Source organism: Sturnira hondurensis, unplaced genomic scaffold (assembly GCF_014824575.4).
Source record: "Sturnira hondurensis isolate 20B ecotype Veracruz unplaced genomic scaffold, ASM1482457v3 Scaffold0009719, whole genome shotgun sequence".
Classification (NCBI taxonomy): Eukaryota; Metazoa; Chordata; class Mammalia; order Chiroptera; family Phyllostomidae; genus Sturnira; species Sturnira hondurensis.
The window spans coordinates 13,159,276-13,269,802 of record NW_028082350.1 but is presented as its reverse complement, the minus strand read 5'-3'; the positions used below and the strand labels follow the sequence as shown (position 1 = coordinate 13,269,802).

At 45.6% G+C, this 110,527-nt stretch overlaps 3 protein-coding genes across 3 annotated transcripts; all 3 read right to left on the bottom strand.

Moving 5' to 3' along the window:
• Positions 1 to 3,952: 3,952 nt before the first annotated feature.
• LOC118994823 (phosphatidylinositol 3,4,5-trisphosphate 3-phosphatase TPTE2-like) lies at positions 3,953 to 41,402 on the bottom strand. Its single transcript, XM_037057601.1, has 19 exons — positions 41,316 to 41,402; positions 38,207 to 38,260; positions 37,774 to 37,839; positions 32,451 to 32,501; positions 29,730 to 29,891; positions 29,369 to 29,488; positions 27,773 to 27,872; positions 27,566 to 27,629; positions 26,565 to 26,629; positions 25,025 to 25,085; positions 24,201 to 24,282; positions 24,009 to 24,097; positions 17,530 to 17,591; positions 15,757 to 15,837; positions 12,154 to 12,259; positions 9,889 to 9,980; positions 7,259 to 7,351; positions 5,923 to 5,993; positions 3,953 to 4,113 (listed from the first exon to the last, which is right to left on the bottom strand). Exons 4-19 carry the CDS (start codon positions 32,480 to 32,482, stop codon positions 3,990 to 3,992), a joined length of 1,404 nt encoding a protein of 467 aa, XP_036913496.1. The 5' UTR covers positions 32,483 to 32,501; positions 37,774 to 37,839; positions 38,207 to 38,260; positions 41,316 to 41,402; the 3' UTR covers positions 3,953 to 3,989.
• Positions 41,403 to 56,549: 15,147 nt separating this feature from the next.
• Positions 56,550 to 73,161, bottom strand: THSD1 (thrombospondin type 1 domain containing 1). Its single transcript, XM_037057600.1, has 5 exons — positions 72,343 to 73,161; positions 68,204 to 69,169; positions 61,994 to 62,152; positions 57,376 to 58,430; positions 56,550 to 57,124 (listed from the first exon to the last, which is right to left on the bottom strand). The coding sequence occupies exons 1-5, from the start codon at positions 72,398 to 72,400 to the stop codon at positions 56,798 to 56,800; spliced, it is 2,565 nt and encodes an 854-aa protein (XP_036913495.1). The 5' UTR covers positions 72,401 to 73,161; the 3' UTR covers positions 56,550 to 56,797.
• Positions 73,162 to 78,142: 4,981 nt separating this feature from the next.
• On the bottom strand, positions 78,143 to 105,334 carry VPS36 (vacuolar protein sorting 36 homolog). Its single transcript, XM_037057599.1, has 14 exons — positions 105,164 to 105,334; positions 99,674 to 99,742; positions 97,962 to 98,032; positions 95,088 to 95,202; positions 93,250 to 93,339; positions 92,412 to 92,498; positions 87,584 to 87,616; positions 87,386 to 87,463; positions 86,496 to 86,630; positions 84,974 to 85,039; positions 83,491 to 83,555; positions 82,616 to 82,700; positions 81,385 to 81,461; positions 78,143 to 81,307 (listed from the first exon to the last, which is right to left on the bottom strand). Exons 1-14 carry the CDS (start codon positions 105,257 to 105,259, stop codon positions 81,214 to 81,216), a joined length of 1,161 nt encoding a protein of 386 aa, XP_036913494.1. The 5' UTR covers positions 105,260 to 105,334; the 3' UTR covers positions 78,143 to 81,213.
• Between the last annotated feature and the right edge of the window lie 5,193 nt (positions 105,335 to 110,527).

The following is a 110,527-nucleotide window of genomic DNA, read 5'->3' as shown; positions in this document are numbered from 1 at the left end:
CAACCCCCGGGAGACCCTCAGCAAGTTTGCTTTCCACGAGAGGAAGCAGAAGAGTGTGGCAACTCACTGCCAGAAACTTGGGCGGATCTTGGAGGGTCGGGCAAGAGAAACCCCAACTGCATCTCCTTAGATCAAAAAGCTAGATTCTCGCAAATTGAGGGTTGCCAGTACCGCACAGGGCAGCTCTTCCTCCCCACCGAGCCGGCGAAGCATTTTCTCTGTCCAGTGAAGCCTGCCTCCTGACCTGCACTCTGCGGCTCAGTGTGGCATGAGCGTAAAGGACACACAGCCCGTTTGACCGCACCCACGTTCCCCCAACACAAGTGCACAGGGACTGACGCAGCTGTAACGTGGGAGGAACCTGAGAGCATGTCCTCCCTGGTCCTGCCTCCGGGGAGCCAGGTTAGGGAGAGCGGAAAGGTGGCTTTTGTCAGAAGTGCAACAGGGACCATTTGTGGGCTAGTTTGGGGACAAAGAAGAACGCGCCTGCACCCTGGGCCGCCCGCCAGGGTTGGCGCTGATGGCGGCTTGGGCAGCCCAGGGTTCCACTGCCCTCTGTGCCCCTTGGCACCCACCAGCCCTTCTCCAGGGAGAGTGTTGCCCCAAGATGCTCCCCTTCTTTAAAAGTACCTGCTGTGGACTTACAACAGCCAAGACGGAGGCCTAGGTAGACACACCGTGCCTCCTCGAACAACCAAAAGGACAGCAGTGATTTAAAAACAAAAGACAAGCAGCACTGACAGAAAATCAAACTGCATGGGAGCCAGACGACCAAGGAGTTAAAGAAGAAACACTCACCCAGACCGGCAGTGGGGGCGGAGACTGGCAGCCAGGTGGAGAGGACCCAGTGAGGTGCAGCTGGCGGAGCAGGGACCCCACATCCATGTGCAGATAAACAGGGAGGAACAACTGGGGAGAGAGACAGACACGCAGCCTGGGGACCCAAAGCCAGGAAATGAAGCCTCAAACCTCTGACTGAAAACACCTGTGGGGGTTGAGGTGCCGGGAGAAACTCTAGCCTCACAGGAGAGTTCATTGGAGAGACCCACAGGGTCCTAGAACGTACACAAGCCCACCCACCCAGGAATCAGCACCAGAAAGGCCCAATTTGCTTGTGCGAAGCAGGGGAAGTGACTGAAATTCGGCAGAGAGTGGAGCAAGCGCCATTGTTCCCTCTCAGACCCCTGTCCCACAGACAGCATCACAACGCAGCCACGTGGGTTGCCCCGCCCTGGTGAACACCTAAGGCTCCGCCCCTCACTACAAAACAGGTGTGCGGAGACAAAAAAAAAAGTCCCAAATGAAAGAACAGATCAAAGCTCAAAGAAAAAAATACAACTAAGTGACGAAGAGATAGCCAACCTATCAGATGCACAGTTCAAAACACTGGTCATCAGGATGCTCCAGGAACTCCCTGGGTACTGCAACAGCATAAAAAAGACCCAGGCAGCATTGAAGGTTGCATTATGTGAAATAAAAATCTATAGGGAACCAACATTGAAGGGCAAGAAACCAGGACTCAAATCAAGGGTTTGGAGCAGAAGGAAGAAAGAAATATTCAGCCAGAACAGAATGAAGAATTCAAAGAATAAGAATTTAAAAAAATAAGAAGAGGCTTAGGATCCTCCAGGACAACATTAAACATTCCAACATCCGAATCATAGGGGTGCCAGAAAAAGAGGAGGAACTTCAAGAAATTGAGAACTTGCTTGAACAAATAATGAAGGAGAACTTCCCTAATCTGGCAAAGAAAATAGATTTCCAGGAAGTCCAAGAAGCTCAGAGAGTCCCAAAGAAGTTGGACCCAAGGAAGAACACACAAAGGCACATCATAATTACATTACCCAAGTTTAAAGAGAAGGAGAGAATCTTAAAAGCAGCAAGAGAAAGGGAGACAGTTACCTGCAAAGGACTGTCAGTGGATTTCTCAAAAGAAAACTTAGAGGCCAGAAGGGGCTGGAAAGAAGTATTCAAAGTCACAAAAGGCAAGGAATTATATCCAAGATGACTCTATCCAGCAAAACTATCATTTAGAATAGAAGGGCAGATAAAGTGCTTCCTAGATAAGGTCAAGTACAAGGAGTTCATCATCACCAAGCCCTTATTATATGAAATGTTAAAGGGACTTATCTAAGAAAAAGAAGATAAAAAAATATGGACAGTAAAATGACAACAAACTCATAGCTATTAACAACTGAGCCTAAAAAAAACCCCAAAACGAAAACTAAGCAAACAACTAGAACAGGAACAGAATCACAGAAATGGAGGTCACGTGGAGGGTTATCAGTGGGGAGTGGGTGGGGGAGTGGGAGGGGGAGAGAGAGGGAAAAGGTATAGGGAATAAGAAGCATGAACGGCAGGTAGAAAATAGACAGGGGGAGGTTAACAACAGTATAGGAAATGCAGCAGTCAAAGAATTTACATGTACGACCCATGGACATGAACTAAAGGCGGGGAATGCAGATGGGAGGGGGTGTGCAGGATGAAGGGGAATAAAGGGGGAAAACGGGACAACTGAAATAGCATAATCAACAAAATATAATTTTAAAAATACCTGCTGTGGCAACCGCCAGGCCTTCTGAGCTGTTATCAGGGTGATGTGCTGGTTACAACACTACCTAGTTGGAGTGGTCTGCCCCAAACCCCTAAACCAGATTTCCCCCATGCAAACCATTTCTTTAATGTACTATTTGTGCAGATCGCAATGTTTTTCAGGACTAAATGTAGCATTTTAACACAAGCACTGTTTCTTATCTGCTGCTCTATTTCCCGATGAATTTAACTTGCCAGTTACAGGGAAAATCAGTCAAAGAAGGGTAATTTCTATAAAGCCAAACCAGAACCGTCCTCCAGGACAATCATGGCATTGTCATCCCGTGGCAGTGAAGGCACTTAGACTAAAAGAGCACCAGGTACCAAAGGGAAAAGGACTCCCCATGGACCCAGGACTAACCAGTGCTTATAATGAAAAGGTGACCGTCCTTTATGGGGTCCCCAAGCCCAGGTGAAGCTGGTTTGGGTGGGGTGGGGAATAATAATCTAGACCTCCCTCCTCCCCCTGCCCCCCACAAACATTTCCTTCACCTCCACTTGTGATGTCGCACAAAAGCGGGAGTTCCTGGAGGTTCTTTATCCTCCACAGTGACACGCTCCTCCACCCTCCCCAGCGTCTGTGTGTGTGACCGAAGGGAGCTTGCTCAGCGCTGTGTGGTACTTGCGGAGCCGGAGGCAAGCAGGTGCAGGGCTGATGTGGGAGCATTTCCGTGGGTTTCAGACGGTCTTTGCTGCCAGTCTGGTATTTGTTCATTTGTAAATCAAAGGGAGGAAGAAGCCCTGGCTGGTGTAGCTCAGTGGATCGAGTGCAGGCTGCAAACCAAAGGGTCGCCAGTTCAAATCCTAGTCAGGGCACATGCCTGGGTTGCAGGCCAGGCCCCGAGAATGGGGTGTGCAAGAGGCAACCACACATTGATGTTTCTCTCCCTCTCTTTCTCCCCTTACCCCACTCTCTAAAAGTAAATAAATAAAATATCATTTTAAAAACAAAGGGAGGAAGAAAATAGAAGCTGCCTTTCTAACACGAGGTTACTATGTGACACCAAGCAGGGGCAACATCCTTGTCCAAAAGTGCTGGACTAAATACAGTAAGCCCACCACATAGGGGAGAACCACGATTTTTAAATTTCTCAGTTACTTTGACATGAAAGTTCTAATTCACATTTTAAAAAGCGGTAAATGATGTTCCTGTGGACTGTGCTCCAAATTCACCTCAAGCCAACACATTGTGTGACGTATATTTCTTCACAAAGGGAAAAAATCACCATTGACATTCCCTTGTCCATATTTAATATATATTTAATAGATTTTCCCAAGAACATATGTACATGTATGTAAATATTGGTACACCAGGGAAGAAACAGGTTTGAAAACACAAATACGGGGCAGGGGTTGGGAAGAGTACGATTCTACCCTAGGAGGGGAGTTACACTTAATCAGGTATCAGCTACAACTTCATCAGTGGCATCAAAATATATTTCGACTGCAAACTCTGGACGATAAATTTTCCACGTTTTTGGTTTATGGGGATTGTCCAGTTTATTTCTTGAAAGATAAAGCCTAGAACAGAAAAAGTTACATTTTAGGGCGTACAGAAAAGCCATTCAGCAGGGCACCTCTGTTTAAGCTTCAGAACAGCTTTGCTGGCTGTTGTTGGTCTCCGCCCCCTTTCCTGTGAGCCAGTGTTCCTGCTCCCGCCAGTGAGATGCAAAATACCTTAGTCTTCAGTGACAAACACACAGTGACAACGCGTCACTGATTCCTTTAACATTGCCTTTTATGGGATTAATGACATCCAGATTTAATAAAATAGATTTCTATATGTGACAGAAATCAGCAAGAGACACTAGATGTGAATTAGCATCAGTAATAAAATACTGTCTTTTTTAATCCTCACCCAAGGACATGCTTATTGATTGTAAGAGAGAGGAAGGGAGAGAGAGGGAGAGAAAGATCACAGGCCCGACTGGGTACCGAACCTGCAACCCAGGTATGTGTCCTGACAGGGAATTGAACCCTCAACCTTTCAATTTACGGGAGGATGCTCCAACTAACTGAGCCACACCAGCCAGGGCAAAATACTGAGTGCCTTTTAAATGATGAAGTTGACATTTCCAGCTGATTAACAGTCTTGTAACTAGCAAAAACAGCTTTATCAGGTAGTATGAAAATTTGAATGTTGAAGAAATCTTTTAAAACATGTAAAATTTGGGAGGCAACTGACCTAACTTGTTGCCTCACTAATATGAACAAATATGAGCCTTTTAAAGGACAAAAATTGTGTCCTTGCTTTTTAGCAAGAACCACTTCTGAGCAGGACATCAAATGAAGTCCCACCCAGATGCCTACCTGAGGGACTTTGCTCCTGTTAGGAGTTAAAATTTATTGTTTGTATGCATCCAAAGAACCAAACTGGTAAAAATTTTCATCCAATCCAAAGTTCACTCTACCAAAATCCATTAAATGTGTGTGCATTATTAAGTGTGTAGGTTAGATGTTCAATTTACTGTTCCCTCACTCGATGTGAAGTGTGGTTAAATGCAGTTCAGGTTTGAAGAACAGGCTAGAATTTATTTAATGAAAACTGCCAATTCCTGCCACGTGCAATCACAAGCACTTCAAAACTCACCTGCGTGATTCTTTGAATATTGTTTTTCCTTTCGTATTGGGTGGTCTGGTGATGCCAGTAGTCTCGAATTCTCAGCACCACAGAACAAATGCTCAAAGTGGAGAACTCGAGTCAGGAAGGAGTTTCTGGACACGGTAAAAGGTTCTTTGGGGAAATAATCTTCCAATTGGTTAATAAGGTTACTAATCGGTTAATAATCTTCCAATCGGTTCATCGGTTTATACCTTTCTAAAAGTGGTTCTGAATTTAGTTATTCAAAATCACTTTTAAATGGGAGACTGTTCATGATTTATTTAGCCGTCTTCACTGATACTCTGTCTTGCTGTGTCAAACAGCTTTTGAGCTCAAGCCTCCCAGGTGACGCCTTACTTTGGCACAGGATTGGGTGATGGTCGCTCATCAGGAAACCAATCCATACGAGGGAGCTGTCGTGTTTAAGGCACTGAGCAGACTGGAGCTTCCATGGGGGGGGGGGGGGAGCTTTATCACCACACTCTGACTATACCATGTTTTAACCTTCAACACAGTCCGGCGGCAGGGACTTTGCAGATTATCTCGAGAACAGCCACATTTTAAAGAATAACCAGGATAAGATGAGTATGTGAACGAAGAATGGCGACTTGAGCATTTTGGGGTTTCTGTAAATTGAGCCTACGGCAATTGGCAAAATAAGTGCCCTTACTCCTTACACAGACGTGGAAGGTAAGGCTGCTTCCACCGGAGTTCATCGTAAGCCATACCTGTTATTTTGAATAAAAGACGTGTGGAACCAAAAGAAAAATGGGCAGTTGTCGTAGTCTTTCGGAAGAGCCTAAAAATACACGGTAAAAAAAAAAAGGGTTAGTCTTCCTAGTAAAATTGATACTGAGAACTAATCACTCCAAAGGAATTAAAATCCCTTCCTCTCTTCATTTACATATTTATTAAACAATTGTAGCCTGTTCAGTGTGCGGCACTTAGAGTCTCAGGGATGAGGCTGGGGACCCAAAGGAGGAGGCTTCAAGTGATTGCCGTTTCCATGGAAATTGCCAGGGAAATGTATTTGTTCTATGATGGATACTCACACATTTTAATCTGGATTAGACAGTACTAAACAGAATCTACTAAGGATCCGTGCGTATTTGTGCCCCCAAATATCACCCATTTCTACTGTCATTGGTGGTGACAGAAGTACCTAAAGTTTTTGAACGTGCTTTCGTCTCATGGCCCTTGAAGATCGTAAAGGCCACATACTCCCAGCAACCCCTGGGCCAATGCCCCTCCATAGTGCTCTGCTCGGAGGCCAGTGGCTGCGAGAGAGCTCGGACTGGCTCCATTATTCGAGGGGCAACCATCCAACGGGGAGCTACCCCCACCACTTCCTTCGGCACATGTACCATTTCAGTGTTTAGTAGAGTCTCCCCAGCAGGGAGCCAGCAGGGGCCCCGGGAGGGCACAGGAGAGAAGTTCTGCATTGATGGACACAGTTTCTCATTGGCAGTTTAGGCTGACGGTTTAGTAGGGAAATGAATTGGAATTATTGAGACTTAGGAATGTGTTATAGACAGAGTAATGCCCGGACATACATTTTACAACATATAAATTGTACATTTCTGATACTCTGAGCAAAAACAGCTGCGGAATTCTTATTTTTCACAAAGTAAATCTCAGATTAAAAATACTATTTATAATGTATTACATAACAATTCAGGGACAAGTAAAATCTTCACTTTAAAGTATTTTATAAATTACGTGGGACAATGTGTTTTAAAGATATAAAACAAAAATGCGATGCATGCTCTGCAGTAAAACACGCCTTTGTCTTTTTTACACCTTAGTTTTTATATTACTTATGTGAAAATTAATACATTTGAATTGTAGAGACTCTAGAAAAGTGAGCAAAAATGTTAAATTACATTATGTTCTTTAAAAAAAAAATAGTGTTACGGGTCTGACTTGGTTTTGTCTTCCTCTCCAGCTAGGAATCGATGTCTCCGTCTCCCCTGTGGGCATGTGACAAAGGCAACCCCAAACCTGTGTCTTTCAAAAGGCCAAGATGAAGGGTGGCAGGGACGGAGGCGGTGTCTGACCACTCACCGAGGACAGGAACCGCACCTTCACGTCGTCGTGCACGAGTGGGCAGCTGCAGAGATGAATGATCGCTCTGTCCCTTTCCACGTCGTGGACTATCTGTGGATGAACACACGTACTCAGGGAGTGGGGCACCACCACAGCTGATACGAGACAAGTCAGGTTCTTCCAGGCATCCTCTATTTACCGAGGACTCTTGATCTTATGGCCCTATTACTACATGTATAAATAAATGTTCATCGTTATTGCTATAAAGTTGTGATACTGTTGTCTACATTTTTAAAAGACCAGTAGGTTTGAAGGTTCGGCGGGGGGGGCACTGTTAAAAAGCAAAGCATTCCATTTTCTATTAGGGTTTACCCCAGCAAACCTTACTGTCCCCTGTATGTCCCTGGTTTTCACATTTTGGGGATACAGTAAGAAGCTCAATTTTCAAGCTGCCATTCAAAGTCAAAAAGCAATGCCTAACTGGTCGTGTTTTGTCCAACAAACATCACAGGCCTTGTCCAGAGCAGATTGCTCAATGAAGAGACCAAAGAGAGGACAAGTTTCTAGAATGAACACCTTTGAAGCCATACTGAGTATTTCTTTGTTATTGATTCATCCTGGTGTAGTAGTCCTACCCACAGTGAGAAAGGTCTCTGCTAGACCCTGTGGAAAACACAAAAGAAGGTGCAGACTGAGTTGATAGCTCAGGGAGCTGTTCCATAAGGAATGAGAGTAGGATGTCATATAATGGTGAGTCGTGCTGTGTGATGAAGGCTGAGCGTGCTGCTGTGTGTTTCTGGGGGGTTAACAGGAGGTGTAGAGTGAGAAAGCATCACTGAAGAGACAGAATTTGAGCTGGACATGGAAAGATCTGTATAAATAGGATTTCTGGAAAGAATAGAGCGCAGATAAGGGGCATGTGGGGGTAGGGGAGGAGGAAAGGCCAGTTAAAACATGAAGCAGAAATTACAAAGTTGTGTTCCAAGGGCCAGCTGTGTCCCAGTCTAGTTGAATGGGAGTCTGCAGGTCAAGAGACTGATGGAAATGAGCTCAAGTATCATAGGGCTCTATCTTGAGCGTTCAAGAGGCAGGGAAATAAGAACGAAGTTGTTGAAGACTATGGTGGGGCATTTCCTATGTGACAAAGTGGCCTGATAGTTATTACAGATAACATTTACTTAGGCATTTAGAACTTACAGAGCCACTTTGCATGGCCGACCCAATTGACATTCTCATGGTACTTGAAACATAATCTTTACTTTACAGGGAAGAATATTGAGACAAAGATATTGACTGTCTTTGACTGTGGGCATACAGTGCGTCTTCCTCTCTCCCTACAGCTGTTTACCATGAGAGTGGCATTTTGGGATGTGCACTGTGGGACTCTATGCTCTGCACTGTATAAGGAGGAGAAAGTAAAGCGACAACTATAGAAATACAGGCACGAGCAAATTGGGTCCTGGATTATGTAGCGGCAATAGGAGTAGAAAGGAAGGGAGTGAGGGAGATTTCAAAGGCATCTGCAGCAGGATGGAGGCGGCCAAGGCAATGAGAAAAGTCAAAGATATACCAACTGCGAAGGCCTGAGGGAGGGAACGCAGGTGCCAGAAGCAGAAGAAAAGCTCATTTGATCAATTTCGATTGATGACTGCATTTTTTTCCTTTCCATTGACTTTATTGGGGTGACACTGGTTCACACAATGATACAGGTTTCCAGTGCACAATTCTACAACACATCCTCTGTTCACTGTGTTGTCTGTTCACCACCACAAGTCAAGTCTCCTCCCATCACCATTCATCCCCCTGTGCCCTCCCCCACCTACGCCACCAGGCCCACTTTGTGGCAATCACCACACTGTTGTGTGTATCCATGAGTTTTTCCTCTTCCTTTTCTTTTTTGCTCAATCCCTCCACCCCCAACCCAGCTCACTTCATGACAGCTGTCAGCCTGTTCTCTTTCTGTGGGTCTGTCTCTATTTTGCCTGTTAGTTCATTTTGTTCATTAGATTCCACATATGAGTGAAATCATATGGTGTTTGTCTTTCTCTGACTGGCTTATTTCATTCAGCATAATACTCTCCAGGTCCATCCATGCTGTCACAAAGGGTAAGATTTCCTTCCTTTTATGGCTGAGTAGTATTCCATTGTGTAAACGTACCACAGCTTTTTCATCCACGCATCTACCGATGGGCACGTGGGCTACTTCCAAATCTTCACTGTTGTAAACAAAGCTACAGTGTACATAGGGGTGCATATATTTTTTCAAATTAGGGTCTTTGATTTCTTTGGGTAAATTCCCAGAAGTAGAATTTCTGAGTCAAAAGGTAGTTCCATTTGTAATTTTTAGGGTAACTCCACACTGTTTTCCATAGCAGCTGCACCAGTCTGCATTCCCAACAACAGTGCACAAGGTTCCCCTTTCTCCACATCTTCGCCAGCAACTTGTTTGTTGATTTATTTTGAAAAACCTATTTGGAACAATGAGTTTAATTTAGCTCTGACTTGCATTCAAACCCAGGGGCACCAAACTGGATAGTACCCCAAAGCAGCATGGCTCCTCTTTATGGTGAGGGAGGGTTTGGGCGGGTCAACATACTGAAATGACACTGAGATTTAAAACTATGATTTTTCAGTCATCATTCTCTTACCCTACAGTTTTTAGAAGCAGAACAGAAAAAGACAATCTTTTGGCGCATTATTATTTGTACTTGTAGGTCATCTCCGTTGCCTTTTCCAACACCTGAATGAAAATAAAAAATCACAGTAAAGATCAAAATGTCTCACCAATTAGCATTATGAATGAAAAAGAGAAGAAATCCCAGCTAACAATGTATCAATATCGAATCATTTGAGTTTGCATGAGTTTTGTCTTTGAAAGACAAGGCTTCGAGCCAATTCTGTCTCCTGAAGCAGACTTTATGAGTCTGGAGGAAAGAAACAAAAATGAAAGACCCATACTTTGATTTTGAAGCTTCACCTGTCTAGAAAATGGAAATTAGGGACAGTGACTTACAGCCTTTCTTGCTAATGCGTTGCTGCCTTCAAATTTCAAGCCATGATATTTCTTAATACCAGTCTCAATTCCTCTTTCCCTTGTTCCTAGAGAGCAGTTTCTGTGACAATATTGAACACCCAAGCATTCCTGTGGTGTTCAGTATATGTTATAGCCAAATATTTTTTGTCCTCTTTTTCAATTCAAACGATTCCCTTCCTGTAGCATTTCCTCAAAGGGCTCGCTTCTTAAGCCTCCAGTTACATTTTGTTGCTTTCCCCCAACCCTGCATATTTCACTTAAATATGCTCAGGACTAAACAAAAGTACAAAATTAAAACAAATACTCCCATGAAGCCACATAGTAATCATTCTCAATTGTTCCCCTCATATTATGTTGGCTTTATTTTCATTTACTTTTGTTTCCATTAACGGCACATTATTAACTGGTCCTTAGGGCTCCCCCACTGCCACCCCGGCTGCAGAACGCCCCTCCCAATGGCAGTTGCCAGAGACCAGTGACATAAGGACTTAAACCAAGTCATGTACTTATCATGTGATAAGAAGAGGGCATTGATTTACAAGCTTAAATTAATTCCTACGCATTAAAAAATGTTTTGAGTAATCACATGATTTAAAAATTAATGGTAAAAAAGACAGAAATCGAAAAATCAATGTCTTACCCATCCCACACCTGTTTAAGTCTCCACCCCCAAGTAGATAGCCACACTTTTTGTTTCTTGTTTTATGCATTTATAAGCAAATATAAATATCTATTCTGCCACAGGTTTTACAAACACATACACACACACAAACATAAAATCACATTTCTTCCTTTGTTCTGTTGGACACTGTTGCACAGCAAAGCACTGGGCTGTACCTTGCCCTTTTCAAAACACATGTCAAAAATTATTTAACTCGTCTGTTAATAAGGGACCAGTAAACTGTCATAGCCAGTCCAAAGTCCTGCACACTCATAGGCAGATAAGACACGGGGCTGAGGCCAGTTCCTGTCCCCACCTCTTCCCCCCTCACGGCTGTGTTTTCCCTGCCGTTGGGGGTGGTGGTGGATCCAGTCGACTCTTCTGAAGTGCATATGGCTTTTTATGCCTGGTGGTAAGTGGTCATGGCTGGGGTTAAGGACACCCCACCGAGCCCAGGTTCCCCAGCTCCTCCTGCCTGTGCAGACTCAGGCAAGGGGACCCAAGTGCTGGCCCCTAGAAAGCATTTCTTGACCCCGGGCTGGACAGAGCCTGTTCTCTGCGTGCCCCCACCTCTGTGGCCCACCAGTACTTTACCTGAGCACTCACCCCTTGGCTCTGCTCCCCAGCCAGGGATCCTGAAGGGCGTGGCTCTGGGCCCAAAGCACGTGCTTGGTGGTTATTTGTGAAAAAGAATTTGTGGCAACAAAATTCATTTATACTCTGGGGATTTGAGGCACTTTGACAGAGTTGCTGAAGGGGAGAGAGTGACAGGTGGAGGAGGGAGGGGAAAGGGAGAGACCAGGGTGATGACACAGACGTAGGTGACAAAGTGAAATGGGCAGGCCTCTGCCGAGACAAACCTGGGCCAGAGGTGGGTACGAGGAGGAGGGCGTGTCCAGCGCCCACAGGCCCTTCCTCTCTTCTGACGCAAAGGGTCTGTTCTGAAGAGCCCACCCCAGTCATTAGTGAGAACAGGAGAAAAGGGAAGGGGACAGAGTACCTCACAGTGGCGACAGGGAAGGAAAAGAGAGAACATATAAAGGCTGGTAATACGTCCACAGCACGGCCGGGCTGACGGCAGTGCCGGGGGTTCCGTGCCAGGATGTCCAACAAGACAGCTCCGAGTTGGGGTGCTGTGCACATAACTATGGGCAAAATCCTCCCAAATGGTAAGATCATTAATCCCTGCAATTCTCCAGTAATGCATACAGCGCTTACCATGAATTGAATAAATAACAATTTTTCTTATCACAAGGAAGTTTCTTGGAGGGAGAGTCAAGTTATAGATGTTTTTCACATCTGCAAAATATCCAACATATCGACTCTGAAAGAGAAAACAGAAGCCTCAATTTACGTGGCGACAGAGTCTAAAATCAGCACATCTGATTTTTTTTCTGCACAGACCCCAACAGGGGCAATTGAGTAAGGAAACGTTTGGGGTGCCTTTATACAACCATGCATTTCTGTGGGTGCTGTCTCGTGACCTGACATCCACCTTGGGAAAAACGCCGTGGGAAATCACAGGAAAGAGCAGGTGCCAAGAGGGTGAGCTGGCCGAGCCAACGAAGCAGCTGCCTCCCAGCAAGACACAGTCACCAGCCACTGGGGACAACTCTGCTGAGGGTAGGAGCTTCACGGTGACTGAGCTAAAGGAGAGTTTGTGGTTTGGGGGCGAGTAGCCTCGTAGGCATGAAGGGGCCAGAGAGAAACCTCCAGATGAAGACTCCACAGACCAGTGGCAGACACACATCCTCTTGCCTCTGTCAGCCATGGTTTCCTGGCTTTCCACCCACCCACCCCAATTCCACGTTCACAAGGAGGCCCTGGGAATTCCCTAGGCCTAGCCCTCGTCCGGTGACAAGCAGCTCACACTTGCTGCAGAGTTCTGGTGCTGCATCCACTGGATCAAAACGTTCACTCTCTTCCCCACCCACCAGGAGGCGCTGAGAAAATTAACTGCCTTACTGCCCTGGCCAGTGTGGCTCAGTTGGCTGGATGTTGTCCTGTACACCAAAAGGTTGAGGGTTCGATTCCTGGTCAGGGCACATGCCCAGGTTGCAAATTCGATCCCCAGTGGGGATGCATATGGGAGGCAATCAATCAATGTTTCTCTCTCTCACTTCCTCTCTCTCTAAAAATCAGTAAAAATACTAAACACTTTTTTGAAAAAAATATATAAATGCCACATTTTCCCTGAGAAAGGGCCAGTGAAAGAGAAAGCTCATGCAAGTTCTGAACCCAAAGTGGATGACATAGTCCACAGAGAGTGGCCAGCAGTGCAGAGTCAGAAGGTGATGGCATCTGAGAAGGGCCACCCACGCAGCGGGAACTCTGTCCCTGGGGTGCAGGCTCTGTGTTGCTGTCCCAGGAAATCAGAAGAGAGCCGGCGGTAGCTGGGCTGCACCAGCCCTGGGCTGGAGTTAGAGAAAGCGCGCACAGCTGGGGGAGGGATGGGGCAGGGGAGGCATCCAAGGAGGGCCCTCCAAGGAGTTCATCTGACACCCCCTTGGCTCCTGCCACCAGACTCTCTGAGACCTTCCACTTAAGGCTTGTGACCAAGCATGGCCCTCAAGCTGCTTAGCTGTCACTGTTCCTTCTCCTCGGACCCAAAGCACCAGGGCCTGCAGCAGGAGTTAGGAAAACTCACATTTAGTGAGCACCTGCTGCAGACAGGAGATTTGGGTCGCACCGCCTGCGGCGCTCGGGGATGTCTAGGGTGGAGAGGTGGGTGAGGCAGGAGCTTTGCCTGCAAAAAGGGGAGAGGAGTCACCATTGCCGACCTCTAGAGAATAACGGAAACCAAAGTAGAATCCCAGAATGAAGAGTGGAAGACCACTTTGGACTGGGAAGGGAAAGGGGCTCCAGGAAGGGAGTCCACGTGAACCACGGCCTGTGGGTGTCGAGGGCTGACAGCCGGGAAGCCACACGCAGCCCAGACATGTCAGAGCTTGGGACATGTGACTGCGCACAGTGGGCGGAGTGGTTGGAAAATCAATCGTGGATCTTGATGCCCGGCGAAGATGTTGATACTTGTCGCCATTGGCCATCGGAAGCCACTGTGGACTTGGAGCGTGGAAATGGCTCGACGAGAACTGGGCTTCAGGAGGTTTGTGGGTTCCTCTCAGCGTGGACTAGAGCTTTTTTTTTTACTCTGGTACGGCAGATAAGTTTTGGGGGATAAGGCTAAGTTCTTTTGCCCCAAACTAAGTCTGCAGCCAGCAGTTACAATGTTTTGCTACCAAGGCCAAGGTACCTATTCAGCTCAGAAATCACTTCACCACCACCACCCCCCGCCCCAATCTTTCATTCACAGTGATGTCCATTGTACGTAAGGGTTCTCCACCAGCTCTCGCCTCAGTCGGAGGGCCATACAGTGTAGGAGAAGTTGTGTGCACAGTGTGGGAAACAGCAGGCTCTAGGGTCTGATGGGTCTCGTTTGCGTTCTTGGTTTAAAGAGGTAATTTCCCTGAACCTCAAGTTCCCAAGGTAACATGGGGCTCATTGTGGTGCCCACTCACAGAGTTACTGAGAATACAAAATGAGACAGCAAATGCAAAACGCTCAGCACGGCTCAGCCTAGTCTAGAATGCGTAAACTCTGTAGGAAGAGCATCCGGGGTTCTGCGATGGACACACCACAGGGAACAGACAGGTGGGAGAGCTGCGGGCGGCAGGCGGCTCGAGAGACAGAACCACGAACAAAATGCCTGGCCCTTACTTGGATCCTGATGGAAACAAACTAAAATTTTCAAAGATTTTAAGGTAGAGACAGGGACATTTCAAGAGGAACCAGACATTTGACATTAGTAAGATATTTTCATAGTTTTAGATGGGATCGATGGTTTTAAGGTTTTTCTTAAGAGTCTTTATGTTAGACGTCCTACTGAAACACCTGTGGGGTAAATGATCTGGTGGCTGGGATTTCTACCCAAATAATCCGGGTTCGGAGAAAGAGCAGAGAATGGCGGGGGCACGGGGAGAGGGTGGGGAGGAAGAGAACCATGGCCCATCACATGATGAGGTCGGTGTTGGAGCCGTGCGAGACGGTGAGGGGGGTTCCTGGACGATTGTCTCAGCTTTTCATGTTTGACCCTTCAACAACAAAACCCTTTTACACGGAAGAACAACGGTAATAGCGTATACTCCACTTGGGTTATGGAAGGATTAAATGAGAACTCAGTGCTTGCAAAACTCAGGCAGCGGCCAAAGCCNATTTTCAAAGATTTTAAGGTAGAGACAGGGACATTTCAAGAGGAACCAGACATTTGACATTAGTAAGATATTTTCATAGTTTTAGATGGGATCGATGGTTTTAAGGTTTTTCTTAAGAGTCTTTATGTTAGACGTCCTACTGAAACACCTGTGGGGTAAATGATCTGGTGGCTGGGATTTCTACCCAAATAATCCGGGTTCGGAGAAAGAGCAGAGAATGGCGGGGGCACGGGGAGAGGGTGGGGAGGAAGAGAACCACGGCCCATCACATGATGAGGTCAGTGTTGGAGCCGTGCGAGACGGTGAGGGGGGTTCCTGGACGACTGTCTCAGCTTTTCATGTTTGACCCTTCAACAACAAAACCCTTTTACACGGAAGAACGAAGGTAATAGCGTATACTCCACTTGGGTTATGGAAGGATTAAATGAGAACTCAGTGCTTGCAAAACTCAGGCAGCGGCCAAAGCCTCTGCGAGGGGAGGGGGGCCTGTCACCGGGCACCCGAGTGCGGCTGCCTGACCACCAAGGAGAAGCCGCAACTGCAACCATCAAACAGGTGCCGACCTTCACCCAATCCCCCAGAGGACCCCCTCTTTACAGAGAAACCTTACCTGAGAAGGAGTTTCTACTCCCTGAAATTTATTGCTGGTGGTTTTATCTGTTCGTCGTTCTCCAAAATAACGAAGGCTTTCCTGTAGGAATGAGGACAATGCAACCGTGGCTCACCCACCCTTTCCACTCTTGCCTACGGCATCCTTAGGTTTCTAAGGGCGTGTGTTTCCCTAAGCCCGTGGTCATTGGGCAGAGGCCACCCCGATGACAGAATGAGCAAAGCCACACTGAGGGTGGCTCTCATTCAGAGATTCATCAGGATGTGGAACTCCAGAGCTGGAGAGAACTCACGTCATCTGTTCTGTCTTCCGACCTTCCCATTTCACAGATGGAGAAGACGGAGACCAACAGAAAGCCAGTGACCTGTCAGGGGGATGAGTGCAGCCAGTTAGAGATAGAAGGGCCTGGCGTGCTGGGCCCGGGCTCTCCAGCTAAGGCTGGGGATCATGGCTTTCAAACTTTTCTATTTTAAAAGCCACAATCTACATGAAGAAATCAAGGAGATGCACACACCCAACTGAAACAGAATTTCACAAGACAACACTTACCTTTTGATGTTTCCTAACCTATTCCATGTTATTAAAAAATGTATGAGTTGCAACCCAATAACTCATGGACAGACTGTGATATATAGTTTAAAAAACACTGTCCTGGCCCTGGCTAATGCAGCTCGGTGGATTGAATGCCAGCCTTTGAACTGTCACGTCACCAGTTCGATCCCCAGTCAGGGCACATGCCTGGGTTGTGGGCCAGGTCCCCACTGGGGGGTGTGTGAGGCAACCACACATTAATGTTTCTCTCCCTCTCTTTCTCCTTCCCTTTCCCTCTCTCTAAAAATAAATCAATAAAATCTTAAAAACACTGTCCTTGAGCATTCATGGTCACAACCTGTGTGCCTCAAATTAGGACGGAAGAAGATGATGGAAACAGAGTGCAGGGCATCGTGCAGAGGCGCCGCTTCTCCCCTTGGGCGCAGGCCAGTGAGAAGCCGAGCTGCTGGGAGCATGTCCTCCGAGGAGGGACTTCTCAGTGAGGTTGTGGCAGAAAAAAGACCGAGAACCCTGCTTTAAGAGGCATAAACAGCCCACCCTATCTTCTCGGAAATCTCCAGAGGGCTCAGACCCCACAAATATTGAGCATGCAAAGACAACACTCAGGAGAGACTTTGTCCTGAGTTGGAACCTAGTGGAACCCAGCACTGCTAAGGATCAAGGCCCTTCAGAGACTTACCCAACCAATCTTGCAATTCGGCTCGTGAGAAAGGAGGAGGTCCCTAACGGGTTGGAGTGAGAGCAGGGCCAGACTAGGTGAGACAGTCGAAGGCTTGATGGCTGAGCTTTCTTGAACTTGCATAACCTGACCCTACCTTACCTTAACCTTGCCTTTACTGGGTGCTGTCTGTATTTACAGTGTTGATATTATACACATTATGGATATTTTTATGTTGATTTTGGTTTTTAAAAATATTTCAGTAGAATGTTATGTATTTCCACTATGGGTATTTTGGCATTCTCTTAAGTTTGTGCCCAACGTGAGTGTCGTATTGGCCTCACTCTGGTCCTGGCCCAGAGTAAGAGGTACCTAGGTCAGTTATAACTAACGCAAGCAAACAGGGAAGGGTTAAAACCGGGCTTTCCTATTACAGCCTCCCTAATTACAATCTCATCAAGTGCCACAACTCAAACAATCATCCGATCAATCCTACCAGGGACATTCCAGAACTAGCAAATACAACCAGCCTGTGACAAAGTTTGTAGGCACATCCCTCCTACCTCGGCGGTTGTAAACATTCCACAGGCAATAAGGTAGGCGCAAGCCATTGTTCCAGTTCGTCCTAGAAAAAGAGACAAGTTCGTTCACGAACCATTGACCAGGGCCCTACGTGGTCTAAAAATACTCTGAGAAATATTCGGGGGTCATGTTGCATTGGTTTCCTTTAACTCTGAGAGTGTTTGTTCAGAAAATTTCAATTCAGTAGTCGCCAAAGCAGTTTCACAGCTCAGAGGTTCTGCTGGGCAATCCTCCTCGTCGTGAGCAGGCTCGCATGTGCTTTGAGTGGGCCGTCCCCGCAGCGCTGCGGCTGGGGGTGCAGTCACCAGCAGAGGCAACCTGCTCCGCGCTGGTAATGGAACCCGGAAGAGTTACTCACTGATTAAGAACTAATGAAATACACTGTTTTTCTAACATCAGTAAAAGAATGTAGTAGAGCCCAAAACATCATCTAGCATTGGCAATACCCTTTATTCCTTCCGTTTTACTTTTTCAGTGAGTTACAAAACATACATAAAAGTACAGAACAGTGTACTGTATGTCCATGTACCCGGTCCCCAGATTCTATCACTGTTATATTATATTGTTGCGCTTGCTTCATTTTTCTCTCTTCCTTCCCTATTCCTCCTCTTCCTCCCTCTTTCTTCTTTTTCTTCCTCCTCCTCCTCCCTCTCTCCTGTAGCATTTAAAAACAAACCCTTGATTTCATGTCATTTCATCCTCCAAGTCTCTTTTGTTTTATTCCAATTTATATTTTTATCTTGACATACAAACCTGAGTTAAAAAAATACATTGCTACCTGGCTGGTGTAGCTCAGTGGATTGAGCGCGGGCCTGTGAACCGCATGATCGCAGTTTGATTCCCAGTCAGGGCACATGCCTGGGTTGCAGGCCAGTTCCCAGCAGGGGACTCGTGAGAGACAACCATACATTGACATTTCTCTCCTTCCCTTCCCCTCTAAAGATAAATAAATAAAATCTTTTAAAAATACGTTGCTTTCTACAATGAGCTGTAGCTGTTGTTTTACCAGTATATGCTGAACTTATTTTATGTAATTCCAAACTCATCCTTTTAACCTGATGCACTACATTCTCTAGTCTATCCTTTTTAAATGAACTGCTAAACTTATTTTACAACCCACAGTTTGAAAATCACTGTTTAAAGCCAAGTACTTCTAAGAGAGGACTTTGAACCACCATGCTCTGTGATAGATAAAATTTCCGTGACAGCCTGGCTTTCAGTCGCACGTAGACTGTTAACATGTCACTTTTGGAGGACCTTGCTGGATCTCTGTAACTCTGATATTGTCCTTTCGAAAAACACTTTTGCAGATTTGCATCTTTGTGGCTGTAGATAAATACAAGCGCAGCCACAGTACATGCCCTCTCTCCAGCCTCAGGTACCACGGGGAATCATAAAAATGTTATTGCCTATTTTTCACTTAAAACATAAATGTGTATTTATTCACTAAACTTCTGATATTGCACAAAGGTTTTGGAGTTTTTTTGCTGGAAAGACCAGGTCCTCAGTCTAGACCATTGGGTCATCTATAATTTCTAGTTTCATAATTTTGAAAGCCAGCTAGGGGCAGAACCCTTCTAGATTTTACTAATGAAAATTTTCTCCCAGTGTTTTCCATTAGTCTTACTTGTATTTAACAAGTTAGTTTTAGCCACTCAACTTCACTGAATCTTCTTGAACCATTTACTTATGTTCCATAAAACTGTAACTTTATCTGTTCACTCTGCCATTTCACAGATCTGTGCAATATTTGGTTACTTGACCAGTATAAGGATGAGTGGCACTGGCAGGCCCTGGTAGGGGCAGGAACACAAGGCACCCCAAAGAGGAGCTCCTAGCTGCAGTTCGTCACTGTGTCCGGGAACACTGACCGGTGAGTTTGTGGAGGGAACAGAGAACATCACGTGATCCGCCAAGCTGGTCGGTCAGGAGTCAGTACCCAGACTTTTGTTACCCGGAAGTCGGCCGGAGCATCTTGCTCCTCTAAATGTAACATAATTTCTGACTTTCATAATGATAATTAAAATTTGGGTAGTGCCTTACAGATCTCCTGTGATCTTTACAGCAACTATGTGAGATAAATAACCTGGGATGAGGAAGGGGAGATTGAGGTCCTGCAAGTTCAAGATGCTTTCACATAGTCAAAGAGCAAGATACGTTCATGCTTGTTTAGGGGACCTTCTACAACAGCCCTTAAGCTTTGTTTTTTCCCCTCAAGTCCTGTCCATCCCCACTCCCCACGATGTAGAACTTACACGCTAAATGGTGACACTGTGCTTTTCTAACTGGGTCCTAGCTGCTGCTGCTACTGCTGCTGGTGCATGGAACACACCTTGAAGCTAAGGGACTATCTCTGAACAAGGACAATGGAGAATCAGTGATGAAAACACGGCTGGAACTCCCAAACACTAGCTGATTTTAAAATAGCTTAAAAGTGATCCAGATTTTTAAAAAATCGCTTCTATGTAATCTCTGTGGTTAAGAATCAGGAGATTTTTGGAATTATCTTTAGGAGAATTAGCAGAATAATCATGAATTATTCAAAACTAAAGGAAAACAAAAACAGTACCTATAAAATAATTGGAAATTAGCTAAGGCTGTATTAACAGGAAACTACGTCGACTTCAAATGCTTAGATAAAAAAGTTGTAAAATTACAATTTAATCAGCTGAGTTTTTTGTTCAAGAAGGTAAAAGAAAACAACTATACTCAAAATAAGTAGAAAGTGTATAACTATTAAAGTATAAATTAATGAAACACAAATTACAACAGTATTAATACCATTAAACATCAGGTTTTTAACCAAGAAACTAATAAACAAATCTTTTATAAAAGGGATCTTATAAAGGAAGGTGCAAATATTAGAAATAAAAATAAGGACAAAATTATGACTACAGTAGAAATATGAAATTTAAAATTTCAATTAAAAAGTTTACTCAAGAAGGAAAACCTAAATAGAACAATAACATTGCATTACAAATTTAATTTATAATCAGTCTTTTTTACCACCTCCCCAGAAAAAACAAGATGAGATTTATAGCAAACCCATAAGGAAGCAATAATTTCTATCTTTTATATTTTTTAAATAATAGTAAAAAAACAAAGGATTCCCAACCCATTTAATAACACTAGTACAACTGATCCAAAACTGCACAAATATAATAGAAGAAAGGATAGCTTTACACTAGTCTCACTCATGAATATAGATGTTAAAAAATTAATTGAAGTGTCTTGAGAGTGAGTCCACCAATGTAGAAAAATAGGTATCACTATTGAGGGCTATTTATCTCAGGAAGGCAAGGATCATCTTATATCAGGAATCTAGGTTAATGTGATTTATTACATTCACAGATCAAAAGGCATAATTTGCAATAATCTCAGTAAGTGCAGGAAAAGGCATTCACTAAAATTCAATTATATTCATAATTTTAAAAATAAAGAAAATCTAGGAAACTTCCTTAAATTGAGGCAGGTGTCCTGGGTGGAAGACTCAGTATTGTAAAGATTTCAGTTCTTCTCAGTCTACAGATCCAAGGCAACTCCAAACAAAATCGAATCAAGCGTGTGTGTGTGTGTGTGTGTGTGTGTAATTTGACTGAGTACAGAATTTAAATGGGGACGTAGATGGCCTAATGGAACCCAAACAATTGTGAAGAAGAGCAAGCTGGGTGGACTTCCCGGCTGGTGTCAAGTAACATAGTTGAGTTATCGACATGCAGATAAACAAAGACCAGTGAACAGAACAGAAAGTTCAGAAACACAATGTCCGGCAGAGCGGTGAAGAAATGAAGGTCCAATCGGAGTGCTGAGACAATTGGGTGGTCACGTGGGAAAAGAGGCAACTTGACCCTGTCCTCACACCACACACAAAAATCGATTTCCAATGGAATGAACCTTCAATAAGATAATATAGGGGAATGCCTTTTAAATGCATCAGGACAGCAAAACAAACACTAACCTTATAAAGAGAGAGAGTGATATAGTATATTGACCATGTTAGAACCAAGAACTTCTGTTAACCAAATAACAGAAAGAAGCAAGTTAGAGTGCAGAAAAAGTTTCTTACAACACATATAACAAAAAACAGAGTTGAAAAACCCAGAATACATTAAAAAAACAAAACACTCCTATATGTCAAATGGGAAAAAACAATCCAGGAGAAAAATGGACAGAAAAATTAAACAGAATATCACAAAAAAGGATAGCTGTCCAACAGACCAATGAACCTATGAAAACTTTCTCCATCTTCTCAGTAATCACAGAAATGCAAAGGAAAGCCATTGTGAGACACAGCTACATACCCACCCAAAACTAAAAGTCAAAAGGCTAAGAACTCACGTGTTGGTCAAGATGTGGGACATGGTGCCTTCACACATTGCCAGTGGAGTGCCAACCGGCACAACTGTTTGGGAACACAGATGACATTGTGTATGAAAGTTTGAGATGCATTACTCTAAAACACAATGATTTTAGTCCAAGGTATATACTCAACAGAATTGTGGGTACAAGAATCATGTGCATTATTTATCAGAGTAAAAACCGGAAACAATTCAAATATAATAGAAAAAAGTTTCCATTTATAGGAGCAATATGCCTGATGATAAATTTAATGGAAGATATACAAGATCATCTGGAAGAAAAGTAGGAAATATTATTGAAAGAGAAAAGATGATCCAAATAAATAGAAAACAATTCAGTATAACTCAATATTGCAAACCTTCAGTTCTTTCAAATTAATCTATAAATTTGAGAGTTTCAATAAAAATCCTAAACATATTTTATTGTAGAACTTGATCAAATGATTCTAAAATTAAATGTAAAAGGCAGAAGACAATCCTGTCTTTATCAAGATATATTATAAAGCTATAAAAATTATAATAGTGTGGTACAGAAGATTCAAAAATAGTCCCAAACATTTGAAAACCCTGCTCTATGCCCGAGGAGGGATTCCAAGTCAATAAAGAATCAATGAGCGTACAATAGATGGTGTCCATCCCTGTGGGAAAAAGCACCCCTCCCAAATTCCAATTACATTAAAGACCCAAATGCAAAAAATGAGACTTCAATATTCTGTAGAGTTATCTGCATCCCCCCAGTGTATATGTGGATTTCTTTAACATGAAAAGCACAAACCACACCCGTAAAAAGATTGATAAATTGTATGATGTAAGCAACAAATGTCTCTATGACAAAACAAATCACAATCAAATTCAGAAGACAGCACAGTGGGAGAAGATATTTGCAAAATAAATTCCTGACAAAAATGTAGCATTCAGATGATTTAAATAAGTCCTCTACATTAATAATAAAGTAGTTTGAGTAGCACATGACTGGTAATGTGCAGGCGCCAGCCAGTGAGAGCAAAGCCAATATGAATGAAACACTGAAAAAAGTCTCTGGTCGGGACACACCAGCTGTATACCAACCCTCCGAATAATCCTCAAGGAAAATCAATGAAAAGCATGTGGGCACAGAATGATATAAGTCCCCTCTCAACACAATGACAAATTTAAATTAGAAATGAGTATTTTCCTTCAAGGAGCGACTGGGCTTTATTTATCAGAAAACGGAAATCAACTGCTTTACACTATGAGCCACGTGATGTGGCTATTTTTGTAAGTAAAAAAAACAGTCAAAAACTGGCGATTCCATATGGTTCAACCTCTATGTTCTCTATTAATCCATAGTATTGCAATTTGCCAATATACAATACTTATATTGTACAATACTTATACAATATACAATATATAATACTGCAGAACATTTCAAGCTGCAGGAGTCACAGTAGAACTTGCCTACTACTAATGGGCTTGAAACAATTTTCACGTAAGACTAAAACTTGATTCTACTCAACCATATAAGGCAGTTTCAAAGTGCTGTGTTTTCCTGGAAGTCAGTGTACAAAACCGAATATATAATTCTTTGTCAGAAACTTTGAATTTTGTTTAAATAACTGTAAGAGCCTAAAGCTGAATGAGAGAAAACCTAACTTAACTTAAACTGGCTAGGTTTACAAATGGCTTTTTGAAATAATTCACCCCTACCAAAATCGACTTTTTTGTATCATGGCACTATAAGCATTTCAGATAATTTTTGTCTATGAAATAGCATTACTGTTGCCCCCCTGAACCTTAAAAGGGTCTGACAAAGTTTAAGAAAAATCTTAAATAAAATTAAAGCACTTTTACAGTTTCTAAATTTTAACAGAGTCGGTATTTAGGCAAATCAAAAATGAAAAAATCCAAATACTTCATAAATGAAAATTAGGCTCAACCTTCCTTAATCCTTTCATGCTGATTTTCTTTCCTTCCTTCCTTTTCTCTTGTTTTCCTTCAGTTTTGAAGCTAATATTTAAAAATGTTAACAATCAATACTGACTAAGAGCAGTAGGCATTGTGTTCTTGTACTTAAATTTTTTTTCTAATTTCCTAAGGAGAAATAAAAAGAAAAATGTGTTTACCCTTGCCTCCCATGCAGTGAATCACTACGATGTTCTTGTCATCTTGAGCCATCCACTCCTGTACTTCTTTGGAAAATTCCACCATCTCACTGATTGCAAATGTAAAATTGTTAGTTGAATTAAAAGACTTTCGAAAAATCAAGCCCAGTGTATTTGCCCCTCTTACGACAGCCCCCTCGGCATCAGGCTCACCTCAGAGAAGGCACGTTGTGGTCATCAACCATGAGTCGGTGGACCCGATCATGGAAGTACTTGGGATCATAAGCTTTTTCACCTAAAATAAATGATATATACACCCAATAAACCTAGTTAATTATCTAGTGAGGAATAAGTTGTACTTTTCTACTAGAAATTCCTTATTCCCCTTTAAAAGGAACTTTCTGACTGGGTCCGGCTACACTAACAGAAACTTAAGGCTCCCCAAAACATAAGGATAAGAGTGGTTTGTCCGTCTTGAGGAACGTAAGCCCCACTTTTTTGATTTGTTGCTCAAGCCTTACTTTTAACTGTCTAGCAGGTTACTCATCACATTATGCTAGGGTAGTTAGACACCACAGGACAGAAGCAAATGTGCCCAACAGATAGGTTTGCCTCCTATAAGTGTCAAATACGCAGGAAGAGGAAAAATCAAGAGAGACCGAGGAGTAGGCTGGAATGTAACTTTTTCTGCAGGGTTTTGTTTTATTTTGTGGAGAGCCCTGCTATCCTCATGCATTTATTGAATTATGTGTCTTCAAGACTGGCAGAAAAAAAACAGAAATATTTTCCTACACCTAACACCACTAGAATAGACTCTTCCTAACATGGCTCCACCTCTTCTCCAGCCTCTTGCCGGTCCCATGGCACTTGGGACTGGAGAGCCATCTTTTCCTACCAGATGGGGCCGGCGCAAGACAGACAGCTTTTAACTCACTTCCCAACCCCACCAAAAATGAAATGTGAAATACAAATCATCTTCATACATGTGGTGACCTCTTTTCTAACCAGAGAAGTGAAACATCCAGTATCGTACGTACTGCAGAGATTGTAGACTCGATAGTGGTTTCGATGCTTGGTGTCCAGGAACCGCACAACTTCCTAAGAGAGATGGACACGTGTCTTCCATAAATCTGCATGGCACCAACACAACCCACTGTCTAGGAGTGACCTTCAGGGGTCACCTACCTTTATTCACTTGTCTTTCATTTAGCACCTTTTTGGGGAGATTCAGGGAATAGCAGGTTATGGATATTCCGAGTCATATCTGACCCACTAATGGTTTTCAACTAACCCACAAAGTTGTGCTTGGCCACTCTGACTGGCCTCTGCTACAGATACTCAGCGCTTAAGGCACCAGAAAAGGAAATTAGATGTATGTCTATGTGTCTATGTGTGTACACGTAAATACACACAGTGTGTATATATACATATAACTTTAAAAATAAAACATAAGTAATGATTATTTTCTAAAATACAGTTACTATCATCATCCTAATACACTTCAGCAAACTTATGCTTCAGAAACACACACAGGTGTATGTATGTGTGTATGTCTCTGTACAACAACAAAAAGGACTATTAAAAAGTTTAAAAATTGGTTAGGATGGCTTAATATTGATATAGATAAAAATTAAGTCATCAAAGTGATTCATTTATTAATTGGTTAATCCCTGTCAAGTAAAAGAAAAAAAGCATTCTGAGTCTGCATAGTACTGGGCAGCAGAGGATAAATAGTCTTACATAGACATTCATAGGACCCCTTACACCAAAATAAAATCCAGGTGAATTGAGGACTGAAATGTAAAAACCCACTCAAGCCTGCCCTTTGGCAAAAGATGACAGTGATTAATAATATGAATAGTAGATATGCTTTGGGGGTGATTTATGATCTATGGATTTTATTAAAGCAGATGATTAATTACCACTTCTTCAGCTACACTGATTAAAATGGTAAAGGGATGAATGACTTGTTAGAACTTCATCAATACTCCAAGGAGATAACAGTATAACGACATCATACTCAACGATAAAAAGGTAAATGGTTTGGTTCTAAGACCAGGAACAAGAGAAGGATTCCCACTTTCTTTCTTTTTTAAATATGTAATCTTTCAGGGTGCCCACTTTCACCACTATTATTCGATATAGCACTGAAAATCTTACACACAGCAATCAGATTTTTAAAAAGAGAAATAAAAGGCTTCAAATTGGAAAGGGAGAAATAAAACTGTCATTATTTGCAGATGACACAATACCATATAGAGACAACCCCAAAGACTTCACCAGAAAGCCATTAAAAGTAATAAAAGAATTCATTAAAGTTGCAGGATGCAGAACCAATGTGCATATATCATGTATGTTAAATGTGCTGTGAACTGTATTCATTACATGTACATTACATGTATGATGTACATTGTATGTGTACACATATCAAAGGTTATTAAGAAAATCATAAGGAAAAGAAGGTACCCGAGAGAGTGCATGTTTAGGAGAATGCTTCCATCTCCGGGCAATACCATGCGCACGACTCCACAGTCGGCGGCTCTGAGACATGAGCGTTTGCTCAGGAGACGCTCTCACCTGAATGGGGTTCCTGTAGAAGGACTGATGTCCAGAAGACGGGAACGACATGGCAATGATGCGCCCTGCAAGTCAAAACAGTCACCGCCACGGACGTCGGTGCAGATGTCAGACGGTAGGTGAGAGCTTTGTTCACATGTAATCACACTTCTTTTTCACAGAAAAGAACTTCAAGGATTGAGAATGACAGGAACAAATGCTAACCCACCCTCAGGATAATCAAGATAATATATTAAATTATCCAGGCAACGACAGTTAAACTCCCACACGTTCCCCACTCAGCTGGTTCCAGACACATGCAACAGCTTGGTGTTGACCGCCGTCTGGAGCTCCCCCTGTGGTGGGACTTTCTTTCTTATTTAAACACCAAGGGAAAAAGAGAGATCTGGGCTCCAGTGATGGTGGGACTTCCCAGGATGCTTTGCAGGGCTCCTGCCTCAGAAGCCTGTCTACAAAGCAATGACATTTTTCTCTGGGGTTCTAGGAAAAGAACAGGTTTCTCTGGGATCCTTGGGACTCAGACCTCAATAAATTCTAAACCAAACAAACGGCCCTGGCTAGCATGGCTCAGTGGGCGGGGCGTCATCCCGCAAGCCCATGGGGTTGGCCTATTGATGTTTCTCTCCCTCTCTTTCTCCCTCCCTTCACCTCTCTCTAAAAACAAATAAACAAACTCTTAAAAAAATAAACCCAACAAATGGGGTCAGTTGGAAAGCCATTCAACTCCCTGTACTGTAACCAAACAGACCTGGCTTAAGATGACAATAAAAAATATTGTCAGGGTTAAACTGCAAAGAGGTCACACTACCAGAGAGGCATACCTTTCATGGATAAAGAATACTTTGAGTACTTGAACATCAATTAAATAAATAATTTTAAAAAAGGAATACTTTGAAAGAACATGGCTTAGACAAGGCAAGAACAATAAAAACACATAATTACTTACACACAAGAAAAATGTGAAATTAATATAAGTACATCAACAGTAAAACTTCACAAACCAGTAACGTAAGTGAGGTCTAAGTCAAATCCATCTTTCTTGTATCGTCGTTTGTTTCCTGAAACCTGAACATTTAAAACAATCATTCATTTGTAAAACAAATCAACATAAAAATAAAGATCGTCATATAAATGTGTACAACAACCCTTGCCAGCATTTCCTACAACACAACACTTTTCTGAACGATGCGCGGGTTTTGCCCACTTACCATCCTTCTGGTCAGCTTTTCGAGATGCCTTTTCTGGTGCGCCAGATGGAAAATTCTCATCAGAATGACAAGTCGTAAAGATCGAAGGAAAATGATCAAGCTAACAATGAATTAGAAAGACCCATTTTGGCTTCAGAAACAGGGTTTCATCGATGTGAACTCATTCTGAAGCCACAGGGGTAACTTAGCAACCTGAACCAGGGGTGACTTTACCACCTTCCGCTCAAGCTTCCTGCCCATCCACGTGGGGAACGTTTGGCCACGTCTGAAGACATTTTTCATTGTCACAACTGTGTGTAAGGGGTGCCATTTGCATCTAGTGGGTAGAGGCCAGGAATGCTACTAAAGCACAGGACTGCTCCCCCGGCTACACACAGCAGAGGCCCTTCTGATCCCAAATATCAATAGTGCTCCAGTTGAGAAACTGGTTTAGAGAACTAGTTGTATGATAAACACTTAGAATTAGTGGATTTGACTTTGGTGGTTTAAGAGGAGTATTTTTCTGTCTTTTTTCCATCAATACAAACTGAGCATTCGTGGTCGCCTTTGTTACTTCCATCTGTAACAGAGGTTTCTTACAGCTGCGAACACATCAGACAGGTAGCAGGCAGAGATGCTTCCCAGGTGTGCCAGCTGGTGTCAAGCCTACCACCCGCGAGAAGCACAACGACAGAGAACTGATGGTTTGCACTAGTGTTCCCCTCACGTGAGTGTGCACACTGATTTAGTGTATGTAGAATGGGGCCGGGGATGCTTTTTTTCCCCGTTTTCGGCAAGCTCAGGGGATGCTGAGATGGCTCTCAGTCAGAGGACCGTTCTGGCTCCAGTTATTTTCAGACAACTCTCAAAGCCAATCAAACAACGCCAAGTCACATTGGAATAGGAATTGAAGTTCGGGGAAGATGGAGTGGAGCAAGAAGAAGCTATTGGACGAATGAATAAGCCTAGTGATTGACCCAGCATCTACAGCCTGGGACGTGTTCGTTCTTCCTTTCCGCATCGCCAGGGTAGGAAGAGAAAGAAGGAAAACAAGCTATCAGTGTCTCCTACACATTTCAGTCTTCTAATTAATCCCAGACAGTGACAACTTTGTCTCAGCTTTCCTCATTTTGAGTACACTATTCTGCCTCTTCTATCTCTGCGTCGCTATCCAGTCCCCTAGTTTCACGTAACACTTGTTCCATTTGACCATCGCACTCAGAGTCACTCAACATTTGCTTACGCTCAAAGCAATATTCTCTTAGAAAGGCCCAGGGAATTCACGGGTAGGAGTTTGTGGTCGGAGCTCACATTCTAACGCAGTGGGAATTTAAAAATGAGGAGCACTTGAAGTTAGTACAACAGACGAAGCCCCCAGTTGCTTCCTTGGGAGTTTTGTCCTCCTCACTCAGCGAAAGGTGCTCAGTGGGCACACCCTCCCAGGTCCCCCCAGGCCTTTAGTTTCCAGGCAGGTGGCAGTATGCCATCTCATTTTCACGCAGCTCGTCTGGCACTGAATCAGGACATTCAGAGTTAAAAAGACAACACAGGGTGAAAGCACAGGAAATGAAGACAAAAGAGAAAATCTTCAGGAGAGGTGAATCACAGGTTTCTCACCTGGGGATATCTTCAAAAACCTCAAAGTCATTAGCAATGTACGTGAAATCAATGAGTAGAGTCACCACGATAATCACAGCATCTATGGAATTAACTACGTCAGCAAAATATAATTGTATCCTGTAATATAAGACAAAAATATGTTTATGCCTCCCAAGAAGAGATAGGGATATATTTAAGAACATAAATTATTTGACTCATTCCCCCAAAGAATTTCACTTTAATGAATTATTTTTAATTCATTTTTAAAACTAGATCAAGGGGACAAATTTCACATTCATTATATATATATAACAAAAGCATCAAAAGGGCAATTTAAGTATAGTAGGAGCTATAACCAAACCACTGAACAAAGACTTACCCTTCTACAAATACTCGAAGAAGAACATCCATGAAAAAAAATAAAGCAATAGATAAGGAAATTGAACGATATTCCAAAGGAATGTACATTGTGTTATCAGTGACAAGTAGGTCTATAATGACGAAAGACACATCCACAAAGACCAGCAAAATTCCAAATATTCTACAACAAACACAGAAATCAATAGGATCAGGACAAAAAGGAGTTCACCTCTATGGTTATACTACATTTAGCTAATCGTCTGATTTTAAAAATGCCATTCTTTAGGATGAAACCGTGCAGGGGTGTGAAGAACTGCATTGCCTTAGAATCTGCAGAGTTACTTCATTCTCACCCAGTAGAAGCAGGTGTCAGGAAAGCCACGGTCCCCCAGACCACCTGCTGTTACCTCGGCCTCTCCTCAGAGAGACGTCAGGTCGACACTCCAAAACACAACAGGCAAATGGAATTAAAATCACCTGTATCCACTTGTAAGCTCACCTTAAAATTTGAGAATTTTACTAGGGGCTTCTACCAGTTTCTCATAATAGTTGAAACCTCATTAATCTTGATGACTTTACAGATTTTAGTAATAAAAACCAAGTGAAGTCCTGGCTAACATAAGCCCTTGAAAGACCACATGGGCTGGTAAGATTCCGTATCTGTGAGATTTCATATAATAATGGATGCTTTGAGAACAAGGCTGGCATGTGAAATTCAATTTCATAAATACATACATAATCTAACACTAAAATATCTAAGCCATTCTCTTATATGTTGTTTTTTTTTGTTTTAATTGAATTCATTGGGGTGATATTGGTTAATAAAATTAGATGGGTTTCAGATACACAATTCTTTTTTTCTGTTTAAAGTATATTTTATTAATTATGCTATTATAGTTGTCCCATTTTTTTCTCCCCTTTTCTGCACCCCCTTTCCCACCAGCATTCCCCCCACCCCCAGTTCATATCCATGGGTCGTACATACAAGATCTTTGGCTTCTTCATTTCCTACATTATTCTTAATCTCTGTCTGTCTATTTTGTATCTACCATTTATGCTTCTTATTCCCAATAGGTGTATGAGTCTATACGTCATCTGTATACTGAGTTATGTGTCCACCTCCCCAAGTCAAGTGTCCTTCCTCCACCACTTGTCCCCACATTACCTCTTCTCCCTGCCCCCACCTTCCCTCTGTCCCTCTGGAAATCACCACACTGTCATCTGTGTCCAGGAGATTCTCCTTTCTTTTCTTTTTTGCTTACCTCCTTTATCTTTTTCACCCAGGCCCCGACACCCCTCCCCTCTGACAGCTGTCAGTCTGCTCTTTGTATCTGTGAGTCTGTTTCTATTTTGTTTGTTTACTTTGTTCATTAGATTCCACATGTAAGTGAAATCATATGGTATTTGTCTTTCTCTGACTGGCTTATTTCACTCAGCATAATGTTCTCTAGGTCCATCCATGATGTCATAAAAAGTAGATTTCCCTCCTTTTTACAGCCAAGTAGTATCCCATTGTGTGAAGGCACCACAGCTTTTTTACCCACACATCTATTGGTGGACACTTGGGCTGCTTCCAAATCTTGGCTGTTGGAAATAATGCTGCAGTGAACATAGGGTGCGTATATTCCTTCAAATTAGTGTTTGGGCTTTCTTTGATTTCTTTGGATAAATTCCCAGAAGTGGAATTTCTGAATCACAGGCAGTTCCATTTTTAATTTTTTGAGGTAACTCCACACTGCTTTCCACAGTGGCTGCACCAGTCTGCATTCCCACCCACAGTGCACCAGTGTTCCCTTTTCTCCGCAGCCTCACCAGTACTTGCGGTTTGTTGATTTATTAATGGTAGGCATTCTGACCTTTGTGAGGTGATATCTCATTGTGGTTTTAATTTGCACTTCCCTGATGATAAGTGACATCGAGCATCATTTCATGTGTCTTTTGGCCACCTGTGTGTCCTCTTTAGAGAAGGGACTATTCAGGTCCTTTGCCCATTTTTAATTAAATTGTTTGGGGGGGGGGTTGGTGTTGAGTTTTATAAGTTCTTCATAAATTTTGGATATTAACCTCTTATCAGATGTATTAGTGAATATGTTCTCCCATTCGGTGGGCTGTTTTTTCATTTTGCTGATGGTTTTCTTTGCTGTGCGAAAACTTTTAAAAAATTTCGGTGTCTTATTAGCTTTCAAATTTGATTTAAATATAATTTTTTTAATGAGTCACATATAGTTTAAGCAAATTCTCCATACATGATTATACTATTTGCATAATCTGTGAAGATAAATTAGTCTTCAAATTACTTTTTTACAATTGCAACACAGATTAAAATATTAAAAAGAAACAAGTGTATCGTGTGACTCTGTATTATAGTATGAAATCTCACTATCATGTCGAGAATATGCCCAAGTAGAATGATTCCGTAATTAAAGAATAATTCTAAACAAACAAACACACACACAATTATAGAGTCTTAAAGTGCATGCTTCATTATTTTTACTTTTACAGGTAAAAATATTAGTATTTTACTATTAGACTTAGGTAAATGGCATTTCTTTGAAATCCTTAATGTTCAGCTTAGACTAAAATTTCAAGAATTGCATTGTATTATATTAAATGGGGCATAGGCACTATTTAGCAACATACTGACAGAAATGTTTTTTCTTCTCAGATCCTTTTTCATTAAAAATATTAATATTGAGTGTTATGCATATTTAATTATCTCCTTTTCTAGGGTCTCACATACCTGAATGTAAAGGATGAAACAATTAAGAACATACTTCTCTTAATCTTGCTGCTGCAAAAAGAATTGTGAGTTAAAAAATAATTAAAAATCAAGTTCCAGCATTCTCAAGTTTATCACAGATTCCTTCTAACAGATAATACGAATTTAACCAGTAAACAAAGGCCTTTATAAATACAATTCTTAAAAATCTCTTACGAAGTTTCATAACAAAGTGCTTTTTACTAATGACTAAATTTGTCACCTTTTCATTTCATGAACTTTTCATTCATATGTGGAATATATATAAATAAAACACTAAGCTTTGGATGCTTCGTAGTATTTCTCTTGCCCGTAAAGCCTCAACCACAAACTTATGGTGAGAGAAAACTTGGAGTCATCCACTAAAGCCCCAGAGTGTGGTGACAGAAGGGAGTGGGAGAGGAGACCTGGGTCACAGCTCTCTCATTAGTCAGCAGTGGGATCCTGGACAAGGCATCAAATCTTGCGGACCTACATCCCCAGCAGTAAAATAAGGGCTTCGGGGATGGGTAGGGGGTAAATGGTACTCTGATCTTACAACACTCATCTCTTAAAACAAAACACCCCCATGGAAACAACAGTTCGTGAGAGTCACATTGGGGTGGTGCAAGTACACTCTGGAGGTGAGGAATTGCAGGAAGATACATGTTGAAGGAGAAACACCCTAGCAAAGGGGCTCCTTCTACCAACAGGAGGAGGAGCCTCTTTGAGGGAGCCTCCGGTTATGCCTCATTTTACCCTGCGGCTGGGGACGAGGTAGCCATTGGGGAGCAGTTTCTAGCCCTGCGGATGCCTCCAACAGGGAACCCAAATTCCACCCCAAGTGGGACCGACCCTGAGGCAGGGCTCATAGCCTGAGCCCAAAGCTGGAGAATGGAGAGGAAGAAACAAACACTTGCCTTGTTCAATCTATGCAAATTTTGCCGCACCCCTGGGCCAAACCCCATTGCAGAACATGTATAGTTACTATGCAGACAAGTAGCATATCCACTGCCATAATAACAATAAAAGAAGGAATGTCAAGTTGCTTTCTGATAACATTGGAAGAAAACTGGTAGGGAACTTGATGGCGGAGGCAAGATTACGATCATCTGCAATCCAGGGACACATGCACCACCCTGGATGCTGTAGAATGGTATCACAGCCCAGGCCTTTATGGGGATTCCAATTGGCCAGGAAACTCTGGCGTCTCCAGGCAACAGCACAACTAGGCTGACTGCTGAGAGCTGCCCGAGCCTGCAAGATTCTGACCATGGAAAAGAAAGGTAAGGGAAATGAGAATGGAATTCCAGTTCCTACAGGTTGAAATCCTACACAGCTTACGTCACTTCAGCTCCTTACCTTCTGTGCTGCTTCAGAGTATTTTCATTGGCTTGTAAAGTAAACCTGCAACCCCACTGTATTCTCGTGGTTGCTGGCTTCCCTCCTTTCTTGATTTAATTTGATAAACTATGTACTTGTGCGATGAACTATGAGGGGTATTCTGGGGGTGTTGTTTATTTGTTTTGGCAACACTTTCCTGAACATTTTTGTTACCTAGAGTTTTGGCTGTGTCGAACACATAACTTGGAACACATACTGATATTCTCTCAAAATGCTAGTTTCATAATAAGGAAAACAGGGCTTATGAGAATACCTACTGAGCAACATTGTTCCAGGGACATGGACAAGGTCTGCATAAATGGCACTGGCTTGGCAAACTGCCTGACATAGAGTAGATAACCAATGCACATTACTGTCATCGCCGTGACCCGTTACAGTCATCTGGAATACTCCAGGACCTTTTGTATTAATTAAGTGGCAGAATGAACTATTCACTGAAGGCCCGTACTGAAGGAGGTCATAGAAAAGGAAGTTCATGGGTAATTCGAAGAACTATTTCTATTCATCAGTTTCCCAAAGGTTCGGTTTTCCACAGAATCATTGTCAAGACACCAACACACAGCACCAGTGGCCATTCAATAGCCTCTTCAGCTCTACTCATTCTCCCACACTGACACTGTATTTGATGGTTAAGTAACTGGCTAAGAAAGAAGCAGAAGAAAAATCCCATGAAAATGTCTGCCCTTCAGACACAAAATTTTAAGGAGGTATTATTTCCTTGCCACAAATACATGGTGAAAATGTCTTCAGACCAGAGTAATGGGAAGTATTCTCAGTGAGATTGTGCAGAAACAAGTCACAATTACTAAAATTCAAAATTTAGCATCCTTTTATGATGAAAAAACTTTCAAGAAAGTGGGCACAAAAGAAACATCGCAACATGATAAAGATTATATGAGACCAACCCACAGCTTGCGACATCATACTCAATGGTAAAATCTGAAAGCTTTTTCTGTAAAATCAGGAACAAGATAAGGATGTCCACTCTCACTGTTTCTATTCAATATAACATCAGAAGTCCTGGACACAGCAATCAGGTAACCCAAAAAAGGGGCATTCAAATCAGAAATAAAGAAGTGAAACTTTCATTATTTGCACATGACATGATACTACATCTAGAAAACCCTAAAGACTCCACGAGAAAGCTATGAGAACTCGTAAATGAATTCAGTAACATTGCAGAATACAGAATCAATATGCAAAAACCTGCTGCATTTCTATACACCAACAACAATAATCAGAAGGAAAAGTTAAGAAAACTGTCCCATTTACCATTGCATCACATTGCCTACAATACCTAGGAGTAATTTAACCAAAGGGGCAAAAGACCTGTACTCAGAAAACTATAAGGCAATGAAAAAAGAAATTAAAGAAACATAATAAGTGGAAAGATGTATCTTACTCAGGGATTGGAAGGATTAACATTGTTAAAATGTCCTTGTTACACAAAGCAATACACAGATTCAATGCAATCTCTAATAAAGTACTAATGACATTCATTTCAGAATTAGGATGACTCATCCTATAACATATATGAAACCACAAAAGACCCAAATAGGCAAAGGAATCTCGAAAAGGAGCATAGTGGGAGGCGTCATACTTCCTGATATCAGACTATACTGTAAAGCTACAATAATGAAAAGCATGGCACTGGCATGAAAACAGATATGTAGATCAATGGGTTAGAATACAGAGCCCAGAAATAAACTTTCACTTATATGGTCAATTAATCTACGACAAAGGAGGCAAGGATATAGAATGGGGTAAAGGCATTCTCTTCAATAAAAAATATTGGGAAAACTGGACAGATACATGGAAAAATAAAATTGGACTATTTTCTTACACCATATACAAAAATTAACTCAAAATGGGTGAGACTTAAATGAAAGGCCTGAAACCATGATCTCCTTCATACGTGGAGTCTAATGAGCAAAATAAACCGATGAACGAAATAAAACCAGAGGCATGGATACATGGAAGAGACTGCCAGATTCCAGAGGAGAGGGAGGTAGGGTGGAGGGTTGGGAGAGATTAGACAAAGAGCATAGACACATGTATGCAAAGCCCATGGACACAGACAACAATGTGGCGAAGGCTGGGTAGGGGCAGGGGCTGGGTAGAACGGGACATCTGTCATAGTATCAACAATAAAACCAACCAAACAACCAAACAACCAATAAATCCATTTTCTTACTTTACTAAAAAGCAAGCAAACCAACAAACCAAAAACTCTTAGAAGAAAACCCAGGCAGTAAAGTCTTCGTAAACTTTGACATCACTCTTAGCATTATGTAGTTTTTTAGATATGTCGCAGTATGTAGTCTCCTTGGGCAAGAGAAACAAAAATAAATAGATAAACAAGTGTGACCTCACCAAGCTAAAAATTTCTTGCACAGTGAAGGAAACTATCAACAAAATGAAAAGACGTCTTACTAAATGGAAGAGGACATTCACAAATGAAACATCTGGCCAAGGAGTTAATAGCCTAATTACATAAAGAACTCATACAACTTAACACCTAAGAAAAACAAACAATCTAATTGAAAAATGGGCAAAGGACCTGAATAGACATTTCTCCAAATTAGACACACAATGGACAACAGATGTGAGAAAAGATGCTCAACATTACTAGTCCTTAGAGAGATGCAAATTAAAACAATAATGGGATACTACTTTACAACTGGGAGAATGGCCATTGCGAATAAATCAACAAATAAGAAGTGCTAGGAGGATGTGGCGAAAAGGGAACCCTTGTACATTGTTGGTGGGGTTGTAAATTACTTCAGCCACTATGCAAAACAATACAGAGATTCCTCCAAAAATTAAAAATAGAGTTGCCATATACTCCAGCAATTCCACCTCTCCGTCTTTATCCGAAGAAAACAAAAACACTAATTCAAAAAGATATATGCACCCAGGTGTTCACTGCAGTGTTACTACTAATAGCCAAGACATGAAAGAGACCTTGCTGTCCAGCAATAAAGAAAACAATAAAATCTTGCCACTTGTGATGACCTGGAAGGACCTAGAGGAGGTTATTCTAAGTGAAATAAGTCAGACAGAGAAAGAAAAACACTATATGATTTCACTTATGTGAGGAATCCCCCAAACAAAAATGAATAAGCATTACAAGACAGGAACAGACACAGCTGTAGAGAACGTGCTGACGGTTGCTGCAGGTAAGTTGTCTAGAGCAGGAGATGGTGATCTATGGCCCGTGGGCCCAATCTAGATGGCCAGATACTTGGGTAAGTCATGTTTTCTTGGGATGCACCCATTTGTTTGCATGCTGTCTACAAGGCTCTCACACTGTAAAGTCACGGCAGAGCAGCTGAGACAGACGATGCAGGTGACCCACAAAGTTAAAGATATATTACTATCTAGCCCTTTTCAGGAAAAGTTGGCCAATTCCTGGTCTAGGTCATGAAAGTCTTTCTGTTCACATGGTTAAATCCTTTAAATAAACAAAAACAAACAAACAAACAAACAGAATTTCAACAAGCAAAAATTTAATCAGCAAAACATGTTCATTGTACTGTCAGTCCCATTGGCTCACAAATAAAATCAATAAAGCCAGAAACTAGAATACACAGCCAGGAAAAATGAAAAAGGACACACTCAAAGAGTAAGAATCATTCTGCAGTTCTCTATTAAGAAAGAAACTGTAATAAAATTACATGCTACTAATGATATGGTCATACTTTTCAAACTAGAACATTTAATGGTGATAAATGATTTTTTAATGATACTTTTCTGTAAATTGAATTAGAATGATTTATTGTGTACCATTATCCCCCCTCAGACATTTTAATAATCTTCCCACACTTTTCCATTTTTCTCCTTGCCTCAGCATAAGCCCTACCTTCCCACAGGTAAGAGCTGCACCAATGGCTCCCTCCCTCCCAACGTCAAACTCACGTACACATAGGAATTGGAAAAGTCAAGGTCTTCATCCCCATCATCAAGCCTGGAGAGCTGTTCTGCTTTACTTGAAACGCCAACAAAGACAAAAACATATCATTAGAGGTTTCTTTCAAGGAACAGTGAAGTGATCCATTTACCTCAGCAACAAGAATTCCTTGATCAAAACATACAGGGCGGGGCAAATGTAGGTTTGCAGTTGTTCGTATGGAAAATAACACAGTAATGAATAAATAATAGCACAAGAATAGACTCTGTATTTTCCAACTGTACACCTACGTTTGCTCTACCTTGTATAGCAAACATGGCTTGGCTTACTGGAAGTCCTAACCTTTTCAACATAGTTTTGACCGTGGCACAGAAATCTCTGTGGCACCATGGGTAATTCTGAGACCGAGTCGCTCCACCCCACACCCTCTCAGTACACGCCTCACCTTTCATCAGTCGTTCTATCACAGGTGACGGATGTCACTTCATTCGAGTCATTTCTAGGGAATTAAAAACATACGGTCAGATTCCCAGTGACTTCACAGATTACACTTTTGTTTGAAATGAGTTACAAGTAGTTTTCAATTTGCAAACTGGTCGAACTCTAAAAACTATTTCTAAATTAGTCATTTGAAAGCTGGCATCTCAGTTTCCTCTCTAACTCGGGCTTTCTAGAGTTGTAACGAAGCTCTCAGGTCTGTCAAAAAGCCCAGTGAATCAAGACAAGGACAGTTCCTTACTGATAAGCCCAACTCTCAGGTAAGACCAACTGCCATGAGGTTGAGTTTACTTCATAATCCAACTTTGATTTACAGGTTCGCATTGTTCTAGCCTCTTCTAATGTCCTGATTATCAAGTCCCTTCACGGCATTCTTACTCTTCACGTAGCATGGGTGTCTTTTCTGTTCCTCAGTTGGGTTCAAATAGCCGCAAGTCTGGGTTAAGGGCTCCCTCCAACATACGGTGATTTCATGTTTGCGACTCCAGCTCTAGGTGGTAACAGAGCTCTGGAGGGTAAGGGGAGAGCCGAGGTGTGTTAGCTCAGGTCTGCTCTGCTGCAAGCCCCACGGCTCCCTGTCCATTGCTCCATCCTCCTTACAGCAAATGGGATCCTCTCCTCTCCAGTGCACTCTACGGGATTCCCACACCCAGATATTCGGCTGGTTTCCTAAGAGGCTTCTATATACTCAAGGTCACAAACAGACTGAGTCAGAAGGCTCCCTCTGTGACCAGCTCTTCTTTTGTCCACATAGACCCCCAAAGAGAGTTACCTACAGAAGCTAGCAGTTTGTTAGGGAAAACTCTTATTGCCATTGGATGCCCCCAGTACCTGTCACCACAAAGGACAGTCAAGTCATCTCACCCCTTTGTTGTCTTCATTGTCAAAGGACCCTAAAGAGACACCCATACCTCAGCTAGAGTAAAAAATATATAAAAAATAAAGTCAGACATTTTGGAAGACAATCGAGTTCTTTTTCCGCATAGAATTTCAGAACACGGAATGTAAAAGCATGAGGAAATATGACAGAAACTAAAGAAACAGTTTCAGGACATAGAGCATTGGAGGCGCTGAGACAGGCTCTGGGCCATGTGCACGTGCACCTGTGTGTGTGCATGTACGCATGTGCGGGCATCCGCTGGAAAGAAGAGAGGGAGGGAGGCGGAGGCCTCACAGTCAGTGTGGGAAACGTGCAAGGGAACCAACTACAAGGGAAAACATATTTGCCAATGATACCTCAGACAAGGGTGTGATCTCCAAAATATTTAAAGAACTCACACAACTCCACTCCAGGAAGACAAACAACCCAATTAAAAAATGGGCAAAAGACTTGAACAGACACTTCTCCAAGGAAGGCATACAGAGGGCCCAGAGACAAACGAAAAGATGCTCAGCATCACTAGCCACCAGAGAGATGCCAATTAAAACCACAATGAGATACCACTTCACACCGTCAGAATGGCCAACATAAACAAATCAACAAACAAGTGTTGGAGAAGATGTAGAGAAACGGGAACCCTAGTGTACTGTTGGTGGGAATGCAGACTGGTGCAGCCACTATGAAAAGCAGTATGGAATTTCTTCAGAAAACTAAAAATGGAAAATTTTGAATCCTGCTCTTGCTTCTCCCCTGAGTTACTTGGAGACCATCACTGCCTTTCTCAGTAGAAACCGGTGAAGGTGAGATGTTAGGATACCAGCCCAAGCCTCGGGCCTTTGCTCCTCTTCCCCACCAATGTCCTCGCCCCGTGGCACCCTAGGCTTCCTACCTCCTCCAGTGCTGCTTTGCCCAGGGGCTTCGTAGTGACGCGCCCTGACCAGGGGAGTCGCCTAGTCCCGGTGTGTCACGGCTCCTGAGACTCTCTGATCCCCAAGGCTCATCGCCTCCTCCTACTTTAACCTTACTGCTAAAATCACTGCTAAAAACACACCTTTGGTCCCAGCTTTCAATGAGGGGGACTGACATAATACCTCACCCAAGCCAGGACACTTTTGAAAGTGAAAGGACGTGCTCTGAACAATTTGGCTGACGCAACAGCCTCAGATTGTCTCGAGGAGGATGACGTCAGCCTACCCCTTGAACAGGTCAGCGCACAGAGCGGCGGACAGAGCCACAAGGGACGTGAGCTCCCAAGTCAGATAACTAGACACGGAGGAGCAGAGCTACCAGAAAAGACATGCAACAGACTGAACAACAGAAACCATCTGAAGCAGAACACACTGACAAAGATTTTTAAAATAAGCTTCAGAAATACACTTAGAGATGTAGAGAAACAGAAAATACCCGGAAAGAATAAACGGAGAGAGAAGGTACCAAGAAAGTGCCAATTGATACAAAGAATAAAAAGAGACAGCTAACATCTGGACTGGAGACATTTCAGAATAAATAAAAAAAGAAAATGGGGAAGAAGGAATATTTAAAAAATAGTAAGGATACATCTTCTGGAATTAAAGAAAGAATCTCAGGGAAGTGATAGTCCCTTCAACGCGCATTTAATGGTGTTCCCTCAGGGCCAGGCACTGTCCTGATGCCTCACAAACACGACTCCAACTGGCCATGTGACCGCCTTTGAGATCGTTCCTATTATTGTTTATTGTAACCAAATCACAGATCTTGAATATTCCAATAGTCCAGACGTCCGTCATGCTGATGTGAAAGCCCAATAACCTCACTGGTGCAAAGTCATCTGTGACCTTCCCTGTGGTAATTTATAGTGTTTCAGCGATTGACCCAAACAGGATGACAGCTAAAGCCCTGGTGGTGGCCGCCTCTGGAACATGGTCACCATTCCTGGACGAAGTGTCCCCCGTTAGGGCGACCAGCTGCCGCTAGAGACGTTTAAAAAGACTGTGATGGGCACATGCGTACTATTGCTGGGACACTGCCGAACAGGAGTATTTTAAGAAAATGACAGGCACAAACGACACCTTATATTGTGAGTCGGCCAAAATTAATTTGCATTCCTTATGAAAGAAACGACACATATATTCCCTATTCTATTAACCAAGGCTGAGAATATACTCCAAATTCAGTGAATGTGAGCCTGCTGACTTACCTGGTACTATTTTTCGGCACGAACCAGTGGCACCCGGGGATCCGCTTTAACCTTTCCACGCTAGTGTCTACAGGTAATTCTAGGAGAAGGACAACCACACAAGAATTTAATGTTCAAAGTGCTTAAAGCCCTTGCTATGCGCCCTCCCCCCCAGTTAAAAGGGAACACAGAGCCTGACTAGCTGTGGATCAGCCATTCTGAATACACAAATAAGAATCTACACTACTGTGCAATTTAATCAGCCTTAGAAAACCTATTCTGTATTTGCCATTAGTATTTTAGTTCAAGAAATAAAGGCAAACTTTTTTTGAACGTTCAATAAAATTTAAGTTTAGGTCAAGCACAGAACACTTTAAAGATCACTTGCTATATGGGACTCAGGAAGTAAAACAAAACCCATTTTAAACCAATTTTACCCAATGGCAATGATCTATGGTATTTCTGTACAATGAATCAAAGGAGTAGGAAAGCAAAGATCTATACCACCCAACATCCTGGAGAGCAGATTTCCGTCAGGCAAGAAAAGTGGAAGTCATCGCTGATTGCAAAACATTGTCAAGTTAACAAGTAGTCACATTCTGTGTGCACTGAGGCAGCCAGAGATATGCTGTGAGCCCTTGAATTCTGGAAAGGAGAGAAAAATGAAAACACAGAGAAAAAAACATATCAATTTGGGCATCAATTTTGAGTGTTGAGCTTGGGACCCAGCCACCTGTAAATGCCATACCTTTGAGGGCTGCCAGCTCCTACACAGTGGGGGTGGGGATCCCGACGCTTCGAGGCGTTTGTTCCAGAAAGTGGCCCTATAGACCAGGGCTGCCAGACTGAGGGAGAGCCGAATTCTGGGGGTCCCCCTCCGTGAAAGCTCTGGATCCCCTTACCTGTAAGCAAGGCTGCTTTCACTGAGGCGCTGGGGCTTGGAAGGGGCTGGGGCCTGGAGTGCCCGGACACGCAGGGGCACACAGAGGGATGCAGAGGGACCCAGAGGGACCCAGACCCTGGGACTTTGGTACACCTAAGTGGCAGTTCCTAGGGATCCTGGGGCAGTTTTCTCTCCCACTGCCTTTCTGGGTAATGCCTTTTCCATTTTTTATTCATTAAAAAAATGGTTTTATATCCCCCAAACCAAACCTGTTGAGTCAAATCTTGGCCCAATTCCTGGGAAGCAACAGGTTACTGCTCTTTGGTCCTCCACTGGCCTAGTCCCCCATTCCACCTTCCCTGAGAGTACGGGGGTTCTGGGAGGGGCCTGGGAGTGGGGAGGACCGTTAATTAGTGGTTTCCACAGCTGAGCACAAGGCAGACCATCCTGTCCTCGCCCCCAAAGTCCCCCTTCCTGCCCCTTCTCCCTTCCTCCTCCTCCCGGCCATCCCACATACCTCTAAAACATCATCCTCTTCCCATTCTCTGCCAGGATGAGAGCTGAGAGGGCAACATCAGACACCACAGAGGGCGGAGGTTGAGATGGGCTGTCCTTGTTTAGAGACCCCACCCTAGGTCTTCCTTCACCTTGGGCTGGTAACAGGCCTGTGCTGGAACAAGAACCCCTGCGTCCGTGGCAACCCCAAACAAAAGGTTCCAGGTGGTCCTGAGGTTGTAGTGGAGGGAGGGATACAACAGAATGCAGGGACTTAGAGGCAGACGCAGTTCTGAATGTGGGGAAGCAGAACCAGCTGGTCTTTGATGTTCCAGAGAAGGAGCCAGGATCTTCTCCCATCCTGACAGGCAAAGAGAGGGCCTAGGGGTGGGGGGGGCCCAACAAGCTGCCCCTGGTGGTGCACCTGACCCAGTTCCACGGATGTTCAAGGACTCGATGCCCTAGTCCCTCGCCTCTTCCTCCGCAACCTTGGGCAGACCACCTCTGGGCGGCATTCTCCCCAGAATAAGAAGGAAGAGGGACTTGGATGGTGCCAGGAAGAAGGAAATACCATTCCATCAGAAGGGCGGGAAGTGCCCAGGGGCTGCAGAGGAGGCAGGCCACCGCCTGGTGAGCACTCTGACCCACAGGAGGTCGCCCCTCGGCCACCAGAACCGAGAGCAGTATGTGGCAACCCAGCTGCTGGCCAAGTTGGAAGAGAACGCCGCCCCCCTCCCCATGGTCCACTGGCATGAAAGAGACAGGGCTGAACGAAGGAGGGCTCCCACAGGTCCTGGGAGGCAGCAGCACTGCTAATTTTTTTTTTTTTTTTTTTTTTTGCCAAAAGCAGATTTACATGACGGAGAGACGAAGGGAAAGAGAACAGCTCCCCAGGCTTGATGCAGGGGAGAAAGACCTGGGCTTTCCTCATTCGTGTGAGTCAGTACGTTTGACGTTACCAGAGGGAAGGGGGTCACCAGCCCTGGCTGGTGAGGCTCAGTAGATGGAGCGCTGGCTGGTCTTCTAAACCTGAAGGCTGCTCGTCAGTTCCCAGTCAGGGCACATGCCTGGGTTGTGGGCCAGGTCCCCGGTTGGGGGGCCTGTGAGAGGCAACCACGCGCTGAAGTTTCTCTCCCTCTCTTTCTCTCTCCTTGCCCCTTGCTCTAAAAATAAGTAAATTAAAAATCTAAAAAAGAACAGTTGTTTTTAACACATACATTTGTATTGACGCATATCCAAGGACCACACTCATAACAACTCTCATTAAACCTTGCCTTTATGAAAAACCAATGTGCATCTCATTTAGCAAAGAGGACGAAAGTAGAGAATACAGGGGCCTCTGTGTGACTATTCACTTCTTCACTTTTTTGTTTCTCTCTTCTCCCTCTTTTAGGAATGTCTCTATAGACCTGTGCTTGCACTGTGGAGGAGCTCTCCTCAGAAGTGGGGCTGCTGGATGGAAGAATACGTGCATCTCAGTTTCCACGCAAAACGACCATACAAGCCTCCTGGTGCCCAGGACCTCACACAGAAGGGAGACATCTCTAACCCCGTGGAAGCTGCCAGGGCTCCTCTCCGATCCCTCCTCCCCGATCCGCGGAGGTGCCCACTCTTCTGTGGGTTCTGCATAGAGTCTAGACAGGTTAGATAAACAGACCAGTAGATACAGACATACACACATGGCCAGACGGCCAGACATTTACCTAAACTACATTATTTTCTTATATTTATTTCCAAGCTTTATAAGAATGGGCATCATGATGAAATGGTATTTACCTTGAAGCAAATGTCAATCACTAAAATACGTAGTACAAATAGTTTACAAGTACATTATTCTACAAAATAGCTACATGGTGTGCTGTGTTAGTAAATAGGAGAGGTTCTTTGATTTAAAAGTGGTGGATGCCCTGGCTGGTGTAGCTCAATGGATTGAGCACGGGCCTGCAAACCACACAATCGCGGTTCGATTCCCAGTCAGGGAACATGCCTGGGTTGCAGGCCAGTTCCTGGTAGGGGACACACCAGAGGCAACCATACATTGATATTTCTCTCCCTCTCTCCTTCCCTTCCCCTCTAAAGATAAATAAATGAAATCTTTTTTTTAAAAAGTGGTGGAAGATAAGGCTAACTGTAAATGTGTCTGCTATAGCCACATTATTCTGCTGTGGCATGAGACTGTACAGATATGTTATAGAAACAGGTTATTTGGGCAAGAAAAATTTTCAGTTGTGTTTCTCACCGTCACACACAGATACCTTAACGGCTGTATTGCCCATGAGCTTCACTAGGTGGAGATGTGAGGCATAGTAATGATGCCATCAGAAAGGGAAAAATAACTTGATGTTTTGAGAAAATAATTATTTGTGGGAGAGAAACTATCACCTGTATAATGTCATCTTAAAGGTCATGTCTCCCATGTAATGAATTGTCAACTCCAGGGAGAAAGGTTTGCAGGAGAAGACAGTGTCTAGTTTGCTAGTTAACAGGTCACCCGTGAACAGAGCGGACTCTGCTTTATCGATCCACTCGTTTGTTCATTTTTCCATTCACGGACCCCACATTTATCCAGCCCCTAGTGTGCGCAACACTGCTCGGCATTAGAGACACAGGAACAAGGAGGACACCCCTGTCAAGGGGCTCACAGCCTCCATCAAGGAGGCAGACCGGTCCGTAAGCGATGGATTAGAGTGCATCTGGGCAGAACTATGAACGGGTTAGCCCGAGGGTCAGCGGCGGCCAGCTCTCACTGGGCAGGGAGGGCCTCCTGGGATGAGTTGGGAAGGACGGATAACTGAGACAGTCAAGCCCAGGAGGAAGGCTATAGCGATAGGTCAGACAAAACCTGGGAAAGGCGGGTGGGGACGGAAAGGAGGACGTAAATGTACACATGGTGGAGAAGGAGGAATAGGTTGGGGGTCAGTGAGGAGAAAGAAATGTCCGAGATAGTTTAAGGTACGTGCTGTGGAGTCAGAATGAAAAGCTAACGTGACCTTGGGAAATGAAAAAGAATTTGAACAAAGCGCCTCTGCCACACCCCTGCCACACCCCTTGACTTGTCAATGGTCTTCCCCCTGCTCCCTCCTCTTGGGATCCTAACCTTTCTCTGTTGACTCTGGCATGTGAACTGGTTCTTCCTGCCCGTGACTCAGCCTCTGGTTTGTGCTGACAGGTCTGAAATGTCCTGTAAAAGTAAGAGACTGGCATGTTCCCTCCCTCACACACACACACAAACACACACACATAGACAGAGGGATAAGGACATAGAAAAAAAGGGTAGTGTCACTTTTAGAAAATTACGAGTAAGTTACGGAATGACTATACACGTAGCGGAGAAACAGTCTTGCGCCCCTCACAAACCCGAGAAACTGCAGTTGGTGGCTTAAGTGCACGGAAAACGACACTTCCCCACTGGCACTCTGGCCAAAATAATATGTGACCTCAATCCAATCGTGGAGAACTATCACACAAACCCTGACTGAGGGGGATTCTAGGAAGTCCCTGATCACTGCTCTCAAAGTTGTCAAGATGCTGAAGGAACCCCCCAGACTGGAGGAGACTGCCGAGACACAGTAACTGAGTGTGTGACCAAGACACAGTAACTCAGTGTGACCAAGACACAGTGCTAAATGTGACCAAGACATAGCAACCGAACGTGGCCGAGACACAGTGACCAAGTGTGACGGAGACACAGTAACTGAGTGTGATCAAGACACAGCAGCCGAGTGTGACTGAGATACAGGAACAGAGTGTGACCGGATCCTGTAAGGACAGTGGGGGAAAAAAGACACTGGAAGAAAAACTAATGAAATTCAAATGAGGCCTGCAGTTTAATTAATAGTATTGTATCAAGGTTAATTTTCTGGTTAGGGGAAAGTTGAATGAAGGGTATACTTGTGCTCTACATACTATTTTTAAAATGTTTCTGTAAATCTAAAATGATTAAAAATGAAAAGTTTTATTTTTTTAAGAGTGTGGTTCACACCTGAGCATTCATTAGCATTCGTTAGCTCTGCAACCTTCCTGGGCCTCGCTCTCCTTACTGAACAGGCCCAATGACCACGGATGGACAGTTTTTGGAAGGAGGAATCTTGAGTCACGAAATGGTATTTGTAGGTAATCATCTCAGCAGTTCAAGTAGGCAGTTTCAGGCAAAATAACGCAGGCCTAGAGGAATGTCCCCAGCTTATTAGGGGGCGAGAAACCGCTCTGATAAATATTATACCGAGAGGAAGTTTGCTCTCCCAAAGACATAGCTATAGAAGGAGAATGCTAGTCCAGAAGAAAACATCAAAATAGAACGTTCCCAGTGAAAGGCGAGTGCAATCAGGAGGGGTCATGTTGTTCCAAAGTTTCATTTATGTCTTCATCGTCTCTTGAGGATTAACAAGGCATCTGCCAAAAAAACTAAAAAATGGTTGTACTTCTAATAGATAAGCCCTATTGTTGAAGCTCGCCACCCAAAATGTGCCGGGAGGGAACGCTTAGGCTGTTAGAAAACAAACCAGCCAGGCAGCGTTCATTTCCCCTGATACCCTCCCACGCGCTCACACACGCAGCTCCTCCGACCAGCGCGGACATTCCAGGCTTCACCTTCCAGCGTCTCCCCTCCCCGTTCTCATTCTCTTGGGGCCCGTCATTCCTGCCAACACTGAATCGAATTCAAGCATGAATCTGAGCTCAAGGGTCCAAGTGCCTCAAACCAGAAGGGATCCCATTTTCTTCCTGCTTTCCACGTTCAGCAAGGTTGTGTTTAAGTCGCTGATCTCAGAGTTTCCTCCTCTTTATCGCTCCCCTCCACCCCCCGCTTTTCTCTGTTTCAAAGTTCTGCCTGTTAAGTCTCCTCCAACGCAACCAACAGGTGTTTTTAATACCTGGCCCCACCTGACACATTTTCAAAGGCTTATAGGCAGTGAGGGGTTTTATGTTTACTGAAAATTTCCTGCAATCAAGTCTCTGTAGACTAGAAATCTCCCAGAAAACACTCTAAGCCCATGTGGAATGATTTTTGCTTCAGAAAAACTAGCAAGTCATCTTCATGGGCCTGACCCTGGGGGGCGCCCACAGCTGGGTGCCCCAGGGAAAGCGCAGGCTTGCAGCATTACTTAGCACCCTTGGTGGGGGGTGGGGTGTAAGAAAATTACAGGTAATTGTGGTGAGTCAGCACTTGCTGGGATTGCAGCTGCCTGGGGCTGCCTGGTTGTTCCAGGGTAGCGGTCTACTCAAAGGTGTCTCCTTTGCCACCAGTCCTTGCTCCTCCCAGGGAGTGCCTTAAGCCTTTAACGTCCAAATCACACCCATGTATCTCTAATAGTTAGAAAAACAGTGGTCCTGATTTGGGGTAAAAACATTGGCCAGTTATTTCTCTAACATCCTATAATACTTTAGGAGTAACTAGTGTACGGCCTCACAGCTACTTCTTCATGGAAATGCAATTCCCCCCGCATCATTCCAGGGCCCAGTTTAATCCAACTGGATGTAGCCCCTCCTTCTTGCCCTCTGCTCTCTCCTCCCATTGGTCCCCCCAAGGCCGACTGCAGAGGCCCACCTCTGCATCCTTCTGGCCCATCCCTAGCTCCGCCAGTCCCCAGACCTGCTGCCCTGGTGCCTCTCAGATTGGCTTTTTAGATTCTCCGAAACATTCTGCATTGCCCGCCCTGTATGACTTCTACATAAAATCAGCAAACCGCTTGTTGGTGTTTGTAGTCACCACGCCCTCTCGAACCCTAGAAAACAAATCCCCTGGAAGCAAATTTTGCATTTGTATCAAAATGGTATCCATTTAAAGTTGTTTTTATTTTTTAGATTATTTATTTATCTTTAAAGGGGGGAGGAATGGAGAGAGTGAAGGAGAGAAACATCGATGTGTGGCTCACATGCTCCCTTCCCCCACTGGGGACCTGGCCCACAACCCAGGCATGTGCCCTGACTGGGAATCCCACTGGCGACCTTGTGGTTTGCAGACTGGTGCTCAGTTCACTGAGCCACTCCAGCCAGGGCTAAAATTGTTTTTAAGTGGGGGAAAAAAAGCCTGCTGTTTCACTTGAGTTGTGTTTTATGGGATGGGCCATAAAACTTTATGCAATAAAAGTTTGGATAGCTTATCCCAGCAAAATAAATGCGTCCTGCATTATATCCATTAATTATTCACCCACATCACAGTCTGGAAAGGAATGCCCAAACCGAAAAGCCGTGTTAGGAATCTGGGAAATCATTTTTCTTCTTCAGAAGCTTCCGTTAGTCTTAAAGCAGATTTTAAAATACGTGGGCATTGACTTAAAATCACTCCTTAGTGGCTTTCTCCTTTGGATTCAGATAACCTTCCAGCAGTCATTAGCGATGAACACCACCTGATGAGGATTCCGGAGGTGGTTTTGCAACAGCGAGGTCAAGCCAACGTCCTTGTCCTCATGTCATTTTTCACAGCTGTGAGCAAGAAACCCACAGCAAGTTCCTGCTGCTTCTCAGACTGCCGTAAAACCTTTCCCTGTACTCTCTCAGACTTGAAATTTAACTATCTTTTTCCTGACATGCAAAAGCCAACGTTTAATGTAATGAATGGAGGGACCACGTTACTGATGGAAAACACAGCACAAAAGCAACTGAATTGTTTTTTAATAACAGACGGCCCCCAATGGCCCGAGTTCCACCTACACAAAACACTGCTCCGCTTTGATTTGCTCGAACACCAAGTTCCCGTTGGAAAACACCCTTGGCGGGGCCGGTGCTGGGGGATCACAGCGTCTGCACTCAGCGCTGCTAGAGTGCAAACAGATGGCATCTCCGTGCAGGGATTGCTGCTCATCCCACGGCTCTCCCCTGGCTTTCCGAAAAGCGATAGACAACCAGGGAAACAAAGACATTGTCTGGACGGCTCCGTCTCACTCGCTTCGAGAATATTTTATAGCCCTAGAACTGTCCAAAGAAATTGCGGGTCCGTATCACAGGATGCCAATCAAATGATCAGTGAAGCTCCCATCGTGGTCTTTATGCCAGAAAAGTTCCGTTGGGTATTGGATGCAGGCTAGCGCTCCATTTGCCGCCTCCCACCACCCTCACCGCCCGCCTTTAAATAAAAGGCACATGGCTATGGCATAGTTTATCATATGTCCACACATATAAACTTCGGAGTTTGAGCCCTGGCTCAGCAGTTCACTGACTGTGCCCCGGGGCACACCAGCTCTTTAATGTCCTTGTACCTCACTGTCTTCATCTGTGAAATGAGAATAATACCTTACAGAGTTGATGCGGGCGCTGAATTAACTTAATGCCTGTGAGCACCTAGTGGGCACTGCATCCACCCTAGCTATTTTTATTTTATTCTAAGCGTGTGGCAGACCTTCCTGCAGGCTGATCATTTACAGATTATAAAATTACTATCCTTCTTTTTAGCGCCTGGTGTGACAGGAAATCATGGGCTGCCTCAGGGACCAGGGGCTGAAGCCTCGGTGGTGGCCTCAGGAGATTCTTCTCAGCTGCAGTGACAGGCAGCTGTGAACCCCCGAGCGAGTCCTTACTCTCTGAGAGTCTCGAGGCTGCGCCAGGTCAAGGAGACCCCACGCACTCCTGCACCCAGGCTGCTACCCAAATTGTTAAATACCGAGTGAGTCTTGATTATGGGGGAAAATGCGTGTCTGTGAGATCCTCTGGGAAATTACTCACAGCGAACCTGTTATGTCTTTCACAAGTTGTAGCAGTTAACAAAACTCTTAAAACACAGGTGGCAAACACAAGGCCCATAGGCTGAATCCAGCCCTCCACCTGGTACCTGGTTTCTACCCCGAGGCAGCACCGAGCTCCTTGCCCCTAGTTAGGGAGTAGTTACATTTACACAGTCCTAAAGTTACATCCGGCCCTTTGAAGGCAGCTTTGAGGCTGATGTGGGCCCTGTGAAAATGAGTTTGACACCCCTGTCTTAATATAAATCAAGTGAAGAAACAAGGCCCATCAGTTCTGAAAGCTAGGTTAAATCAATATTGAAGACTACATTCTAATTTTAGGTAGATTTGGCACCCAAAGGTCTCACACTGGTTTCTGCTAACACTAACCCAAGGTTCCCTACCTGCAGGGGTCTCATGAATTATGTAAACAAAACAAAAAAAAAAGAAATTTTAGGAACTGTGGAAAACTGGGTTCCCTAGGCCCCTCCAAAAAAAGGATTCAAATTAAAACTTTTTGTTCAAAGCCCTGGCTGGCATAGCTCAGTGGATTGAGTGCGGGCTGTGAACCAAAGGGTTGCAGGTTCGATTCTTAGTCAGGGCACATGCCTGGGTTGCAGGCGAGGTCCCCAGTGGGGGCCACATGAGAGGCAACCACACATTGCTGTTTCTCTCTCTCTCTTTCTTCCTCCCTTCCCCTCTCTAAAAGTAAATAAATAAAAAATTTTAAGAACACCCTTTTTTTCAAAACTCATCTGTAGGCCAAAATCAATCCTCAGGCAATCAGACCTCAGCTTTTGTTTGTTTGTTTGTAATATTTTATTTATTTATCTTTTTTAGAGGGGAAAGGATGGAGAGAGGAAGAGAAACATCAATGTATGGTTGCTTCTCGTGCATCCTTTGCTGGGAACTGGCCCCTGCGGGGGAACTGGCCTGCAACCCAGGCATGTGCCCTGACTGGGAATCGAACCACAATCATCTGGTTCACAGGCCCACGCTCAATCCACTGAGCTACACCCACCAGGGCAGCTTTTGTTTTTTAATTGTATACCTAACCAAATGAGATTTACCTCAACCAGTATTTAGTCTTTTGTTTGCAGTGTTATGCAGTTCTTTGCTAAACAGCTCTTTCCGAGTCCCTAGAGGTCTATTCAGGATGGCCCTTTCTCTTCTTCCATCACCTAACAGCAGAGCTAGGACAGTGTCAGCAGTAAGGCCCCACTCAGGGACAGCTAGCAGCTGCTGCTAGGAGCTCGGGAAAGCGCTACCCAGCGCAGTAACTGGTCGTTCAACGTTCGTTTAGCAGGTGTTTAGAGAGCACCTACTTTGAGGGTAAACCAAGCATTGCCAAGGCAGCCAGGCAGGTTTTTCCATTTTTCAGCCCCTGTTTCAAGGACAGGATTTGGGTTTAGCCAATCAGTTCATCAGTTTCCTTTCTCACTCATTTAGTGATGCCTTCCATTTCTCAGGAGCAGAACAGTGTTTCCTTGTTCCTCGCAAGGAAAATCAGAATGCATCTGCTTGCAATCTTGCCGTTTCTGCGCTGGCTCCAATGTCCTCGCTCAAGTATGCACTGGTGGCTAAGTCACGCACACAGCTGACATTCTTGGTCACATCTGCTCTTTCCCAAGTCCCATGTCTCCCTTGTGTTCCTTTGTTGTCCCACGGATGGAGTTCGTGCTCAAAAGACTTCCCACGACAGGGTGTAAGGCAAGTTCCCAAGTCCTTGCACGTCCAACAGCGTCTTGGTGTTGCCCTCCCAAGTCACGTGACTGAGCATGGTTTTCCCCGGTCAAAAATCACTTCCCTGTGAATTTTGAAGTTATTACATTGCTGCTTCTAGGATAGCCAACAGCGATCTGATGCCACCCTGACCACTGTTTCTTATGGGAGACTGTATTCCCCAAGCCCAGGAAAGCCCTTGGGTTTTCTGCATAGCACTTATTGTTCTGAAACTTCCAAGTGATGAGGGCCTTTTCCATCGCCCCTAATCCCCACCCAGGAGGCCCTTTTAAATGGAAAGCTCACAGCTTTTGTTCTAGAAATTCTCGTTGTGTTATTTCTTTAATATCTTTTCCCCTTGGCTTTCTCTGCTTTCTGGAATTCTTATTACTCTCTTACTGGCCCCACTCTGGACTGATCTTCTCTGTGTGTGTGTGTTTAATTGTCTAATGTTTTACATATTTTTGCTCCAGGTTTTAGGAGATTTCCTCCAATTCAGCTTACAATTTTGTAAGCTGAATAAAATGTTTCATTCCCAAGGGTTCCTTCCTATTTTCTCATTCTTTTTTTATAGCATCATGTTGTTTAATAAATGTAACATCATGTCATCTATTTTTAGTGATAGTTTTGCGAGGTTTTATGTGACTCTTGTCAAATTTCCTGACTTATACCTGTTTCCTCTGGAGCCCGTTTTTCTGTGCTGATCATTCTTCATCAAGCCACAGGCTTTCTCAAAGGTTTGGTGATTTCTCAGCTGTCAGGCTGCCCTTTAAAACGAGACAGGAGAGAGGCTGACTAGAAACTCGAAGCACATGTGGCACTTGCCCACGATCACTGCTCTAAGGCCTCTTAGATGCCAGCATGTAGATGGCCTTGTGCCAGGGTACCAGTGACAACCCCATCTGCCCAAGTCTTCTGGGAAAGACCCCTCTATGCCTTTAGAAAAGTCCCCTATGGTCGTTTGCTGGTTGGTTGGTGTGTTTTGTCTGTGGTTGAAGAACTAGTTGCTCGGGGTTCTCGGCACCGGAGTTGAGGAGCAGTGAAGGAGGATGACCATTTCAAACAGAGGTCTTCACTGTCTTTGTCTTCTCTTCATTCTGGTGACTCAGAACCCCCAGCATCCGCAAGGGTCTGCCACACGGGGAGGCTGGCTTATCTTCTCTGTGACCCTCCATACACATCCTGGGCCATAGATTCTTCTACTAAGTGTTCTTCAGGTACTTTGTCTCCCAGAAATTCATTGAAATCACTCACCCTTTTGTTCCCTAAACTGTTTTTGGTATTGTGCCTTTTCTATCATTTTAATTGAGTCCAAGGGGGGGAACGAAATAATTAAGTGTACTCAAGTCCCCATCCTAAACCAAGAGCAAGGATAAGGATTATCTCATTTTACATCTGGAAAACCGAGACTTGTGTGAGTGACTTGCCTACAATTGCATGGCCAGAAAGAGGAGGGCCGGGATTAAACCGGCAGGCTTTCGACTGTGCCAAACGACTACCTCTTGTCCAAACCATGACTCAGCTGGTGTGCCCTGGAGGCCTTACACACTACTACAGTCCTGCAAGTTTCCATAATACCATAAGATTTCAATACACTGTTATTTGAATATATAAATGACACAGAAGCTGCACAGACTAAGAACTGTACAGTGTCGTTTTACAGGTTACATACCTACGATAAAATGAGGAATCATCAAAGTTGTAAAACAGCAGTTTTATGTTTTTTGAATCGGGTTGGAGTGGAATGGAGCTTCAGGAGAGAAAACGGATAGGAAAGGCTGTATCATCATTTAGGGCGTGGCGCTCGGACTGCTCTCAGCTCCACCGGATCCCCTTCAGAAGTTCACAGCTGGGGAGCCCTTGGCCCAAAGGGGTGGGGCAGGTTCCAGAGCCCTGGGATGAACGGAAGGGACTTGCTAGGAAGGCAGGGGACCAGGTTCACTTGGATGCCATTGTCTCACACACAGTCAATACTTATTAAGTGACTACTGTGTACAGACACTGCAGTAGGCTCCAGGGGTACTGTCCCCTTCGGCCAGGGTCATCTCCCCAAAAGACAAGGCTTTGAAATTCCAAAATATCACACAGGAACACCTCCTATGATAATGGTTTAAGACATCAAGTGTTAAAATTGTTCTACTTCAACCACAAATACAGTAGAAGGGCTTTTGAACAGCTATTTATTCCACAGATCTTTATCCAGCTCCTACCTGCTGGCAGCCCCTGGGACCAGGACCCAGGGACACAACACGCAGAACAGAAAATTATTTCTAATAAACTTGGCCCATATCCACCAAAGACAATGCTGAAGCATCTACTTTTCTATTTTTCCAAGGGGAGGCCAAATTAACTATGGAATGTGCAGATTTTCTCTTGGTAAGAGCCACAGAAAACTGGACTGTTGATGGTGAGCGTGCTATACGGGGGCACTAGGTTGCTGTGATATCCATTGAGATACAGAAACACTGGGGACTATAATTTCACAGAAAGTCCCTCTGTTCGTAGTGTTTTTCTGGACTCTTCACACTCCCTGCGGCTGCTCTGCCCTCACTCTGGCACGGTAGAGAAATTCACATGGAATCTGAAATGCGTATGTACCCTCTGTCCTCATGGGCAGCACACAAGCCCGTGAACTTGGAAGGAGAACAAAGCTTTCCAGTATAATAAACAAAGAAAATGGAAATTAAAAAGTCTGGCTTCCTCTTCTTTGTATCAGCACATCCCAGCTGTCAGACACCGCAGAGCAATCCACTTCTCCTGTGCCGGGATGGTAGACAGGCCTTATTAAAGCAATGCCAAAAGGAAGTATGTCTTAATGTTCACGAATAATGGCACAAATGAAGTGCCAATGCCACAGATATCACAGAAGCCTTCGAAAGTGCAGTATTGCATGTGACTTTTTTGGTCTCGTCTCATCCCACTCTCTCCAAGGGTCCCTGAAATCTCAAGGGGAGGCTGACATCCCGATACACATGGAGAGGAAGAGGCAGACGAGCCTAACGGGCAGGGCAGGTGTGGCAGCCAGAGAGATCACAGGGAACAAGAAGGAAAGTGCGGCTGCTCGAGTGTGTGCAGATGAGGCTTTAGGCCCCGGGCCGACAGCAAGCACACCCCATTGAGAGTGTCCGCGTGGTGACCGATGGCAGGCTTCCAGCAAAGGCAGAGTCCAGCCTTCAGGCCCCTGGGCGTAGCCCTGACTTCCACCCAAAGCAAGTTGCAGGACCAGTTCTAACATCAAGCAGCGGAACGCTTCCTCTCTTTGGGAAAACCGAGTGAAGGCATCTGCCCGTGCCCCTCACTGCAGCAGGGCCAGCTTTCTCTGGAAAACACTACGGTTAGAGAAGACTTGCAAAGGCTGTGATGGCAGAGTGCAGAGTCTGGTAGAGTCAGAGCGAGTCCAAGTTCATCCAACCCTGCAGGAGTTCATTCCCCTTCCTCAGCCTTGAATTCTACATCTGTACAATGTGGTAGGCAGAGTGAATCAGAAAACAAAAGTGATTCTAAATTTCTAAAAGACTTGTCCCTTGCCAACTAGCGTGGCTCAGCTGGTTGGGCTTCATCCTGGGAAGCGAAAGGTCACTGGTTTCATTCCCAGGTGGGCAGACGCCTGCACGGTGGGTTGGGTCCAGGTCAGGGCGCAGGTGGGAGGTGGCAGGTTGATATTTCCCTTGCACATTGATGTTTTTCTCCCCCTTTCTCCCTCCCTCCCCCTCTCTCTAAAAGTGAGTAAAATCTTTTTTTAAAAGACTTTTCCCTCTTTATTCTTTCTTCCAATTAAAAATAATTAAGCTGTAAGAGCATAATCTAGTCCACCTGCTTTCCACACGCCGTGATCAATTCACATGCTCCCTGACTAACGTGATAAAGTTATCTTTAGAAACACACATCCCAGGGTCAGAACGACACCCCTGGGGTCTCGGCTGCCATGCTGGTCCAGGAGCTCACAGTCAACATCCTGATGCCTGGGAGGGTCCTGGACGGCACCCACTGCCCATGCTCCCCACGATGCTCTCAGGAGACAATAGTCTCCTTTCCAAAATGTTTCTTTTTTGCTCAGAACAATGATGAATGGATGGGTAGGTCTTCATTTGGCTCACCAGCTGAATAATCACCTCCTTACGATATTTAACTGACAGAATGGCAGAATTAACTGACATAATTTTGTGTTAAGTCACCAGAACTCTTTGTTGCATAAAATAAGAGATCACCCAACTCTGGCCTGAAAGTCCTTCTGGACCATTTCACAGGATCACCACATCTGGGTGGCCTAACAGTCCTAATTGACTAAATTAGCCAAACATGAAACAGCTGTCGAATTCTGAAGTGTTTATAACAATAAATTACAATTCAGAGTCGAGTTAGCAAGCTGACTTTGTCCCAGCCCTGGTTAGGGTTGGGACTCCCAGGTTTGTGTCAGGTTGGAAACTGCCAATGACGTGTTCAAAGCATGTCATATGAGTCACGTCTTGTCATCTTTCATATGCACGAGACCAAGCCCTATTTCATTCCTGTTTAAGTTTTATTATCGTAGTTATTCGTTAGGAATCAATGGAAATACGACGACAAAGAGGAATGTCAGGATAAATAACCTCTTCCTTATGAATTAAGAAGTGTGTGCACATAGGAGTCACCCGTTGTGCTGCCCACCGTCTGTCCTGCTGCCCCAAGGGCGACGCGGCTCCGCCCACAGAGCCGTGGGCGCAGCTCGCACCGCGCCCGAGCGCCACCAAGTGTCGGCCGATCTGGGCCTAGATGACCAGCTTCTCCACACTGAGCGTGCTGGTGGTCTCATCCTCTTCGTTTGACCCAAAATAGCCCGGGAGGTCCAGCAGTCTCTGCTCGGCCTCGGTGAGGCCGAACGAGGTGTTGTCGTAGAAGGCGAACTCGGGGTGCGTCGGGAAGCTCTGACACCGGTCTTTTCTACCCTGCGAAGGGCTCAGGGGGCTGACCCTGGGGCAGCTCTCTTTGGGGGCGGTGGGCGAAGGCTGCTTCCTCGCGGCGCTCCTGTGACTGGGGGACGGTCCCCTCCGAGCCCTAGGAGGCTCTGCTCTGTCGCCTCCGGCCGCAGATCCGGCCTGTCGGACGCCGGGCTCCGGCTTCCTCACCGGCTGCGCCAAGGTGTAGGGTTTAGGGAGAGGGCTTACNTCGGGAAGCTCTGACACCGGTCTTTTCTACCCTGCGAAGGGCTCAGGGGGCTGACCCTGGGGCAGCTCTCTTTGGGGGCGGTGGGCGAAGGCTGCTTCCTCGCGGCGCTCCTGTGACTGGGGGACGGTCCCCTCCGAGCCCTAGGAGGCTCTGCTCTGTCGCCTCCGGCCGCAGATCCGGCCTGTCGGACGCCGGGCTCCGGCTTCCTTACTGGCTGCGCCAAGGTGTAGGGTTTAGGGAGAGGGCTTACTGGGCCGCCCAGTCCCCCTGCCCCGGGGGCGCGTTCCAAAGGCCCAGGACACGCGGCAGCGCCGCGACTCGGGGGCCGCGCTCGGTCCTCCCCCGGCTCCCAGGGCCGCGTCCGCGCCGCGCGGGCCGGCGCCTGCCGCGGGGGCAGGGAGCTCAGGCTCCGCTCCCGGAATGGCCGCGCCTGCTTGGCCTCGTGGAAACTGGCCGTCCTCCGGAAATGCAAGCTCCGGGGCTGGCCCCGGTCCCCCGCGCCCGCCCGGCCGCCCCCGGGCCTGGCCTGGGCCTTGCGGATCACGGTCTGGCTGGGGCTGATGGCGCAGGTGGCCTGCGCGCCGGGGCCCTGCAGCCGGGAGGCCGGCCTGTCCGCGGGCCCAGCCGCCGGCGGGTCCACAAACGGGGACTTGAGCCGGAACTTGGGCGCCGCGGCCTCTTCTGGGCTCTCCAGGTCCAAGGGCAGGTCGGCGGGCGGGGCGGCAGCCGCCTGCACGGCCGTGTCGGTCAGGGGGCTCTGGGACACGTGGTAGACCTTGGTGGTCTCGGTCAGGCCCTTCTGCTTCATCTCCTTCAGCTGCTGCTGGGCCAGCCGGTAGCTGAACAGGGGCGGGATGATCTTCTGCGCGCTGGACTGGAAGCTCTCGCTGCCCGAGGCCTCGTCGTCGGGCGCGGCCGGCGCGCTCGGCCTGTAGGTCAGGGGGATGCCCGGGTCCCCCGCCGGCCCGTCCCCCGCGTCCGAGAAGCTGCCGCGCGGCTCCCCCAGCTCGCAGATGGTCTCCTCGTCCGAGTTCTTCCGAAAGCCGGGCGAGTGCGCGGAGCTGAGCCGGGCGGGGGTGCTGCACTTCGGAGGGCGCCCGAACTTCCTCCACAGCGTGATGAGCACGGTGGCCACGATGATGAACAGGCACAGGGATATCCCGGTGACCGTCACAATGTTGTTGGACTTCTCGGGGCCCTGGGGCTGCAGAGGCGGCGGACTGGAGGCGTGGAGCGCTACGGGAAAGGGAATGACAAATATGTATTCTGGCTATTCTCCGGGGTTGTTTTCTCAGAGTGGCATTAAGATTTCGTAGCGGCCTGCTCTCATTATCTCATTATCAAGGGCTAGGATGTGCAGTCTTGCCTATTCTCTCTGCTGGCAGCTTAAGCCAAACTAAACACCGGAGGAGGCCATAGAAGCCAGGTGACCACATGAGACACTAAGTGCCCTGCCCTGGGCTCCCAGGTCCGGCTGGCGCTTGCCTCCAATCTGCTACTACTCAGAAGCAGCCTGAGGAAAGTTCCCAGGAAAAATCAAAGTTTTCACTTAAGGTACATGGGAGATCTGCAGTTAGGTGTACCTTTGAGGTGTATATCGGGAAATGTTAACAAGTGTGAAACTCAACATGCAGTACGATTTAGGTGGGTTGTACCTGAATTAGCACCTGTCAAGAGAAACTCATCTGTGAACAGGGGTGTGTGACAACGTAACTCACTGGCCAGGTCCCTTCAAAACCACGGCTGGAGAAAAGCCCCAGGGGGCCCTTCACAACAGGGACATGTGCCGTCTGAATATTCCCAACCCCAGTCATGGTAACTCGCACACAGGTGCTCCTCAATAAATGGAAGATTAATTAATCCATTGATTCATTATTAAAAAGGTCATGGCAAAATGATCGCTACCCCATCAGATGGAAGGTGGGTGCAATGGCACATGGATCCTCCTGCTCTTGTGTTGAACAAGACGAACCAAATTAACACAGAACTAGACTCAGACCTCCACGTGAAAACAGCCTTTCCAAGCCAAACAAAACCCTAAACTCTCAAACAAGGGAACATAGTGGAATGATGAAAGGCCTGTTTCCTGACTTGTCGCTTCTTCCATCCACTGTGGCTGCGGACGCCAGGGGGCAGCGGCAGGGCTGTTCCACTCTGCAGGCCCTTCCCTTCGCTGCTGTCTGCACCCTGGCCGGGTCCCCTCCAAACCACAGCTGGAGAACAGCCCCAGGCTGCTACCTCGCCCTCCTCTGCCTCACCCCGTCTCTCCTCTTCCGCCTGAAATGAAGGTGGTTTCCTAATGCTCAGCAGCTTGCAAATAGATCTCTGTATTTCTAAGGGGAAGATAGGTTGCATAGGAAAAAGCAAACACTTGAAAGAAACGAGCATATTTATCCACATTTATCTGAGGGCCATGTAGAGAAGGAGTGTGGGTGTCTGTCTGTACCACTCACCCTTTTGGCTAACTTATTACATACAACTTTCTAGTTCCCACCCAGCATTAAAGAGTTAAGATACCATAACATGAAATAACACCACATGTCCTCAAAAATGATTGCTAGTTTCAGGCAGGGGAAAACAGTGGGAGGAAAATGGGACAATGGCAATAGCACAACAATAAAAAATAAAAATAAAAAAAGAAATTTCAAAAATTAAAAAAAAAGCGATGGCTAGTTTCAGGCTGTTGGTGGTTGTAGAAAGCTACCCTGGCCTGAACACAAAGGCAAAGTACTCAAGATAGGTAGCTCAGTATGGGGTCAGGTCCAGTCCCCCTGCTTTCCAGTTTCACGGTCTTGGGTGGGCCACTTGGCCCCGCTAAGCCACAGAGTCATCCTCTGTATGTGGAGATGACGAAGCACCTACTTTATGCGTGCGAGGCCCTAGGAAAATGCCTGGTCAGCCAGAAGCTCTTAGGATCAGAGCCCAGCATCGTTATCCTTCTTTGTGAGCCTCAGGTGAGACAATGCAGTTCAAGTTCGGCTGGCACATAGCAGACAGTCCATAAATGGTTGATGTGGTTGTCACTTCAACAATACCAAGGTGCAGTCCAGTCCAATGGCAGTGGCCTTTAAATCCATTCGATGATTATGGAACTCCAGATGAAGTGTCTGAACACAACATGCCGTCTCTGAATTCAGAGGAACAGGTGTATTCGGAGACAGTGATACACAAGGAAGGAACAGAGGGAAGTGAAGGGAACTTAAAAAGAAAAGAGTAGGCAGAGAGAGAGCCTTAGCAGGCAGTATGAGATGAAACTGGACCAGATTTGGGATGTGGCCCAAGGCTTATGAAAAAGAGAGGGGCAAGCTCGAGGCTGGGAGAAGAGCCTGGGTCTGAAGCTGTAATAGAGAGAACACAGAGCCCCAGCTGGTGTGGCTCAGTGGATTGAGTGCCAGCCTGTGAACCAAAGGGTCACCGGTTCGATTCCCAGTCAGGGTACATGCCTGAGTTGCAGGCCGGGTGCCCAGGAGGGGGCATGCAAGAGGCAACCACACACTGATGTTTCTCTCCCTCTTTCTCCTGTCTTCCCCTCTCTCTAAGAAATAAATAAATAAAATCTTTCTAAAAAGAAGAAAAAAAACACAGAGGAGAGACCATCCTTAGGATACTGGAGTAAAGGAAAGAGGAACTTCAGCGCTGGCTGCAAAGACAAGACAGCAAGGATGATGTTCTTAGGCCACAGGCCTGGACACCGACCAGGGTGTTGCCTGCAGTTTTGGCTAAAAGCTAACCTGAGATCCAAGCACAGAGAAACAGCTACCTTCCCCAGATGGGGATGGGACAAAGAACTACGGATGGCTTCCTAACCTGGAATTGAAAAGTGGAGACAGTCACGGCTTGACTGGAGGACTTCCTCTAAGGGTCAGGACCAGAGCAAAGGCCAGCCCACTTAACGGGACAGGTTATGTATCAGAAGGTGGAAGGGTGTGTGAGGAGAGCGAGGATTCATTATCACTGTAACCTGTGGCAAACGAGTGGGGTTCAGCTCCATGAGCTACAGCAAACATAATGAGCCCTGTAAGCATCACATCTAGAGGCAAGGACATCAGATGCTCACTGAGCACCTACCAGTGTGTGCCTTCGTGACGCTCCCAGGATGAAGGACCGGCCAGTCTCCAGGTGGTGGCAGGGACAACGCTCCCCACCTTCCCCTCCTGGGTTGAGCTGGTGAAGGATACCTATGGGGCCATCCCGGAGGTCTTGCCCCATTTTGACAAAAAAAAAAAAATGCTCTCCTTGGCCCTTGGAGCTTCTCTGGAGTGATGGGCAGAAAAGAATTTTTAAAAATATTTTTATTTTATTTATTTATCTTTAGAGGGGAAGGGAAGGAGAGAGGGAGAGAAATATCAATGTATGGTTGCCTCTGGTGTGTCCCCTGCAGAGAACTGGCCTGCAACCCAGGCATGTGTCCTGACTGGGAATTGAACTGCAATCGTGTGGTTCGCAGGCCCATGCTCAGTCCACTGAGCTACACCAGCCAGGGCAGAATTTTTAAATTTTAAAGTTATTCCACAATTTTGGTGGAAAGAGAATTAAAGGAGGTAGAAGTAAAATAAAAGTAAAAACAAAGGGAAAATTTGGGGGGGGAACAATCATCTCTTCCATTTTCATATGTTTAAAAATAATTTTGTATGTCTGAAACTTTAATTTGCACTCGTGGACACGGACAGGATTCATACAGCCGACAGCAATCACAGGACGTTAACGCGTCCCCTCCTGAACCCAGACTGGTGCCCGTCAGGCAGACGCTGGCTCCACAGCCTCTCTGGGGAGAGCCCCGCAGGAAGAAGGGTACCTACCCGCACACTCCTCCAGGGAGCACCGGGAGGTCTCCGAGGACATTCCAGGGCAGCCGGGCTGGGCAGGGAAGGAAGTCAGGCACAGGCGGCGACGCTCGCGGACACCGTCCCCACAGGTGGCACTACACCGGCTCCACGGCTGCCACAGGCCCCAGGTTTCTGCAAAGACATTAGCCAGGCATTTAATGCGAGTTCATCGGAGAATCAGAACTGAACTGCAACCCCATGAAGCAGCAAAACTCAAATCCTGGGCCTTGACAAGTAAGAAAAACATTCCCAAAGATGTTAGAGAGCTAGAAAGAGTGTTGTTGCTCCGACCCTTAATACGAAGAGCTGTATACATGGCAAAACATTAACCTTTCTAGAACCCATCGCAGGGCAGCCAGATGGCCTGGAATATAAGGAAAGATGGGCTCCTCTAAGAAAAGACAGTTGAAAACACGGCTTCCTAGGGCAAGTGCCAGGCTTCACACAGGCTGGGGAGGGGAAGCCATTCAAAATGGAATGGACTGCCTATGGGGCCAACGTGGAAACACAGAACCGCTGGGAGCCACACACTTGAGGGGAGTTTGTGCCCACCTGCAGGCTCTTCCCCACCGATCTCACCCGATGTTCCCGAGAAGGACTGAGGGGAGGCGCGAGACCAGAAAACCCCATCACTCTGGGAGCACCTGGTGTCTCTATGAAACAAAAAGAGAAGGAAACCCTTTGCTCCTGGAGAAGAGCAGAAAATACCCCAGGCCCAGTTTGTTACAGGGCTCCTGCCACCAGGGAGGGGCAGGGTCATCAAGGCCCTGCCCCTGAGACTCTGGGCACAGCATGCCCTGAACAGTAAGGCTGAACTTGCACAGGTGTGTGCCCTCTGGTTCTGACAGCCCATCCCAACCCTGCCCCCCACGTACAATGGCCAAGTATCAAAGAACGGCAGCCTCCCGCCGCGGCGGGGTCAAGGGGACGGATCGAAACCTCTCCACTGTGCAGACTCGAGCCTACAGCTGAGGGAGCAGCAGAAGCGTGGAGGAAAGCCCTCCAGCCACCCAAACCCCACCCCGACCACAAAGCAACAGAGGAAAGTGTGGACTCCCCTGTGCACAGAACGTTGCCATAACAACAGCAGAACCCAAACACAGCTCAATTCCTACCAGAAGTGTCTGGCAGCGATCACACAACGAATTGTGAGTGTGTGGTTACAAGGTCCTTACACTACACGTGAAGCAACATCATGCTATTTGAAGGCAGAGTGAAAATAATTGGATGTATATGGTAAAATCTAGGACAATCGAGAAGATGCATCTTAAGATATAAACAATAAAACTATCGAGTAGTTTAAGTAAACGTTAAAAAAATTCAATGAACCCAAAAGAAAACAGAATAAAAGAGAAGAGCAGATCAAATATACATAAAACTAGTAAGATGATCTTAATCTAACCACTTAATGATCACACTAAATATAAATGACCAAAATACACCAGTTAAAAGGCAGAGATTGTGAGGTTGGGTTTTAAAAAAAATGACCTGATTATATACTGTTAAAAAGAAACTAACTTGAAATATAAGTTCATCGATATGTTAAAAAGTAAGAGAATGGGAGAAGTTATACCTTGTGAGCACATAGTACACAATGGACACCTCTCCCAAGACACACAAATGGCCAACAGAGGAATGAAAAGATGCTCAACTTCACTAGCTGTTAGGGAAATGCAAATCAAAACTAGAAGGAGATGCCACCTCACACCTGTTAGAAGGGCTACTATGGACAAGACAGGTAATAACAAGTGTGGGAGGGGTTGTGGAGAGAGGAGCCCTCATTCCCTGCTGGTGGGAATGTAAACTGGTCCAGCCACTATGGAAAACAGTCTAGAGGTTCCTCCAAAAACTAAGGATACAGTTCTCATACGACCCAGCAACCCCTCTTTTGGGAATCTACCTGAAACGTTTGAAAACGTTTATTTGCAAAGATACATGCACCCCTGTGTTCACGGAGGCCCAGACATGGAGACAACCGAAGTACCCTCTGATGGAGGACTGGACAGAGAAGGTGTGGCTAATCTATACAATGGAACACTGCACAGCCATTAGAAAAGAGAAAAACAGGCATTTGCAACACCATGGATGGTCCTGGAGAACATCATGCTAAGCCAAATAAGTCAGTCACTCAGAAAAAGCTAAGAACCACACGATTCCACCCATATGTGGGACATAAAACTGAAACTCACAGACTCAGACAGCAGGGTGGTGGTTACCAGAGGGAAGGGGGTGGGAGGGACGTGAAAGGCAAAGGGGGCCAAATACGTGGCGACGGAAGATGATTTGACTTTGGATGGTGGGCACACAGTATAATTCACAGATCATGTACCATAGAAATGTATACGTGAAGTCTATATGACTGTATTAACTAAAGTCTCCCCAATAAATGTAATTTAAAAAAAAAGATTTCGAGGAATAAAAAAGAAAACCGGAGTGGCTATATTAATATCAGACAAAGCAGAGTGCAGAATGAGGAATATGATCAGTGACAAAGAGGGACATTACGTGGGACAAAAGGGTCAACTGAGTGAGCAAGGAGCTTTAGGCTTTAACAGCACTAACCAGACACACACCTAACACCAGAGCTTCTGAAGACACGCAGATCACTCCCAGGACAGGTACTATGGACAGCTAAATGCAAACACCTTTCTGAGCACACAGGCAATGACTGCCAGATGGAACAACTGAACCGCACCCTCTGAAGAGTAACCCAAGTCCCTCCTCTCTCAGCACCCGTCCAGCAGCGGGCCTAGCCGGCCTGCCAAGCCAGTGCTAGGCTCCAACACATCCTCTGCATGAAGGTCTCTCTTTATCTCCTTTATGAGCAACATCTCACGACGCAGTCAAAGGCACGCAGAGCACGACCAAAACAAGGAGACCGTGTGCGGCAGACACATTCTCCGGGGAGCCAAGTGGAGCAATCTTGGCAATGAGTCATGGAAGAGGAGTTCTTTATACCAATTACAAGTCTCCTGGCTTTACGCAAGAGTGGGAGTGTTACAAACCTGTATCCTGGACAAACATGAACTGAGGTGTGGTGATTATGTTCCATCCAGAGGTTCAGCTGAACACGACACCCGTTCTGTGCCTCCCAGACCCCCCTGCGCCCTGCAAACGGCAGAACAGGGGCCCGGCTTTGTCCTCAAGCTTCAGAGCTGCTCAGGCACTAACCCCCAGCGTCTGCAAAGCTTTGAGAATCTGACATTAGAGTCTCTAAGACTCCAAGTGTTGTGTTGCATCTTTGAAAAACCTACCGGGAACTCCATGACTGTGCAATCTGAAAGGAAAATGAAGACAATGCGTAGCTTATCCTCTTTCTTGTGCTCATGTTTAAGAGCACAGAAGACTCAGGCAAACCCCAGTCAGTGTTCAGACGGTGAGCGGAAGGGTCTGGGGGAGGCCCGGCAGCCGGGAGGACCAGCAGCTTTCAGAGTCTTTCACCACCTGGCCCAAATGCCTTCGCTCCCCTTGGTTTGAATACCCATTAAACTCAGTCATGTCGAATTTTCTTCCTCTTAACACGTAACTTCTTCAGAAAAAAGAAGCCCATCTTGAATGGTTTTAATGAGTTTAATATAATTTTTTTTTTACGAACATGAGACTAACCACCTCTGAGTTCAATTTTCACTCTAATCAACACGTACGGAGCACCTGTTCATGTGCCAGGCACACTAAGTGAGCCAAAGAAAAAATCATAAATAGCTTCATGGCAGCACAGGTTGGCTTTTGCCACCGAACGAGCTTCCCCAATCGGCAGGGGTGGGGGGGAGGCGAGAGCAGAGGGCACCAGGGGAAGGAAGACCTTGAACAAACACTGACGGAAGCGGTAAAGGCCGCGAGACGCGCTAAGGACGCTGTGCCAGCTTACGGCAGGGCAGTTTAACCAGTCTGCACCGAGAAAGAGCGACCCACGTGGAGACCGGGGGGCGGGCGAATGTTAACCAGCTTAAGGTGATGAGGGTGTCCCAGGCTCACAGCCGAGACTGTGGGGTGGTCAGTGCGGCCTTGGAGGACCCTGTGGCTATCCACCTCCTGTCAAGCATGGTGACGGACTGGCTTTAAGTGGGGGACGGCCTCTGCTGACCTGAATTTTAAACAACCCCCCTGGCCTCAGTGAGAGGATGAAGTGGATGGGAGAAGCCAATCAGGAGCTGCAAGAATTCAGGTTAGGAATGATGCAGGCTTGGGCCAACCGGTGTCGGTGAAAGTGGGGAGACGGGGGGAAATTCAGACATTTTGTAAGCTTCCAAGGGTCCAGGGTTTTGACAGGGGGAGGCATTAGCACAGTCCGTTGGAGCTCCAGGGAGGGTTCCCATTGGCCAAGACAGCAGCAGGGAGAAATCCTTACGCTGAGGGCACCAAAGGCTAGAAAGATGAATGGACGCGGCCCAGCCCACCAAAAGGCGGAAAGATCATTGAGTAAGAGAAAACGCCCTCCCCTCCTTATCTCTACAGGGAATGGTGGGCTTGGGCAGAAAATAAGGTGGTCTCTCAGACAGGCGTCCACCATTCTCCCAGGTCACGCGGCACCTGAACAGATCTCTTCCCTTTGGCACCAGCACCTGCCCCATGAGTTTGGCCTTTGTGGCGACAGGCAGCTGGACCTGCGTTTGGATTGGTCACAGAACCGGCAGGCTGTCCACAAAGGACAGCCGGGAGGTAGGAGATAGAAGGGCACGTGTGACATCCCAGACTCAGGTCAGTGAAGATCCACAGGCTGAAAACATCCGTGGATCTGGGGACCTGGATGCCATCCACTGGCTGCATTAGTGACAGTGTGTGCAGGGGAGGGGTGCTGGTTTGAGGGCTGAAAAGTAAAGGTGAGGTACGGACCTGAACCCCAAAGTCTTAGGTGACTTTTTCAAGAACCTGGGCTATAAAAGGAAGAAAGATTACAAGGGTGATTTCTGAGGAAAAACCAGGTGATGAGGGGTTATTTTGTTTTGTTTTCAGAGATGAGAGTTAAGTACACTTCAAAGCCGATGGGAATAAGCCTGCGAAGAAGGGACAGTTAGACACAGAGGAGAGGGAGGGGATAATTAGCAGAAGGTTCCTGAAATGGGCAGAGAGGCAGGGCTCCGCAGTGGAGGGAAGGGGTGACTGTGTGCTGGAGGGACGTCACTTCCTCCCCAGCGGCAGCAGGATATGAAGAGGACGGGACCAATGCCCAGTGGCTGAGATTGTGGCGGGAGGATGAGGGAGCTTGCGCCTTGTGGCTTCCAGCTGCTCGGTGTGGTAGGAGGCAAAGTCAGCTCTGAGAGTTGACTGGGGGCCGAGGTGAGGCCGGAAGGAAGCAAGCCAGCCTCACCTCGGTGGAGGAGCCAGCCAGGGCACGCCACTGGGCACGTGGTGGGCCCCTCTGAGGGCAGAGGCGTGACCCACCCACACTGGCCCCAGTCTGCCCAGGTGTTCCCTGCCGGTGCAGCTTCCACGCAGTGTGTGGCCAGCAGTTGGCTGGATCCAGGCAGAGCTGAGCTGTGGCCTGGCAGAAGGACAACAAGGCAGAGTTTAGGGTGTCAGTCGCAGAAGGACTGGTGGGACGGGCCATATAATCTAGGCAGGGCAGTGGCCAGGGGGGTGCACAGACACGCAAAAAAGGGACGTCTTCTCAGGAGAGGAAGCAGGTGAACCTGGAACAAGAGACAGTTGGAGTCACGTGGCAGTGGGAGGCTTGGGCTGCAGGGGCCGTGTGGCGTGGTGCGGTTGACGACAAGCAACATGAAAGTGAACCGGACAGTGTCTGCCAGGTAACCCTCTTGCCCAGAAAAAGGAAAAAAATGCGAAGAGGGGCATGGGGCATGCAGAATTGTAATAGCCCCATTTATTGTGATTAGGTAGGGCATTATGCAAAGAATGCAGAATTTGAAGAAGTGTTTAGAAATCTTGTTTTGAAATCTCAATGAAGAGGCTTTGTCCTTACAGTGAAGGACAGTAGACACGCTCAGCTAGAGCAAGTGAGTGACTTACTAAATACAGCCTGGGATTTACCTTTGATCTGTGATCACACCTGCCATGGACTCCCCATGGGATGTGACAATGTGACATCAGTGCTGTTATGGGGAATGATCCCTGAAAATGGTAATACAGTTCATAGAAGATTCAGTTCAGCTAAGTTCAAAACAATGATTTCACCATAGCGAGGCATAAATTTGATTTTTTTAAAAATTAAATCTCAATACCAACCTATGTTTCTCTGAATCAGCATGCACTCCTTCTCCTTTGTGGAAAATTGGCTTCTGCCTGAAATGCCAAAGTCGAAGCAGTATTTGTTCCTCCCCATGTCGAACAACGTGCAGTTGAACACCGTCTTCCTCTGTCCCAGGCTCAGGCTGTTTTCGGCCAGCCGCGTGGTCCCTTCCCCTGGACGTCTGGGGGCCTCCTTGAAGACTGAAATCACTCCCTGGACATAGGTGCAGGGCGGAGGCAGCACCGTCACCTCCACCCCAGACGCACATGTGAGTTCTGGCACCATCGCCAATTTGTATCCGAATTTCTGGGCCAGGTCAATGGGTCCAATGGAGGTGATGACCGAGTCCCGGCCAAGCAACCTCAGCACCACAGTGACGTAGGCTTCTGGCCCCACAGGTGCGCAGCCGAACTCAACCCACTGACCCTGAGCGAGTTCTGCCTTCTTGCTGGCTCTTATCTCCAGGGGCTGCCCCTGACTCATTCTAGCCTCGGGAAGACTGTTGGTAAAGATGACATCCACCAGGAGGTCAGGCTTGTCCCCAGGGAACAGGCAGAGTGGCTGATCGGTGAAGAGGCCCACCTGGAAGGTGCCTTCAGCTGCCTTGGCTGTCCTGTTCAGATCCACGTGGAAGACGGGCCACTCCACCTTCAGGAAGGCCCCTTTCTCCCAGCCGGGAGCTGGCGCGCTGCTCCCTGCCGCTCCCTGGCTCATGGTGAACCAGTAGTCACCGGCCTCCTTGAAGTAGAAGCATTCGAACTCCAGAGTCCCCTGGGACTGGTTGGTCAGGAGGTGTTTGGTGGTCACAGTCTGGTTGGTGCTGGCCTCCAACACCAGCACGGACACGTTCCTCAGGGTCCCGTCAGCGCCGTCGGGGCACTGGAAACCCAGGGACACGCTGGTGTTGCTCAGCGCCACATGCCCTGGCTCTCCCAAGAGGAGGTACTCCGCTTCCCCAAGCACTGCAAGGGAAGGGTCAGAATGGTTTTTACGGAGGGACGTTTGAGCGGCAGAGAGACATCAAAGAAAAAATTTCTGTAAGCACAAGGAAAGTTGGAACTGAGCCAAGGATGAAATAAAAGGATGCTATAAGTGCTGATTCTGGGGGCTGGACCCTGTACTGCTTCCATTTTAAAGTGCTCTGTTTCTTTATCTTCATCTTATTCGGCGAGGTTTAAAAGAAACAGTGTTAAATACTCTGACTATATCCACAATGAAAATCTATAAAGCAAGAGTAACGATTTACAGCTGTCCAGATAAAAATTCAGCGCCTCACTCTTCTCATTTTAATCGTATTCTGGTGGTTAGGGATTTGGCGGGGGGGGGGGGGGGGGGGGGGCGGGGGGNGGGGGGGGGGGGTGCGGCAGGCGGGGAAGGATTCACAGTGAAGTGAGAGAAAGCTTGGTTTGAATAACATAACAAAAACTGCTCTAGAGTACTTAAAATTTTAGACCCCACAGATACTTCAAATTATTACTTTCTGACATACAAGTATTTACTTGGCATTTTCACTGTAAAGAAACCAGTGCCCTTCATTTCTTTATGAAGCAGAAGTTTTTAGACACATAAGAAATGTTGACACACTGTTCTCCGTGGGTCATCCAAGGAGAGAGTGACACTTGTCCCTGGCAATTTTAATGACGTCACAACAGCTGCTATTGACCCAGATAGGAGAGATGGCTACTGGCCCACAGTGCCTCTCTGTTAGGATCAATCACACCTTTTTAAAGAGACCCATCAGAGAAGCTAAAGTAAAGACTAGAAAAAAAAACCATGACACACGGAATCTTTGTTTCTCTTTTGAACCCTATCCAAATGTATATCCAAAGAGACAGACTGTGGCAATGCTGCGACTCGCTGGCCCGGGGCTGGGGTAAGGAGCAACTCCAGATGTCAGGGACCGTGGTGCCCTTCTGGTGCAAAAAACCACACATGTAACTATGAAGTCATCTATCTTACTGCATATATGTACAAAATAGACAAATCATATCATATATATATATATATATATATGTCCACAGGGCATCAATGTGTTGTTTGGCAGTGTTAGTCTTTAAATACACCCTTCCATGTAGTCCATCAATGATGACTAGAATCAGCACAGGAATATATTGCCATATAGAGATTTGAGGGGTTTCTTTTAATTGGCTCTGCACTTTCTTCCACTTCTTATTTAAGATGAGGTGAAATAGAAGATATAAAATTGGGAGAGTCCTGAACACTCAATCCCCACTTGCTTGAAAAACCCTGGTAGGATAGCCCCTTAACAAACATTATTTATCCAAGATATTGAGGGATACTTCCTTTTGGATGGCGATAGTTCAAGGTTAAGGTTGGAAAAGGTGGCTGATTCTGGCACCTTTTTGTGAGCAGGTGGCTAACGAGCCTCCAGCGATCACCAGATGAAGATGAAGAGGCACATACCACTGAGTTCACTAACGAGAGCCTATTGCCCGTGATGGGGATTGTCAATGAGGCAGATCAGATTCTGATGTGCTGGGCAGCCAATCAGAGAGAGACACACACGCCCAGCTGGAGATGGAGAGAAAAGATGCAGTGGGTTCCAGCACAGCATACTTTCACTTTACAGACGAGAATACCACTTCATGTACGGAACTGCAATTTGATTGTATGCCGTCCTGCCTACTACAGTGTGGTTTTCTCTGCTCTTTCTTTTCTTCTCTCCCCATCCTTTCATTGTATTTAAAGACACTGGAGTCTCCATATAAACATGTTGCTGGCTTATTTGGATCAACGTCAAGTGGAGGAAGGGAAATAAAATATCAGATCAATGAAAATACCTCCTCATCCCTTAGTAACAGCCCGTGCACTTAACTTTTATGCTCTGTGCTCTGTTTTACGCTCATTCAATTTTTATTTTCCTATTCCAGTGAGATATTTTGTGTTCAACAATGACAAACATCCCCACAGACTTTATTTAGGTAGAAGATGTTCATGTCTTTCTTTATCACTGTGAAACCAAGGACACTGTTATCATTTTTTTGTATGAGGTCGTCACATGCAGAACAATCTGTTCTTAAGTAGGGATGAATGCCTTTATAAGATATGAATCCCAGATCGGTTTTCCTTCAACTGAGGGTCTTCTTTTTAAAATACACTTCTTAAAAAAAGAAATGACTGAGGACGGAGACCCACTACACAAAACGACCAGTACCCAAGCAAGTGCATTTGCCTGCCACGCCACTGGTATTACATGAGCCAGGATTCTCTTTCTCTGGGGTCGTCATTTTTTTCAGGAGAATGAAAAAAATTTCTATTCTCACACCATCCACTGCCTAGATGTTTATGAAACAATCTAGGAACCATCCAAGTTAGCATTATATTACTGAATCTATTGGTTCTATTGGTTCAGTAGTTCCATGTATGAGAAATGAACTCAATATTCAGTTGAAACAAACTAAATGAAGAAAACTAACAGTCAACACCTACTGTATGCTCAGCCACTCGAGGTGTTTCACAGTATCGATTTTATTTTACCATCCCAACAACTCGGTGAAGTCAGTATCACTCTGGAGGTGGAAAGGGATTAAGTACATTTACCTAAGGCACACAACCGGCGAGGACTATAGCAAATTTGAATCGGTTCCAAAGATATTCTAGCAACAGGACTCTCCTGTCAAGTGGAATTTTATGCCAAACCCCCATAGAGCTCTCACTGGTGTGGCTCCGTTAATTGGGCATCATCCCACAAAGCGAAAGGCTGTTGGTTCGATCCCCGATCAGGGCACATGCCTGGGTTACAGGAGAGGCAACCAACTGATGCTTCTCACATTGATGTTTCTCTCCCTCTCTCTCTTCCTCCCTTTCCTGCTCTCTAAAAATAAATTAATTAATTAAATCTTTTAAAAACTCCCAATATGCACAACATCATTTCATGTGTGTGTAACAGGCTGGTCTCCAAAATCTGTTGAATTGAAAGTGAGTTCTTTTTTTTATTATCTATTTGCATCCATGATGGCAAACCTTAAAAGAACCCACGGTTGCAAGGGTCACCATGTAAAAGGTACTCCACTGCCCTGCCTCCCTCGTTCAGGGCCATCGACACCAATGCGTTTGTAAACGTCACAACTCTGGGTCCCGATTCCTGCGGCGTTACCACACTCACAATACTCACCATAGTCACACAGCACCACTAACAACAGATTTGAAAAGTCTTTCAGCATTGGTTTCATTCTGATCGGCAAAATCCCAGAGCTTTGGTCTCCTCATGTCCTTTCTCACATCAAAATTGTGAATTCTTTTTCCCTGAAAAGACCTGAAATTAGAACATCAGAAAAGTGATGTGAGTCTTAAAATAGTGATGGTGAAATGAAAAAATGATTCTATTAAGAAGTTGAACTTCTTAGGCGAGAGTGAAAAGAAAATAGGAAGGACACTAATAGTCACTGGGGACATGATCTGTAATCACACACGTCCCTTCCGTCGCATTAGAGCTCACCTGGTGAGAACATGCAGGACCCCCAACACCAAGGTTATCTTTACCGAATACCTTTGTAGCACACCCTTAAGTGGAGAACTTGCTGTTAGTTGCTTAATTTCCTCGAAGCTAATAGCGGATCTTGATAATACATCTTCACTTATTTATCTGCCTGGTACTTCACACAGATTTAGTACAGTTTAGTGAAGTTACTAAATTTTTGCCAAACTTCCACTTTGCATCGTGCTGTGTAGACACAATCCTGCAAGTCCTGCCTTGCTTCCAGAAATGGATGTACTACCTTTCCTGCACAATGGGTGTGTTATCTGAATTGCTTCATTCTGAATGCCTAGGAGCTATACCAAAATGATTGAACCTTTAAAAACAATACCCAGGGTTCTGCAGTTCAATGTGAACTCCACGTGGCCTGACCTGCCTGTTCTGGGCACTCTGAAAAGAAAACAGGGCCCTGGCCTCGTGGCTCAGTGGGCTGGAGTGTTGTCCAGTACACCAAAAGGTTGTAAATTGGATCCCCAGTCAGGGCACAGACCTAGGTTGCTGGTTCCACCCCTAATCCGGGTGTGTATGGGAGGCAACCAATCAATGTTTCTCTCTCTCTTTCTCTCTTCTCCACCAGCTTCCTCTCTCTCTAAAATCAGTAAACATTTCCTTGGGCAGGGGGTGGGGGTGGAGTGGAGAAAACAGAGAGACAACAATTAGCATCATGTGTCATTCTTCTCGTACTTGTTGCAGCTAGTACGCATTAGGAGATGGATGACTTCACGCAGCAACCTTCCCAGACCACCTGGGTGGGCAGGAAAAACCTTGCTGGCCCGGGGTTCCCACGGATCTGTGGAAGGAGGCACTCACTTTGATATAAAAACTGTTAGACGGTAGAAGAAGATACAGGGTGTTTAAGTGCCTTTTTTTCATACTAGAAGTTAGTGAACTGTGGAGTACTGAACATAACCAAACATATATTTTTAACGTTTATATTCTCTTTATTCAGTTAATAATTTTAATAAATATATTCATTCCAAATATAAGTATGCGATATCCACTCAAATAAGAGAGAAAATAATGGAATTAAAGGGACTGATTAGAATAATAAAAAATTCAAGGGAAAGAAAACTGATGATGTGTCTCTATGGGCTTCCTTTCAGTGGGAGTTGGCTGAACAAAGGAAATACTGAACTTCCTTAAAGGGAAGCGGAGGTTTAAAGCATAATTATGCAGATGATTAGAATTCCCTTCCCTTCCCCAACATGAAAAGAAAATCCACTTGCTGGACTTGGGCACAGATCTGACCGAAGTCTTTTTTTTTTTTAACACAGACTGGGAAACTTGGCCAAAGACATGAGGTGAGCATCAACTATCGCCCCAGCAAGCCTGGGGCCTAGGGCAATTCAAACGCTTCCTTTAAGCCAGCAATTCTCAGTCCCCAGGGTCAGGAGGAACAAGGCCTCCCCAGCTTCCAAAAGTTGGACTGGCTTTTCCAAACTGCTTGTGTCCCCATGACGACTGTTTTTTAAAGAGGTTCCTAACTATTGCCCTAGCAGGGTGGTTCGGTTAGAGTGTCATCCCCGTACACCAGAGGGTCATAGGTTCAATCCCCGGTCAGGGCACATATTTAGGTTGCTGATGGATCCCTGGTCAGGGTGCACCTGAGATGCAAGGGGTGTTTCTCATATCAGTGTCTACCCCCCCCCCAAAATCAATAAACATATCTTCTGGCGAGGATTAAAAAAGCAGCAGCAGCAGCTCCTAATTACAACTGACTGTGATTATAACACATCTTCCACCTTAAGATAATGACCGGTAAAACCTAGGGCAGTGTAATAATCTATATTTAGTACTGAAGAGAAATGGAATTATAAAGCGAACCAGTCTACCTGAAATCACAATATGGATTTTTTTAATATTCTCAAATTGATACTAGCTCAACCACTAATTTGAAGACTTTACCAGAACATCCCAAAATAGAATGAATTGCTGGGTAAAATCACTACCTTTCAAGAAAAAAAAAGCATACTTTTTTGTGTGTGTAAACTCACTTGCTTCACTGGTCCCAATGTGTTGTTTCCAATACAGTGCTTGCTACTTACAATGTCTGACTCGAGAATCGTTTTGAGAAAATAAGAACTTCAGTGGATTTCACACACATTTAAAAATACTTCTAGATAGCGTTCACAGACATGACCGTTTACAGACACATTTTAAATGTATCGACTCCAGGGGAGGCAGAAGTTGTGAATATTCTCAATGACTAACCGTTTCACGCCAAGCTTAGATTCCATGTTTTTGGTGAAACCGACTAAGATAACCCCCCACAGGGCCTTCCTAGTTGCAGAAAAAGACAACGAATGACCCTAAAGGCATATGAAAGGATAAAAGGGGAAAGAAAAAGAAGCAAAATGAGTCTGTCGCTTCCCACAAACCTGCACACGCTCATGTGTATACATCTAATAATAATAATATTTATTAGCAGGAAATGTCTAATGCCAAAACAGCTCCTGTACACTGGCTTTATTTATACACGCAGTGCAGGCGGCTCCGCCCTGGGCCCCCCGTGGGACGCAGCCTCCCGGAGAAGCTGTGCACTCCCCACCTCCGCTCCGCTTTCCAAAGGCCCGCAAGTCAAGTTCGTGTTTGGAAATCTAGCCCTGTTCCTGTCGGCAAACAAAGCTCCCTTAAAAATGAGGACTGTTTTGAAATGCTTATTATCTCATACTTTTTATATCCCAGAAAGGAATTCTTTGGGAGGGGGAAGGAAAAAAAGCAAACGTTCTGAAACGCTTAGTGTCCTATGGCTCTGTTCTCCAAGGGTCCAAGTGTCCGGACTGGGAAGTGAACAACCAGCCTCGCTCCCTCGCCAACACCTGCGCCCGGGGAGCGCCGGGTGCAGGTTCAAGTCGGGACCGGACCCGGGGACGCGCACCCCTTTAGAGAGCGACCTCTGAGCCCGAGGCTGAGTGCCAAGCAGTGAGCGGTGACTGGGTCCTCCAGGGGTCGGCACCGCTCACCTTTCTTATCACTTGCTACCCACCGCCGAGGACTAGTGCTTTGGGGCTGCGGGAAGGGTGGGGGCGACAGAGTCCGGGAAGTCTGCGCCGCACCCAGGCGCCTGACGCCTGAAAGCTCTTCTTACCTCTCGGGACTGGCGGAGCGACGGCCCGTGCCCGCGAGGGCTTGGTGGCGAGGGGGCCGGCGGGCGAGAAGCCTCAGGGCCCGCGAGGCGACGCGCCGAGCATCCCGCGTCCTGAACTGCGCGCCCCGGCCCGGCCCGGCCCGCTTCGCTTGGCGGACCCCGGCCCCACCCGGGCCCGCCCCCGACGGCGCGGGGCGGGGTGGGGGGGGCGGCCCTCGGAGGGCGGGGGCCTGTGCGCGGCGGCCCGCCCGCCCACGTGCCCTGGGCAGCGCATCCTCTCCAGCCCTCACCCGGCACCCGGCCGGCTGGGGACGGAACACCCCGCAGGAAACGCGCGCGGCCCGCCCGGGCCAGCGGGAGAGGGCGCAGAGGCGCACACCCACAACCCGCAGGAGGGACCCGGGTTTTAAGCGGTCTCCTGACATTTCACATTCAGTCGCTTCTCTCCCGTGTCATTTCCCTCTGGGGGAACACAAAGTCAGCCATTGAAGTGACACGACTGGGGGGCCGGGGAGTTGTAGACGTGGTTCCCCAAAATACTTGGTTTCCTAAATGTCACGGAAGCGTTTCCAAAGAAAACAGTTCAGGGGAAGGCACATATTCGCCAAAATAACATTAAGAAAACGCTAATTGGCAGATTAAATTCTTTGTAAAAGAACACGAGAGAATACTGTTCCACCTTGTGTAACAGTTGTTTCTGAGTGCAGTGCAATGTGCAACACCGCTGACCATTTACTCGCTTTCCTTTTACACAAAATAAATCGTTTAACAGACAGAACTAATATGGTAACTGAAGTCACAGGACGGTGGTGGCCTCGAGGGAGCAAGTGATTGGAAACATACACCGGGGAACTTTTTGGGATGACAGAGATGAATTCTGTCCATTGGTGTGTGTGTGACAGGGCCTTGGCGTGTCAAAAGCATCCACTTTAAGTAAGATCTGTGGGTTTCACCCTGCAAAGTTCACCTCAATTTTTAAAACTCTTAAAACAGATTTGCAGGTCCTTGGATCTGTATGTTAGCCTTTTAAGGGGTAGCACAGTCGTCCTGTCATCGGAAGTTGTCGCAAGTACCAGGATTGCTAATTCTAGCAGTATTGATTAAATCCATCCAAAGTTTCCAAAAAAAGGCTTTAAGGCCATCATTCAGTTTCACTGCCAGTAAAGTTACCCAGACTAATAATATCCATTTATCAAGTTGGGATTCCTTGTCAAATACATGCCGTGGTCCTTGGCATTTTCCTTTTCTGGTCTTTTTTTTTTTAAGATGTTATTTATTTATTTTTAGAAAGAGGGGTGGCAGGGAGAAAGAAAGTGAGGAAACCTCAGTGTGTGAGAGAAACATCCATAGGCTGCCTCTTCTTGCGTGTGTCCCACTGGGGACGTGGCCTGCAGCCCAGGCACGCGCCCTGACTGGGAACCAAATCGGCGCCCTGTTGGTGTGTGGGGGGACACCCAACCCGCTGAGCCACGGGCAGGGCCTGTGTTCCAATTTAAATAGAGGAAGTGGGCCTGAGACAGGCTGGGCTCTGATGAGTCTGGGTGAGAAGCTCTTGGGAAGTGGGTAAAGGACTTCCCAGTCCTTTGCGAGTCAACTCGTAACACATCATCCCAAATCACTCATTTTATTTAATACTTTAGTGAGGACACTACCATGTACAATCACTGACTTAGGCCCATGGGAATTCTAAAGTCTGATTTGACAATCCTTGAACTTGAAGGAAACCTATTTCTCTAGTTTCTTATGGCATTCAGTCAACAATTAGAGAATAGTACAAAATAGAGCCAAGTTTACCAGACAGACGATAACTGTTATGGAGTTTAGAGACTGTAGAGCTGTGCCCTGGAAACAAATTTTTCTAGAGCAGGTAGCACTGGTTGGTGGGGGTGGGGCTGTGAGTGGGGAGAAAGAAGGAAGTTTGGAAAGACGAGGGAAATGTGTCCAGTAGTAGGAAGGGGGGTACCGGGTGCTGTTCCCTGGACCCAGTGCCTCCCCCACACTGCTGATCGCCTGGTCTTCGTGAGCAGTTTGCCGAGCTCCTCCTCTCCCAGACTCCTCCCAGGCCTTCCCAGACTCCTCCATCAGCCCAGTGTGCACACCCCGTCCACGGCACACGCGTCGTTCCATCCTTGGCCAAGGTGTTCCCATGTCCACTTCTGCAACTAGGCCACCCTCCGAAAGGCTGGAGCTGTATTTTATTCTCCTGTATCCCACCCCCCACCAGTGGCCCACAGAGTTCCTCACACTAAGTCGGTATGTAATAAAGAATCTACTTTTAATTGAATTGAATGGGAGATAAGGTAGGAAGACGTGAAGCCAAGTTATAACAGGTAAACACATTAGAGTCCACTCATTCAATACACATTTATTAAGTGCTTACTGTGCATCGGGCCCTGTTCCAGGCTCTGAGAATATATCCCTGAACAGGTAAAAATCTTTGCCCCTGTGGGGCATCTAGATCTGTCGTGAGAGATTGGATTAGCGACAAATTTACATAAATTCAACCGTGCCTACCAGCTGAAAAAGAGACCCACTCATTTAAAGAGTCTAATTCTTGGTGCGCTGAAGGCCTCTTGTTGATATGTAGTTTCTATTACGTACTGTACTCACTAAACTCATACAATACTCATGCCCACACACCACTACAGGAACTCTACCGTAAGACTACACGTAGGACTTTATTGGCAACGCGAGAGGTTTTCACGATCGTTTTCAGCATGTCCAATTTGTACTTGGGCACCGCGTTCAAAACCTAGCCACCTTGTAGGCTGCGACCCTACTGCACTGAAGCGGAAACTCTGAGGTGGCTGGATGAAGAAGCACCATGTTAAATGGCACGATGACACGGATGCAGGTCTGCTCAGCCCAGTCCGGGAGCAGCAGCGAGGACGGAGTACATTCGCTGAACACACCACCTGGTCCAGCAGCGGTGGAATCACATCCACAACTTAAAGCAAACAATTCAGGAGCCGTCGGCCATTCTTTTAAAACCACTGAGCTAGAAAGAGCTTGAGGTCATTAATATTTATCATCAACTCTTGATTATAAATCTAAAAGAATACATTGTAACATACACTGGCTTCATCTGACTAAAGGCTTATCATTTTCATATATTTTTTCAAAGAGTATTTAAAAAGACACCAAGTTAAGAAAAATCCTTTTTAAATTTTGCAATAACTTTATATACATTAATACCAATCATTGAACCCTGAAAATGATCTTCACTTATACAGTGTAAAAATTTTTTGACAGTATGTGATGAAAAACATTCCATTACCATAAAGCTACAGACTGATGCTCCCAAGAGCAGAGTTAGGAAAATAAAAACAATAATTATATTGTTGACAAGCACCAAGACAGAATCTTTTTGCACCTGGAGCCCGACTGGCTGTATTTAACATAACCTCTATGAACAGAGGACCAAAAAAAGAGATAAAAATATATATACTGAGGTCTGGAAAGAGTGAAGAATGCCCACTTTCAAAATAAAACAATGAAAGCAATCATATTTATTTTCTATTTTTTTTGCAAAATACATTCATATGTCACTTCAGTGCTGCTTTAGTTCGCTTTATACAATTGGGACTGCTCCCTGCGTGCTAACGTGTTGCACACTAACGCGAATACACGTGCTGAACCGTGGGAGTGTGCTGTCAGGAGTTCGCACCGTCAGCTCTGCGTCCAGTGTCTCGAATAGTCTCAGTCTGCAGCCCAGAGACCAGAGGGGAGGGGTGGGGGGAGTTGGGGCAGGGGGGACATGCAAACAAGTTTCCACGACAGCCAGACAGCCAAAAGACTTGGGCAGCCGGACCCTGAATTTCCCCCAACATGAACCCGAGGCTGAGCCACGAGGGAGGCAGGGGACTGCCGTCACAATGCAGAATCGGTAGCGGGTCTGCAAAGTGAAGCCAGGGGCAGGACGCCGCAGCCACCACATTCCCGAGACGCTGGAGGAGGTGAGGCGGCCGCGGCCACTTTTCAGTGGGATCTGGGATGGACTCTGGCTGCTTCTAGGGGGACCTCCTAGGCCTGCGATAGAGGACCCCTCCCAGCAGGCACCTGGAGCAGCTTCTTCACTCAGTGAGGACATCTCAGGGACCCCAGAGTATGACACTGGAGACTGCCTCCTCCAGGTCTCAATGTTTCCCTCCACACAGAGCCCATCCCGCCGGAGACTTGGCCAAAACCCATCGGTACACTCCCCCGGTGACCCGGTCTCAGGAGGAGGGTCCCCCCCGGTGGCCGTCGGGAGGTGTGTAAGAGGTGCCCCCTACACACTGTGAACTGTACAGTCAGAACACGGGAAGTCAGGGAGGCCACCTGAACACCTGAGCCACCTAAATTCGGTGTTGGCCAGTTTCTGTCACCTCCGTAATACATTTCAGCTGGAAAGTTTCTCCATATGATGTTATTATGTGTGCGGTGAAGAAAAAAAGAATTGCTAGAATATGATAGCAAAATTTTTAAAAGTTCAGTGTGGAAACTCCTTGAGGGAAGGAAAAGGAGACATCACTTTTCCATTCCTATGCCTTGGCCTTGAGGTCAAGGGCACCGAAGTCCCTACACTAGTCAGAGCTTCTCCCCGCCCCTCCACCCACACACAGTCCTAGGGAATTCCTGAGCCATCTGCTTCCCAAATCTGCAGTCATAACTCTGGGCATGCCCACACAGCTCTTTAATTCAGTTTCAAAGTCCACAGCATTCTTTAACAAAATGACATAGTTGCATTCTTTACCTGCCAGGCATGAAATCACTGATTGAAAAAACAAAATAAGTCAGACAATACCTACGTAAGTCAAATAACACTCCCTCCATTTTTAAGGTGCTTCACTTGCTCTGGGAAGACAGGCCGTGACCCCCTGGGACAGAAGCCCCCCGCAGCGGCCTCCTGTGGCGCTCTGCACTCGGGATGCTCCACTCCAACGCTGTCGGGTCCTCGAAAAGCACAGTGGCGGGGCTTGCTTCGTGGGAACCCCCCAAGAGGGGCACATTAGCCACAGAAAAACTCCACTAATTTACAAGTCGGTGTGTTTTAGTCACACCGAGATAACCGCCTAACCCGTCCAAACATGCAGTGTTTCTTTTCTTGCCCCATGAATGAAATTCCTTTCTTTAAAGAATGGTTAGATCTGATGATCAAGATAAAATCCACCATACTTCAAGTTAAACTATGAAGGTTTGATACAACCATGACATGATTTCAAATTCACATGGGCATCCATTTTCCTGTGTTTTCCTATATTTGCCCTAAATCAACTTCCTAGTCCGTAATTTTTAGGGAGAAATTAAAAGGGTTTTACGTTGTACTGCAGAGTTCCAGTGAATTCTCAATTTATCAGTGTTTATTCTTAGCTCACTACCAGACAAACTCTACACAATGCAAGAATATGGATGAGAAGTATTTAAAATACAAAAATCCCTTAGCTCTGTGTCATAAATAAATTTGGGTAAAACCGCAAGCCTTCCACGGAGTCATCCCGGCAAAGATGGCCCATCTTCTCGGCGAGAAGCAACCTGGGGTTGAAGGAGAGAGCTAGTCACCTGCTGGTCCGGAGGCACAGGCCGTGATGAGGAGTGAGGACCCCACTCACCTCTCTTTCGCCAGAAGGACAGACATGCCCACCAGCTTGGCAAACTCTTCTGATGTCAGGGACCCCTTTTCTGAAACCTGCCAGAAACACACAGAAGGGGAAAAAACATCGCCATTTAGACCACCCAGGTACTAACAGGGGAGACTGTCTACCAGTTATACTCAGGAAAGAACTTCCTGAATTTTCTACCCAAGTCCAAAGAACATTCACTACAGAACTAAGTCTTCCTCACTAACGTTTAATTCTATACAGGCTGAAGGACCCAGGTCGACAAATGCAGAGGCTAAAATAACACAAAGCCTCCGTCATATAATAAAGGCTCTATACCAAGGTCTAGAAAACTTCCACCTTCTGAAAAGGAACATGTAACAGATTCTAACTGAATTCCTGTTACGTGGGCCAATGAAGGACCATCTATACAGCTGTGGTTTAAAATGTGTGGTCGAAATACCTATAGTCTTGGGTTTTTTCATCTAGTGTAAAACAAACATGTAACAAATATGAGTTACCTAAGTCATACGGGCTCACCACAGAATCTACACAGGCAGTAATGTATATATCAAGGCCCTAATGAGTATTAGCAGTTTGGCCACAAAATCGACCTAAACTGCAGCTGCTGTTCATATTTTTTTAAAGATTCCATTTATTTATTTTTAGAGAGAGGGGAAGGGAGGGAGAGAAACATCAATGTGTGGTTGCCTTTCATGTGCCCTCTCTGGAGACCAGGCCCACAACCCAGGCGTGTGCACTGACTAGGAACTGAACCGGTGACCCTTGGGTTTGCAGGCCAGCACCCAATCCACTGAGCCACAGCAGCCAGAGCTGTTCATATTTTTTTGAGACAATTATTTCATAGAACAACTGGCGATGTTTTATAATGCTACTTGTGTAGGTGTTGCGGAAGGAAAAGTCCTGTCATGGAAAACATTCTCATTAACAAAGTTGAAAACCTGTTCTCAAGGCTGAGCTTCAAACAAAAAGGGGCACCTCATTAATTCTAATTCTCCTTTCTTTTAAGATGTTTTGAGTGTTAGCAAGTTTTAAAAAGCTTTCAAAGAATAACTCAGAATATTTATCCATTGTTCACAATAACCCATTTTTAACTGGGCCGACAAATGTTAGTTGTGAGTAAAGTTAAGTCCGAAAGGAAATCCTGTTCTCCGGCTGCTGGGCACGGGCACCGGGTCCTCCCAGCACGCCCTGGTGCCTGGAGGAAGCCGGGTTCACGTACCGTCTCCAAGGCTGAGGCCACCATTTCCTCTTCCCTGTGAGACTGGAGCTCGATGACCATGACGCCACTGTCGAACACCCGCAGCCTGCAAACCACAGGAGGGACAGCGGAGCTGTGAGTGCCCATGACCTTCAACCACGAAGGAGGCACAAGTATTTCTCACCTTCTTCTACGCCCAGATAGGAGGGCAACAGTAACACAGGACAACGTGAAAACTTAACATCCATGAGCAACTATGCCATAGCTATAAAGCTCATGAATGAACAGTTAGTTCATAAAATCTATATGCTAAAAAAACACTTACGTCTGACTACTTTTTTCAGTTTTCGTTTATTTTTTATTTTTTAATATTTTCACACACAGCTGACACTCAGTGCTGTTTCAGATTAGTGTCAGGTGTACAGCGGTGGTCAGACAGTCACACAGTTTATGAAGTATCACCCTGGTGACTCCAGGGCCTGCCTGGCACCACACACAGCGGTCACTACCATGTTTCCCCTGCTCTCTGGGCCGCACATCCCCAACTGGCTAACTGTAACCTGAGGACAAGGAAAACACAACTCACAGCTGCACAGCTGCACTCTGAGTCCCCAGAGACACACACAGACCTTCTAAGGGAAGAGGGGCCCTGTTCTTATCTCTCTCTGCCCAGACCCCACAGAGTCAGACCACCACATCCCTCGGGCCACGCACAGGACGGAAGCAAGCCGGGGTGACGGAGGTGCCTGTGGTACCCAGTTCATTCTGTTGACATTAATTTCAGGCCGGGCCGGGAGCTGGCTCGCCCCGGGGAGGGCGCACCTGGCCGGGCCCTCCCGTCTGACTCTGTAGGGCAGTGGCCACAGCTGGCAAACTCCCTGTGGAGGTGCTCTTACCTGAGAGGTAACTTCAGGGCTTCCAGCATCTTGCACGCATTCACTAAGTCCTCCGGCGAGAGCAACTGATGGGGGAAGAAAAACCCAGTTCACACTGCAGACTAATGGCCTGACGCTGTACAATTATACCGACCACTACCACAGAAGAGGGCGTTTAAAGATGGTCATTCATCAAGGATTTTAGGTGACCTAATCACTACAAGGCAAAAATATTAATGGAGAAGCAGAAATTTCTATTTCTTAGAGCAGTGCTAGCCAATAGAAACCGAATATACATTAAGTCACAGATGTAATTTCAAAATCTCCCAGTAGCCTTATTAAAAAATTAAAAGAAATGGATGAAACTAATTTTAAAAGATATATTCCCAATATGTAAAAAATGCAGCACACAGAGTGAGGCAAAACTAGGTTTACAGTTGTTTGTGTGGAATATAACATAATTAATAAATAGTCATGTAAGATTAAACTCTGTTTTGTGTACTCACAACTGTAAGTCTACTTTTGCCCCACTCTGTATAATTGGTATAGAAAATTACTACTGAGATATTTAACATTTCTTTATTCTGTACTGACTCGTGTAAACCAGTTGTGTGACTTACACTTACACACATGCCAATCTGGATTCACCGTCATCACGGGCAGCTAGCTAGCGGCTTCCCTTGCAGGCTGCGGAGCCCGAGAGAATGAGCCCGGTGGGGTGGGTGCCAAGCACAGCCTGGAGCCACAGAGAAGGGCCATGGAGTCAGCCCAGCCTGGGTCCAAATCCTTGCCAAAACACCGGCTCCAAGAGCAGCTTCGGTGAAGACATTTGGTCTCTCTAAGCCTCGATTTCCTCCTCCACAAGTAACCCAAGTGGGGGGAGCCACAGGAGCTGCCTCCCGAGTTACGGGGAGGACAGAGGAGGGGATGTGCAGGGAGCGAGTGAGTGAACAGCAGTTAGGGACACTCACAGACAGCCACGGGGCACGGGCTCAACTCACGGGTGGTGGGGGGAGAGCAGGAAAGATGGGGCTCACTGGTGACGCCACAAAACTGAATTTGACCGTGAGGGCACAAGGAGTGCCGGACAAAGCCTTGGTGGCTGAGGACACCGGGTGTGGAGGGTCACTGAGCACTGACTCATAGCCCGGTGGTCACTCCGGGCACTCTGTGTCCAGCCCACGGAGGAAGGGCACAGGGGCAACCTCGTTAATCACCGCACAGGCACAGACTTCTGCAGCGGAAAGGTCCAGGGCCTCACATTAAAGGTGGGAAGACTGAGTCTGAGAGGTCAAGTAAGCCACTCAAGTTCACTCAGCCAGGCCAGCAGGGAACCCCCCCAGGCCCCAGAGTGGCGCTCTCCCCGCCGCGCCACACTTTTTCAAAACAGTTTTTGTAGTCACAACCCTTCCTCAAAGTGTGTTCCCTGTAGGGAAATCTGTATTATACGGAGAAAGTCTGTATTTAGTTTTAAAAGAAGGAAATCTAAGCACTCTGTGCTTACCTCCATTCCTCGGGCTCTGTTCACTAAGCAGTACACCTCCGTGAGTGACATGATGCCCCCCCGTTCCTGGGAGAATGAGAAACACAGGGAAAGCATTACACTGTAATCAGCGCCCGTTAGCATGTCTTAGAAATCAGTCGGAGTGAAATCAAAATGTCTTCAGAAGCTTTTAAAAACACTACTTACTCCCAGGAGAACTTAGATACCGTGAGACATTTCAAGTTCAAAATTTGGACTTCAATGTCATTATTACTCTCCACGTTTACTCAGATGAAAAGAGGGCTCTCCACCGTGTTCCCACAGTGTTTGTTATTCCGCTAATTCGCAAGGAGGAAGCTGGAGAACCGAGTGAGGGCGAGGAGCACCACTGCGCTGCTTCTAACAAGTTACAACGCAGACAGTGACGGCCAATGGCTGCTAACATCACAACGACAGGTACACGTACCTCCTGACGGAAACATACACCACCTTTGTGAGATGTTCTCATCAGGAAACAAAAACACCAACAGAACTTCTAGATATAACTACCAGTGTACGGGGAGCCATGCTAACATACAAGTCAGCAAAATCCAGACTCTGACACACTCTATCGGATAAGCCATCAGTTTCTTCAGTGAGTAAATTGGGGGCAGGGGTGGGGGGAGGTGAGAGGAGGGCAAACCCACAGAATTAAAAAGAAAAAACTTGAGAGACAAATCAACCACTTGCAATGTATCCTGGTTTGAACAAATCAACTGTAAGAGAACACGTAAACAAAAACTAGATACTTCTGAACATTAAAATGTGTTTCACTCTCAGCTGTGAAAGGGATTCTAATTACACGTGAAGGTGTGTTTACTATCATAACCACACACTGAAGTGTTCACAGAAAAGCGCGGTGGTGACGGCTGGCGTCTGCCACAGCCACTCTGAGTGCAGCCGGGCTGGCCAGGGAAGCTGGGGGACGGGCACGCTGGACACTCTCCTGCTTTGTCATTCGTTTAAGGTATTTCTTAATGCTAGCACTTTCATAAACAAAGTTCCAATTGCCTGAATGCTACACTTGAAGAGAAATCTTACTGTGAAATTAATAGTGGATGTACAGGGCGGGGCAAAAGCAGGTCTCCGGTTGGGCCTACACCAGTTTATTCAAGTAGTATTATTTGTTAATTGTTGCATTATTTTCTATACAAACTATAAATCTACTTTTGTCCCACCCTATTGACTACTTATATACAAATATACCTAAATACATAGAGGTCATGTATTTCCTTTTGAAAATAAGAGATAAGAAAAACTTTATACCAAATAGATTAAAAAAGTTATAGATATCTGAAATGAAAATCAAAAACAATTTAGAAGATTATTGACAAAGAATCTATTAATAAGGATACTGAACTAATTTAATATTCCTGAAAAAAATAACATGTTGATTGAATAGTAACCACGTCATGAGAGAAGTGATACCCTTAAGATTTCTGATGACGTGGAAATAATTTCCATGAAACACAATTTCAAAAGACCATCTAGGTTTGGTTTTTACCTCTAGAGGTGCCTGCAACATTCCAGCCAGCTGCTTGGCCAGCTGCACGTGGTACTGAGTGCCTGAGCCGCAGGTCTCCCTGGTCACCGGGTTAGCGATTCCCATGCTCAGCAAATAGGACTTGAACCTGATGGTCTGCAACCAGAGGGCAAAATGCACAGAGATGATTCAGAATTAGTCTCTCTGCCCTGACACTCAAAACCCTTCCACACTACATTAGATTCTATGCCATTATTTCTGGTAGTTCCCTGCGTAAATCTGCTTCTTCTCCCTTCCACCTGGATGTCTCTGACTCCCTTTATCTCGCAAGTTTGGTGCGACAGGTGATTTAAGTAACAAGTGTGCCATCATTAATGCCAACCACGTGTTCCGACTGCAAGCTCAGAAAAATGGCTGTGACCAGACTGTAGACAAATTTAGTGCAACATCAAACTTACGATGTATAAAATAGACACTCCTTATATATTTCAATATCTGTTTTATACACTCCAAGAAAAGCTACCAAAATATCCTGTAATCCTACTAGAATTAACAGTTTTCATGGCTGACTTTCTCTTTGGCATTTTCACATACCTTTAAGTCCTAAAAGAAGTAACACATTACATTAAAGAAGCAAACTGGGCCCTGGGCCAGGAGGTTGGAGCATCGTCCTGTAAACCAGGAAGCCACAGGTTCGATTCCCAGTCAGGGCACATGCCTAGGGTTTGAGTTTGGTCTTAGGTCAGGGTGCAAGAGATCAATGTTTCTCTCCCCCTCCCTCCCTCCCTGTCTCTCTAAAATCAACAAGCATGTGTTCGGATGAGGACAAAGAAAAAGCAAACCAGTAAACTACCAAAACACCAAAGCACTATTGGTGTAGTTTCGAAAGCCCAAAAACGCAGCCCAGTCACCTCGTCTTCTGTGATGTCGCCCTGCTTGTCTTTAATCTTATTCGCAATGGACTTCGAGAGCTCCACCATGTCTTTAGCCTGTCGAAAGAGCAGCGAGAGACTGAAAGAAATACTGTCTCCAAAGTGTGTGCTAATAAGATACGCTTCCAGAACGGTGCCATAGCTGGCATCGATTTAATAGGTATAAATGACATGTACCTTGACCATTAGCTTGCTGAGGTCTTCAAAGGCCTGAAATGAGAAATGAGTTTTGTTGGAATCTGTCTAAAGAATGAAAACGTTTTAAAGCAATGAAACACTCTATTTTCTTCCCTGTGATAAAAATTTACAAGATTTTCTTACAACTGTCAATTTACTTACATAAACATTTATGCAACTAATACATCTACCTGATTCTAAGAAGTCAGTTGAGCATAAATTTTCCAAAACAAACCACAAAAACAACTTTTCGAATTTTCAAAGAGAGAAGTTACTGCTGATTAAGCAAGCAGAAGGCGCTGTAAGTAATAGTTCGGAAAACAGTATGTTTTGTTCTTTGACACAAGCAAGAAAACCGCCGCAGGTTCCCCCCCGCCCCCACTGTCTCCTGCAGGAGGCGCCCAGATCTCCTGGGTGGAAACGGCAAACATGCGGCCACGGTGACACTCAGGCTCAGGTGGCAGGTGTGACCGAACCAAAACCAGGGCTCTCAGCCTCTGACCGCTGAACGGATTAGACCTGTGGCTTTGGATGCAGTGAGTACCGCAAAAGATAAACATTCGGATGCCAGGAAAAAGTGTTTCTAAGTAAAATCCATCGACCGTTTAATTTACTACAGTGAATATCCTCTTCAAAGATCTCTCCACATTGAAGGAGATGTACTGTGTCAAATTACCCCCAGTAGACAGACAGTGCAGAACACGTCTGTCTGATTGATGTGCTCAGATGTAGTTTATAAAACCCACTAAGCAGGTCATCACCCGTGGACTGTCTCCTGGTCCACACAGAGCGGCGATCTGCACACTCGGATGAGCCCACGCCCGCCGCAGTCACACGCAGGAAAGTAGCCCCCATCTGCGAGGGGATCCACTAAAGCACAGTGTGGTGTGGGATCCTCGAGGCCCACTCCCTAATGCCGGCACCAGGAACAAAGGGGAATGTGCACACACCTAACAGGAATTTCCTCAGACAAACAAAAGGCTGAGCCGCTGGCTGCTTATCAGCAGTGGCCAGCAGGGCAGGAAGCCTCGGGTGGGGAACTCGGGGCACCAGCTCGGGGCACCAGCTCGGGGCACCAGCTCTGGGCCAGGGTCGGCTCTCGCCCTTCGGTGCAGGGCAGACCCGCACCAGCCCGTGTCCAGAGCCGAAACACTCCCCCACGTGACCCTCTAGATCTTTACTCAGACCACAAAGAAATTAAGGGAAAGGAGGAAGGCAACACTTTGAATTTTATAGGGCAAATCAGTTTACTCACTGTATTATCTGCATGCCCATTTACAAATGCTAAAATAGCATGCACAGAATACAGAGACTAGCCCTTATTCCTGATGATTCATAAAAATGAATATAAGTATTCTACATTTATAGAAGAATTCCCGATATCTTGAATAATCATGTAACACAAACAAAAGCTTCCTCACTTCTGTTTCTAATATTCTACAGTTTGAAATTAGCCAGCCATCCCCAATGGGTGGGACCACCTACCATAACATTAAAGCCATACAGGCACATGTGCTCATTCTACGGTTTCATTTGCCAGTTTACAGAACCTTCTGTCCCTCTGCGGCGGACATTCCAATTTCCGTTCCAATTTTGAAAAAAGTGGCATCTACCTTAAAATCAGGGGGTTCCCCTTTAAGCTGATTCGTGGCATTATTTCTTACTGACAGCCATTACTCTGGTTATGAGCTTCAGTAACTACTAATGTATTCTTGAATTTTCTGTTTCAGTAATTCTTGATTCTGTGCCTTTGCACATTCCATTCCCTCCACCTGGGTCCTCTTATCCCTGCGGGTCGTCCACCGGCAGCCGCTCCACTTCCAGGCTCTGACTTCCGCCGCTTCTGCTAATGGCCCTTCCCTAACTAGGGTTTGTGCTGCAGCCACCATTTTCTCCCAACTCGGCATCCCTCGCACTGTGGAAGGAGGCCCTTTGCCTGCCTCTGCGGCTCCTCACCGGAGCCCCTACAACGTCCGACGCAGAGCTCACACAAAGCGGGGAGCAGGGACCAGCTGCAGAGTAAATCGGGGACCTGCAGGGGAGAGCGCCAGACTGGTGTAGAACACTTTGAGTTACGTAACTGTGTGAAAATTAGACTGGCCCTGGCTGGTGTAGCTCAGTGGATTGAGTGCGGGCCTGCGAACCACACGATCCCGGTTCGATTCCCAGTCAGGGCACATGCCTGGATTGCAGGCCAGTTCCCAGCAGGGGACTCATGAGAGGCAACCATACATTGATGTTTTTCTCCCTCTCTTCTTCCCTTCCCCTCTAAAGATAAATAAATAAAACATTAAAAAATATATATACATAAAAAAATTAGACTGAAGCATCTCATAGATTAAGAAAAACATTATGTTGAAAACTAAATTAGTATAGTAGTGCTCAGAAAAAGGAACACAAATAATGCAAAGTTATTCATATACAAAAATATTTTTCTATTTTTTAATTTTTAAAAAAGATTTTCTTTATTTACTTTAGAGAGAGGGGGAGTGAGAAAGAGAGGGAGAGAAACATCAGTGTGTGTGACATAAGATTGGTTGCCTCACACACCCCCTACTGGGAACCTGGCTTGCAATCCAGGCATGTGCCCTGACTGGGAATTGAACTAGGGACATTTGGGTTCATAGGTCGAACTTAATCCACTGAGCGACACTAGCCAGGGCCAAAAATATTTCTTTAATTGCTTTAATAAGCACTTGCTAGTATCACCTCAAATCTGAATAGGAAGTATCAGTACGACCTCACGAGGCACTTTCATTTTAAAAAAAACTAGCTCTTTCCACGGAAGAAACCTAGAAATAAAGGTCTGTCTACCAGAGACGCTTGTTCTTAACAGGCAGACTGTGGCTTTGAAACGCCATTTCTCACTGAGGAGCAGCAGGGCTTCTCAGGTGTGGCTGGTTCCACACCTGGGGCAGGATCTGTCGCAGGTGGCCCCGGAACCTGTGTCACACTAGACTGCAAGTCAGCCATCACAGCCCACCAGGTCGCACCAAAAGCACTCAGGAGCTGACCTGAGGGAATGAGCGCTGGCCAAAGACGGGACCATCTGAGCTTTAAATGGAATAATAACTGCACTTGATGGAAACTGATCCACTATGTTAAATTTACGGGTTCATCACACGTACAAAGTAACGCAGTCACCTCTGGCGTGCGAGGAGCCAAGCCATCATGCTGCTGGTGAAGGGGAGGCACCGGGCCTTCCTTCCCTACGTAACCTGTTCTCTGAGCAGCCAAGCAGTGGATGTAGTGTCTCCTTTAAAAAGCATTCCAGCTAACCAACGAGAAACAAATGATAAACGGTCGGCACGGGCAGCCACTAGTGAACCAGCTGGTGTCCGCACTGAACAGCCAACACCATCAAGAGCGACCTGAGGTGCCTGCCCCCGAAGAAGGAGCGCGGACCTGCAGTCTTACCGAAGGGCCCACACCAGGTCTGGCCAAGCCTGCGGACCGCCGACAACCTGCGAGAAACACGGGGGCCGAGGAACACGACTCCTGCTGCAAGCGAGCTCTCAGCAAAGCCTAGACCACGGGCGCCAACAGGGCCACGCCCTTGGTACCTCCACCACAGTGACCCACCCGCACTTGCAACCAGTGGCCCCAGGACACGTGTTCCATGGTGAACCCCGCATGTCCACTTAACTAGAGTGCAGGGTGCCCAGGTGTGTGATGGCACACCTCGGGGTGGGCAGGCGTTATCCGGTCCGTTGAGGGCATGAAGGAACAAAACGGGGGAGGAAGGGAGACCCAGGTGCGTCCCCTGCCTGCCCAAGGACCAGGACTTGCCCGTTAGTCCTGCGGGCTCTCTGGCCTCTGAACGCAGGCCAGACCTTATCTCGCCGCCTTCCTGAGTCACCAGCCTGTGGGTGGCGGACTGTGGGGCCCCCGGCCCCCACAGTCACATGAGCTGATTCCTCACCTCACTGGGTGCACAGGGAGAGGAGGGTCTAGAGAGCATAGAGGTAGGTGTCTGTAGGTGCAGAGACATGTGGACATCAGTGTGTCTATAGCTCGATATCCACACATTTCCTGTGGGCTCTGTTTCTCCGGAGAGCCTTGCCCATACCGGTAGGTGTTCAATGACTGTTTGCAGTTTAGACGTCACCTGATTGATACAAGTCTTTAAAATTCTATGAACAGCACTAATCAAAAGAATTTTACTTACAAACTGTAACAAAAATGAAAGAAGTACTTCATCAAATCATTTCATAAAAACCCAACACCATTTTTACATTAACAGAGGAAAACCGACGATACGTGTGGAGAGACTGACTAGCTGCAGGATCCCGCGGCTGGGGTTTGCTCGCAGATGGCGCGGTGCCCACTCAGGGTTGCTCCCCAGGGGACGGCCTGGTCCCCTCCTTTCTCGGCCATCTCTCTGTCGGGTCCCGAGTGGTCATCGGTATCAAATTGCGTGGGGTCTGACCAGGGTTACGGGCCACAGAATAGCATTCTTCCCCTCAACGAAGTCAACCGAACGTCCAAAATAACTGCACAGAGGGCCTGAACTCACAAGGAGTGCCCTCCAGTGAACTCCGTCGGGACGGGAACATTTGCACACCGCAACCCATGATTCTGCTAACAGCTCAGAAAGCAAGTTTGCATGGCCGTTTCATTCCTTTTTGGGAAAAGTTCTCAAAACACATTTTGGCTAACTTTGGCCAACCTGAGGAGGACCAGTTACGGGCAGTAAAACACCACGCAGCTCCAGGCAAACTACTGAATGCGCTCCGACCTGCAGGACGGAGTCAGTCGCAGTTGTGCCCAAAAGAAGCAGCACGAATGGCTGAGAAGGCAGCTGACCAGAGCTTGTGTAAGGGGTTACCTCGGAAATGTTTTTGTCGGTTTCTTTTCTTTTTTCTTCCAGTTTCCTTTCAATGCCTACAATTCCTACAGCCCTTATTCTTCCTGGCTAAAAATAAAAAAAAAGTAGAAAATGAAACATACGACATAGGAAGGACACAGTCTTTTGTAACCCACCACATTGTGTTTTCAATGGTGGGAAAGGCCCCACAAAGAACCAAAGAAAACAGCAAACAATTACATCTCATTTCCTTTCAAAACATGTGTCAGTTTCTTGCTATACACGGTGATCTTCAAATCATTATAAAGAAGCACCGAGCAATCAGCAAAGGCACAGTCCGATCTTCACTGCAGATATTAGTGGGATTTCCTATCCGCCTTTTCTTTGGCAACCTTCACATATTAATTCTCTTTGGATAGTAATTAAATTTCCTATCCATTTTTTCTTTGGCAAACTTAAATTATGAATGTATCAGATAGTTAACAGGGTCTCAGATGTACAAATAATTGTAGCTAATCTTTTGGTACTTGGTCGCTCTCCTACAAACTACTTTCACACATTGGAGCGCCTGTCCCTAGTGGGCGGTTCAGTGAGGCCGCCCTGGAAAGCGTCCCCAGGGGCACTGTCTGTCCCCTCCCCTGCCACACCACATGCGAACAACAGAGTGGAGTGAGTGGAATCCACCTTCCACCTTCTCTGAGTTACTCTGGCGAGCAGTCACTTGGTCGAAGTGGTGACTGTCAGCAGAACACTAAATTAAGTTCTGTGAAAGTTAATTTTTAACCCAACCTCATTACTTTATTTCTGGAAAGTTCTAGACTCACAGCAATCGTCTCACTTAATGAAAATGCAACAGTACCTGGGGTCCTCGGCTGGCCTGGAATGACTGGGATGCTGGCATGTTCTCCCACCGCCTCTGCGTCATTTCCTCTGATAAACGCCTGTAAAACTGTCACACACACACAGATACATGGGGAGGGGTGGGTCAGGCAGTGGCACCCTAGTAAAAATCATTACTTCACATTTCTTTACTTGAAAGTTCTATTCAGTCATTTGCAACAGGCCTAGAATTTTCAGAGACATCAAAGAAAAATCAAAGGAAGTTCTTTTCTTGGATCAACTTCAGAAAGAACAAAGAAAAAAGAAGGAGAAGGAACTGACCTTCTATATAAAGTGAGCTATTCTCAACAAAGAGATGAGTGACAATGAAATAAATAGACTTATTTTAAACAATCCTGCGGATTGTTTTCGACCTATAGTGAAACAGACACATTGCCAAGAAAAATATACAACCATTATCCATACAGGAAGCAGAGAATAATCTGTCTCGTTAAAATGTGTAGTCAGAAATTGAGGTCACAACATGCCTCGGCTCACAAAAAAAATAACTGTATTTTTCGAACTACAGTGAAATGGACTTCGGTTAGTGACTGACGTGCCTAGTGCCCACTATGCAAAGGGCCCTGGGTGTGGGGCCACAGAAAAAGGGAACGTAAAGAACTCAGGATACCGATGGGGAGATAAACACACTTACAAGTGTCTAAGAATTTTTTTGCAGCAACATACTAATCAGAAAATATAAACCATTAACAAATGGGACATGCACTGCAGTGATTTGTGCAGAGTTTAAAAAATATAAGGCCGCCCGGTTTAAGGCTGCTGAGCTTTCAGATGCCGAAGTAGATCACCACGTCAACGTGTCACTCTGGTCCCTGCACCTGGGCTGCCCACACCACTACAAACCTGACCAGTGGACCTGGCCCATGGGTGTGACTCAGCCTCCCTCCTCTCTCTCCTTGTGACTCACACGCTCCTGCTCAGTGTTCCCACTGTCACCCAAACTGCACATTCTCTCCTGACAAGACTGCAGGTATAGGAAGTGTTACTGTAAACACACGGTGAAGCCTGGTGTGTGGCCTTCGTCATATCAACAACAGAGAAACAAAATTGCCTTCCATCACATTGACAAACAACAAAAATACAAAGTCTGTCCAGAAAAAGTCCACCCGTTCTTAATATACCAGAAATGGTTTGCATGACACAAATGTAACCTGGCAGCCACAGAGAGTGGACTGGAATGGACATGCGCAAACACTGGCAACTTCACAGTACTAGTCAGTAGGGGGGACGGTGGCAGATGCCACTGAGTGAGCCTGTGTACTGTGTGGCCGCCTCATTCAAAATGCCTGAGCCTGTAAAGCAATGAATCTGCATCAGATTTTGCATTTGCATTAAGCTTCAACATTCCCCTGTGGCAACTATTCAGATTCAGCTATGGGCAACCGGTATTTAGCAGCTTCATCACCACAATGTGCCCGCTCATGCAGAGTTTTTTTTTGAGGAAAAACATCAAACCACCCAGATAACTCAGCACCCCATTACAGTCCAAATTTGGTGCCCTGCAACTTCTGCCTTTTCCCAAAACTAAAATCACCTTTGAAAGGGAACAGATTTCAGACCATTGACGAGATTCAGGAAAACATGACAGGGCTGCTGATGGCAATTGGGAGAACTGTGTGAAGTCCCAAGGTGCCTACTTTGAAGGGGACTGAGGTGTCATTGTCCTATGTACAGTGTTTCTTGTACCTTGTCCCATAAATATCCCCATTTTTCATGTTACATGGCTGGACACCCCTGGACAGACCCCGGATACTCAAGCACACACTTCTGGTCCGTTTCGTTCACACAGAGACCCACCTCGATCTGGCCATGCTCCTTGAAGGACAGTTTGATGTAGGAGTTCCTGCTACTCTGGAAGGGGCCTGGCTCTTTGCTGGCAGGAGCCGGGTGAAGGTGAACCACTATTTTGGCACTAAAAGAAAGTAAATGTGATGAGCTAAGTTGCCTCTCTAAAATCATGAATTCTATTTTCATAACTTTTCATATATTTCAGGTCACTTTTAAAACTCACAGAGAAAAGGAAAATTTTGAAAAGGACCCTTTTAAAGTTTGTATTAATTCAGTATTAATGAAGCTTTCAAAAATCTCTCTACTTAAAATGTACAAGTTATGCGTGAAAAAGTTCAAGCTGTCTAGGTCTGCAGATTCAGTGAAATGTGGTTTGGGGAAGCACGCTGAAAATAAACTGGGGCTGGTCTATGAGTCTGGTTTCTGACTAGGGGTCCCCACCCTCAGAGTCCACCCCAGAGGTCAGCAGGGGCCGGTGCTACCATCCTCACACAAAAACAAAAGGTGGAAACTTATCTGTGTAGAACGGACCGGCAGACATTTCACTAAAGCTCCATCCAAAACTAACATTCTATACTGTTGTTTTGGGGAAATGCTACTCGATTGGCGGCGTGACCCAGGAGGATACCCAAGAACAAAAACAACTCGCGCAACACAGCTGCTGCAGGAGCATGAACCGCCACCGTCCCTACGCCTACCACTATTTTCTCTGCTACGAAAAATACCACCACATCTGCTCAGCTTTATGCCTCTTTTCCTCCTTTTCCCCCAACTTGCTCAAAAAACCATGTTCCACACTTGTTCAGTTTTATGCTTTTCCCAACTTGCCCAATAAACAACATCCTATAAAGATAGGCAAAACCAAAAGACTTAGCCAAAACATTTCACGTATCTAGCTTAAAGTGCTTTTTAAAAAATAGTTTATTTATTTATTTTTTAGAAAGGGGAAGGGAGGCAGAAAGAGAAAGAAAAACATCAACGTGTGGCTGCCTCTCACACATCCCCCGCCCAGAGCCCTGGCCGGCAAGCTAGGTATGTGCCCTAACTGGGAATCGAACCAACAACCCTTTGATTTTGAAACTAAACCAGACCGCCAGGGCTTTCTTTTTTTAATGGTCACACTAGAGATTCACCTATCATTCAGCTTTACTTCAGTTAGGCCCATGTGGTTACCTAAATATCACTGCAAAATTGAAATTCCAGGTGTGGGGCCTCCTTAAGGTCCCCGATGTCTGGTTTGGTGAACTGGGACTGGTTTGTGAGGGCTTTTCATCTAGTGTTTGTAGGGAAGTGTACGTGCTGTGAGCAGATGAGTGTGCAAGCAAGCTCACAGGGCTGCGGGCAGGGAACTACCAAGTCGGTCGAGCACCGGAACTATGGCAATTCGGAGAGGATGAGTAGGCAAAGCATGGTATCATCTTCAAAACTGAAAATGCCGAGCCTTGCTGTCAGATTCTGTCAAAGGAAACCTAATGAAAAGCTAAAATATTATGATACAACATGAAGTTTAAAAATCCCAAAGTCGGCATAAAAGACCCACGCCTGTTTTCTCACACACTTGTTTCTTGGGTCATTCAATATCGTGGTTCATCAAGTTTGAAATCGACCAAATCAAAGACGTATCTTGAGTTCAGAGATGTTAAAAGGTGAAAATATATTGCATCTATCTTTAAATCAATGAGATACGGTAAATGTCTGCAGGTGAGGGGAGCCAGAAACTAAAGAGAATATTTAGGGAAAGTTAATCTGGCAAATTACCAAATTTCTCCTCGCTGAAGACGCTCCAAAACAGGACACTTCTATGAAAGTTATTATTTTGAATACATTTCCTATACTTTGGATTTCCTTGGAGCACAGCACAGGAAAATGCAAATGATCTGCAACACCCTTAAAGTTTTTCTTTGCAGAACTTCTACCTATTGAATATCATACACCTGAAACTAATATGATGTTGTATGTCGACTATACCTCAATAAAAAATAAAACAAAATTTAAAAAAGAACACATAAGATGGGAAAAAGTGACAAGGGACAAAATATAAATTAGAGAAATAGCCTACTCTGAAAATATATACCACACTAATCTTTCCAAAACATTGCTTAGTTGCCTTTATGTCAATAAGCAATCTTTTAGGCCAGCTATAACATTATAATTAAGGCAGGAACTGCATTTCCAGTGAAGTTCAACACATTTAATATCTATTGAAGTATCTAACTATGCTAAAGCTAAAGGCTGGCTCATGTGGAAAAAATATCTTTATCAGCAATATTTGTTCCTAAATTGACCTGGATTACATGCACTTAAAATACAAAGCCAGAATTTTCAGTGTACCTGAATAAGCAGAAACATTTTAACTCGTGGTTTTAAACCAGGGTGGCCACATCTCCTGGTTGGCCTGCGACAGTCCCATTTTAGGCTTGCCCTGGCCCAACTGTACACAGTGCTCCTATCACTTATAAATGTCCCAGTTGAGAAACTTAATGATCAACTAGAAATAGGAGCCAAGTCATTCCCTATTCTCATTTCTGATTTTAAGTACAAAGTGATATGGTATGCAGACACTGAAAAGCAAAGGCCTGTGGAAATACATACCGTGACAGCTGAGCCACATTTATTTGTCACAACCCAAGGACAACACAGCAAACCTCAGGGCCTGACTCGTGCATGAGGAAGGACCTTCGTTTGCCCAGGAGTGTGAGGCGGGGCAATACCTTCTTAGGGGAACCCCTGACTCTGACCATGACTTCTAACGCCCCCAGACAGAATCATGAGATTCATGTCTGCACATGCAGCCAGGGCACAGTCACATACCGACCAAACTGAGGACGACAGCTGGCACGGAAATGCAGGTGGCGGACAAAGACAGGAAAGCAGGGCCCTTACCTCTTCCCAATTCCCGCCGCCTGCTCTTCGATGAACACGACCTGGGAGAGCGGGATGGCCATGCAGCACTCCTGGAGGGGGTGGGGACAGAAGGCCCGGGTCAGGGGGCTGGAGGGGCACCCCGTTTTACAGCACTTCCAATGCGCAGGGACCTTCACGCTACTTAATCATGAAAACGGTGAAAGTCATGGGTTACTTTATTCCCTAGGTAAACCCGAGGGAAAGCAGAATGGAAAGAGCACCGTGGTAGCGTTTCAGAGGCAGAACACAAGGGGTTTAGAAGCCACTGCGACTGCCACTGACTTGACAGTGGACACATCTTCTTAAAAGTTGTATTCATATAGGACTTTTTACATATAGTACATCTTATATGAAAAGGGAAAGACAGAACAGGTAAATCGAAACAGCTTTAAGGAGTGTTACTGATTTTTCTTCTTTATAATTTTCTCTACTCACCCCCACACAATTTTTAGCAGAAAATATTAATGTAGCTTTCCTTTACCAGTAAATGTTTAAAATTTTAAAAAATTATTATATATGACTAGCACTCAATGGCTGGCGTAAAGATTTCTAAATGAGTCTCTTTGTATAATAATAATAAATTATACTAAGATTAATTTAAGACATACTGCTTATTTTTTATTTTGAAACATACAGTTTAAAGACATCTATCCCCCCAAGAGTTGTTTCCTGAAAGTGTATTTCTTTTAAAAGAACTAGAGAACATTAATAGTTCTGGGGCATGCGTATCGACAACAGAAATATCGTCAATAAGGGGACAAAAAATTGGCTCTTGAGCCGCAAAAAGAGTCTTATATTTAGCCATGGTTAGTGACCTTCCAAAGAACCTCAGTACGGACAGCAGGGGGGTCCGACCTTTTGGCGTCTCTGGGCCACCCTGGAAGGAGAGTTGTCTTGGGCCACACGTTGAATACACAAACACTAATGAAAACTGATGAACAAAGAAAAGGTTTTAAGTAAATTTACGATTTTGTGTTGGGCCACGCGTTCATCGCCATCCTGGGCTGCGTGCGGCCCACAGGCTGCGGATTGGACCCCCCTGGCACAGATTATCCATGGAATTAAAATTTCACGGGGGGGGGGGCGGCATTATGCAAATAACATAGAGGAGATTGTTTATCTTACTGGTGATACCGAATTTATTCTCAGACACACACTTTCTGGTTAAAGCTCTTTGGAATAAAGCTATCAGCTCTGTACACATAACTTGCTCTCTCTTGCTAGAAATGAAAAAACAGGGGTCTCTCCTCTTGCTGAGAGACCTCGAGGCCATTCTCACTGTACATGTAAAAGCGTGCACTTCCCAGCAGAACCATCCTCCCGATTCTCAACAGCAACCAGGGCTGTGTTGGGGAGGAATGAGTCTTTCCAAGGGCCCCTGACCACTGATGGGAGAATTCCCCGTTACACACGAATGCCAGGTATGGGGTGGGATCTGACTGGGGTTTAAAAAGCAGGAGTCAAAGGGAGTCCTCAATTCAGGAGTCTCTGGAGCTGAATGGGGGACGGCACTAACCCCTCTATCTGCCCTCCATTCAGGGAGGCCGCATGGCACACATACACGCTGATGACATTCTGGAAATGAAAGTTTGTTGAATCTATATCCATATAGTTTTGTCAGAAAGGGAAAATAGGACAGAAAAGCTCCAGTGATGTAAAACCCAGGAACAGATATGAAAAACTGATCTTACATGATTTTTCTGATCTCTCCAAATCAGCCGGTGTGTACTAAGGAGGAGGGTCCCAGCGTCAAATTTTATCTAGAAAGGCAAGATCGTCACAGAACATCAACAACATATCACTCCGTGTGCTCCAGGTTTTCTTCCTCAGAAACTGCACAGTAGTAAATTAATCGTAAATAAATATTTTGTAAGGAGGCTCATCACAAATTAAAGAGAAGCGATGCTACACACTACGAGAGTTTTATGCACAGCCTTGCTAGAACGGGGGAAACATTGCCAACGGTCTGGATGCTGACAACAGGGGGCTTGGACCGGGGGAGTGGAGTGCGCGGCCCTACAGCCGGGACTCCTCGGGGAAAACCGAAGGGGAGGCTGCGCACTGCTCTGGGACTCCGAGAGGCAGAGTTGAGGGGGAAGAAGGTGGCTTACAGCGTACTACCCACGGTAGGTAGACAGGCAGACAGATGGACATAGATAGTTAGATAGATAGATAGACAGACAGACAGAATCTCCACATTCCCCAAACTGCAGGCATACACACAGAAGTGGGAGAAAAAGCTCTACGTGGGACACTTGGTGACCTGTTAGCGATGACGATCACAGAAAAAGGTGAAGGACAGAGAGAAGCAAAGGGCCCTTCTTCAAAAACTTCACGATTCATTGAATTTTCCCCATGAGATTGAATTTGTGTATAACACTCACAATTTTTTAAAATAATTTTTAAATACTAAGAAAATCCAGAAATACACACAAACACAAAGGAAGTGTGAACGGGGACTCAACCAACGGTGCTGGGGTAACAGGGTCACCCAGCAGGAAAAAAACAGTAAATGTGAAGCTGGATTCGCAGCCAACACACTGCACCAAAACAAACACTAGATGGATCAAACGTGTGAGTTTGAAGAAAGATAAAATTAGCCCTGACCAGTGTGGCTCAGCTGGTTGGGCATCAAACCACAAAGCGTAAGGTCACAGGTTCCATTCCCGGTCAGAGCACGTGGGTTGAGGGTTCGGTCCCTGGTCAGGGGGTATATGAGAGGCAACCCATCGATGTTCCTCTCTCACATTGATGTTTCTCCCCCTCTATTTCTCCCTCCCTTCCCCTTTCTCTAAAAATAAATATATGAAATCTTTTTAAAAGGATAAAACCATAAAATCATTCCAAAACTCATGAGAGAATTTTAAAAATAATCTCAGAGTGGAATTCTTTCTGCAACTAGTATTAGAGGAGAAGATTGATAAATCCAACATGTATGCCCACCAATTCTTCTGGGCTAACCCCCCCCCAAAGGCAAAGATAACAGGCTGGGAAAAATAACTGTAACCCACATCAGAAACCAAGTGTTGATTTCCTTAAGATATAAAATATTCTTACACATCAGTAGGAAAATAGCTTGTAATCCATTAGAAAAGAGGCAAAAACTATTACTAACAGAAAGAAGGTCTACAGAAAAGGGAAGACAAATCATACATTAATAGGTGCTCCACCTCACTGGTAAGAAGAAGACAAATTAAGGGGCCACCAAAGAGGCCCCTTTCATCCGTGAGATTGGCAGGGCTCCGAAAGATCAATGACACTGGGCTGGTGAATTGTGGGTGGTGAGTGTTCGCTAGCCCTGCTGAAGTCCGACCTTCAGTGGGGGAGGTGCTTTCGAACCTATACGAACACACATGTCCTTTACTCTAGTGATTGCACTTCTGGGAATCTACCTTACAGGTGAATTCACATGTGTGTGCATGACATGCACAGTGTTATGCACTGCTGTTCGTTAGAAGCAAAAGGCAGGAAAGAATTTAAATGTCCGTCAACAGGGAAATAGACATCCACACTTAACGTCGGGTAACTCCGAAATGTATATGAATTCATGTTGTTAAATCAAACATGTGCAGAAACATTCTTTTATCCAAAAAGTCCTTGTGTAATTAACAAAACACTTCTGACATGAAATTTCATAAATTATTTTTTAAAGTAAGATATGACGGTCTTACCAATATCTTAACATTAGGAAGTATTAACTAATACGCTTAATAAACTTTAATGATGAGCGACCCATGGAACCACGTAATTGAAATGCACTCGGTGAGAGATCGCGCAACGGCACAGAGGAGACTGGACGAATCCCACGCTTTGCTGTGAATCGGGACTGAAACATACGAGCTGCTGTCACGGAGTTCCGAGTGTTCAAGTCTTTTGGTTAGTCTTGCCTATGTAAAACCAAATAACTGAGTTTAAGATATTTTTAAAATCGCTTTTTCTGACACCTAGATTTCCCTCTTCCAACATCAAGCGTTTTATCAACTTAAGAGTACCTGACGCTGCGTTGGAGCCTGATAGTTCCGGTGAGGAGACCGCACCTTCCTCTACTGAGGGCCACACAGAAGGGTGTGGACTCAAAGCTGCCGCCAGGGAGCGCTCCGCTGCAGCGTCAGTTAACAGGGTGCAAATGCAGAGACGTGGACCGCTGCTGCTCTTAAGTGCAGAAACTGTGCGACAGTCCCCTCCAGGGGTCCCCGGGATCGCCAGCGGAACCCGATCGGTGAGTTTGGGCGGGTTTGCTTCCACCACCAGAAAAATGTTAACTGCTTAACAGTTGATTTCACCTAGGCTATGGTGAATATGCTCATACCCTGTTTTGTTTTGTTTTTTAAAGATTTTTTTACTTTTACTGTATTTTTTCCTTTACCATTTAATCACCCCCTGTTTTATTATTTTATTTAGCATTTTTTTCTGTTAATAGCATACTGTTGAAAATATGGAAACTATTTTTTAAATCTACAAAAGAAAATGAAAGCACTCAATCATATTATGCATGCACAGCACACACATGTGATGTGCACAAGCTCTGTCCAGAAAAAGTCCAGCCATGGTTAATATAACAAGAATGGTTTGCTCAACATCAATGTAACCTGGCAGCCAAGGAGAGTGGGCTGGAATGTGCATGTGTGAACAATGACGACTTCACTGTACTAGTCAGTGGGGGCTGTAGATGCCGTTGCGTGAGCATGTGTACTAGGTAGCCGTCACATTCAAAATGACTGAGCAAGTAGAGCAAAAAATCTGCATCAAATTTTGCTTAAGCTTGAACATTCCTCCACAAAAACTACTCAGCTGATTCAGAAGGTTGCGGCTATGGGCTATGTCCCTACAGTGGACATTCAGATTACTTCCGATTTCCCGATGTATGTAACATGTAACATAATAATGCTGAGACGAGCATCCTCATTCACTATATTTTTATGCATTTCTGATTATTTCCCAAGGGTAAATTCCTAAAGTGAAACAGCTAGACAAAAGAACATCTAGCTGTTTTCTAATTACTAAAAATATTTTCTAAACCTTCTAGTATATGTGGCCAACTTGCCATTTTATGTGCCACAAACCTTCTTAAAGTATTTTTTAAATTAGCTGAGGCTACAGTCCTGGCCAGGCAGTTCGGTTGTTCGGGGTATTGTCCCATACACCAAAAAGTTGCGGGTTTGATCCCCGGTCAAGGTGCGTATGGGATGCAACCAATCTCTCTCTTTCTCTCCCTAAAAATCAATATCCACGAATGAGGATTAAAACAAAAAATTAGCTGAGGCTACAGAAGCTTCTGTGAATGGAAACAGACGGCCCCTCTATGTTGCTTACGGGAACAATGAATGACCCAGTCGTAAAGCCCCCAGAAAACTGTGACTGTACCAATAAACAAGCCCCACCCTCACCACCCGCAGTGCTTACAATGGGTAAGAGAAGTCCTGACTAGATCAAAGGGTCTCAACTGACTTTCTTAACCCTCCAATACCTACATCCACTTGTCTGCCAAAACGAGAAGCCAAAAGTATAAAGGAAAAACCAGAATTTGCTGGTTTAACAATGGCTTTTCCTACACAGGTACTAATGGTTTTGATTTCTTACTGTTCTGAATATACCGAAGTTACAGTGGGTGTCGGCCAGGTGTTCCTAATTTGCATGCTGGAATTAGAACAGTGGGGGGCTGTGCCCTGCAAGAGCATGCCTCCCAGAAGGGCGTGGCTGCCCTAGTGAGGGGTTCCTTTCTGAGCTTGGGGCCTCATCACACCCACTGGGGGTGGGCAGGTGCATCAGCCCGGGGCATCCCATTTACAACAGTTCCAAAGGTGCCACCTTGCTCTAAAAAACAAAAACATCTACCAGTCACTCCAACCAAAAGGTGCACACCCAATTTGAGACCAAGTTCATAAAAGTGCTGAGGCAGCAAACGGCTAAGTCCAGGCAAATGACTTAAGAAAAAGACCTTGGCTCAATAATGGAGACATTATGCCAAGTGAAATAGGCCACATCAGCGAAAGACAAATACCATATGATTTCGCTCATTGGTGGAATCTGATGAACAAACTGAACTAACAAGGAAAATAGAGACAGACTCATATATGGAGAACAAAGTGACAGTTGTGGGGGAGGGGTTTGGGGGTGGAGGGAGGGAGCAAAAAAGAAAAAGGACTCATGGAGACGAACAACAGGGTGGTGATGGGGGCGAAGAGGGGAGGGGGGCGAATCTGAGAGTGGGCATATGGGGGATAAATGGTGATGGAAAAATACAGTAAAAATAGTGAAAGAAAAACAGAAAACGCCCTAAGGGACACCTGGAGCGCCTGGACCCTCTGCCTCCACATTCCCCGGTCAGCGGGAGGCCTCCAGCTGGCGTCAGCGCTGACCAGGCACAGCTGGGGGAGGTATGCAAAGGTATAGAAGGAAGTTCATTAAGAGAACGAGGAAGGAGAAATAGCAAGGGAAACTTCTGGAAACTAAAAACGGGTGTTTACATCTTTTTCTATTTCCAACTTATACATTTCTTCCAGGAGAGAACGACAGTTGGCTGATGGAAGTCTCCGCAAAACCTTTCCTTCCAGCGAATATTTGTCTCTCTATTGGCAAACCCATCTCCAAAGGCTTGTGCTTGGATGACAAGGCACCGCCTACTACAGCTCTTAACAAAACAAAAGTCCCTTCTAAAGTAATTACAAAAAACCAACCAAACAAAAAAAGGCCTTTAGCTTTTGGGCGTTTCAAAGAGGCACTGGCACCTCGTTTCATAAATCCGTTCAAGCGATCCGTCTGCAGCCCTGGCAGGCCACGCCAGATCCCGGGCGACGCCGGAAGGACCCACGGCACGGGGTTCGGGGTTCGAGGTTCGGGGACAGGACCGAGGCCCCCTCCCAACCAAGGCGGGGCGGGCCTGCGCGGGCGTTCCGCCCGGATCCCGGTCTCAGAGGCTGAGACCACCCAAAGTGGAGGCCGCCGCAAACGCTTACGGCGGCGCCCCTCTCGGTCCGCGCAGGCTGGGCCACCCGAGGGAGGATGTCGGGGGCGGGGGGAGCGGCCACGGTCAGCGCCCGCTGGGAACCCGGCCGGCGTCCAAGCCAGGGCGCAGCGCTGCGCGGGCGCGGACGGCGCCCGGGAGGCCGGGCAGGCCAGCCCGACTGCGGGCCGGGGGCGGGGAGCGCAAGGCCGGACTCGGCCGCGCGGGGCGGTCCTACCTTCTCCTCGCCGTCGTAGATGCGCACCCCGCGCTGCTGGATCACCAGGGTCTCGTTGATCTCCAGGAGGCCGCTGGTCCACACGAAGCGGTCCATGGCCTCTGCCGGGCCCACCCCAGCTGCTGGCCCGCGCCGCCGATCGCGGACAGCTAGTGAGCACTGGGCGGCCTGCGGCGCCCCCTGGTGGCGGGAGGGGAGGGAGCGGCAGGTGGGCGCTCTAGGGAGCGCGCGGGCCCGAGGCTCCCAGGGACGTGCAGCCGTGCTTGGAGCGCACCCTGGCGGTAGTTTGCCAATGGTCGATGGAGACGCCCATTGGGGCACAAACCCAGACCTTGCAAGGGACGTTGATGGACCCCACGCCGTACCTTGGACTTCCTTATCCTGCATTATTTCTGCCTATCTGTGCCGTTTTCTTGTCAGTTTCCAGCATGTTGCCATGTTCGGTAAAGGTCGTAAATGATTTTTCCCCAAATGAATATTTATGGCCTGAATTGTTTTTACACTGCAGCAATGGAAACCCAGAGCCCCGATTTAATGTGTGATTTTGATTTAACCTGTAGCCCGAGCACTCTATTCCGTGTCCTCACAGCATGCCCTGTAAACCGTAGCCCTTTCCCCGAGGCAGCAAGAAAACAGTGGCCATTCCTCGACACGAGATGCGTGCTTTGTTAAGCTACAGGTAACATCGTGGCCTGAGTTGTATTTCAGCTCCCGAGCCCTAAAGCTGAAAGACCCCCTAGCCACATCCTCATGAAGCCCAGATGAAGGACACCAAAGCTGACCTCCAGACCTAAAATATTTACTTCACTTACCTCACTTTAAATTTTTTTAAATTACACTTATTTAATACTGTATTAGTTTCAGGTGTACAGCAGTGTGGTTCCACATTCATATAATTTACCAAGTGAACCTTCCTGGTAAGTCTAGTACCTATATAACACCATACATATATGTTATTATAATATTATTATTTTCCTTGTGCTGTACTTTACATCCCCATGACTATAAATTTGCATTTCTTAATCCCTTCACCTTTCTCACCCAGCCCCCAGCCCCTGCTCCCATCTGGCAATTGTCAGTCTGTCCTCTGTACGAGTCTGTTTCTCTTTTGTTTGTTGATTAATTTTGTTCTTTAGATTCCACGTATAACTGAAATCATACGGTATTTGTCTTTCTCTGTCTGACTTATTTTACTCAGCATAATACCCTCCAGGTCCATTCACTCATCACAAATGGTAAGATTTCATTCTTTCTTTGGCCAAGCAATATTCCACTGTAGATGCGTACCACACGTCTATCTAACCACCCACTGATGGGCAGTTGGGTTGCTTCCATAGGTTGGCTATTATAAATAATGCTGGTCACACGAGCACTTGAATCTATATTCTGCTGCTTTGGGGTGAAATGCTCTAAAAATAGTAATGAAATGCATCTGGTCTACTGGGTCATGGAAGGCCACTGTCTCCTTTTTTATTTTGTCTGGAAGATCTATCCACTGAGGACATAGTAGGGTGTTTGCAACTGTGACTTGACTACTGTCAGTCTCTCCCTTTATGTCCATCAATGCCTTACTTATGTATTTGGGTGCTCCCATGTTGGGTGCATGGGTGTTTACAAGGGTTCCATCCTCATGTTGGGCTGACCCTTTTATCACCATGCAACGTCCTCCTTTGACTGTTATTACAGCCTTGGTTTTAAAGTCCAGTCTGTCTGATGTAAGTATTGTTCCCCCAGCTTTTGATTTCATTTGCTTTTGCATGAAATACCTTTTTCCATCCCTTTACTTTCAGTCTTTTCAGACACAAAGTGGGTCTCTCGTAAACACCACATGTATGGGTCTTGTTCTCTTACCCACTCAGCTACCCCGTGACTTTAGTTGGAGCACTTAATCCATTTACATTTAAAGCAATGATTGATAGGCATGGAGTTATTGCCATTTTATTATTTATAATCATGTTCTGCCCCCACCTTCTTCTTTAAAGAAGCCCCTTCAGCGTTTCTTGTATCACTGGGTATTTGCTGCGGCCCCGTCTTCCGAATCCCTGATTCGGTGACTCTAACTCATCTGTTCTGCTCTGGATTCCTTCTCCGGCATTCATTTTTAATTGTGTGTATTCTTTTCATTACAGTTTACATTCCATATTATTCTGGGTTAGTTTCAGATGTGCAGCAAAATGGTTAGAAAAATCATGCACTTTACAGAGTGGTCCCCCCACCCCGCCCCCTATGCTTCCAGCACCCACCGGCCCCATACATAGCCATCAAAATACATTGTACTCTTTCAGTTACTGTATCCTTCATCGCTGACTGGTTTGTTTTTTTATTCTTTTACGTCCTTTTTATGTTTACTATATCTTTATTGAGGTTCTAAGTTCCTCGAGAATCCTTACAACCAGTTTTTTGCACGATGTGTTTCGAGGATTGCCTGCCTCCATTTCATTCAGGTTTCCTGGGATTCTTCTTGTCCTGTTCTTTCATGTGGGACGTGTCTCTTTGTCTCCCCATTTGGGCCGTCTCTCTCTGTTTCCTTCTTTCTTTTTAAAAATTTTATTTAGTTTTTAGAGAGGGGAAGGGAGGGAGAAAGAGAGGAAAACACCAATGTGCGGTTGCCTCTCACACGCCCCCTACTGGGGACCTGGCCCGCAACCCAGGCCTGTGTGCTGACGGAATCGAACTGGCCACCCTTTGATTCGCAAGTGGGCACTCGATCCACCGAGCCACACGAGCCAGGACTCTGTGTTTGTTTCTATGTACTACATAGGTCTGCTACATCTCCCAGTCTTGTCAGAGTGGCCTTATAAAGCAGGTGTTTGTGGACCTCAGTGGTGCCATCTCCCTGGTCACCTGAGCTGGGTGCTTCAGGAGTGTCCCTTGTGTGGGTTGGGTGCCCTCCTGTTGTAGTTGAGCCTTGATGGCTGTTGGCATGTCAGTGGGTGGGGTTGAACCTCAGGCTAAGTTTCAGCCACAAGCACAGCATATGAGCTGCTGTGTGGGGGCCAATTCCGCAGGGCAGGACTAGCCCCAAGGGCTCTGATACCTGCCGCTGCTGAGACCTCCTCTCTGGCTACCACCAGTCTTCAGAAACAGCCCTTACACCTATCTGTGCGGCGCGGGAAACTACTAGTTACTGAGCACGTGCTCTTCCTGCAATGAACTCCCGAAGCCCAGAGGAGCCCCCCCCATCCCTATTTCAGAATGTCACGCACCTCACATTCCCTTTCTGTGAATCCCTGGGGTACATGGGGTCTCTGACTCCCTCGTGTCTGTGGGATTCCTGTGTGCACAAATTTGAATTTGATGTTCACTTGTCATTCTGTCTCATGTTGATTTGATTATTCAACCAACCAAAAGAACCAGAGGTCAGAAGGGCCCTTTTCTCTTTCCACACACTACTGTTCCGTTAAGTGGCTTATGATTACATCTGACTTTATACATCAGTATACGTGGGGTTCCCTCAACCCCTGCACATGGCAGCCCGTGAGGATCTCACCTGGAATGGACTGGCAGGTGTGGTTTTCATCGAAGGCAAGTTACAGAGCCCTGTGCAAATGAACACGAAAACTTGATTGAATGGGTGTTGAGAGAATATGAATATTCAAATGAAATTTTAAGACCTGATACTGAATAAGTTATCAGAGAGGAATGAACAAACAAACAAACAAAAAAAACCACTTCAGGACCAAATAATTTTTCACGAGTGAATTCTTTTAAACCTTGACAGAACAAATAATTATTTTCCCACCTAAACTTCTCCAAAGTACAAAGAAAGTTTCCAAATTCTCTTTATGAAGTCAGAAAAACTGATTCTAAAACCCAACAAAAATACTATAAGTATAGAGAGGGGTCACACATAAATATGAATGCAAAAGTCTCATATAAAGTATTTGCAAAAACAAATAAACAGAATATTAAGAGAATGGTGTAGCCCAATTCAAGTGGCGTTTATCCAAGGAGTGCAAATACAATTCAACATTAGGAAATCTGTATTCAAAATTTAACTGATTGGTAAAAAAAAAATCAAATAATCATCAAATAGTAAAAAGATATTTGACACAATTCAACATTCCTCATTTTTAAAATATCTTACAAATAAACACATACTTTCTTAGCATATTAAGAACCTTGTTCAAAAACTGACTTGGGCACTAAATAGCAATCTCCTTCCTTCCTTCCTCTCTTTGAAGTTCCTTTATTTAGTTACATGTAATTTGCACACCACAAAATTTTTAAATATGCAATTTGATGAGTTTCAACTACAGTTGTAACCACAGTCGTATAGAGAATCTTTTCATCACCCTAAAAAGTTTCCTCTGGCCCCTTTGCATTCATTTCTCCCCCAAATTCTTGGCCTTTAAGAACCACTGGTCTGCTTTTGATCACTATAATTTTGCCTTTTCTAGAATATCACATAAATGGAATCATAAGGATTGCAGTCTTTCATATCTGGCTTAAATGTAATCCATGTTTTTGTGACTTGTCCAGTTGTTGCATTCCTCTGTATTTGTCCCTTTTTATTGCTGAATAGTATGTAGTCAATTATGTAGCTCTGTAACCATTTATCCAGTCATCAGCTGCTGAAAAATCGGTTTTATTTACTATGTGCATAGGCAGTTGTCCCGACACCATTTTTCGGAAAGACTATCTTTCTCTTCCATTGACTGGCCATAGAGACTTGAGTATACAGGGTGCAGCAAAAAGTTTTAGTTGTTGGTATGAGAAATAATAAAATAAGAGTAAAACAAGAATAAACTCTGTATTTCGTGTGCTCACAACTATAAACTTACTTTTGCCCAGCCTGTATTTCAGGATCTTTATTGTAGTCTCTTGATCTGTTGTTCTTTATACCAATGCCACACTGTCTTGATTACTACGGCTTTAGAAGACATTTTGAAATCAGGTAGTATTCGTCTTCCAACTTCGTTCTCCAACAGAATCATTTCTCCCCTCTAGATCATTTCCATATCCATTTAAATTTCAGAACACAGTGTCCAGCTGCGGATGCACTCAGACCTGGACAAAGGAGGTAGAAATCTCACCCTTCTATCTCTGTTTTTAAACACCTGCATGAAAAAACCCAGCCCACCTTAATTCAGTGGTCGAGCGAGGTGGGGAAATGCTATGGATCCAACGCTTAAAACAAGAAAAAATCAGGCCAGGCTCTCTAAGTCTCCCCCATTCCGCCCCCCAAACATGTCTACTCTGAATAATTTCTGTTTTGTGGACTGGGTGTTTGCTAGGCTTTTAGGAAGGGGATAGATATTTTAGATAAGAACTGAATGCTTATGCTAGCACCTTTAAACACACACCTCAAATCTCTACAATAAATGCTGTTTTTAACCTTATAGGACTAAAAGTGAAGGCTCC

Excerpts from the sequence above, each read along its gene's own strand:
- VPS36 (XM_037057599.1), bottom strand. The coding sequence starts at position 105,259 with ATGGACCGCTTCGTGTGGACCAGCGGCCTCCTGGAGATCAACGAGACC. Across the intron at positions 83,556-84,973 it reads ACAGAGCCCGAGGAATGGAG|TTGCTCTCGCCGGAGGACTT; the intron begins GTAAGCACAGAG and ends TTCCCCCATCAG. Across the intron at positions 81,462-82,615 it reads TGGCCTCAGCCTTGGAGACG|GTTTCAGAAAAGGGGTCCCT; the intron begins GTACGTGAACCC and ends TGTTTCTGGCAG.
- LOC118994823 (XM_037057601.1), bottom strand. The coding sequence starts at position 32,482 with ATGTTCTTAATTGTTTCATCCTTTACATTCAG. Across the intron at positions 29,489-29,729 it reads CTTCGAGTATTTGTAGAAGG|GATACAATTATATTTTGCTG; the intron begins GTAAGTCTTTGT and ends CTTATATTACAG. Across the intron at positions 26,630-27,565 it reads AGACCTCACTTACGTTACTG|GGCGCATCATTGCCATGTCG; the intron begins GTTTGTGAAGTT and ends TTTGACTTGCAG.
- THSD1 (XM_037057600.1), bottom strand. The coding sequence starts at position 72,400 with ATGAAACCAATGCTGAAAGACTTTTCAAATCTGTTGTTAGTGGTGCTG. Across the intron at positions 69,170-72,342 it reads AGTGGTGCTGTGTGACTATG|TGCTTGGGGAAGCGGAGTAC; the intron begins GTGAGTATTGTG and ends CTTCCCTTGCAG. Across the intron at positions 57,125-57,375 it reads CGGAGCCCGGCGTCCGACAG|GCCGGATCTGCGGCCGGAGG; the intron begins GCCGGATCTGCG and ends GGCGTCCGACAG.